Here is a 144,179-nt window from a genome sequence, read left to right on the forward strand (position 1 = left end):
CTTTGGCTGTGTGCTCTAAGGCTCTTGATTAAATTGCTTCTCAGTTAAGCAAACGAATGCACAACTTTAATCTCCCACATGACTTTCCCAGGGCCACAGAACAGAATCATTGAATCAATTAAGGTTGGAAAAAACCTTCAAAGTCATCAAGTCCAACCATAACCTAACTACCATGACCACTAAACTATATCCTGAAGCACCACATCTACAGCTTCTTGAACACCTCCAGGGGGGTTGACTCCACCACCTCCCTGGGCAGCCTGTGCCAACCCCTCACCACTCTTGCAGCAAAGATATTTTTCCTGAACTTCAGACCATTTCCTCTCATTCTATCACTGGTTGCTTGGTAGAAGAGACCAACACCACCCCAACTCCAACCTCCTTTCTGGTAGCTGCAGAGAGCCTCCTCTCTGCCTGACTGAACACCCCCAGCTCCCTCAACCCCTCCTTGTATAATGCCCTGTGATGGTTTTGAGACTGTCTTTTTAATTTTTCTTCACAAAGTTCAAACAGAATGTAAATAAGTCACTGTTTGGTATAAGAAAACAAAATAATGATTATTCTAAACACATCCATTGGGAGAGAGAGATGTTTGGGAGTCGGTACTCAAAACAAGATACGGGACAGTGGGTCAGTCAGGTACTCTTGCAGTCCATCTTCTCTCTGTCTGCCTGCTTCTTTTCTGTCTGAAAACAACACACTGACCTTGACAAGATAAGTCTAACAGCTTCTCTGCTTCTTGACTCTCTGCTTTCTGCCAAGGGAGTCTGGGGCGATTCCTTCTGGCTAGTGGGGGGAGGCTCCTTGAGGAAAGGCCCCTTGGGGAAGAAGCACAGCCCCTCGAGGGGAAGCCAGGGGGCTTGGTTGTGTTTTTCTGTTGATTGTACATATCTGTAAATGTTGTGAATAGTGTCTATTTGTGCATATTCATTGCATTTCATCATAGATTGTAGATTTGCTTGTAAATACAGCTTTCATTTGCTTCCAGACTGAGCTAGCCTGGTTATTGTGTGGGAAGGTGATTTCAGCTCTCACACTGTTACATGCCCTCCAAACCCTTCATAAGCCTCGGTGCTCTTCTCTGGACACTGTCCAGCACCTCAATATCTGTCTTGTACTGTGGACCCAGAACTGAACCTAGAATTCAAGCTCATAAGTGGCCTCATCAGTGCCAAGTACGGGGCACCATCACTGCCCTACTCCTTCTTAAACTGTCTCCTACTGATTTATGTCCCAAAGGGTGATAGTACTTGAAGAACCTCTGACAGCTAGCAAAGTTTTTTTCAGCATGTTATGGGAACAACAGGTGACTGTCAGGTAGAGTCTGTGTTGGCTTTGTTTGTGGAGAAGAGGGTTTGTTTTGACATTTCTTTGTATGTCTGTTTTACCTTTTTTCATTTAGTTTTGGGTGAAATCTAAGCCCCACTCCTTAACCACATGTTTAGCCCTGTCCCACTGGGCTAGGGGTGCAATGGCATTCCTAAGAAGTGTTGAGAGGGTGCCTGAGAAATCTTTAGATCATTGCTTTGGCAGCTCTTCTGTTGGGCAGTAGTTGAGCATATTCTGTTATAAATTGTCCTGGTTTGAGCTCAGGCAACACTGATCCTGTCCCTTCTCAGCTCAGTCCCTGCTCAGCAGCTGCACTCTCTGCCGCTCAGGCCTTGTTCACAGACAGTGGCTGCTGTCAGCAGTGACAATTCTCAATGGCTTTAGGCAGTGCCAAGAGCTGGGGTGCAGACCAAGGGCATTGCTGCATGTTGTAGGGGTGCAGAGGAAAAGGCGGCACCTGTGGGGAAAAGCAGGCAGTGCAGGTGACCCTCGACTCACCACTGAGGGATTCCATCCCACAGATGTATTCAGTATGAAGCTGAGAGGTCACAGGGGTCACTCCTCTTCAATTGTCCTGTGTTTGAGGAGAACTCTGTCAGTTCTGCCTTTCATTCTGATCCATGAGTTCCTGAATTCCAGAATCCAGTTCCTGAATCTCATTCCCAACTACTGCTCAGTCCAGTCTGGGACTTCTGCCACAGCATCAGTGGTGATGGTGACTGATTGCCATCAGGGGTCAGGTTCCATGTTGGTTTGTAGCTCTTGGTATCTATTTCAGTTTATTCTTATTATTTTCACTAAAGCAGGTTCAGTTTTTTTCCCACCCCATGAGTGTCTCTTCCTTGTTCCCTTTCTCTGCCCTTTGGGAAGGCAGAGGGGTTCATAGAGAGCTTCTGGCATTCAATTAGTGCCCAGCCCAGCTCCAACTCTTGTCATCCATAAACGGCTCCATCCATGAGCAGAGTGCCAGTAAGTCTGTGCCATCAAGAATATTAATTGGTGACTGTTAGAGCAGCAAAATACTGCACACCTGTGACAGAGGAGTTGTATTGCGAAAAAGGAAACAGCTTTTGGTGTAATTTCCCTAAGAACTATAAAATTAAGCTATAAGTTAAAAAAAGGCAAATACTATTTTAAACCATGATACCATCCCTGATATTGGGCAGGTTAATGTCACAGAAATTTAGAAACCTGCTAACCTCAAGTTTATGAAGTGTTACCCATAGGAGAGGGTTTATCCATATTAGATATGAGTATTGGAATATCAGATGTTTGGAATATAAATATTCTAATATCCTGTATACATAACATTGGATGTTTGGAATGAAGTACAGCTAATTTCACTGAAAGTGCTGAGAACTGCAGCCACCTTGATAACTTAATGTTCAAACCTCCTGTCTTACCCAGTGAACTCCTTAAGTGTTTCCTGCTTGGAATTATTTTTTCACCATTTTTGCAGAATTCAAACATCTTTTTCTCATCAGCAAATTAACTCAGTAAAACTGCCCTGTGACGAAGAACTGCAAGCTGAGCAGGCACTGGGTGCATGCTGCTGCAGCTGCAATTTAGTATGGGAAGCAATAGCATTTTAGGTTGCAGAATGTTGCTACATTTAAACCTGATTAGAGGAGCTTTCTTTTGGTGATATTTCCTGCTGTGCTGGTTTGAGGCCAGCCAGAACATCTCTTGCCCCAAAAGGGACAAAAGAATGACACATACAAACGGATTGGAGAGTGATGGAAAGTTTAAATGGAAAGGCAATTGGTGAAACTACAGAAAAAAACTACACAGCATAGTGGCAAAGAACATCCTAAAGCATACACAGTCCCTTACATAGTACCCAGAGACTTCCCAATCCTTCCCTCCTCCCACCTGAGGGTCTACCCAAACCCTCAGGGCTCTTCCTTCCCCCCTCCCACTGCTAGGCAAGTCTCAGGCTGGCCAGGTCTGAGACTGCTCCTCCCTCCATTCTCCTCCTGGCATTAGGCCTAGTCAGGCCTAAGAGGCCTTGAGGATACTCCCCCGGCATTACCCGATAAGAGAGGACATCTCCCATGGGAGCAGAGAGGGAAGAAAGACTAAGAGAATGACTCTGCAGATGTCTTTATAGGGCACAGGATTTATGGGTAGAAGTACGCCGTTTCCTGTGTCCACCCCTATTGGGCGGGCACCCAGGACACCAGAGGTGTATCTCATGCAGCAGTGGCAGGGGGCACCCAGCCTAAACTGCCACATTCCACCCCTTATTTCATACCCATAATTCCTGCACTCAAAACATATCATCAAATCAGAACAGTCCTTAGATGACATGTCTGGCAAAGTCCAGGTCCTCCTGGGCGTCCTTCCGAAAGGTCTGTCCCTCGGGCTCAGGTCACAGTTCATTCCAGCTCTTCTCCCTCATCCTGTGAAACCTCCCAGCGACGCAGAGTTCATTCTTCTGCACGGTGAACTCTTCATGGATCCGATGGAGCATCCTGGCCACCTGGAAACAACCTCACAACTTCTCAATCAAACATCAATCTCCATCCACTCAAGCGGCATGTTTCCACCCCTTGGGGCAATCGAGTCAGAACAATCAGGCTCCTCGACTAGACTCCTTCCAGCCCTTGCAGGCAACAGCACGCTGAGACTTTCCAAAGCTGCACGGACCTTTCCCAAGCCCAGTGCTGACCACTTCCAGCCACAGCCTGAGGCTAATACGGATGCACACCGCGCACAGGCACACCGCTCCCCCTGAGCGCACGCATGCCGAGGCATGGAGGCATCCGGCTACACAGCCCTCCCCCGGAGAGGGAGTGGCTGCACTGCAACTCGCCGAGAAGAGAGGCGGAGCCAGGTGCTAGGCGCCATTTTCGGAGCGCGTCCGAAAGTCAAGGGAGAGATAACAGCGAGAGCCGCCGTCACCTCTGCAGCTGCGGTACAGATCAAAACTGCCACCACCCCTCGGGCCACACGAGCAGCTTTTCCAGCCAAAGCTACCGTCGCTCCCTGGGCCCTCGGAAGCAGCCTTTGAACTGGAGCCACCACTCGCCTTCTTGATTACGGGAGCCACCGCTCACCTCCCGCTGCGGCCAGCCCCCACCGCCGCGGGACAAGCCGACCCTGGTCTGCTTCCGACTGTCCCTCCCCCTTCCTCGGCTCCGCGCCGCTCTGCTTGCCACTGGTGCCACAGGGAGCAAAAGGGAAAGGGACAGGCACCGCATTCTTAAGCTTTTCCCCCGAAGCAAGTGGCTACAAAATCACCGCTGCCGCTTGGAAGGGCAGACGGGATTCTACGCCACTGCCATGCACCAGGGCGTCCCCTCAGAACCCACAAAACGCTCACACGATCGTGCCAGCACAAAGCCTTGAGCCCAGCCACCAAAACCAACAACGCCCAGATACCATTTCAACTTTTCCACCTCTACACTTCTCCAATCCAATTCGCAGAGTTCCGCAGCAACCATCCTCTGCTACCAAAAATCTGCTGTGCTGGTTTGAGGCCAGCCAGAACATCTCTTGCCCCGAAAGGGACAAAAGAATGACACACACAAACGGATTGGAGAGTGATGGAAAGTTTAAATGGAAAGGCGATTGGTGAAACTACAGAAAAAAACCTACACAGCATAGTGGCAAAGAACATCTTAAAGCATACACAGCCCCTTACATAGTACCCAGAGACTTCCCAATCCTTCCCTCCTCCCACCTGAGGGTCTACCCAAACCCTCAGGGCTCTTCCTTCCCCCCTCCCACTGCTAGGCAAGTCTCAGGCTGGCCAGGTCTGAGACTGCTCCTCCCTCCATTCTCCTCCTGGCATTAGGCCTAGTCAGGCCTAAGAGGCCTTGAGGATACTCCCCCGGCATTACCCGATAAGAGAGGACATCTCCCATGGGAGCAGAGAGGGAAGAAAGAGCAAGAGAATGACTTTGCAGATGTCTTTATAGGGCGCAGGATTTATGGGTAGAAATACGCCGTTTCCTGTGTCCACCCCTATTGGGCGGGCACCCAGGACACCAGAGGTGTATCTCATGCAGCAGTGGCAGAGACAAGTCCGTATGATACGAGAAGGACTTTTTACCTGGCATTTGCTCTCAGCATGCCAGCATTTTCTGAATAATTTTTAATACATTTTGTAAATACATGAAGCCACTGCTAGTCCTCAGAATGCTAGGTCCCTTCCTAGTTACAGTGCCAGGGACTAAAATCAGCTACATTTTGGACTTCCTGTGTTTTCTCACTCACAAGATGTTCAGTGGGACTTAGTTGGGTTTTGAGCAAATCTAATAAGAAAGCCCACGCTTTTAAAGAAGCCACTTTAGAACACACAGAGAATGCATAGATACTGTTTTGTTTAATCTTTAATTTATTTATCTAAAATGCATGTATAGAAAACATGTTGCAACTATTCCTAAGGGTGAAATAGGCAATAAAGTCTAGACTGTATTTTGAGATCATTTGAAATAATTATGGCAAAAGAAGACTACAGCTGGTTGCTGAAGTTTCATGATGTTTTGTACAGTTAAAAGCAAGAATGTCCTTGTGTGTATATTCTTTTTTCTTTTAAATGTAGACTAATTGAAGAAAACAAACCTAACAAAGGAAAAATACATGCCCCAGTTTTATTTCTGTATAACATATCTTGGAGAAGATTTCTTAGCAATTATTGCATCTGGTAGATAACTGAAGCAATATATCCTTATGAATTGTTTTCAGAATTGTTAATTTTCTACTATTTTAATTGGGAACAAGAGAAAAGAGCTAAATGTGAAATCATTTTCCACTGAGTGCAGGGTAGAGTTAAAGCAGGTGGAAATTTTCCTTCTGAGAATGAAGCTACCGCATATCCTATTCACACTATGCACCCACTGCAGGTCCAGTCACAGAAGAGAGGAAAAAATCTGATCTTGTTTATTAACAAAGATATCTCTTTCCAGGCCACCAGGCAAATTTGGACATATTCCCTTTCGATTTTCATCTCCATTATGGCATTCTGCTTCTATTTGAGAAATGTGAAGATGAGACAATTTTCATTAGGGTTTTTTGTTTTGTTTTGTTTTGTGGGGTTTCTCAAAGAAAAAAAAACACATTTCTTGCCTGGGTCTGAGATCTGAATTAATTCTTCCCCTTCTGGCTGAGACAATGTCTGTTTTTACTGGCAGCTGGTGAGACAGTGAAGCAGTCTCCCAGCACTAACCCAATCAGCCAGCACTGATGTTGTGACCTTGGTAGTCTCCTGCACTCAGGATGGCAGGAATCTGCTTGCAAGCTGAGCAACATGCTTTGCCTTGGGACCTCTCTGCTGACTGGCAGCAGCTGACTTCAAAGTTAAAGAAGAAAAGCCAACGAGCCTGAAAAAACCTGACAGAGAAACTGTCTTCAATGCTCTTTACATGTCAACAAGGAAGAATGAGACTTCTCTTCTTGTGACGTGCGATGACGTTTGTTAAAGGAATATTTTGTTCTATACCAAGGACCTGCCTTTCCTTTGGTGCTTTGAGCGTGTATTGTTCCTGTAGAGCAGAAGTTGGCTGTCGCTAGAGCTGTTGTCGTTAGGAGCATAGTGCTCAGAAAGGTGCAAAGAAATCAGTATGATACTGAGCATGGGAACCTTTGTTTTACCCTTGTACTGCTCTTGTATGGCATGTGTTTGCACAGTGCACACCAAGTGCCAGTCTATGCAACTGCCTGCTGATGAGAAGCAGGGAACACCTTTGCTTCTCGGCTGGCTCCAGCTGCACGGGGATGCAAAGGAATTTCCTCATCCTCCATCTGCTGCTTAGCAAAGTTCACAAAAACCTGTGTGAGGAAAGAATTCTGTCACTATCTCATCAACTAGTATGGGTTAGTGGAATATCTCTGTACATTTGCACCCTCTTGGCCTCTCTGCAGGGAGGAGACAGAAGGAGGAATCTACAGACGTGATCTGAGACACTGTATTCCTTCTTTATTTTGATAAACTTCCTTGCAACTTCCTTCTTTTGAATGCACTTGTAACTGAAATCCTGTTTTTCCTTAAGAAGGAGATGGTTCAGCAAGCTTTGCATAGCTTGCACAATGTGAATTTGGTTGTGGTGGGAAAGAAGAGACAGAATATTTCAGAGGAAGCTGTAAGGCAGCCAGGAATGTCTCTCCAACATTCCCATGAAAGACAGCTTTGCATGCGTGGACCCCCAGCTACTTAGGAAAGCAGGCAGATAAGGCTAATACCCTCTAACTCATGGGCGTTGCCAACAGTCCCAGTGGACTTTCTGGGTTTTGTGTGTCTAATTGCTCCTGCACAAAAAGTGCATGACAGAGATATGTAACCATTTAACCAGATATCACATCATCCCCGAAACAACAGCATCCAGTTTACAGTTAACCTTACTCCCAACTGATCAAGCCTCATTCTGAGTGGCTGACCTCACTCAGACTGTTGCTCCTGAAGGAATGGCTTATGTGAATTGTCATCGGGGAAACACTGTCTTAGCAGCTTTCAAATGGCACAGGTAATTAGTTACAGATTTCATATCTGATCCGCCTTGATGAAAAGTTTGGGAATTCTGCCTGGGAAAATGTGCAAGGTAATTCTCTACTCTGGAGAATTTGGTCCTTCAGTTGTTTGGACATATTGCCATTGCATTGCCTGATTGTTGACAGACAGGCTTTCTCATGGGTGTTTTATTTTTACTCACCTGATCTAAAGTTGTTTGAGACACAGAATATTCTTCAATATGCAAGTTTTCCTTATTGGAGATTATTAACCGAAAAATCTTAGCAAGAGATGAGGAGCAAATCTGATACTGCAGCATGTTGTAGTGTCTCTCTCTCTGTAAACTCCCTGGGAAGTTCACACGTATGAATTCCTCAGTGGCAGTAGGATCTGGAGGCAGCCCAGACTTTGGAGCTTTGATTTTCAGAGTGACAATGTAGCCATCTCCAAATCTGGGAGGCACATGTGGAATTAGAATGAAGACATAGGTTCATTATTCAGGAAGGAAATTAATTTTCTGCAGCTATGAAAACAATAACAGTATCAGAAAGATAATGCATAAGACCTGTGCCCTGCAGAAAAATTATGTAGCATAACAGAGTTGAAATGAGATCTGTTCACATTGTCTATACCAGCGTTGCACCCAGAAATGGGTCTGTGTATTTAAACAACAACTCTTCAGAGTAGATTGCTGTATTAAGAATGGTCCCTATAGAACACACTAAGTTTTCCCATTAAAATATTCTACTTACTTGTACTTTAGCTGCTGAATTGTGCCCAGGCATTTGAAGGTACCCTTTACCATGATGGCTAAACGAGTACACAGGGCTTCACATTCTTCCATACTTTCAAAACAAAGAAGAGACATTTGAGATAAAAGCCAGGAGATTAACCTTCTCTACTCTGGGATTCTGAACTCTAACCATTGTTACCTGTGTGAGGTTAGAACCACAGCTCGTCTGTCTCTGAGCACACTGACAATAGAGTCCCACAGGAGGCGCCGGGATTGAGGGTCCATTCCAGTAGTTGGTTCATCCTGTAAGGGAAATGTTAAGACAGAGAATTCAGAGAAGCAGATATGAAAAAGAAAATTTATTCAGAACCTAGTTATTGTGTCCTTGGTTCTTAGCACAGAGCTGCTTCCCTATTGAAATCTGTGCCTTGAGAAAGCTTATGCACCTTGAGAAGCACAAGAACTTCTTGGCACAAAGCAGAAAGGAGGCAAGCACAAGAAACTGCAGGTAGGAATATAACACTGTCTGTGCAGGGGACAGCTGCAGGGAAGGGAGTGCAGAATTAGTTAGCAAAAATTTAAGTATTTCTAATATCACAGAATCATACAATAGTCTGAATTGGAAGGGACCTCCAAAAGTGATCTAGTCCAAACCCCTCTGCAGTCAGTAGGGACATCCCCAGCTAGATCAGGTTGCCCAGAGCCCTGCCAAACCTCACCTTGAATATCTCCAGGGATGGGGCCCTGTGTCAAGTTTGGCTTCTGTGTTTTGGCAGACATTAGAGATGTAGGTCAATATACTGGAGAAACACAGATTCTTCTATCTGTAATACTATCTTTAAGGTAGAAATGGACACTTCCAATCAAATCTCCAGTTCTTGGGGCAACAACTCTTATAAAAGGAGAGTGAATCTTCCCCAAGGAATCTCCTTACTCACATAAACATATAGGACACATTGATTAACCCAAGAAGCTATTGAAATTATCCAGATTTAGATCAGCTGAGGATCTAGTCCTGCACAAATTAGTTAACTCAAGTGACAATTTTTTTTTATTTTAATCTTGGGAGAAAAAAAATTCTTTCAACAGTTTGTCTTAAGTTATGAGAAAACTTTTTTTTTGGATGTTTACTACATACAGGCAGAATATATGCAAAGACATTAAATAGCACAAGGAATGACACTATCAAAAGGTTTATTTTTTAACATACAAAGTAAGGTTTTACAATATAATCTAAATAATTGTTGCAGTATTTGCATTTAGAATTTCCCTTGAGATAGGCAGGTTTCTGCTCACTTATGTTATTTGATGAGCATTTGTATAGTTTAGTCTAAATTTCAATAATTTATTCCAAAGATATTTAAGGTTGCAAAAAGGTTCCTCTGTTGTGCTGGATAAAGCAGCAAAGTATATGCTGTAAGATCATTGTCTATTTGAATAGTTATACTCTGATAAGAAAAAGCAGACTGAAACCAGATATGGATTTACATTCAAATTTGTCTGAATTAAATATTTTTATCTCAAACCATTCTTCTTTCATATTCCCTTGGAGTCCATTAGAAACCTACTTATGTCACCCAGCCTATCCCTGAAATTACTCAAAATTACACTGGAGACACGTAAGTTGAGGGCAGAAAGGAGCTTGCAAAGACTGTCATAGTAGTCTTTTAGCACAGATGTTGTATTTAGTGATCACAGAGCTACATTACCATGATACTTACTAGCAAGACAAGTGGTGGGCAGCCAATCAATGCAATAGCAGTGGAGAGTTTGCGCTTGTTGCCACCACTATAGGTACCAGCCAGGTGGTCTGCATACATAGGAAGCCCCAGCTTCTGAATGCCCCATTCAGCAACCTATGAGACAGACTGCCTTTGTCACACAGCAGTTAATGCATGACCAACAGAATCGCTGACACAACCCTCTTCTGGAAATCCCCTGGGGTTTGGCACACTCATTTTACAACTGGAGCAGGGGAGTCCAAAATATTTGTGATGATGAGGGGAATTCTAACTACTAGAGGGAAAGCCATGAACCAGTCTCAGCTGTAGACTTTCTATTTGTACAAGAATTGTAAATTATCTTCTTGATGTTTTCTATTTTACACATAAAGCATTTTGAAGACAAGAACAAAACTGTGACCAGCGCAGTACCTAGTCATAGCATAGCCTTCCATGGTTGGCACCACAGTTTTGCAAGTACCACTTATATCTAAGAACCTTCATTTGAAGTGCAGTCTTGTACTTAACATTCCAAATGATAGGAACCACTCCTAGGACTTCAAAACATAGAATGGCAAGCTCCCTTTGGTGATTCTGGCCCTTGGCATGTTATGAGCCCAGTTAACTGCCACAAATATTCATGACTAACTATGTATAAGTCAAAAGCAAGACTGCTTTACCCTCTTGATTTCCTCTGCTGGAACCCCCTTCAAGCGTGCGTATAAGTGGAGATGTTCTCTTCCTGTGAGCAGGTCATCAATGGCATCAAACTGAGGGCAGTATCCCATGTTTTGATGAACATTAGAAATGTGGGTCAATATACTGGAGAAAAAAAACAAAGGAATCTTAGTTCTATACCACTAAGGTCAAGACAGATAAACAGTTTGAGTCAAGTCTTTCTTTTCTAGGGCAACAACTCTTGCAAGGGGAGAACGAAGTCTTCCTGATATGACAATGTCTGTCTGTATAGAATAGGAAGGAAGGTATTCTCACCTAATTCAGGTCAGTCCTGGTTACAAGTGCAAGGCCACCTCCCCTTACTTATTTCCCTATCTAAGTATAGGCTAACTTAGCAAGAAATTCTTTGAACAGCCACTCAGATCTTAGTTTTTTGCAAATGGTATTTATTTCTGAAAGAAAAAAAAAAGATCAGTTTCATCTCAGAGCCTGTTGACTAGGAACAGACAAGCAAGACACAAATCTAACACTTCTTTGGTAGAAGTCTTATGGAGAAGTACAGAATCACAGAACAGTAAAGACTGAAAGAGGCTTCTGTAAGTCATCTTGTCCACTCACCCTGCTCAAGCAGGGTCACCTAGAGCAGGTTGCTCAGAACCATGTCCTGGCAACAAAATACCTATTGTTCAAATCACATTGATGGACAAAGCATCAAACCCCAACTACACATAAAAAACCAAGACACGCAAGTTGGAACAAAACTAACATAAATAAATATCAGATCACCTTGTATTAACTTAGGATATTCTGCCAGCACTGTCAACAACAAAGACTCTAGAAACAAAGACAGAAAAGTCCCAAATCTCTGACCTACTTGTTGGCCTGGTTACCTCACGTTGGCCAGGTTATCTCACATTACCCTGGTTATCTCATGCTGCCCTGGTTATATCAACCTGGCCTGGCTATCTCATGCTAGCCTGGTTATCTCACATTATTGGCCTGGTTATCTCATGTTGTTCGCCTGGTTATCTCACGTTATTGGCCTGGTTATCTCACGTTATTGGCCTGGTTATCTCACGTTGTTAGCCTGGTTATCACACATTGTTGGCCTGGTTATCTCACGTTATTGGCCTGGTTATCTCACGTTGTTAGCCTGGTTACCACACATTGTTGGCCTGGTTATCGCGCATTGTTGGCCTGGTTATCTCATGTTGTTACCCTGGTTATCTCACATTATTGGCCTGGTTATGTCACGTTGTTGGCCTGGTTATATAACATTATTGGCCTGGTTATTTCACGTTGTTGGCCTGGTTATCTCACTTTATGGGCCTGGATATCTCACGTTATTGGCCTGGTTATCTCATGTTGTTGGCCAAGTTATCTCACGTTATTGGCCTGGTTATCTCACGTTATTGGCAAGATTATCTCTCATTGTTCGCCCAGTTATCTCACATTAGTGGCCTGGTTACCTGAGGTTATTAGCCTAGTTATCTCACGTAATTGACCAGGTTATCTCAGGTTGTTGGCGTGGCTATCTCACATTTTTGGCCTGGTTATCACATGTAGTTGGCCTGCTTATCTCACGTTCTTGGCCTGGTTATCTCACGTTATTGGCCTGCTTATCCCACGTTGTTGGCCTGGTTCTCTCACGTTATCAGCATGGTTATCGCTTATTGTTGGCCCGGTTATCTGACATTAGTGGCCCGGTTACATAACGTGATTGGCCTGGTTATCTCATGTTGTTGGCCTGGTTCTCTCATATTGTGTGCCTGTTATCTCACGATGTTGGCCTGGTTATCTCACTTTCTTAGCCTGTTTGTCTCATATTCTTGGTCGGGTTAACTCACGTTATTGGACTGGTTATCTCACGTTATTGGCCTGCTTATCTCATGTTATTTGTCTGCATGTTTTTGCCCAGGTTATCTCATATTATTGGCCTGGTTATCTCAAGTTATTGGCCTGGTTATTGCATACTATTGGCCTGGTTATCTCATGTTATTGGCCTGGTTGTCGCATATTGTGGGCCTGCTTATCTCACGTTGTTGGCCTTCTTATCTCACGTTGTTGGCTTGGTTATCTGAATTTGTTGGCCTGGTTATCTCATTTTATTGGCCTGGTTATCTCATATTGTTGCTCTGGATAACTCACGTTATTGGCCTGGTTATGGCATACTATTGGCCTGGTTATCTCACGTTCTTGGCTTAGTTATCTCACATTGTTAGTGAGGTTATCTCATGTTATCTCACATTGTTGGCCTGGCTATTTCACATTATTGCCCTGGTTATCTGACATTATTGGCATTGTTACCTCACAGTATTGGCCTCGTTATCTGATGTTGTTGGCCTGATTATGTCACGTTATTGCCCTGGTTATCTCATGTTATTCGCCTGGTTATCTAATATTCTTGGCCTGGTTATGTCACGTTCTTGGCCTGGTTATCTCCTATTGTTGGCCTGGTTATTTCACGCTCTTAGCCTGTTATCTCACCTTATTGGCCTTGTTATCTAACATTGTTGGCGTGGTTATCTCACTTTATTGGCTGGGTCATCTCAAATTGTTGGCCTGGTTATCTCATATTGTTGGCCCAGTTATCTGACATTATTGGCCTGGTTACCTCACGTTATTGGCCTCGTTTTCTGACATTGTTGGCCTATTTATGTCACGTTATTGGCCTGGTTACCTCATGTTATTGGCCTGGCTATCTCACATTGTTGGTCTGATTAACAAACGTTATTGGCCTGGTTATGGCATACTATTGGCCTGGTTATCTCACGTTGTTGGCCTGGTTATCTGAATTTGTTGGACTGGTTATCTCACGTTGTTGACGTGGTTACCCACGTTATTGGCCTGATTATCTAGTATTGTTGGCCTGGTTATCTCATGTTGTTGGCCTGGTTATCTCACGTTATTGCCCTAGTTATCTGATGTTATTGGCCTGGTTATCTCATATTGTTGCTCTGGTTATCTCACATTATTGGTCTGGTTATCGCAAATTGTGGGCCTGGTTATCGCACGTTGTTGGCCTGGTTATCTCACTTTCTTAGCCTGGTTATCGCAAGTTGTTGGCCTGGTTATCACATGTTGTTGGCCAGGTTATCTCATCTTATTGGCCAGGTTATCTCACGTTATTAGCGTGGTTATCTCATATTGTTGGCCTGGTTATCACATGTTGTTGGCCAGGTTATCTCATCTTATTGGCCAGGTTATCTCACATTATTAGCGTGGTTATCTCATATTGTTGGCCTGGTTATCACATGTTGTTGGCCAGGTTATCTCATGTTATTGGCCAGGTTATCTCACGTTATTAGCGTGGTTATCTCATATTGTTGGCCTGGTTATCACATGTTGTTGGCCAGGTTATCTCATGTTATTGGCCAGGTTATCTCACGTTATTGGCCAGGTTATCTCACGTTATTAGCGTGGTTATCTCATATTGTTGGCCTGGTTATCACATGTTGTTGTCCAGGTTATCTCATGTTATTGGCCAGGTTATCTCACGTTATTAGCGTGGTTATCTCATATTGTTGGCCTGGTTATCACATGTTGTTGGCCAGGTTATCTCATGTTATTGGCCAGGTTATCTCACGTTATTAGCGTGGTTATCTCATATTGTTGGCCTGGTTATCACATGTTGTTGGCCAGGTTATCTCATGTTATTGGCCAGGTTATCTCACGTTATTAGCGTGGTTATCTCATATTGTTGGCCTGGTTATCACATGTTGTTGTCCAGGTTATCTCATGTTATTGGCCAGGTTATCTCACGTTATTAGTGTGGTTATCTCATATTGTTGGCCTGGTTATCACATGTTGTTGTCCAGGTTATCTCATGTTGTTGGCCAGGTTATCTCACGTTATTAGTGTGGTTATCTCCTGTTGTTGGCCTGGTTATCTCGCATTGTTGGCCTCTTATCTTACTTTGTTGGCGTGGTTGTCTCACATTATTGGCCTGGTTATCTCATATTGTTAGCCTGGCCATCTCACATTGCTGGCCCAGTTATCTCACATTGCTGGCCCAGTTATCTCACTTAGTTGGAGTTATTATCTCACGTTATTGGCCTGGTTATCTCACGTTGTTGGCCTGGTTATCTCAGGTTGTTGGCCTAGTTATCTCATATTCTTGGCCAGCTTATCTCACATTATTGGTCTCATTATCTCACGTTGTTGGCCTGGTTATCTCACGTTATTGGTCTGGTTATCTCATATTGTTGCCTGGTTATCTCATGTGATTGGCATGGTTATCTCGCATTATTGGACTGGTTATCTCACGTTGTTATCCTGGTTATCTCATATTATTGGTCTGGTTAACTCACGGTTTTGGCCTGGTTATATCATGTTATATTCCTGCTTATCTCACGTTCTTGGACTCGTGACTCTTGGACTATCTCACTTAATTGGCCTGGTATTCTCACATTGTTGCCTGGTTATCTCACAATATTGGCCTGGTTATCTTATATTGTTGGTCTGATTAACTCAGGTTATTGGCCTGGTTTTTGCATACTATTGGCCTGGTTCTCTCATGTTATTGGCCTGGTTATGGCATACTATTGGCCTGGTTATCTCACGTTCTTGGCCTAGTTATCTCATGTTATTGGCCTGGTTATCTGACGTTGTTGGCCTGGTTATATGAATTTGTTGGCCTGTTTATCTCATGTTATTGACCTGTTTATCTCACGTTATTGGCCTTGTTATCTCACGTTCTTGGCGTAGTTATCTCACATTGTTAGTGAGGTTATCTCATGTTATCATCCGGGTCATCTCATGTTATCATCCGGGTCATCTCACATTGTTAGTGAGGTTATCTCATGTTATCATCCGGGTCATCTCATGTTATCATCCGGGTCATCTCACATTGTTAGTGAGGTTATCTCATGTTATCATCCGGGTCATCTCATGTTATCATCCGGGTCATCTCACATTGTTGGCCTGGCTATCTCACATTATTGGCCTGGTTATCTGACATTATTGGCATTGTTACCTCACAGTATTGGTCTCGTTATCTGACGTTGTTGGCCTGATTATGTCATGTTATTGCCCTGGTTATCTCACATTCTTGGCCTGGTTATCTCCTACTGTTGGCCTGGTTATCTCACGCTCTTGGCCTGTTATCTCATCTTATTGGCCTTGTTATCTAACATTGTTGGCGTGGTTATCTCACCTTATTGGCTGGGTCATCTCAAATTGTTGGCCTGGTTATCTCATACTGTTGGCCCAGTTATCTGACATTATTGGCCTGGTTACCTCACATTACTGGCCTCGTTTTCTGACATTGTTGGCCTATTTATGTCACGTTATTGGCCTGGTTACCTCACATTGTTGGCCTCATTAACTCATGTTATTGGCCTGGTTATGGCATACTATTGGCCTGGTTATCTCACGATGTTGGCCTGGTTATGGCATACTATTGGCCTGGTTATCTCATGTTATTGGCCTGGTTATCTTACGTTATTAGCCCGGTTCTCTCACGTTATTGGCCTGGTTATCTCATGTTATTGGACTGGTTATCTCACGTTGTTATCCTGGTTATGTCATATTGTTGGTCTGGTTAACTAACATTTTTGGCCTGGTTATCTCATATTATATTCCTGCTTATCTCACTTTATTGGCCTTGTTATCTCACTTTATTGGCCTGGTATTCTCATATTGTTGCCTGGTTATCTCACAATATTGGCCTGGTTCCCTCATGTTATTGGCCTGGTTATCTTATATTGGTGGTCTGAGTAACTCACGTTATTGGCCCGTTTATTGCATACTATTGGCCTGGTTATTTCATGTTATTGGCCTGGTTATCGCATATTGTGAGCCTGCTTATCTCACGTTGCTGGCCTGGTTATCTCACTTTATTGACCTGGTTATCTGACGTTGTTGGCCTGATTATATGAAGTTGTTGGCCTGGTTATCGTATATTGTGGGCTTGTTTATCTCACGTTATTGGCCAGGTTATCTCACATTATTGGCCTGGTTATCGCATATTGTGGGCCTGGTTATCGCACGTTGTTGGCCTCATTATCTCACGTTATTGGCCTGCTTTTCTCATGTTGTTAGCTTTGTTATCTCAAGTTACTGGCCTGGTTATCTCATGTTTTAGGCCTGGTTATCACATGTTATTGGCCTGGTTATCTCACGTTGTTGGCTTGGTTATCTCACGTTATATTCCTGCTTATCTCACGTTATTGGAGTGGTTATCTCACATTTTTGCTTAGTTATCTAACGTTATTGTCCTGGTTATCTCATGTTATTGGAATGGTTATGTCATTTTACTGGCGTGTTTATCTCACATTTTTGGACTGGTTATATCACTTTGTTGGCGTAGTTACCTCACTTTGTTGGCCTGGTTATCTCACTTTGCTGGCCTGGTTAACTCACGTTCTTGGCCTAGTTATCTCATGTTGTTGGCTTGATTATCTCGTATTGTTGGCCTGGTTGTCTCTCGTTGTTGGCCTGGTTATCTCACAATATTATCCTGGTTATCTCACGTTATAGGCCTGGTTATGTCATGTTCTTGGCGTGGTTATCTGACCTTATTGGACTGGTTATCTCACGTTGTTGGCATGGTTATCTCACCGTTTTTGGCCTGGTTATCTCACATAGTTGGCCTGGTTATCTCATGTTATCGGCCTGGTTATCTCATATTGTTTCTCTAGTTATCTCACGTTATTGGCCGGGTCATCTCACATTTTTGGCCTGGTTATATCATGTTATTGGCCTGGTTATCGAATATCGTGGGCCCGGTTATCTCACGTTTTTGGCTTGGATATCTCACGTTATTGGCCTGGTTATCTCACGTTATTGTCCAGGTTATCTCACATTGTTGGCTTGGTTATCTCACGTTCTATTCCTGCTTATCTCATGTTATTGGAGTGGTTATCTCGTGTTTTTGCCTAGTTATCTAACGTTATTGTCCTGGTTATCTCACGTTATTGCCCTGTTTACCTCACATTTTTGGCCTGGTTAGCTCAGATTATTGCCCTGGTTATGTCACGTTATTGGACTGGTTATGTCACTTTGCTGGCATAGTTACCTCACTTTGTTGGCCTGGTTAACTCACGTTATTGGCCTGGTTATCTCACGTTGTTGACGTGGTTATCTCACATTATTGGCCTGATTATGTCGTATTGTTGGCCTGGTTACCTCGGGATATTGTCCTAGCTGTCTCACTTTGTTGGCATGGTTATCTCACGTTATTGCCCTGGTTATCTCACGTTGTTGGCCTGGTTATCTCACATTGTTGGCCTGATTTTGTCATGTTAATGGCCTCTTTAACTCACGTTGTTGGCCTGGTTATCTCTTGTTCTTGGCCTGGTTATCTCACGTTATTGGCCTGGTTATCTCACAATATTATTCTGGTTATCTCACATTATCAGCCTGCTTATCTTTACGTTTTTGGCCTGATTATATCATGTTGTTTGCCTGGTTATCGCACGTTATAGTCCTGGTTATCTGACTTTATTGGCCTGGTTATCTCACGTTGTTGGCTTGGTTATCTCACATTATTGGCCTGGTTATCTCACGTTTTTAGCGTGGTTATCTCACGTTGTTGGCTTGGTTATCTCACGTTTTTAGCATGGTTATCTCACGTTGTTGGCTTGGTTATCTCACATTATTGGCCTGGTTATCTCACATTATTGGCCTGGTTATCTCACGTTGTTGGCGTGGTTATCTCACGTTTTTAGCGTGGTCATCTCACGTTTTTGGCCTGGTTTTCTCACGTTATTGGCATAGTTATCACACGTTATTGGCCTTGTTATCTCACATCCTCGGCCTGGTAATCTCACTTTGTTAGCCTGGTTATCTCACGTTATTGGCCTGCTTATCTCATATTGTTGGCCTGGTTATCTCACGTTGTTGGCCTCGTTATCTCACTGTAATGGCCTCTTATCTCTTATTCTTTCCTGGTTGTCTCACATGTTTGGCCTGCTAATCTCACATTATTGTCCTGGTTATCTCACATTATTGGCCTGGTTACCTCATATTGTTGCCTGGTTATCTCACGTTGCTGGCCTGGTAATCTCACTTTGTTAGCCTGGTTATCTCACGTTATTGGCCTGCTTATCTCATATTGTTGGCCTGGTTATCTCACGTTGTTGGCCTCGTTATCTCACTGTAATGGCCTCTTATCTCTTATTCTTTCCTGGTTGTCTCACATGTTTGGCCTGCTAATCTCACATTATTGTCCTGGTTATCTCACATTATTGGCCTGGTTACCTCATATTGTTGCCTGGTTATCTCACGTTGCTGGCCTGGTTATCTCATGTTGTTGGCCTGGCTATCTCTCATTATTGAACTGCTCATCTCACACTATTGGCCTCGTTATCTCACGTTTTTGCCTGGTTATCTCACGTTATTGGCATAGTTATCTAACGTTATTATACTGGTTATCTCACATTCTTGGCCTGGTAATCTCAATTTGTTAGCCTGGTTAACTCACGTTATTGGCCTGGTTATCTCACGTTGTTGGCCTCATTATCTTACCGTAATCACCTGTTATCTCTTATTCTTTCCTGGTTGTCTCACATGTTTGGCCTGCTAATCTCACGTTATTGTCCTGGTTATCTCACCTTTTTGGCCTGGTTATAGAACGTTATTGTCCTGCTCATCTCACGTTATTGGCCTGGTTATCTCACATTGTTGGCCTGGTTATCTCACGTTATTGTCCAGGTTATATCATGTTGTTGGCTTGGTTATCTGACCTTATATTCCTGCTTATCTCATGTTATTGGAATGGTTATCTCACGGTTTTGGCCTAGTTATCTCACATTATTCTCCTGGTTATCTCACATTATTGGCCTGGTTATCACACTTTGTTGGCCTGGTCATCTCACGTTTTTGGCCTGGTTATCTCACATTATTGGCATAGTTACCACATGTTATTGGCCTGGTTATCTCACATCCTCGCCCTCATAATCTCAATTTGTTAGCCTGGTTAACTCATGTTATTGGCCTGCTTATCTCTCTTTGTTGACGTGGTTAATTCATGTTACTGGCCTGATTGTCTCATATTTTTGGCCTGGTTATCTCACATTGTTGGCCTGGTTATCTGAATTTGTTTGCCTGGCTATCTCATGTTATTGGCCTGGTTATCTCACATTGTTGGCGTGGTTATCTCACGTTTTTGGCCTGGTTATCTCACATTATTGGCCTGGTTATCTCACGTTTTTAGCGTGGTTATCTCACGTTGTTGGCTTGGTTATCTCACATTATTGGCCTGGTTATCTCACGTTGTTGGCCTGGTTATCTCACGTTGTTGGCCTGGTTATCTCACATTGTTGGCCTGGGTATCTCAGGTTGTTGGCGCGGTTATCTCACGTTGTTGGTCTGGGTATCTCACACTATTGGCCTGGTTATGTCATATTGTTGGTCTGCTTAACTCACATTATTGGCCTGGTTATCTCACTGTAATGGCCTGGTTATCCCATATTGTTGCCTGGTTGTCTCACATGTTTGGCCTGCTAATCTGACATTATTGTCCTGGTTATCTCACGTTTTTGGCCTGGTTATATAATGTTATTGTCCAGGTTATCTCATGTTATTGGCCTGGTTATCTAACGTTATTGGCCCGGTTATCCCACGTTTTTGGCCTAGTTATCTAACATTACTGTCCTGGTTATCTCACATTGTTGGCCTGGTTATCTCCCATTCTTGGCCTGGCTATCTCACGTTATTGGACTGGTTATGTCACTTCGCTGGCGTGGTTATCTCACTATTTTGGCCTGGTTATATCACTTTGTTGGCCTAGTTACCTCACTTTGTTGTCGTAGTTATCTCACATTATTTGCCTGGTTATCTCATAGTGTTGTTCTGGTTAACTCACATGATTGGCCTCGTTATCTCATGCTTTTCGCATGGTTATCGCATGTTGTTAGCATGGTTATCTCAACTTGTTCGCCTGTTTATCTCACGTTACTGGCCTAGTCATCTCACTTTGTTGACATGGTTATCTCACGTTGTTGGCGTGGTTATCTCACGTTATTGGCCTGGTTATCTAACGTTATTGTCATGCTTATCTCACGTTGTTGGCCTGGTTATATGAATTTGTTGGCCTGGCTATCTCACGTTATTGGCCTGGTTATCTCATGTTGTTGGCATGGTTATCTTGTATTGTTGGCCTGGTTATCTCACATTGTGGGCCTTGTTATCTCACGTTGTTGGCCAGGTTATCCCATGTTATTGGCCTGGTTATCTCATATTGTTGCTTTGGATAACTCTGGCTAATGGCCTGGTTATGGCATACTATTGGCCTGGTTATCTCACGTTATTGGCATGGTAATCTCAAGTTGTTGGCATGGTTATTTGACGTTCTTGGCATGCTTATCTCACGTTATTGGCCTGGTTATCCCATATTGCGGGCCTGGTTATCTCATATTGTTGCTCTGGATAACTCTGGCTATTGGCCTGGTTATGCATACTATTGGCCTGGTTATTTCACGTTATTGGCATAGTTATCTCACGTTGTTGATGTGATTATCTCATGTTATTGGCCTGATTATCTCGTATTGTTGGCCTGGCTACCTCACGTTATTGACCTAGTTATCTCACTTTGCTGGCATGGTTATCTCACGTTATTGGCCTGGTTATCTCACATTGTGGGCCAGGTTACGTCACGTTATTGGCGTGGTTATCTCACGTTGTTGGCTTGGTTATCTCACGTTGTTGCCCTGGTTATCTCATGTTAGTGGCCTGGTTATCTCATATTGTTGGGCTCATTATCTCATGTTATTGGCCTGGTTTTCTCATGTTGTTGTCCTGATTATCTCATGTTGTTGGCCCTGTAATCTCACGTTGTCAGCCTCGTTGTCTCATACTGGCCTGGTTATCTCACATTGTTGGCCTGGTTATCTCACGTTGTTGGCCTGGTTATCTCACGTTGTTACCCTGGTTATCTCACGTTGTTACCCTGGTTATCTCATGTTGTTGGCCTGGTTATTTCACGTTTGCAGCTTTTACTATTAGACCCAATGGCTTTTTCCCACTTGGTATTTGCTATAACTTACCCACAGAATTTATAACAGATTGTTGGCACCATAAAACACCAGTGTGTGTTAACTGTGGTGTCTCTCAGTGTCCTGCAACTGGAAAAGAGCTGCTAGGTCACTGGGACTATGATCTGGACATTTTTGGCCTGGTAAATTGACTGTCCCAGGCATTTTTTAATGTACTTGCCTGTTGCCAGCCACTACAGCATCTCCATATGTCACATCAGTATCTCCAGTCAGCATTTTGAATGTTGTTGTTTTGCCAGCGCCGTTCATTCCCAAAAGACCAAAGCACTAAATTACAAAATTTATCACATTCTTTAGTATTTCCAACTGGCAGATCAGCAGAGGCATGAAATATGAACTGATCCACGGAATGTAATCTAGTGTTTTTGGACAACATACCTCTCCAGGACGGATGCCAACACAGAGTCTGTCCACTGCAGGCTTGTGCCTACCTGCATAAACCTACATGGACAGGGGAAGACAAAAACATAAAATAAAAAAGAAAAATGCTATTTTTAGTTTAATATTATTGTCCTGAAGCAACTTTAGAACCAGCATAGGAATAAATAAACAAATTAGGAAGAGTAAACATTCTACAAAGTCAGATACTTATTTGCATTAAATAAACTTTTGATGACCTCTCAAATACAAGTTTTCTGCATGCAGCCTTTTACTTCTTATCTTTAGCACCCAGAGACAGAACTGAGTAGCTCTGACATATGAAACCAAAGTGGAACAACACAGCAGGATAGTCTGAAGAATGATAGGTCTCTTATTCATTAAAGATCCTAGCAGTATGTGCAGTCTTTGTGTTTCTGTCGCTCAGGTTGGCCTGAATTTAGATGCCTTCCATGTCTGGAAAGAAGATAAATTAGCAGGAGAAACAGACGCTAGTAGAAATTGCTAACAGTCGTTTCAAGCGAAGAGGCAAAAAACTTAAGCAGGGAAGGTTGCATTATCCTTGCTGGATTTCCCAGTGGTTTGATTTGTCAAAGAAAGCAGCCTTGGTTTCCAAAACATTTGTTGTTTTCTAAGGCACAAGGCAGATTTTAAGACCAATACCATCTGAACCCACAGCTGAAGTATGTTCTGGAAGAATAACTTTACACTAGACTAAAATTACTTAATTCTCAAAATATTACCTTGGTCAGCTCTTGTAATTCTAAGATATCTGTTTTGTTCCCACCACTCATAATTCTTTTTCTTTCTTCTGCAATGTCCTCATCTTCATCAATAATAGGTGACATGGCAGTCCCTTCAAACCTGGAAAAATCCAAGAGACTGGCTACAGAAACAACAACTTGTTCTGCTCCAGTTTGAGTTCCAACAGTGTGAAACAATGGCTAATCAATTGTCCAAAATTTGACTGGTGGAAGAAACGGGACTGAAAATTCACAATGTGACACTGACTGGAGCATTCCTGTTGTTGGAAGAATCCCTGACAAATAACAACAACAAAACCATTAAAAAAAAATAAAACAAGACCAAAAACACCCATCCAAGTAAATAAACCACAACCCACAATGAAGTCTTAATTCAAAAAAACCTTATTTCTTTAGTAATACATTCTTAAATCCTGTAAGATAATGCACATTTGTAAATGCTTTCTTGAACCAGGACATCAACAGATTAAGATGAAATAAGGTAAGCAAACAGAAAACAAAACAAAGCTGGCAATTCAGAGAAAAAGAAAGAAAAAAGAACGAGGAGGAACAGACACTTACCCTGTTAATAAGGAAACATTAAAACAAGCATTCGGACATACCATCTCGTGGAGAACAAACGGTGCTGCATAAGGAGATTCAGAATGAAGTATGTAACCCCTTGAATAGCCATGGCAACTAAGTTCTTTCCAACAAAGTCCCACTGAAAAGGATTGGTAACATGCTCCTCACCTTTGGAGAAAGAGCATCAGAATGTAAGTTTATTTCAGTTATTTTTTTTTACTGCTAAAAATATCACTGCTCATCAGAACAAAAGTCATAATGGTTTAGAATTAAAATTTGTACAGTATTTCACCATGATCAAATAATGCCTTTGTTTTCCAGTATTTTATTGTCTTAAGAAAATACACTCAAAGCTCAGCTGCTGCATGGGAGTAAAAATGACTATAAATTCTCTGAATATGCAACAATTTGGATATTCAGAAGATGAAAACTTTACGGATTATGTGAAAGATATTTTCTGAATAAAACCAGATTGGGTTTTGATATATGACAATTATTTTAATGAGACTCATAGAACAGTTTGTGTTGGAAGGGACCTCCAAAGGTCATCTAGTCCGGCCCCCAGCTGTCCCATATCAAAGACAACTATATCCCATGAGAATGCATTTGAAGAACAGCAGCCACATTAAGCATTAATATGAGGGCTGATGAAGCATTCAAAGGAAATTAAATAATATATCTTCCTATCGTGATCTAAGGACTTCAGAACAAGTGATAAAACACACCAGAGTCTGGTACTGAACAAATGGGTTAATTTCCAATGCAGACTACTACACTGGGGAGAATTTCAGCAACAGCCACTAGTTTTCCAAGATAATATTTCCAGCCTTGTCATTCAAGGCCAGGACACAATGATGCTGATGTAACATGATGCTCATTGGCTTTACTTACCAAACCTGGCATATACTTCAGTCACAGCTTGGTTCATGGCCAAATCAATGAGTCCACGGCCCAGGCAAAAATGTGGGAAGATAATTAACACATTTTTCAATGTCTTACTAAACTTCAGCAAAGACTATATGAAAGAGAAACGACATAATAAGTAGTTGAAACCAGACTTAAGAAAACATGACTGAAAAGTTCTCTGTTATGTCAGAGAAACTGGATGCTCCATGTTCTCAGAACAGAAAAATAGAGTATTTAACCAAGCCACACCCAGAGCATCTGCAACCTAAAACAAAGCATGACAGAATGCTAGCATACACTGAATCTAGAGAAGGGCAATGGTCACTTCAGAGACATAGTGCCTATGACAGAGATATATTCTCAAACATAACAATATTAGTCTCCTGTCCCGCAGAATGAATGTCACTAGGCCAAACCCTGTGCTAATCAAGAGGCAGGTCTGAGAATGTGGGAACACCAGGTATAGGAAGTATTGTAGAGCTGACCCCTGGAACCATGCACTTAACCAAGATCTGCTTCTTCTTCCTGGAAAACAACATCACTTATCAGCACATGGCACTTGAAAATGTACTGTCAGTAACAACAGCTCACTGGATTGCTGTCCCATTGTGATGGTTTTAAAACTGTCTTTTTAAATTTTTCTTCACAAAGTTCAAGCAGAGAAAGTGAAAGAATGTAAATAAGTCACTATTGGGTGTAAGAAAGCAAAATAATGATTATTCTAAACACTCCCCTTGGAGAGATAGAAATGTTTAAGAACTACTACTCAAAACAAAGTTGGGGCAGTCGGAGTCTGGGTTCTCAGCTTGCTTGCTGGACTGCCTGGCTTCTTCTTCTTCTTTTCTGGCTGAAGATAACACACTGACCTTGACAAGCTAAGTCTAACAGCCTCGCTGCTTCTTGACTCTCTGCCTTCTGACAGGAGGGTGTGGGGGGATTTCTTCTGGTCTTGGTGGGGAGGCCCCTTGGGGGAAGCAAAGTGAGCTTGGTTGTGCTTTTCTGTTGATTGTATATATTTGTAAATGTTGTGAATAGTGTATATCTGTACATATTCATTACCTTTTATCATAGATTGTAGATTTGCTTGTAAATACAGCTTTCATTTGTTTCCAGACTGCTCTAGCCTGGTTATTGTCAGTGTAGGGGGATTTCAGCTCTCACACTGTTACACCCCTGTAGAAAGGGTGGCAGTGGCAGTGGTCAGAGTATTAGCAGCTGTAGAGGTGGTAGTAGCTGTGCATGCCAACTAAAAGTGCTGATCTTATAGCCTTTCTAAGAATGACCAGGATTAAGCGCCTTTCCTTGTTTAGTGGTGGCTCTCTGATTTTCTGCCACCCATATCCACCAAATTGGAGGTCCCTTCCAGCCCAGGGCATTCTATGATTCTATGAAATTAAGCTGCAGATTCAAGCAGAAAGTGCCATGCCTCCTCATTTCCAGCTGTGAAAGCGTACGTAAGTTTGCTTTTAGGGCAAAAAAAAAAACCCTCCATGTCATTCCATATGTGTGTAACCCAAGGCCCTGAGTCACTTCCCTGGGTTGTTCTGCTCATCATCTGTCCCAACAAGTTCCCCACTCATTTGCTGGCATAAAAAAAAATTCAGGGTAGACAAAGACAGTTATTGATAGAGATGGTTATGCTTGGACAGACTTTGCATAGCTCCTTAAAGCTAGGTGTCAACAACAACATTCCTTACCGGATTATTTTCAAATAATTCCAGGATGAAGGTAATGGCACTGCTGTTGATCCCCACAAAGAGATTAATACAAGACAATGCAACATAAGCAGTGCTAGGGACACTGAAGAAAGAAGCAGCAGGGTACATCATGGGAATTACTGCCCATCTGCATGCAGAAGATAGAAAAACTATCACTATTCTCATGTCAGTTAGCCTAATGAAAATGCAAAGCTGATCTTTCTTTGCATTTCAAGTACAATGAAACAACCAGAAACACCACTACAGTATTCTTTTCCTGGTTACTAGACAAAAAGCTTTTTCTGCTTAGTCTTTTTTGCTGTTAAAAATCCATGGCAAGAGAAACTGCAAAACCTGAGAAAACTCAGTGTTAGTAAGGTTACTATCACCCTAGGCATCTGCTGCAGGTCTCACTGGATTACACACAAGAAAGAAATAAATAAACATTAGATAAGGCAAATATGATACACACCTCAAGCTTTAGAGGTATCTGAAGAAATCAAACACTCTGATTTTTTTTTTATTATTTTCTAACTCTATCACTGTTTTTCTTCTTCTGAATAGGAGCTTTCTGTGCCATGATCTCTGAACATAGCAAATGCGCATTCAGCAGCACAAGAGGAGTATTCCTCTGGAAAAAAAGCTTGCATTGCTTAACAACCATCAGTCTGTCTGGGAAGAATTCAGCAACAAGAACCTGAATTGCTTACCAGGACACTACACACATGGTCAGAAAAAAATACTTGTTTCCTGTTGTGACTGCAGCTGGACAGAAGGGTTAATATATGATTCTATGAATTTACCTTCCTTTCTGCTTTGTTTTATTTCAAGTAGAAAATTATGGAATTATTGTTAAACTGACAGCCATGTGATCATATTTTTTCTGGAAATTTCATCATGGTAGATGCTTTAAAATAGGCAAAGACATTTTAAATGTCCATACACACAGCCATGAATTGCTGTATTTTTAAAAAATACAGATCCACAGAGAACTTAGTAAAGATACCACTCTTAGACTTTAAAAAAAAATAGAATTAAAAAATAAAACAAATTAACATCCTGTTAGTGTTTTCTAACACTGGGCATTTTACAGTGTTTAAACCATGATAACGCTTTGCAGTTTCTTGGGATTTTCATTCTAAGAAAACAAAAACTTTGAAAACTTACAGGCTAGCCTGCCCAGAAAATAATTCTTCCCTCTCAGGCTTCATTTGAGATATACATAGGAAGACATGGAAAGCTTAATTTCTCTCTTCAGCTCTAGAAATAGATCTAGTCCAATCATTTTGCCTAGACTAGATCAGCTGCCAGGCTATCAGGGATATGATCTTATAGACAAAAATATATGATCACTCATTAAATGAGAGAAAGTGAATTCAGTCAGCCTTGTAAAATAATATTTTGTGAAAACAAATGCTCACCTAAAGGCATCAAATACTCTGTACTCTTACTTTTTGCTCTAACGTAAATGCTGAAAAATATTTTAGTACTGGCTTCAATGAGGCAAACGAAAAAACACCAAACTCCTACACAGTGTAGCAAATTGAAAGCAGCAAACTGAACAAAAATATTTGCCTATAAAAATTACATTAAATGCTTAAAAATGAAAGGCAGTGACAAAACAAACAAAACAAAACCATAAACCCAAAACTAAACAAAACATGTGGCCAGGCAAAGTATGTGAATATACTGGAGCAGAGAAAAAACTAATTTCTAACCTGTATTGTACCCATTAAGTTTTATCATTTAAAGCTGGATTTCACTAAGTACAAAGGTCAATAAGATGAAATAATTTCCACGTGAAATACAGGGTCCCATATGCAAGAATAAAATTTGAATACTCACCCATACAGAAGCAGCAAGGCAACAAGCACAGGAAGGTTTGTTGGAGAAGTGTATGCTTTCTTGTTGAAGCCAATAAATATAGCCACAACCATTCCAGCACTCAGTGCATAACTGGCCTGTCACATCACAAAGGTGAAGATCAGTGTGCAAGAGGTGAGAAGGTCAGCAAACAGACCCAGATCCTACACATTATTCCAAAAGGATTTTGTACTGAGGATCAACCTAATTTATGACCTAGACTAGTCACACAAGCTTTGGATCAATGTGTCCCTGGCAGCACCCAACAATTTTCTGTGACTGCTCCTCAAAAATGCAGCATTTGTTGTTATTTCTTAGATTATGGTTTCAGAAGCAATTATTTCACTGGAGTTATTTCACTGTCCTGCTGGCAGGCTGCCCACAGAAAGAGGCTGTGAGTATGCAAGGGAAGTGCAGTTTCTGGTGATGCAAAGGCTGTTTAGGAGCTGCATCAGCCTGGTTACCTGAGCCACATTCCTGGGAGGAGGATAAAGTGAGTATGCTTGGCCGTTGTTCTTCTCAGTTTCTCTGGTCAGTATCAGCAGTGCTTAGTCTACTGCAATGCACAGAGGTCACCATGTAGAATGGCAGGTGGCATTTCACAGAACTGCTACAGCAGTAGATGCCTTTGCGTCATGCTGTGAGGGGCCATGGCCAAGCAGAATTGCTGTCAAAGAAGCTGCTAGGAGCCTGCTTTGACCAGCAGAGGACAGGAATGCAGAGACCTGCTTCTGTTACCTCATTTACTAAATTAATGCTTTGCTTTACCTTCTCCTGAAAGAGCACCTTCCAAAGCTCAAAGAGTTTTGGCCTTTTCAATTATTTCAATTTTTATTTCCTTTTTAAGTTCTTTCAATTCCATGTTCATGCTTTTCTTATGGCCACTCTCTGTTGAGAAGGTGTGGTTGGAACACAAGTCTGTCGCTGTACCTCAACTAGGCAAAGAATTTGCTTTTTTTTGAGTGACCTGAGGAGTAATGAGGTGGTAGCTGAGCCCTGTCTAAACAAGCCTGGGCCTGTGGTCTAAATCCTTTTGGAGCAACAGAGTGAACACGAGTCAGTGTTCTAAACAAATAAATCTTTACTTTTACTCCTCCTAGAGTATTTTGTATGGCCTCTGGCTACTGGTCCAGCAGCCTGTGAATCTTCTCCACTTAGATGTTTTTTGTTTTGGTTTGGTTTGGTTTTTTTTTAATATCTGGAAACATGTTGTGGTTCTTCTAGGGGGCAGGAGTGACTAGCATCAGGCAGGTGGGCCTTACCTGCTATGGTAGATTGTACTTTATTACACATTCAGTTGTAAGAACTGGAAATCCCAAGAGTACAACAAATGCAGCTTCATTAGTCGAATAATGAGTTGTGCATTTAATTTCTCCATCTGTAATTAGTTAGGAGGTCAGGGCCTTAAGCATGCTCACTGAGAAGAAATTAGTGTTTTGCAATGCTCAGAATCACTTAATTCACTGATCAGACCCCAGTTCATAGAAACCCAATAGCAGCTGTGAAATCAGACCAGCAGTTACTCACTATGTCCCACATGAAGTTAGTTAGCCAGTAGATTGCAGGTCTCACACCACTGACAAACTGTAGATGCTTGGCTTTTGTCACACGTTCTTGAATCAGGTATAACACGAAACTGGCTGGTATAAAGGACATGGCAAAAATTACACAGATGGCAACAACAGCATCCACTGAAGTAGTCAGCCTAAAACAAAGCACAAAAAGGGACTGTGATCAAGGGAATGGATGCAGCACAACACTGTTAGCATTTGAGGAATCTGGAGGGAATGTAAAGATCTGAAAGCAGCAAATTTATTTTGTAAGTAGAAGACTCTTGCAGCTTCAAAATGTGCTAGTGTGTGTTTCCAGGTTGCATTGTGAACTGCAGCTAACAAATATGGATGACGATGGCACTGTTACTCATCTGCATTCTCTGGAAGAGTTCAGCTTCTCACTTTGCAGCCTTTCCTGTACGGGGCAGCTGAAGGCACCATAGGTGAAGTGCCCTGGAAGCTGGGAACAGAGGGTATCATGCGAGGCAAGTTGCAGACAATGAGATCTTAGCTCTGTGCTAAGGCAGATATTTTCAGTTTCACTGAATTCTAAACTTAACAGGAAACACTAGTGGGAAGCCACATTTTCTTAGGGGTGTTTTTTGAAGAAAATATGGCTTTTAAATTCTGGAATATGTCAGCTCTACCACATGTCATTGAAAGTCTGTCTGTGTGCTGTCCTTGGCATCAAGATGGAGGTCATTGGCTACTGCCTACCTTTAGTCAATTAAGGACAATTTCTGACTGCTTTTCTGAATATGAGCTCTGTGTTATTTCACAAATAGATCACAATAGGCTTTGGATGGTGAAGCAAAGCTTACGAACCTTTGTGCTTGGGAATCAACAGAAATATATAATCATGTCACAGGGCACGTTCCCATGCAATGGGAATGAACTCTTATAGGAATATAACAAAACAGAAAAGAATAGATTGTATTTCTAATTCTTGATTGAAGTAAAACTTCACTTCTGTCAATTGAACTACTTCTCCTCAGAGTGTAAGTACACTGGAGGTGGTAAACTGTCAGGACAAGGAAGGGTAAAAGCCAGATACAGAGCATGGGCAGACTTACACAGTGACTTCAGAGAGTTGCTCCTTAGTGAGGTTAAGAGGATGGTTTATAGCAGTGATCCCATATTGCTCAGGAGCTTGGCCAGTTCGCAGGTTAGCTCTAAGGATTGCATTATTTGCTACATTAAGGAAACTAACCATAGCATGCCAGCCTTTATTGTTAAACCACACCTGAAAGAGTCAGAAAGCAGAGATTCATTTAAGAAGCTTTCACTAATAATCCTGAGCTGCAGGATAAAACTTGGCTGCCTTTTATCTACTGTGGTGGGCATTGTGAAGAATCCAGCACCAGCAATTCCTGGGTACAGCAGAAGCTCGCGTACTATGCTTTTAAAAGGGTATGACGACCACTGTCAAAAGGATTTTACAGAAACACTTTTAAAATATAGCAGAATGTGTCCTACTCAGAAGTATCTAGAATATCAAGTACTAATAACATGGTTAAAGAAAATTTGTGTATCCCATATTATTTACAATAAGTATAGTATTTTAGCTCTTCTTGCATCTGATAATGACACTATCAGTGTTCTCACAATCTGAAGTCTATGTCAAGTAGGACTGTTAGATTACTTCTATCAAATACCTTAATATTATCTTCAGTTTCCATGTATTTAAGGAAATTAGACATTTCTTTAGCAGCAATCAGTGAATTTTGTCCCTAAAATAAAAAAGAAAAGGCTAAAGATCATATGTATAGGTGAAATGTGGTACTGCAGGTTTTCAGCTCTGTAATAATTCTTTAGTAAGGGGTGGGGGTGTGTCTTACTTACTCCTGTAACATTCATCATTCGACCAAGATCACTTAAAAAATTGACAACTTGATCTCCAGAAACATAAAGGACTGGGAGCCTTCCTCCTATAGAAATTCCTCCATATCTAACAAGGAGAACACTATCATTGGTCAGTCATACCCAAAACTGTGTACATTGATGAAAACACTAAAAATACACTTACTGTAAGTTTCCTTCTATATTTCATACAACCAATGCATAATGATCTCTACTCTTTTTCTAACAAGTTGTATTCAGTCTTTGTAGGGCTTAACAGTCATAGAATTTCTACCAGTTTTGGAGGGGTTAATGCCAGGAACCTGAGAAAATTATTATTTAGATAGAAGACTTGGAGAAAACAGTTAATTCTACAGCAAAAAAAAAAAAAACAAACAAACTTTAAGACAATTGGGGTGTAATTGTTTGGACAGCATGGAGGACTGAGGACAACATGGAGCTCAGTTAAAATTTCAGTTGCCCAAAAAGGAGCAGATATTCACCAATGCTGGTGGCAGCCAATACTCCACAATATTAAATACTATGGCACGAGATGAACCAAAGTCTAACTCCACAGAAAGTAATGTTTGTGCATGAACAGACAAGTATTCCATGAAAGAAGGCAGTCATCTAGCTGTTACCTCGTAAGTAAATTCCTACTGCTGATGAAACAAAAAAGGGTGCTCTTCAGGCTAATCAGTCATCCCCGTAAGATGAGTATCTACAGTGCAGACATCACACTGGGGTCAAGTGATGCCTCTGCAGAAGTGTGGAGCACTAGTGGAATCTGTTCTGTAACTACTGCACATGTTCAGAGCAGGGATGAGGAGTTGTGGCTCTTATTTCTGTATTTGAACAGGCTGCTATCTAGTTGTCATCTTACCCTGGTCCTCTTTTTAGAGGGGGGGGTCATATTTTTCTGACATGCTTTGAAGGAGCTGTATCAGAGCACTACGTCAATGCAGTGCAGTATTGTTTGTAACTTTCCATCACTCAGGTCCCATTAGTCTGACTCTTGTAGATAATAAAACTGTGATCATTCCATTGTGTGCCTCTGGCCTTGATGCTTGTGGGAGTAGTCCAAACAAATATAACCCCTAGTCTTCATAAAACTCTTGCTCTCCCCCATCCTCTTCATAAAACTCTTGCTCTCCCCCATCCTATTTCCAAATGAAGACATCTCTTTGTTCTACACTATCTGCCACAATTCCTCTTGTCCTTTCACAGAAACATTGCCAGGCTCTGAGGCTAAACAGAAATTCATTGTTCCAGCATAATCTGTGAATTGGTTTCTTACCTTTGCTCATTGACCCAGTATTTGCTCTTCAAGCTGAAAGAGACAAAGTCAATGCTATTGTCAGGCTTAAATGGAAATAGGTGAATTCCCAGGTTTTTCTTTCGCTTGCTTGGTTTTGTTTGGGTTTTGGTGGCTTTTGTTGTTGCTGTTTGTTAGTTTGTTTTGTTTATTTGTTTTTTATTGTTGGTGAGTTTTTGTCTGTTATTTGCTTTCTTTTTTGCTGCTGCTGTTAGGACTTTTGGTACTTCCTGCAGTATGTTCTGGGGTTTTCATTCTTTTATGTTTTCTGGCATGATTCATCCTCAGCTTGTAAAGATAAGCAAGATTTCTTAAGTGACACATACTGCTGTCCTATGAATTGATTTTAAAAGACATATGTAAAATTATTATGACATGTTGAAAGTAGCCAGCACATAGCTAATATAACAGGAATTTCAAGAACTCTGCTGTGAATTGAAAAGGTAGGAATCAGAAATCATGGGCCACGGACACTGCACAGCTAACTACCATGCACAACACTTAGGCAAGCTAAGGAGCTATAGATAGGATAGATGTATCTATGCAGTACTGTCCTTTGGCTCTTTAGCATTTCCGGGAAGCAAGTGATAATTAACTCAGGCAGATGGTCATGCTGGTGTGGCTACAGTTCTTCTGGAACACATACCTGTACCTCTGCAAGACAGCTCAGCATGTGAGGCACCCATTTTCTCACCTTTGACACAGTTATCATTATCACTGAAACTTAGCTCTGTCTATAAAGGAGTGCCTGATCATACAGATAGGTGTAATTAAGACAATTTAACTCCTCTAAAATCAGCATCTCTTCCTTTTATATCATGAATATGCATATGCTGCTCAAGTCCACACAACAGCGCAACAATTCAGGTGCTATGTTATTTTTAAATGAGGATTCCATGGCCAGGTACACAATATTGCATGCGAAAAACAGATTCATCCTTACCTCACTTTTATCAAGTTGGGATATGTTTTCACCAGAAAATCTGAAATGTTTCTGTGGGTCAGATCTTGAAGAATTTCTGTGCTTTGCTGCACTCTCTGTAAAGAAAAGAAAACCTCAAAAATCCCAGTAAACTTTACAGCCACAACAAACCTAGCAAAAGTGGCTTTGCTCAGTTTCATAGTATCACTGAATAACAGCCCAAATATCCTTACTTTACTAAGATTTCAGAAGGAATTGTGAAACCACAGAAGTTTGTGATGCCTGCTATAAAACAGCTGTGCCTGGTTTCCCTCTGAAACTTTCCCCAAGTTATTTGCAAAGGCCAGTGTTGCTGGTCCAGGATTTTTCTTCACTGTGAAAGAAGGAAGCTTTTCAAATAAATTGAGGTCCTGATGAAGACAAGGTAGTTTTCTGTTATTTAGCAAGTCGAAGTAAAAATTACTAAGATAAGGTCACTTTCACTAGCACATTAGATAATTTGAATGAAAAAATTGTCATGGGGGGATTGTTTTGGGTAGTGGGTTTTCGGGGGGCTTGTTTGTTTTCCTGTTTGTTTTGTAGTACAAATGATGTTGCATGACTTTTGAGAGTCTTCTGCATTACAAATTGCTGTGAAATGCAAGACCTTGGACTTGCTGAGTTTATTTCAAGGCAGATTATACTGAAAAAGGTTCCTAAGCATTTTCACAGGGCAAAGTCTGCAACTTGAAACAATCTAGTAATCACCTAGAAAGGAAATCTAATCAACTTGACAGAAATTTCTCCATCTGTCCAGAGAGAAGCAGTACTAGATGACACAGAAGATGCATTACAGATGTCTAGCTGATTCTATCAGGAGGACTGGTAGCATCCTCATAATGTTTTCATTAAACAGCCTGTCTATGCTCAGACACAATTATTTACATACTCTTGCTTGCCTGGTGACTCAAATATGAACTGTGTCTTTCTGACAAGTTACACAAAATTATCATATCCTGCAAAATTATCAGGAGAATATTATAACAAACACATTGCTCTTAAAGGACTAGAATCCCCACAGGCAAAGAAAAAAAATTACAATTCTGTTTTCTTTAACTTGTTAGAAAAAACATTTAGAAAATGTAAACACTAACAGGCGGTAATTTTCCTTTGCTCTTCAAAAGAGCATTTTATGAAGGGCACTGCTAAGATTATTCATTTATAGGAACAGGTGGGAATGTAGCTCTCATCTCTTCCCCACACAGCATCAGTAGTTATTAAATTGCTTATCTTCGTGCACATGCATACAAATGCTGATTTTGCTAGGGCACAGCTTTCTTTCTAAAAACAGAACCAAAAGACATATGAAAAAATTATTTGGGGTAGGCTCAATCAGTTTTTCCATTTTTAATAATATGATCCCATTTCCTGTTTTCAAAATCTTTTCTTTCTTCTCTTTCTCTCTTCTTCCTTTCCCCTTTCTTTAAAGAAAGGCAATCTTCTAAGTAGAACTGTTCTTTAAGGGGAAAAAAAATAACCAGAAAAATTGTTAAAAATTTCTTTCTTTATGGCACAAGGATACAACCTGTGGTGGTGGGAGGCCTCCTGCACCTGCTGGGCATTCTGGCAGCATAGTGAGTTTCTTGTGAGAGCTGCACTTGCAGAGAGGTGAAGGATTCTCCGGGCTCCACTTTTGGTTCAGCAGGAAGCTGCTTAGCTCAGGATGAACAGCAGGTGTGTACCAGGCAGTTGTCACATTATTGCATGAGTAGCCCCTGTGTAGAGGAACAGACTCTTTAAGCTGTGCAGAAACACAGCTCGTAGGAACCCACAAACCTACAAAATCACAAGTAAACATTATGCTCCCAGCTCTTAACCTGTGAGTTATGAATAATAAGAACATCTTAAAGTACTTGGCAAATGTAAATAAATACAATCTCTCCACACATCTCTGCCAAATTTACTGTCTTCAACTTGCATATGGAACACTGAAGGGACAAGGAGACAGCCTGAGGTACATCAATACACACAAAATCTGCAGTGGGCACATCTCTTTGCAAAGAAGCTATCCTCCTCCTTGCTGATACACTATCTTTTCTCTATTTTTAATGTCTCTTCTCTGTTCCTGCTGTACCAGGCAGAGGACATGATTCTTCTGGCTGTCCTCTCCTTTGCCTTGCTCTTCAAGTTGCTGGATATTATGGCCTGGGAGAAAGGCAGGAGGAAAGGAAAAGACGCAAAGCATAGCATGCCAGTGACAAATTCCTCCAAAGCAGGACTCACAGGCGAGGTGAGTAGAACAACATGTTAAATAAGAGCTCTACAAATGTTGCCCTTCCTTCAGAGTGATGATAGCTTCAAGTCATAGAGACTGTCCTATTGGTACTTCACACCTGTTGAAGCTGTTGCTTTCAAACACACCAGTGGAAACAGAAGGAATCTGAGGGCACTTACACGTGGAAAGTGCCAGGGAAGATGTGAAGCTCTGGGTCAACTGACGCCAATTTCAAGGTTGCTTAATTTTCAGTACATGGTTCTATGTGCAGCTTTCCAACCAGTCACATTGAGCACTTTAAACCATTCTTAATCCAGCAGCACTATTGTCCTCTTTCTTTGTTACTTTAGACCAGATATTAGGCATTATTGCCAAGATTATACCTGAAGCACTTGCTTTAGTGAAAAGTGAATCCAATTCATTCTTGTTTCACTGCTCAAGTGGAGCTAGTAATAATGCTGCTTGAATCTCATTCCAGACAGGCCAGCTAGCAACTTACGGCAGAGGCTGATCCTTCATGCAGCGATTTCCAAATCCTGGTTTATTCAAGAGAGCATCAGTGAGGGAGACCATCTGCTCCATGCCAGGACGCTCGTTGCTGAGTGAGTAAGAGAAGGCTTTCGTGAGAATATTTTTTTTTTTAGACTGCTATACTGGAATACACACAGCAGCTGGTGAAGGACAGCCATGTGGGAGAACCAACTGCCCCCTCCAACTACTGATAATTCAGCAACTTCATTTATGTGAAACCCCAGAACCTTCCAAGATGATTAACAGCCCAAAGGGATGGTTCTTTTCTCCTAACATTAAAGCTTGACTCCTGACATACTCCTGCAGCAACATTCTCCAAATGTGATTGAATCCACATTTCTAGCCTCTCAGCTCTGTAACACTCAATAATCAGAAGGTGAAAAACATATCCTGCAAACTCACCAACGTAAAGTGTTTGCAGGGAACAACTTAATAACATCAGACTACAGAATATTGCTAGTTTCAAGTGTTACAAAAGTATGATCAAACTCTGCTCCACACACTACCTTGTGTAAATCAAAGTTTCAAGTGAATTTTCAGTGTGAAACTCAAGGAAAACACTTCAAAATGGTTGTCTTCATTTTTGCTGCTTTCTGCTAGTTGCAATCTATTTTTGGACTTAAACATTGTTTATAGATTGCTTCTGCATTGCACATGTTTTGACTTGGTACCAGTTCAGCTTTGGAATACATGGAAGTGTTCAGAAGAGAGCAGAGGAATTGTGCAGTGACATTTAAAAGAACAGAACTGGAGCTTTTATGAAGAATGAAAGGAGACAAAGTGCTAGTGGTAAAAAAAATCAGATGCAACCAAAGGATACTGTGTAGGTCAGGGAGAAACTGCTAAACAGCAACATTAATAGATTTTGCCTGAATACTGTACTGCCTATAAACGAATTGAGCACACATCAGCAGGTAGAGATTCTCACTGGGCTCTAAGCATGGGAGCCATTTAATGACGTATCAGAAACTGATTTCTTACTGTCCTGGATCTCCTGTTAGGCAGGAGATGTAACTTTATAAGTGTTTGGGTCATGAATTCAGTTAAGAAGAGGTACAAAAGATAGGAAGATATTTGAAGAACTATTGGTTAGAGATAGCAACAGTTGTATTCTCCACTTGCACCAGTTTCATGCAGTTTTAAATCTGATGGATCTATTTTTGGTGGGGGTTTTTGGTTGGGTTTTTTGTTTTGTTTTGTTTTGTTTTTTAATCACTCCAGAGGAGTTAATCCTTTTTTTATACTACATAGAGCATGAAAAAAAAAAACAGTAAAACAGGACCCCATGATCCTGCCAGGGAGAAGAGGATGGATATGTGACAGATGTGATTCCTCTTACCTGAAGAAAGTAAATTGTTGTCCATAGATCCAGGGGTGTAAGTATAAGGCAGGATATTCTCCAAATGGAGGAATCATGACTGTAATTATTAAAGACAGCAACACAAAACTAGCAGGGAGAACAATCTGCAGGAAACATGAAAACATCACTCTTGGTTATTAAATGTATGTTGTAGAGTGACACTGTACACACCTCAAAAAAAAAAAAAAAAACAAACCCAAACACACACATATATATACACAGGTCAGATCTGGTTTAGCTCCTGAACACTAACAAGTGAATTTCCAGTGCTTAGGATTGTGTTTGTCCCAGGACTGTATTATGTTAAAAATACAAGGCTGGACTAGTAGTGATTGAAACATGAACTTGGTGCGGGTGACAGACTCTAGGCAGAAAGAAATACAATAAAAGACAGAAGAGCTGGAATCATAATTTGAGCAGACAGGGATACTGTTACTCATTTGCAGCACCTCTCTTGCTTTCCCCAGACACGACTGAGAAAAGACAGTGCTGAGAATGCAGGAAAGAGTCAAGAAAATAAAAGTCTGTTGATACCTGGGCTAGGAAGTCCTTGTGGCTACGGGAGGCATGGTGGAACCGTTTAATGAGAAGTGCTTTGATCTGCTGATGTACCAGCTCAAAACCTTTATATTGTCGAGACCCTTTGCCTCCATTTTGATCTCCTGCTATTCCTACTGGCATTTGAGACGTGTCATTATTTCTCAGTGTGTTTTGTTCAGCTGGCTGGTTCTCAGCAGAAGTTTTGCCAAGAGTAGAACCATTTTCTTGAGTGTCTCCTAGATTAAGATGGAAGGAGGCAGAGAAGACACTTTATCCTTCATACACGAAGGCAGCATAAACATTTCAATGAGCTCCAGATTTTACCAACTGTATATATCACATCGCTAGATTGCTTTAATTACACCCATTGTACTGTGGCTGTACCTGGTGGGAACATTGGTTTTACTCCTCAGGATGTTCATCTTGTCAGGAAGTTAACCTTCTATGTAGTTCATGGACTAATGGTCAGCAAAGTACTTTTTATGAAACTACTACAACCATTGACATCTGTGGGCTTGACGCTTTTATTTAGTTAGCTAACAACCTCATCTAATTTAAATAAAAATCATCCTGTCAGGCTCTAAAAACAGATGTTTGCTGACCAAATTCATTTTGTCCAGAATATGATACAAAGAGTGAAAGTTCTGAGGGTCTTCTTTACTTAATAATCAGAATACAGAAGAGTCCCAAGAAAAGTTTATCAAACACTGGTTTGTGGATCTATACCTGCTTTTTGAATTCCAAGGTCAGCTTCTGCTGTGACTTTTAGGAAAACCTGCCATAGACAAATACATGTCCCAGTTAGGAATAAAACAGGTACAATAATCTGACTTCCGGAATACTATACATCATCCTTTAATGGAACAGAAAACAAATTAGATGTCATTTTGGTACCCCTGCTTACTAAACAATTGGAGGCCTCTTATGAAATATCTCAGAAAATAAAGGAACAAACTAAGATATCCAGAAAGACAGATTTTGGGCTCCACAACGCTACCACGACATCAAGCTCCATAATCTTAACAGGAAGTAAGGCTTGGATCCTTTCTCTACACCCATCCCAAAGACCGTCTGAGTGTGGCAGGGCATATATGACTAAGTTTTGAAGGGGATATTAGGGAGTAGTAAGATTACATGTTTAAGAACAGGAACTACCTCAGAAAACATTCTGGGGACTGATTGTAGGATCAGCAGGTATTTTAGTCTATCTGTTACCTCTTCAAGCGGTGTGTCTGAAACTCCAAAGCTGCTGAGTCCCAGGTCATCCAACGTTTCCTCTAGTTCTCTGAAGAGACTCGCATAAGATCGTTGTTTAAAGTGTTTGTTGGGCAAAAGGTAAATAAGTTCCTGACCAATGCTTTCAATTAATTTTGCTTCTGGAATATGATGATGAATTACTTCTGCTAACTCATTCAGATCTCCTGTGAAAAGTCAAAACAGTGTCCAAAGAATGAAAGCTAAGCAAGCATGATTTCAAAAGCTGCTGTATGCACTATACAAAAGGGGACTGCTCTGTTACATAACTCACAGATAGCTCAGTTAATTCTGTATGAGACTGGGCTATGTCGATAATTTTGCTTTGGAACTACGAAGCAGGAAATTATTTCAGGGCTATTGATAAAGCACCACAAAATCTTCTGGAATGTCTGCTTAAGTTTTTATGTAGAAAAGCCAAAATTACTTTTTCCTTTGCTCTAGATATGCTTCAGTTTTCATTACTGAATAGTGTATTTTGGTGCAGTAGTATAGTAGAAGTAGTAGTAGAGTTCAGAACTCAGTCTACACTTCTAAAGCACAGAAACTTCCAGTACATCATCTATGCCTGACAACAAATTTACATAAAAAAGGGGCAATAGTAAGAAAACCATAAAGAAGCCTTATCAATCCATGTTAAAATACAATAGAGATGCCAGATACAGGTACTGAAGAAGTGGGCCTCAGTGGCATTGATCTTCAAGATGAGACTGTGGCATAACAGAGATAAAGCTATGTGCTGGAATGCTGAACCATCCCACTTCTTACCATCCAGTTCCTGCTCCAGGGCTGCTTCCTTGTCCCTCTGTGCACAGCTGGAGCAGGAGCAAGAGCACTGGGATCCACAGCTACAAAGTGACTAGAAGGACAAGAAAGATACAAAGATGAAAACGTTTCAGATACATGCAAAACAGAATGTAGGAGTCAGGGAAAATTATCGTATCTGGAGAATCTTGAATGTATTTCACTGAAACTAATCTAAGGACTGGATTAAGCAATGTAGAAAACGTAAATCTACCTGCACAAAGCACCTCTGTCAGTTCCAAACTGCATGCAAAAATAACCTGACAAATGCTAACACCATTGGCTAAGAGTATGAAAATCATATTGTTATCAAGACTGGAAGCACTACCAACAGCAGAAGAATCCCAAGCCTTACTTCTCAAGCAAGGCTGGTTTAGGTAAGGATAAATGTAGACTCTTCTGTCATGCAAGCTTATTACCAGACTACACAAGGTCTACAAGAAGCGTACTGCAAAACGAAGTATCAGAAAGACCTGTATATGGACAAAGGGAGCTGAATTGGTAAGAGTTTAAACATACTTAACTGAAAAGAGTGAACTGCAGACCACCAAGGGCTTCACATCCACCTATTATTTTCACCTGTCTGGCTGAATATGCGTCTGTGTCTTTTCATGAGGTGTCACCAGATTTTCTCATTGCTTTGTTCGTTTTAGAATCGGTTTTGTACACAGCCTGAAGCAGCACTTAATACCTTTCTGCTTTAATGTAGTGCATGAATACCTTTTTTCAGACTATGTGAGACAGAGAGCTACATACTTACTGCAGCCCTTCCAGTTCTAGTGTTCTTCATCTTGCGAACAAGAGTCAGATAGAAGCCAGACCCAAAGCAGTTCTTCAGGAACACAGGAGAGCCTGAGCAGAAGAGTTTGCCTTGGGATATGATGGCTACTCTGTCTCCAAGGATGTCTGCCTCATCCATGTGATGAGTTGAAAGGATGATGGTTCTGCCTAAAAGGAACACAGAGCAGTGCTAAAGGCATGGACTTTCTCTGGAACTCAAACCTACGCTTAGTTTTCTGGCAATTAATACAGTTTTTTCTCTGCACCAGAGACAGGTTCCATTAAAAAAAAACATTGTTTGTATTCACATCCAACTACTCACAACAGTTTACGCAGCAGGGAACTATGACAGGTTTAAAAAAAGAAAAAAAAAACCAATTTCGATTCTAAAACCCGTTACCTGAGCGATACTTTAGCAGAAGATCCCAGATAGATCTCCTGGAATATGGATCAACTCCAGAAGTGGGTTCATCCAAGACTACGACTTTTGCTTCACCCACAAAAGCAATGGCAACAGACAGCTTCCTTTGCATTCCACCTACCAGAGGACAGACACATCCAGGAATCATGTAAGTGGCAGGGATGTAATTAACATTGCTTTTCAGTGTAAGGACAAACTGACATAAACCAGAACCTATCTACAAATATTTCTGTAAAATTAAATCAAGCAAATATTTTTTCTTCTGAATTTCAGAACAGCTTGTTCAAAATGCTAATATTTTTATAAAATATATATTTCACCTCTGCATTGCCAGGAAGAAAACCAGGAAGAGATGAGATGGTCATGGTTTCATGTGAAACCAGCCAACATTTTTAGTTGCAAACAGGATAAAGTTGTGTAAGAATACCTGCCTCTTTATTCAAATCAGCTTTGAAATCTGAAAGCAAAATGTCTTCAAATACTCTATGTGCATTTGCACCTTCATCATGAAAGAGATTACTTCTACCAATAGACTACCAATCCCAAAAATGGAGTAGCATGATAGTATTTCATTTGCCTTGAAATAATAGAACATTATATTTTGTTTGTTTCTTCCACATTTACAGATATATATGTATACACACACACACATACACACTCGTTTAAAAATGACAGCTTTACAATTTAATTTGTTGTATATCTATAAGAAAGAGAAGCTTTAGGGACAGGTTGTGGAAGCTTTAGTATTTGTACAGTCCCATTTACTTTTTGACACTAAAGACCTCCCCACTGTATAGTGATGTGTGGCATCAAACATGAAATTCAAACAATAATTGCCCCAAATCAAAGAAAAGCCAGCAGAAAAAATGTCATAGAACAATCCTGTGGGCACCTGACAAATTCTGAGCCTCTTCATTCCTTTTATGTGTGAGGCCCATGTCTTCTAGCATTGTTTCCAGCTCTTGCTCAGCTTCATCCCTGGATCTCCCTTTCAGTTGAGAGTAAAACAAGATGTGCTCTGCTACAGTAAGCCTGTGAAATCAGACAGAAAAGCACCAGGGCAATTTAAATGAAGAAGCAGATTTTTTTCCCAAGTAGCAAAGAATTCACTCTAGCTTTATCTTGCTAAAGAAAGAGAGGCTGCTTTACCTTAAATCTAGATCATAGCTCTTCTTTTGGATCAATACACTTTCAAAGCAAAACCTGTTATTAAAGGACAGGTGTAGCAGGCATCAAGCTCTCCATTTATGGGAATGAAAGGAAGCTAATGTGAGTGGCTGGATTAAGGAAGAGAACCTGCTGTTGAGATGAACACAAACTAATAGTGAAGATGGAATTCACCTGAGTACATAGCAAATGGTTGGCTGGTAATGCAAAGTGGGTGTAAAAACATCCTGAAACTGCACTGCCAGCTCAGATTTGTTTGGTTGGTTTTTGGCTGTTTGTTGTTTTTTGTTTGTTTGTTTAGGAGGCCTACATTACAGGTCATGAATCCCCGGGCTGAACTCCTGTTAACCCACACTGTAACAGGAAACACAGACACCAAGGCCACTGCCATTTTCCTTGGAAACTTCTTTGTTCCCAGCTAAAGGATGCAGGAGATTTCTGCAGCAGCAGGACAACACTTACACCATGTGAGTGTAAGGACTGGAGAAGCATCCCCGAGATGTACCTACTGGCAGCGCAGTGAGAGAAACAAGGCTTTGGGGATGGTCAAGCATGCAGACTGGGATCCTGAAAGCTAATATAGAATGATACTTACTGATTGAATAAGATGTTGTACTGAGGGCACATCCCTAATCTGTGTCGAATAGAATCCATATGAGTCTGAATATCCAGGCCGCCGATCAGCACAGTTCCAGAAGTGGGTGGAAAGAGGCCTGTCAGTATTGACCTAGGAAAATAAAATGAGGAAATGCCCACTTTCCTGCCTTTCCATGCCAGATCAGGAAGATGCATTCCATGAGTGCACTAGATAGAACATGAGGACTTACTATGGGCCATGATGAAACAACTCCAGTAAAAAGCAGCCTCTCCCTGCTACAGTGAGAATCTCAGGGTCTGCTAATGCAATTTTTGATACATCTGCCTTCATAGTTCTGGTATGCATTAAAAACTCATTTTATCAGTGACTCTGCTTAAGAGTAGTTTGTTCAGCACAGTACATCACTCCTATGTACAAATGGGTCTAAAATGAGGATGACTAGCACCAGCATAAAGAATAATGGTTTGAAGTCTCCAGCCCTGCAACCTCTTTATTTTGTGTAAAATGGAAGGATGTCAAATGGTATATTGCAATGGGTGGCACTTCTTATTGGATTTGGATGAATAATGGATTTTTCAGGTCTGAAAATTTTAAAGCAATAAAGATTATTTGGTTTTTGCCATAAGAATAGAAAAACAAGTTTACAAAATACTTTAGAAGATTAGAATGCTTTTATTTTGGGTCAAATATATTTCTTGCCAAACAAATAAAAAATTAAAGGGCAATTTAAAATAAATTTGAAATAAAAATAAGATTTTCTGATGGAAAAAAATTCATAATAAAACACTTCATTTCCTTCAACATTTAATGAAATTGTAACACAGACTTATGAAGTGTTTCGTTTAGCAATTAATCCTATTTTGCCAAATAAAGTTATGTGTAAAGAAAATTAAACACTCTTGAAGTCCAGACTCCTAAGATGCTAGGGTTCTAGAACTAATATCAATATCTTTATTGATGATCTGGATGAGGAGATAGAGTCCACCACTAGTAAGTTAGCAGACAACACCAAGCTGGGGGTTTGGTGGTAGAAGGTAGGAGGACTCTGCAGAGGGACCTTGACAGGCTGGACAGATGGGCAGAGTCCAACAGGATGTCGTTTAACAAGTCCAAGTGTCAGGTTCCACACTTTGGCCACAACAACCCCATGCAGTGCTACAAGCTGAGGACAGAGTGGCTGGAGAACACCCAGGCAGAGAGGGACCTGGGGGTGCTGGTTGATAGTAGGCTGAACATGAGCCAGCAGTGTGCCCAGGCAGCCAGGAAGGCCAATGGCATCCTGGCCTGGATCAGCAATAGTGTGGCCAGCAGGACAAGGGAGGTTATTCTTCACCTGTACTCAGCACTGGTCAGGCCACACCTTGAGTGCTGTGTCCAGTTCTGGGCTCCTCAGATCAAGAGAGATATGGAGGTACTGGAAGGTGTCCAGAGAAGGGCAACAAAGCTGGGGAGGGGTCTGGAGCACAGCCCTGTGAGGAGAGGCTGGGGGTGTTTAGCCTGGAGGAGGCTCAGGGGTGACCTCATTGCTGTCTACAACTCCCTGAAGGGAGGTTGTAGCCAGGAGGGGTTTGGTCTCTTCTCCCAGGCAACCAGCAGCAGAAGGAGGGGACACAGTCTCAAGCTGTGCCAGGGGAGATCTAGGGTGGATGTGAGGAGGAAGTTCTTCACAGAGCGAGAGATTTGCCATTGGAATGTGCTGCCCAGGGAGGTGGTGGAGTCACTGTCCCTGGAGATGTTCAAGAGAATCCTGGATGAGGTACTTAGTGCCATGGTCTGGTTGATTGGATAGGACTGGGTGATAGGTTGGACTGGATGCTCTTGGGGCATGACTGATTTAAAAGCCAATTAGACAGAAACCAAGAACAAGTGGAGTAGGGTGGTTTTCAAATCTTCACCTTCAGGGAGTTTTTCAATGGGAAATAAATTCTGAGAGGGAATCACTTCTGTCTCTCTAGACTTTCACTTGTTTGTACCATGCATTGCTTCCTTCCCAGGGTTTTACCTAATCCAAGGTATCTTCCCTTTGCCTAGGAGCATCATTTCCCTATGTGGAAAAAAAATGTAATGTTGTGCATCAAGCTGCAGGGGCCAGTAGAGAGAAAACAGAAGAGTAAAATGACTACTCCTCAGGAAAGAGCAATAGAGCACTGCCCTGGATTTGTTTCTTCTAAAATAAACTTACATGGTAGTTGTCTTTCCTGCTCCATTCTGACCAAGGAAGGCTGTGATCTGGCCCTCATAAAAGGTAATATTCATCCCATCTACTGCTGGCTTTGGCCTGTTTACAAAAATCTTCACCAGGTTCTGAATGCATACTCCTGGAATCAATCCTGTTGGCTCAGGCTCAAAGAAGGTATTTACTTGAAAGGAAAAAAAAAGAAAAAGGAAAAAGGCGGTAGTAGGAGAAGATGGCTGAAATAACCTTTGCCCTCTGCCTGTCTTTATTCTTTTGAAGTCCTGTCCTGTTTCCATTCACATAAAAGTATGTTTTCACTGCCTGCGTGAGGAGTTCTGATGACCCCACTTTTATCTTTAGTTTTCAAGTGAGTCAGAGTGTGCTTACAGCTGTCTGTAGCAGTTACTTTTGCCACAGAATCCACATAAATTCCTCTGAGCATCACATACAGGAAACTTCTCTGGCTCCCCACAACAGACAACACTGGGACTGGAAAATCAGGCAGGACATTCAGGAATTCTTAGGTGGTGGCTAATGGCAGCATCAGAAAAGGCTGCAGCCAGAATCACTGAACACTTTAGATAAATCCATTTGAAATTAGTATTTCTCTACAGATGCAAGGTACACTAGAGATGGGAAAAAAAGAGAGGTGAGAGGGACAAGAGGGCTAGGAGAGAAGGACATTCCTCTAAGCATTTTTATTTAGATTATGGCTTCGTTTAACTCAAAGAAATCAATGTATATGCCTCTGAGACTTCCCTTTGCATGAACACTACCTCGCTATAGAAACAGTCTGCATTTGCACCATAAAAAATGAGTTACAGAGCTCTCCTGGGAGGCAGCTCTTATGCGTGGTAGATGAAATATTCTGAGGGATTGTCAATGTAGAAGAATCAGTAAAACATTAGCTGGGAGAGTTGGTGCCTCTTATGACTTTAGCTCTGGTAGTTGCATGCTGTAACCTACTGGGCTCTTTGAGTTCAAATCATTGCCGAGTCTAATTTGTTATGAAGTACAATGAGTATAGTAACTCAGAGCTACTCAGGTTGCTTTCTCTCCTTACTATTAATTTCATCTTTGTCCTGGACATCTGTTTTAGGCTTCCCCTGCTCGACGGGTTCTTTTTCTCGTTTGTGTTTACATTGTTTGTTTTTACCATCCTTCTCCCCCTGGTTGTCTCTCTTTTCTTCTGACTTTTCAGGTTCTTCAGATTTCTTTGTTCCATTTTTTCCCCCTTCCATGGCCTTCCGATCCATGTAGCCTTCTGACTCTGGTATTTTTTCTGTATAAACCAAAAGAAACCAACTATTAATAAAGACACACTTTCCCCTTATCTCTAGAGGTGCTTTGAGGAAAAGGAGGTAGTCCAAAGCCTTGAGCTCTCTATGAGCATTCGTCAGTACTTTACTCAGGTTAGGAAGACAACACCCAAAGCCAGCTAGTTTAAAATCTCCTTCACAGTGTTGGGAACAGATACCTAAGGAACATGACTGACAATCTGGCAGACTAGAAGATCCTGACTAATATTAGGTACATGCTTTATCCTTTGTCCATGCAGCTCTTAGATCAAGCTCTTCACCTCATGAAGAGAAGGACCATACAAACATTTCCCAGACTTACTTGGAGTGAGAGGAAGAAAAACAAGAGAGTAAATTTAAAAGAAACTGCTAAACTGCCACTTAGATTAAGAGAGTAGCTCCAGGGTGGAATGAATAAGCTGGTGTTTATTTTTATACAAGAATTCCTGGCTTTCCAATTTGGTCTTAGGTCTTGCTGCCACAAAAGAAAACAGTTACATAAAATCACTAAGAGGAACAGCCTTGAAACACGAAGAACAATGATGTAAGAGGGAGACTCTGCAAGGTTTATATAACAATTTCAGATTGGCAGCCTAGAGTGCAGTTAACACGACTATAATTTATCAGAAGGCCTAGGATTTATTTTTGTCATGAAATTTCACCACACCTTTCTGCTATTAAAAATGTAGCCCATAAAACTGCACAAAATTACCTAGCACACAAATAGCAACATAAACAAGTCGCCTTGTCAACCTAAAATTGCCAAGTGGGGGGGCACAGAAAAGTGCACTGACAGACATCAATTTTATAAGTACCAAGATGATTTACCAGTTTACCTTCCTTTTCAGCAGTGCATTTATATTATCTGATATTTTCGTGCCCAGTTTTCTTCCCAGCACGTTAAGCAGTTACCATAAATAAGGAAAACGTTTACTATTACCCTTGAAGGAAAGATACAAGTTGAGGAAAGTTCTAGAGCTGTTCATGTGAGCGTTAACTCTTCAAACAAGAACTGGACGCCTCCTTGGGACGCCGAGTGGTCCTGTTACCTCAGCGCTAGCAAAGGGTGGGTGTGCAGCACTCTGCACAGCTCGGGCGGGCAGGGAAACGGAGGGCTGACGGGGAAGCCCAAGCGAGAGGGGGCCGGATGAAGCCGCGCGGCTCCGCTCCCGCTCCGCATGGCCCCATACCGCTCCATTCCCGCCGCTCCCTGTGTGCCTACAGGGCTTCGCGGCAGGCAGCCTTTGACCCAGAGCAAAGCCACATGGCACGGCCCCGCTTCCTGCTGCCTGCAGCCCAGAGAAGCCCACATGGCACGGCCCAGCTGCTCATCACAGTGTTTGCACCTGCTGCCAAGAAACGTGGAACCGCTCCTGCGAAAATTCCACTAGTTGAAGCCAGAGAATGGTGCTATCCCTTCTCTTTGATATATATTTTTTCCCACTGCTTTTCACTCCCATTTTCCCTCTGCTCCAGTCCAATGTATCTAAGCCAGTTCAGCAGCCGTTCGGCATCATTTTGCCTTCGTTTATTCCAAGGGAATTATTTGAACCTTAGCACCCCACCCCACCTCCTGCTGACCAGGGTTGGTACAGGATAACTGGGTCGTGACACTCCTACAAATTAATTAGAAATTACCTTTCCAACTGTCCCTGCTTGAGAAAACCCAAGGCAATGTTTGGTAGAGAGGATTACGTAAGGATCAGCACACTCAGGCTAGCTGAGATAATCAGGGAATAATTTAGATCGGAAGGGACTTCCAAAGTTCAACCCTCGAAAAAGTAAGGCAAATGCAGGTCACAGTGACTATCTCAGAAAAAAGATTTCACAAGCTTTCTGAGCAACCTGTTCCAATGTTCTAACTGCCTTCATAATAAATACATTTTTCTTATATTGAGGCACATTTGAGAAGTTTAGCTCTATCTTAATTTTGTGTCTTCAGGCTAATCGAATACAGCTCTGGTCTGCATTTCCTTATTTGTTACATCCTCCAGCTTCTAATCAACTTGCTGGCTCTCAATTGAGCTCCATCTGTCTTTTCGATGAGGATCCCCAAACAAAATAGTACTCTAGACGCAGTCTCACAAGTGCTGACTAGAAGAGAAGAATCACTTCATCTGAACTGATGGTTATGCTTACTCTTGCTAATGAAGTTCAGGATGCATCTGGTCTTTTTGGCTACTGAGGCACAAAAGTGTTCCATATGTTGTCAGACAAAAATTTTCTGGAAAGCTACCTGCCAGCCAGGTGGTGGCCAGTCTATGTTGTCCTATGGAGTTATTCCATCTCAGACACAGTATTATGCATTCGCTTTTGTTGAACTCCATAAATTCCTATGAAGCCATTTCTCCATCCTGTTGAGGTCCCTCTGAATAGCTGTGCTGCACTCCACTATTCCTTCCTGACCTTCAGTTTGAGTGATAAGAAATCATGAGCCTGTCTTGTATTGGAACAATATTAAAGAATACAAAGAATTTATGAGGCATTAACATAACCAGAAAATGGACATCAGTTCTATTCAATTTATGTTTAAACTAAATAAATAGAAATATGTTAAAACCTTGAGATATTCAGTGGAGCTCTAGTGCAAGATATGCCCAAATTCCACAGAAAGCCAATGAAATGTAGTGGCTGACATCTTCTCTGACTCTTTGGAAATTTTCCATCCACCTGTAAACATGCTCCAAATCCTCCTTTGGCTCTTTCCTCCTCATCCCTATATGATCAGCTAGTGGGCAGCATTTGCGGTGCTGAAGCACATAAACTGCATAATATCCAGACAAGATGCTACCATTCTGAATATCCTTACAGCAAGTCTGGAAAAAACCCTGTTCATGCCCTCAGAATGCACTGGGAGGCAAAGCCTCTTCAAAAACCCTGATGTTATAACCTCCTCTTTTCTGAACACAGCATGTAGCAATGGATGTATTATCAGCATGTTAACAGAAAAAATAACTCCCTTCTGATATATAGGTATCACCTGGTGGTGAGACTGTCTTGTCAGCAGTGAGAAGGTTAAAGATGGTAATAGGACTGAAGATGTTATTTCTTCATCTGTCATTTTCATTGGTTTCATTCGCTGTTACCGTATAGATTTAAGACGGAGTTCAAAAAATCACCTTCAGCAAGTCTCTATTCCACACATGAATCACTCTCCATTAATTCTAATTTAAATACAATCACCCACATATTGTTCTTAACTGCGTCAGTATGGGTGCACAGAAAACAAATCAGGAAAGCGGGACTTTTGCACTCCTTAAAGTTGGTCCAAGGGTGGCATAGATTTTGATCTTGATTGTAAATCCAAAGTAAATGTACTTAAACTGACATCAAAGTAGACAGAAAAGAATCAGGTTTGGAAAGACAGGAGAATCTGAGTGTAAATAACATCAACAATGTATTCAGTTTTTGAGTCCTTTCACAAATGTTGCATTGAGCAGTAAGAAATCCTTGAACGTGTCAAGAGATGTAGGTTAGCGAGCACCAGTTTGATGTTGCTTGTTACCCTTGCTTTAAAGGCTCTCAGATGGAGGAGTGGTTCACTGTAATAACTCCGATAACAGCAGACCATTCCAAGTTCAAAGGCACCTGTTTAGATTCCCACTGCATGGCTGTCTCTAATCTGTGCAGCAGCTCAGGTAATGGCAACGTTACACAGTAATCTCTAAGTGAATCAGTGGTTTTGAAGTTATTTCGGAACACCAAAGTTTTAACAGAACTCACCATCAGCAATTGCTGTTTCCTCAGCTTTTGAGTGTCTAAAGCCAAGCCAGTAAGATTCCTGCACAGGGAAGTACCAAGGCTGTGGCAGCCCATAGACCCCTAAACCAAAAATAAGTAGATGAAGTGCACTCCATAAACACATTCCTCAGCAGGCACAAATTCACCTAGGCAAAGTCTGAGGAATAATTATAAACACTTTCAGTCCTGGTGTTGCTTATCAGGTCAGACTATCTACCAAGTACCTGACAGAACTGATTTTATTTAATTTTTTTTCCTCCCTCTTTTGGGCAGGAGTACAACATTCTGAACACACATGATCTGACTGGCCTCACTTTTTCTGAAGTATAATGTGGTTTAATTACAGAATGAAGCCACTCCCTACACAGAGACAATTTGAATCCTCATGAACCAGGCAGAGGAACAAAGGAACACCCTGACTAAGAAAGGATCCCGGCTTCACTCAGATTTTAAGAGTCACATAGTACTTGAGTACATTAATTACTCATTATATTTACGCTTACTAATGTAGGCCTGCGTTCAAAACTGACAATGAGAAAAGAAGCTCTGGCTGTTATTTTAGTGCAGAGCCTCCATGTGGGAGTAATACATTAATGAAAACTACTTGCTTGTGCAGCACAAGAGTCTGCATTTATTATGTTGTAACAATATCCAATATTAAGTAAGATAACTGTTTAAAGTACATGGACAAACCATTTTCTCACACAGAAAATTCACAAAATTTTTAGTTAATAACAAGGAAAAGCTTTTTGTGAACTTGCTCTAGAACAAGGATTCCCATTTAGAAATTAAATCATGATCTATGATTCTATAAAATAAATCCATATGGGAACTTTCACAGCTGCCTAGGGCAGTACATGTCTCAAAAAACAGCTGGCCTAAGGTGGCCATTGTCTATGTGTGAACTAGAACTCTAATTTCTGTATTTTCAAAATTTAAAAAATCTTCACTTGAAATAGCTGAAACCTCTTAAAGGACAAAATATGCATACAAATTGGTTTTAACAGATGACATTTTTGTAGATTTGTTTCCTATTTAAATTTCAGGACAGGACCAGAAATTGCTTGCTCTTCCTTATTCCTTTTTAATTATTTTCAGGACTAAAATAGGGGGGGGGGGGGGAAAAGAGGGAGAGAGAGAAAAGTGCTATACTGGATAAGACTCATGGTCTACAACAACAAATACCTTTTTTTTTCTGATAGAGAATTATTCAGAGACTGATCAGACTAACATAGTTTACAACATCTACCACTACTTACTATGAATAAGGAATGTACTTACCTGGAAAAACATTGTCAAGATACCAAGAAAGTATTCCATAGAGAAAAGCATCAAAAAGCATCATTTTAATGGAAAAAAGGAAGCTATATTCATCTCCTTCCAAGGGACTAGTTCTGATATTACCCCACTGTAGGCCAAGACCTTGTTCTTCATAGCGCGACAAATATTCTGTACCGAAACCAAAAGCTACTTGAGAAATCAAACTCTGGAATAAAGGAAAAATGACATTCAGCTTAGCCATGGGGACATTTTGTACAGCTTGCCCAAAAGAGACAGCCTTTAGGAACTGGACCACAAAACTTAGTAATGCCTAAGAAACGTTCTGGGAAAAGTGTTTTCATTTTTATGTTATACTGGGATGTTTAATCCTCTGAATGGCAGCAAGTCTAAGCAGTATTGAGCTATAATAGACTGAACCAATCTTGACTGTACATTCTTTAGCTACTAAGCAACTTTTATAACTCCTTGGTTTTCCATTAATGTCTCTGCTCAGAAGATACTATACAATCATCTAGAAGTTTACAGTGTACACCTTTACCTGTTTTTGAGAAACAAAATATTCCCTGAGTCTGGGGCAGGGCCCTTATGGGTAACAAGACAGAGATCTCAGGATAAGGAAAACCACAACCATCTCCTCCCCGGGTGTGTCTGCTACCCAATTCTCGTACAACTAACTAATAAACCAATATAGTGTACAAACATCCTCCTCAATGCTGCATTGCAAAACCAGAGCAGAAAGTGCCACAGGAGTGCTTCACAGTATAAGCGATTCAGCCTGGAATGTCAGACTTGAGGAAAAGAAGGGCACAACAGAGATCCCAACAGCAGTTCAGTGATGCATTATCATACTGTACACAAGCATAAAATACTTGGGTTTCAGCAAAACATTTCTTCTTCAATTACTTTGTCTGCCCTTTAAAATGCACACTCTGCCCCTTGTTGTCCCTTGTAATTAGCTCCTCTTCAGAGACTGAGCTTTGAATAACAAAAGTAAGACCAAATGTATTAGGATCAGAGAAAAATATCCATGGCTTCTGGACAATAAACATCCTCTCTCAAGTGGATGCCTCCTCCTTCACTTCTGGGTGACAGTTGTCTTTACGCTTAGACTGTGTGCTGTTCTCAAGGTCTCTTCCCCACTGAGAGCCTGTCAGAGGCCAACCCTACTTATTTCCTGACTTATTGACAAGATCAAGTTTTGCACTTCATTGCCTTAATGGGTAGAACTGGAGATTGTTTATATAACAACTGTTCAGAAAGCAAATTCAGAGACAAATATACACTTAGTTACAGCTTTTGAAGTGTTTTATTCTCTTTTTCCTTTTTTATTGGATTCCTAGTGGAGAAGACTACTTTTTTTCTTTTTTTCTTTTTTTTTTTTACCTACAGTGTTAGAATGCTCAGTAAAGATGGAATACTGGATTCAAACACTTGCTCCCCTTCCTGATTCACTGGGCAACAGAAAATCACTCTGAATTATTTTGTGAGTTCAAAGCTCCATTGCAAAAAACAGCAAGAAGCTTCTGTCTTCACTGAATTTATAAATACCTTACCTATAATGGAAGGGAACAAACAAGCACTGCATGGAGGATGTCTAAAGCTTCATAGCTGGAAGAGATTTCTCAGAGCTTTGGTGTTTGAGGTCAGATCATAAAATCATAGAATGGGTTAGGCTGGAAGAGATCTTAGACATCATCCAACCCAACCTCCCTGCCATGGGTAGGGACACCTCTCAACCAGCCCAGGTTACTCAAGGCCCCATCCAACCTGGCCTTGGGCATCTCCGGGAAGGGGGCTTTCACAACCTCTCTGGACAATCCACTCCAGACTTTAGCCTCCCTTGTGGAGAAGCATTTCTTCCTCAGATCCAATCTAAACCTATTCTCCTTCAATTTCAATCCATTTCCTCTTGTCCTGAGGGTGGACACTCTTGTCCCTCTGCAGCCTTCCTGTAGGATCCTTTCAGCTATTGGAAAGCAGCTCTAAGGTCCCCCCCAGAGTCTTCTCACCATGCTGAACACCCCCAGCTCCCTCATCCTATCCTCACAGCAGAGGTGTTCAAGCCTGTAGATCATCTTTGTGGCCCTCCCCTGGACTTGTTCCAACAGATCTACGTCACTCTTATAGTGGGGACACCAGAACTGGATGCAGTATTCGAGGACACACAAGAGCAGAGTAAAGGAGGAAAATCCCCTCTCTTGATCTGCTGGCCACAGTCTTCCTGATGCACCCCAGGATATTATTGGCCTTCTGGGCTGTATGAGGGCACCGTGGGCTCCTAACATTATGTTTAGGTAAAGAAGGAATGTGAACCTGAGGTCTTCTCATCCTTAGATACCACCTTCTTAACAAGGTTACAGTACACGAAAAAGATTTTGTGCATTGCCTTTGTATTTATTAAATGTAAGTTAAATTTGCTTTGACTTATAAGGAAGCATTCAAAACATTTTCAATATTATGCTAATTTCCTAGCATTCCAAAAGTAAAATAAATTCTGTCAAGTTTTCTAAAAGACATGAAAATCTCTCTTGGTCACTAGGCCTATTAAAGGCTTAATCACTTGCAGAGAGATTCAGAGATGTCCTCTGAATGAAGAAAGCGGGGAGGAAGAGGTATTCACATACAAACAGTGGGAAAGGATGCTGAAATTCAAACCCAAATATCCTCTATCCTCAGTGAAAGACTCACCAGCAGGATCTTCAGGTTAACATTCATGCGGTCTTGCCAGACAAAGCAGACAATGTGGGGCAAGTACAACGTGAAGTAGATGACTCCACTGCAGGCAGCTGCCAGATTTGCTTTGGAAAAGAAGGTGCTGAACAAGAAACACTGCATTATGCTGGCTGTGGTGAATGTCAGTAGGAACAGAAAGAAGAGCAGTGGACTGCTGTAATGTAGCACTTCTCCACACTGTAAAGCAAAAGGAATATGGGAAAATTTAGAAGCGTTGCAGCTTTCTGAACTAGCAGCAAAAGTTGGAATTACCATTGCCATCTGTTGTGCAATGAGCAATAAATAAGTCTTTCTTACCTAATATGCCATCTGGCTCTCCCAGACAGTAATATTTCAACACTTGTCCTCATTACAATAACAAATCCTTCACCTAACTTTATTCCTGCTCCGGGATTCTGACTTCAGGGTAATAAATCAGACTGTGGAGTTCATATTCATATTTGATGACTGAATTAAGATCATAACCAACTGAAAACAGTCATTCTACAGTGCCTTAATAAGTAAATGATTGTCTGCTTGGAACTGCATTAATTTGAAATAAAACTACTTGAACTATCATAATATGGTTACACTGATCTTATCTCCTCAGTCCACTTGCTCAATGTGCAGGAAAACTGATGTAAGGAAGACTGACAAAATGCATCTTTAAAAAAAGTAATTTAGAGGAAAATCATAATGCTTCTGCACATCAAGTATGTTCAAACTCCAGAAGAATATCACAGCTGAGGAGTCCAAGTGCAGTTCTGAGAGATCTTTGTGTACTAACTAAGCTGCTAAGTGAACTTTTATTGACCTTTCTTGCTTAGAGGGGTTTTTTGTAACCACTTCATCAGCATGTACTGCTGCTGATTTTCTATTTATTCCTAAAAAAACAGTGTTGAGACCTATTTATCAGATTCAACTTTGTGTTGGGCCATACATAAGGCTTAAATAAGACAACAAGGCTATAAATGGGTCACAACATTATTGCAACATGCCACTGGGCCTCTGAGACCAATTTGTTTATCAAGTGATATACTCTCTCATAAGACTGTATTTACAAAGGTGCCTCACACTGGTGCAGTGAAATCCAGAGAAGGAAGCCAATTATAGGTATAAGCACATTCCTCTCTGGTATTAATGCCTCCTGATTTTTAATTAAATCAGTGCAGCAAAAATAGCAAGCTTTCTCTATCCATCCAAGCTGTAATACAACCACAAGGAACTAGAACAACTCATCAGCATAGGCTAATGGGATGGAGTGGATTAACTCCTTGTACTGGGTTTGGCTGAGCTGGAGTTAATTCTCCCCAGAGCATCTTTGCAGCGCTGTAGCTGGGTGTTGATTACACAGCAGTGGTTTTGCTACCGCTGAGTGAGTGTCCAGGCTGTGCTTTTCCAACATTCCCCTGCTCCAAGAGTACGCTGAGGAGTGGGCAAGATCTTGGGAGGAGAGCTGACGCAAACTGACCAAAGGGGTACTCCATGCTATGTGAGGTCAGCTCAGATATGTAAGCTAAGTGAGAGAAGGAAGTGTAGGATCTTTGTCCATGACATTTATCCCCTGCAGCAACCATGACAAGTAGAGCCCCGCTTCCTGGGAGTGACCAAAACACTGCTGATGGGAACTAGAGAATAACAGCTCTGTTTGCTTTGGGTTTGCATTATTAAATTGCTTCTAGCTTATTACAGGCCTATTGTTATATTTTCCCCTCTCCCCTGTCCATCTAACAAGGGGAGTGAGAGCGGCTTTGATGGGTATTTGGCCCACAGCCAGGGCAAAACCACCACACTCCTACTGTGCATTTATACCAACAGCAGTCCCCCCCATCAGAAAAGATGTAAGGGCATTCCTCCTTATCAAAATGCTTAAGGTTTATATAACTAAGTATTGAAGCTAGCAGGTATGACTTTGAGGCTAGCAATCCTTACCATAACCAGTGCAGTGAGGAGGAACGTGCTCACAGCCATTATGATGAAGCTGTCTAGGAACCAAGAGCACCAAAGCACCCCATTAGTTATACCCCTGTTCTTCATGGCCTCTTTCAGACGCATTTCCTTCTCCAGCACTATGCTCTTCACAATCATGGAGACTGAATATACCCAGGCAAGCACCATGAAGATGGGAAAGGAGCGATTTAAAGTGATCATGAAGCTACGAAAGCAAGAAGGGAGAAATTATTACATTTAGGTAAAGAAATATTGAGATGAAAAACAAGGATGAAAAGGGTGGGGAAGAACACATTTATTAAACATGGAACTGAACATTCTTCATCTAAACATCAATAACATATTGCTAGTGAACTTCACAAGCAACATAAATATTAATGAACCAACAGTTGCTGTACTCTCCTCAGACAAATGTTATTTCTATTTTAAAGAGAGATTCTAAGGGTCACCTAAGATGTGGTGGCTCGTGAAAATGTATCTCTCTTCACCAGGAACTGCCATAATGCAATAATGAAGAAAGAGCATTTTAAGACATATGCTAATTTTAACAGTCTCAGAGTGTCACTATCCTTTTATGCTCCCAAGATTCACTAGCAAAAGAATTAAGTAAACGAAGTACTAAAAGCTTCATAGAATCATAGAATCAAGCAGGTTGGAAGAGACCTCCAAGATCATCCAGTCCAACCTATCACCCAGCCCTATCCAATCAACTAGACCATGGCACTAAGTGCCTCATCCAGGCTTCTCTTGAACATCTCCAGGGATGGTGACTCCACCACCTCCCTGGGCAGCACATTCCAATGGCAAATCTCTCTCTCTGTGAAGAACTTCCTCCTCACATCCAGCCTAGACCTCCCCTGGCACAGCTTGAGACTGTGTCCCCTCCTTCTGTGCTGTTGCCTGGGAGAAGAGACCAACCCCCACCTGGCTACAACCTCCCTTCAGGGAGTTGTAGACAGCAATGAGGTCTCCCCTGAGCCTCCTCTTCTCCAGGCTAAACACCCCCAGCTCCCTCAGCCTCTCCTCACAGAGTTTGTGCTCCAGACCCCTCCCCAGCTTTGTTGCCCTTCTCTGGACACCTTCCAGTCCCTCAACATCTCTCTTGAATTGAGGAGCCCAGAACTGGACACAGGTCTCAAGGTGTGGCCTGACCAGTGCTGAGCACAGGGGAAGAATAACCTCCCTTGTCCTGCTGGCCACACTATTGCTGATCCAGGCCAGGATGCCATTGGCCTTCCTGGCTGCCTGGGCACACTGCTGGCTCATGTTCAGCCTACTATTATCCAGCACCCCCAGGTCCCTCTCTGCCTGGGTGTTCTCCAGCCACTCTGTCCTCAGCCTGTAGCACTGCATGGGGTTGTTGTGGCCAAAGTGCGGAACCTGACACTTGGACTTGTTAAATGCCATCATGTTGGACTCTGCCCACCCATCCAGCCTTCAATATCCCTCTGCAGGGCCCTCCTACCCTCCAACAGATTGACTTCTGCTCCTAACTTGGTGTCATCTGCAAACTTACTGATGATAGACTCAATTTCCTCATCCAGATCATCAATAAAGATATTGAACAGGATGGGGCCCAGCACTGATCCCCAGTGACTGGTTGCCAACTGGATGTGGCACCATTCACCACCACTCTCTGGGCCTGGCCTTCCAGCCAGTTCTTGGCCCATTTCAGAGTGAATCTGTCCAAGCCATGACCTGCCAGCTTTGCCAGGAGCTTCTTGTGGCAGAGAGTGTCAAAGGCTTTGCTGAAGTCCAGGCAGACTACATCCACAGCCTGCCCTGCATTCACCAGGTGGTAACCTGATCATAAAAGGAGATCAGGTTGGTCAGGCAGGACCTGCCCCTCCTGAATCCCTGCTGGCTGGGCCTGATCCCTTGACCATCCTGTAGGTGCTGTGTGATTGCACTCAAGATAACCAGCTCCATAACCTTGCCTGGCACTGAGGTCAGGTTGCCAGGTCTGGAATTTCCTGGTTCCTCCTTCCAACCCTTCTTGTGGATGGGCATCACATTGCCAGCTTCCAATTTCTATTAAGATGGCACTTGTAGCACAGACTGCAATGTTGGAACAGACACACTGTGAACTGGAGCACAGGTGCTGGTTCAGGCAGCGATAATGGGGATCACAGCACCCATAAACCCTCTACAACCGTGTAGACATGAAATCTCCACACCCAGGACCACAGCCTCTTTTTTCATGACAAAGCAACAAACCATCTCTTTCTCCTTGAGCTTCTTTATTCTGCCTTTCAACAGGGAAGGCAACTCCTGGTGTCTGCAATAACAAACTGCAGCCAGAGTCCTGGAATGCTTTGCTAAATTCATGTGACATTTAAAACAAAAATCGGCTAATCTGCATAAAAACACAGAATTGTGGAAAAGGTGGTTAAAGAACACCAGGTTATTGCTGAAAACTGTAGCAGCCACAGGGGAAGGAAAACAGCTGATGGTAACAGAGAAAAATGTCATCTATCCAGCTTGATTGCAGATAGTAGTCATGCCTGGAATCCTGTTTAGGGATGTCATCAGGACTTCAGAAAGAAAGTTTCAAGAGACTAAATTGTCTTGGGACTCAGTAAGGCCTGTAGGTGTCTTCAAGAAGGAAAAACTTCATCTTTGGCTATTGGTAGATGTCTAGGGTTAGGATTTGGTAACAGACTGGAAGAGACTGAGTTGTTTCATTCTTCAGGACTTAGATAGGGATAGCAGCCCATTCCATTTGAACAAGCACGTTACTTAGGAAACGACTCTTTTGGTATAAAGAAAGCTGGATTTGAGAGATGTAATTAGGGAAAAGAAGGGCACTACACTTCAAGAGCTTCTGCACAGTTAACCAAATGATGTGGTGTGTGTTTTAACATGGGGCTGTACTTTGTTCTCAGATTTGCTACAAGCACCGGAGCAGTCCTCACTATCAATACAGGCTGGGGGAGGAGGTGATAGAAAGCAGCCCTAAGGAAAAAGATTTAGGGGTGCTGGTGGATGAGAAGCTGGACAGGAGCAGGCAGTGTGAGCTTGCAGCACAGAAAGCCAACAGCAGCCTGGACTTCATCAAAAGCAGCATGGTCATAGATGGAGAGAGGGGATCCTGCCCCTCTGCTCTGATAAGACCTCACCTGGAGTGCTGTGTCCAGCTCTGGAGCCCTCAACACAGGAAGGACATGGATCTGATGGAGCAGGTCCAGAGGAAGGCCACGAAAATGCTCAGGGGGTTGGAGCTGCTCTGATATAAGGACAGGCTGAAGGAGCTGGGGGTGTTCAGTCTGGAGAAGAGAAGGCTCTAGGGAGACCTAATAGCAACCTTCCAGTACCTGAAGGGAGTTACAAGAAGGATGGAGAGAGACTGTTTGCAAAGGCCTGCAGGGACAGGATGAGGGACAATGGCTTCAAACCAGAGAAGAGCAGATTTAGATTGGATGTTAGGAAGAAGTTCTTTACCATGAGGCTGGTGGAACAGTCGAACAGGTTGCCTAGGGAGGTGGTTGAGATCCCATCCCTGGAGATATTCAAGGTGAGTCTGGACAAGGCTCTGAGCAACCTGATCTAATGGAGGATGTCCCTGCTGACTGCAGAGGGGGTTGGACTGGATGACCTTTGGAGGTCCCTTCCAACCCAGACCATTCTATACGCTATAGCACAAGGCTTAGTTTTAGTTAGAGGTTTTCTGGATCTTGAGTAATCACCAGAGTAGTTTTAGGGCTGACATTGTTAGGGATCAAAGCATTACAGCTGGGGTGCCCTGCTGACAATGAATTCTTGTCTGTAATCAGTGTGAAGGTTTAGGTCAAGTTAATATTATTGCCTGGGAAAGTAAGGTCAAAAAAGACTATTTTTTTAATTTATTTTAAATTGTGATATGCAAAATTGGAAGAAATTGGAAGAAGGGCTGGTTTTAATAAGGCAGTGTTTTCTGTTCATTTTAGGCTGGACACTGCTTGCCTGAGTGTAACCAAGGCCAGGATCAGGGGTAAAATCGTGACAAAGACGACTTCTGATAGGATAAGACTAAGAACACACTCACACAGTTATGTTTCAGTTCCTGATCTTGCATACATACCTTAAGCTAGACTAAGTTTAGACTAAGTGGAGGTGCTTGATCGTCAAAGCAGTCAGTAACCCAAGTACTCATCAGAATTAAGACAACTTCTTTTACTCACACATCATCCACAAAACATGGATATGGCATTTGCTGCAGATAGATTCCCATTGGAACTTCAGTGTTGGTCTGAGTCTTTATAATCCCATGCTCAATCATGTCTTGAAGATATGCAAAGCCTCCCCAGATATAACGTAAATCATCCACAGGATCAGCTCTTGGACCAGGATCCCAGTACCTCAGAAGAAAAATCCACATGAACATCATTTGGTTATGGAGTGGGTTTAGGGGAGGGTTAGGAGAGAAATTTCTGCTATCCCTTTAAGTGAAGGGGACTTGAGGAAGAACAGCAGAGAGGTTCTACTGTTCAGGTGGAAGAAAGCGGGGTCACAATCCATGTAGGACTTCTTTTGTCTGCCTCTCCTAATGATGAAGCCAACTAAGAACTTCAGCAGATTACCAAATGGATTCTGAGCACAGCCATTCCCTTTGCCAATGTATCCACGCACCTACCCACTGTTTGGCCTGTCAGCAGGAATGATACTACTTGCATCAGTATCTGATAACTGGAGATGGATTCTGAACTACATTCCATATTAACTACTGGTGAATGAAGCTGAGTATCATGCATGTATGCAATACAGGTTCTAATACCCTTATGTCTCTCATATTCATATTATGACAGGCCAGAACTGAGGAGGAACCATCACTTACCTGTCTTTGATTTTGTTTGTTTTCTCCACTGCATCTATGTCCATCCGGATCTTGTATTTCACATGTGATGGAAGACTGCTGGTTGTAGGCTCTATGTCTGGAAAAACCACACCAGCCCAAAATTTGTTTTCCTCCAGCAGATGAAGGGCTTGATGAGTCAGTTGAGCTTCATCAAGATACCCTTCAAATTTATTCAAGTTCAAGCACTACAAATAATCATAAAGAGAAAAATTCCATGGGGATAAATTAGTAAGAGGTACACATAAGGGCAAACATCACTGGTTGAAAACACAAAAAGGAAGTAGCTTCATCTGAAACAGTTGCTATTTTCAGCTTGAAGAGCTTATGCTGAAATTAGCAAAAAATTTATTCTCTTATCCTTCCTGAAAGCTTCCTCATCTTAGACTAATTGTTATGACAAATTGAAAACACACAGCAGTATCAAGACAAGCTCAGAAATATAATTTTCTCTGAAAAGAACTGTAAACAGATTTAGCATTGCTGTGGTCAGTGTGAGTGAATGGAATAATTCTGACAGCACCTTATTCCTGATATTTAAGGATGGTCTCCTCCAAGCTCAAGAAATGTCCATCCGGACAAGGGAGAAATCAAGCAAGTGCAGCCACTAAATTAAGTGCTGTTGTTTCTGTTTCAGTATGACAGGGCAAACTCAGCACTACAGCCTGTGGTGTCATGTTTACTGACTAGAACAGCAAACATTTTTTTAAATACGTTTAAGCCACTGTAATCATCCAGCCATGGAAACATGAACTTTGCCACTTCAGTTACACTTGGCAGGTTCCCTCAAAAAGGCAAGGATCTTCATAGGATAGGTTAAAGGTGCAGTAAAGATGAGGTCCCAGGATCAGAAACTGTCTCCGTAGCGTACATCCAGGAGATGAAATCAACTCGGCAATAAAATAAATCTGGCCATGAAAGCTTACCCTTTGCAACAAGCTTAGTCTCTTGTCCTTATTGTGAAATACGTAATTATCACTCTATATAAAGACCAGTTCACCAAAACCTACCTCCTTTATGTCCCCCCCATTTAACTCCTTCCTAATGGGCATTGTAAGACAAAACATTGTGAACACTACAAACTCTATAATTACACATTCAGAAAATTACACATTCACGGTTGTATATTTAGCTTCCATTCTTTAGAACTGGCAGAAGCATTTAACATTCTGATGCACTGGGAAGATACTGACTGAATTACCTTGCGTCATAAATTTCCTGGAGGCTAACTTGTTTTGATCTTACCTTCTTAATCATCTCTTGCAGGTCAATAACCAAAATTCACTCCACTTCAAAGTGCTCAAACAGGCAATTTGTTATTTAATCGGCAGACATCTTACAGACTCCTTTATTTGAGGTTTCTCTGTGCTAAATCACACTATTTCCTTTAAAATTCGAAGTATTATTTTATAGCTTCATTCTTCCTGACATTTTGCTAATGGTCATTCTCCTAGTTTGCTTGACAATGGTAAACTCCATGGATTTTTATGCCAGAAAGCATAATAAGACAGAAAAAAGAATTTTGGTTTGTATGCCAGAAAAGAAATAAAATTAGACTGATGGCTCAGGTTGTAGTAACTTTTTTTCGGGATATTTTATCCTACACAGCTAGCTGATTTCTTGCCAAAGTGTCAGAGTTTCCACAACAAAGTCCTGCTATGGAACTGTATTTCTGCAGGGTCTGAAGGTCTATTTCTCTTTTGTTGCTATGTGGAATTATTTTCAGGGTATTTGTGGCACCTGCAGAAGACCTCTTGTAGCTCTCCAGGGGAATCTGTGGGAATGGCATTGGCAAAGTATTGACAGATAACTGATCTTATCTAGATTTTCACTGCAGAGTAGACTGTGTGTGGACCAAGCTGAGAAGCAGTGTAGGCTCTTATCTGGGGGGTCTAATCAATGGAACAGGAAACACACATAGATCTTATGTGTCAATAGGATGAAACAACAGCTTGTGCAAGAACATAGGCTAGGACACCAGCATGGGAATAATTCACACAATCAGAAAGCAGAAAGAGACTTTCTATTGTAATCTACTAGCCAAAAGCTAGAATTTTTCTATTAACATCATAAACTGCACTTGAAACAAAGGCTGCATGCTCTACCTTGGCTTTATTCAGTGAAATGCAGCACAGCTTGTGCCTTCCTGAACTCCACAACAGAGAAAATAATTCATAAACTTGGGAAAAATTATTTCAGATCTTCTTCAAGATAGAACAATTTTAAATGGTCCAGTGAAGATGGGAAAATAAAAACTAAAATACTGAAGGCAGGTTTGGAAGACAAAACTAGAAAACAGTAATCAGAAAGATGTCAGTAGGCAGCTTTCACAAAAGAGTTGAACTGTTCTGTGGCCTAAGGTGACAAAGAGAAGGCCAGGAAATTCTTGAGGTAGTGAGGATAAGCATCCACTGCTTAATTTGTAGAATTTTTACCTGCAGCAGCCTCCAAAGATCGTTCCTGGCAGCACACCTCTCCTTATTGCATAAGGTAAGGATTAGGGTGTCCCTGAAAGGTAGCTCTTTGTACCCATTGTGCTTGAGGCTGTGTGAAAACATTCTAAAATGCTAACAAAATGTAAACAGCAGACTTAAAATGAGATCGTTACAAAGAACACTTCAGGACAAAAAGAACTATTACCAGGTACAGTAATTGCCCTGACACAGTGATTGTTCCAGCACTGGCCTGCTGCAGTTTGAGTGAGAAATCACTCTGCTAAATGCACGATGCAAAAATATCATCAGAAGAATCAGTAGAGCTTTGTGCAAACACTTTATTGTTTCCTCTCAGATAAACTCACAGTTTCTGCCTTCTTGCAGAGGATGATTAGTCACTTAGACTGAACTGAATTGAAATGAGGAGAAATAAATGTTCTGTTGCCTACAACAAAGCTATTTGCTTTTCGTTCGGATATGTTTGTGAGACACAACTGATCTCTATAAAGACCTTGACTCTCACATGACAGGTGCTGTGTTAATATTAGTGCCAACAACAACAGGTTTTTAACCTCTCAGAGTTAATCTGCAACACTGCAGGGTCCTGGGCACATAAGTTTACAAAGAAGACTTGGCATTTCTTTGATCTAATTTAGCAATCCCCTCCACCTCAGACCCAGTTACAAACAACCCTTTACCTGCAGTCAGAAATACACAGGATTAAAAACCTGAAACCTCCTGGTGTGTGAAGAAATGGATGCAGCAACTGGCCTAGCCCTCAAAAACAAACAAAACAAAAAAACCCAAACCAAACAAACCTTTTTTGCACTGGATTCAGACTGAGCCTGATTAATTCATCAGTAAATTTGATTGCCCATATGAAAGTAAGCCCTTTTTCAAAGTATCTTCCAAACTATTTTCACAATGATGTCTTGATATTTTAATCTATATTTTAAGTATTTATCTACACAGTAAAACTTCACCTTATTTTCTACATCGTGTCTCTCAAAAAGCCTCAGAGAGCCCCACTTAAAACACAACACCCTAGAGAAGAGGGGTACACATTCCAGGAAGGAAACGCAGGCATCTTGTCAGAAGGGGCTACAGAACAAGCAAAAACTCCCCACATTGGGTTCAATGACATTTTGATCAGGTGTTTAAAAACCTGAAGGAGGACTTACCAATGAATTATTAGCTTCTCTGGCCCTGGTCTTGCTGAAATTAGTGGCCTGCCAGTAATTAGTACTTAATAAAAAAATCTCAATGTGCTTTTTTTGTCACTTTCTACCTCTTGGCATCAAAGTGTGTTCAGACATTCAACCAACATTTTGAATATAGTATTTGGAGATCATAAAATTGAAGGGTCTATTTTTTTTTTTCCTACAATAATGAGCACCCATGTTCTCACAATACTGCATTATTTTAAAACGTGCTTTTAAGGTTGAGATTAAAATTGAAACAAATGAAGAAGTCTTCTGATTTTAACCTTACTGTCTGTTGCCACAGACCCAGGTACTTCCTAACCCGCTTCAAGATTTTCTCTACAAGTATTCCCAGCAGTAGGAGGGCTGACCTTACCTCTAGGTACTGACTGAGCAAACGCAGAGATTGGTCTGCAGCTCTGAAGATATTCCGCCAGTCGAAGTCTGCCATTCCCTTCTCACGGCTTCCCGGAGACCCATTGTGGAGAAAGTTGATTATGTGTTCAGCAGTTAAGCCTTCAGCACCCAGCTGGCTGTTCAAGAAGTTCCTCACTGTAGGGTGCTTCAGAGAGTCCTAAGGAAACACATCAGGACAGCTTCAATGCAAGGATGCTGTTCACATGCCCTAGGGTATGCTAAGGAATTGATTGTATCAATGGGTAATTACACAGCTGAACCAGAGGTGGGACCTGAAGAGCAGGCTGAAAGAAATTCATCCTTGACTATTTATTGCATTGCTTCCATATAAGCAAGAGAATAAATGTAATAAATGTCTAATCTGTTACAGGATAGTGCAGAAAAACAAACATCTTCTCTAGCATGAACTGCTTTATAAACTTTAACTACAGATACTACTTGCAGCTGGTCAAAGTCAGTTCTAAGGGACATGGAAATAAACAAGTATCTGGGCCCATCAAAACCATAATCCTGCTGCCTTCTTTGCCTATACAGAGCCCAATAATATAAAATTGTCTGTTCTTGAAAGACGTTTTGTAGAGACAGGAAAGCTGTGATTGCTGCCTTTATTAAGAACTCATTAGTCAGATACTAAACAGTGTCCAGATCTGAGGTTTTGTCACAGGGATGATGTAATGCATCTAAGACTGGTGTTCAAACTAAGCCCAGTAACCAGTCCAACAGTCTTAAAGACTGCAAATTCCTTGCTGCAAAGGCCGTGCTTCCAGCCAAACATTTCAAATTAACTCTCTTATTCCTTAGTAAAATAAAGGATGGTGAAAGGCTTCTCTTGCTGAGGATCCCTGCTAAGTTCCATACACGGATCATATTCATTTGCAGGCTGCTTTGGAAGAAGTACCACAGCTGAGGTCCTAATTCTTCCCAAGCTTTGGTCAGCACTCTGAGGCGTTCAAGTTCCTCGAAAGTGGAGTTTGCCTGAGGAATAGAACAGCAGAAAGGAGTGTTAGATAGCTAAGAACTTATGATCCAGCCACTCGGTGACATTATAGCTTACAAATGTAATCATTTTTACCTTCATACTTAATAAACTCTTTAAAATAGTATAAATGTTAATAAACATCAGGAAAAAAAGAATTTATAAAATTGAACCAAAGTCACACAGGATAAATTTCGGTTGTATATGTAATGGAAAAAAAAGGTGCACATCAGCCCCAGTTAATTACAATTCCTTTAAATACTGAGGTTTTAGGTAGAATGATTTTTCCCCCCTGACTATTTCTCTCCCTTAGGAACTCAAAGGAAAGATCATGATGTGGATAAATGAATAAATGTGAGGCAGTTGAAGAAGACATACTCTCACAGTTAAGATATTAGTTAAGATTGGAAACATTGGGCTGCTGTAGATCTTATGTTTTCCTGTGTGAACTACAAGCAGCAGTTCTTCTGTGCTGTACTCAGGCATTGAGAGTAAATGAATTACTGCTTATGAGGTCACCTAGGTCATGTGTGACCTTGATTTAACTGCTCAGATGTGTTTCATCCAAATTCAGGCACTTAGCCTACGACTCCAGGCTCAAACCTATTTCCATAAAATTAAAATTATTTATCCTTTCAACTTGATGCTGACAGTGGTTTGTAATCTTGCAGTGTTAGGTCTCAGTGAGTCTAACTGAACCCCATAGCTGCATCATATAAATATTTACTGGCATTGCGCTGCTGATGTTATTGTATCTGTAACACAGATAAACATCTCTATTGTGTCTAGTGCAAATGTGGAATCCTGCCAACAAGGGACTGCTTGGCCTGGAAAAAAACACAGTGTTGACCAAAATGGGAGAAATCAGTGAAGATCTGTCTCCTTTGCGTTTTTTTAAACAAAAAGTACTTGTTCCTTCTGTGATGACCATCAGAACAAATGGAGTTCTGAAAATAAAATCTGTTTAGGCTGAGGCAGCTGGGTCGTTGCTTTTCCAGAGATGTTTCTAAGGATGCAGGCTTTTAGAGATACACATTTTTGTATTTCAGGACTTCTTACATTTTTAAGGATTTGCTGTACAGCAGGTGAATCAGGAGCAAAGAGAATTTTTCCCATCAGCAGGGGCTTCACAGCACTCCAGGCTATTTTGGTTAAAGGGTTTGATTCCAAGTTCTGGATCAATGCATTACAAAAGGGTGCTAAAGACAGAAAGACAGACAGTCTTTATGTAACTTTACTCAAATCCTGGCACACATAATGTCCTGCAGGGCTTATTACTGGCAATATGGACAGTTTAAAGCATGTTTTAATCTGAGTGGGTTAAGCACATTCAGCAATTCAGGAGTACAACATCTAAATAGATGGAAAAGACTGTAAAGCAGATATCAGAGCTGTAAAGTAAACACCTTGGAAATTGGAAGACTAAATATAAATAAATGTAACCATGTGGAAAGTTGCTGTTATTTATAAAGTATTTCAAATGGAAGGGAACTAGACGGCTCAGATCTCACTGAACAATTTTGAGCTGATTGCTTTTCTCCTAATGACTGACTTCCGTTGTATTGTAGTTTGAGTTATGAAGCTATTTTTCCACCTACAGTGGTTAATTCTCACACAGTATAAAGTAGCCGACTGGAAATCCAAGCAGGTTTCAACATGGAACTCCAGAACATTTCACAACTGGATCCTACAATAATTTAGAACTAAACATTTAAATGTAAATACTTCTATCATGCTCTTGCACAATGAAGTAATTAAGTTTACTTGGATAACTTCCAACTATTTTGTTCCTTGGCTGAAAAAATGAAGCACTGGGCCTTTTACAGGTCTTCTAAGAGTTTGGAGAGAAGTAGAGCCAAGCATCAACACCCACAGTGAAAGGTATGCATCTCTCTACAAGTGTGGTGCTCATCTGTACTTTTTAATCATGCAACTATATCTATCATAGCAGGAGAGACACAGAAATGTACTACTGGCTGTAATACAGCTGTTAGTACAAAAAAATACTTGCTAGTGGTCTCAATGTAGAGAAAAATTAGCATATGAATAGAAGGGGACTTAATCAAGAGAGAAAATAATGAAGGGTAGAAAAGATAACATGGGTTCTGATTTGCATTCTCTCTCCTATGACTAGAGCAGGAAGGTAAGTGAAGAAATTAAAGCAATAAAAGCTGGTACACTGAAATACTTTCTATGTGGGACTGAATTATACTCCAGAACATTACTGTACTGTACTTTTGTGCAGGACGAGGACAGTCGCCATGTATCAATTTGAGTATTATTTCAAAAGAGATATTTTGAAATCCCTGTACTCCAGGCCATCAATCAAGTCAGAAGACTTTAAAATAAAGTATCTTGGAGAAAATCAATTCCAGAATGCAGCACTGTGCTTCCCTGAACCTTCTTCAGGAGCATCTATTTCCTCCTGATATCAGGAGCATATAATAGAAGACAGAGGAAGTGTCTCAGTGATGAGGCCAACAAAACTTATGCCTTCATATTGAAAGTAAATGTGCATTTCTGTCAGTTCTCGATCCCTGGTCTTCTCTGCTTCCATCTATGAGCCAAGTATGAAGAAAACTTATTTTACCTATCTAAAACTTTCTGAATCAATTTCTTAAAAATGTTATTTTATAAAAGTAGCAGTGGTACTCTAACATAAGTTTCATCTGTCTAGAGTTGCTCTAAGAGTTGGTAGAAGAACTTACTGGTTGTGTTGTCATAAAGATAACTGGATTGCTTTCTTGTTGAGTCAATTCCCAGGAAAGCTTTGTAGTTATTATCTTCATACCAGTTGAAGGAAAGCACTCTGGATCCACCTCCTTCTGGGTAGCCACAGAAAAGATCAGACAGGGAGCTCACCAAATGGCCCAAGGATTCTGGCCTTGCACCTTGTATAAATGGCTGCAGAACCATCAACAGGTCCTGAACACTTGGCTTCCTGGCAAGCTGCAGCAAGACAAGACTGTTAATTGCAACCCTCAAAGGAGGCAAGTGTCTGGTGAGGTGTCAGTTGTAGCTAGACTGGTAAAGCATGGAGGCAGTCAGAACCTCATCTTTTATCTCTGTCTGGGTCATAGGCACCATTTGCAGTTCTTGTTCTCTCATGTCTTTCCTGGAGAAAAGAATATGCTTCACAACTGCTGAGGCTTACATTTACATTTACTTTGTAATGAGAGAATAATGAATAGATAAGGAATAAACTCTTCCCAGACAAGTCTGCTTTCTTTCTCATACAGCAGGTAACTGAACTACAAAAAGAACTAAGCAAAAAGAGGACTCTGTGCCACCCAGAAAAGTGATGTTATCTGTTATTAGACCACTTACTTTTTGCACTGCTTGGGTGACATTAGACAGCACCCTGCCCCAGGCTCTCAGGTCAGCACCTGGTGAGTTCCTGTCCAACACAGTGGGAAGCTGTGCATAGATCAGAAATACAGATGAGTGTTTTATAGCTTCTATGTGAAAACAGCTGTTACAGTGAGGGAAGAAAATCCAGATGGCTTGTCTTGTGGGGCCACAAATCCAGTACCCATGTACAGGCTCACATAGCAGCTTGTGTAAGTGTTCTTCCTAATATGAGGCACCAGTCACAGGCCACTGAAAATACAGTTTGTGATTCATTCTGCTGATCTAAGCCCACCATGCCTAAAGATGAAAAAAAATGAAGGAAGAATGCAGGGATGGGATTTCTGAGAACCAGCTTCTCACAGAGGCTGTTCTTCCAGCGAGATGTAACAGACTCTTAGTAACTTCTGAATTGAGCAAAAGTTGTGGTACAGAAGCGCCCCTTTTGCCATGAAAGCAAGTAACGGGTAGTATATTACACTGGAACGATTCTCTGATGTTGGAGACAGCTTGATTTTAGCTGCCTGTCAGATCTGACAAAGCATTACTTCTCCAGGCTCCTGTGGACTGGGCAAGTGGCCCTTCCAGCAGAAGTTAACACTTCCGCTGCCACTGACCTCTCATACAGGTGACACCATGGTGTGCTCTCACATACCATTTTGCTTACATCACTGCAGTCTTCTTTTTCAGCTATCTAAAAATCACACTCATGCTCAGAGTTAGTGCTCTTGACGCTTTCTCAGGCATCTATTTCTTCTTATTACAACAAAATATAAAGCTGGACTTGTAGTTAGCTAGACTGTAATATTTATGAGATAAGCCTCTAAAAAACACTTCCTCATGTGGCATCATGAAAAAAACAAATCCTCTTCTCCACAACTGGCTGCACACTGCAACCCATTGGGAATCAGGCTATGGATACCTTTCCAATAGTCAGGGGAAGTCTTGGTAGACAGCTCTTGTAGTAACAGACCACAACATAAGCTTGCATCTGAACACTCAGTCTTTTGTAACTCCATAACTCCAGATTTTTGTTTCAGGTTTTTGTTTCTACTTCCCATGTAAGTTTATTTTTGTTTAAACATAGAAAGCTGCTTCATCAGACCTCATCTTTCTCTTTGGTATGACAGCAATACCATGATATGTTAGCAGCTTACTTTTGAAGTGTGGCACTACAGCTGTGCATATTCACACAAAGTCCTTAAATTCTGAAAACTTATCTTAGAAGTACTGTGGCATTAATTCCTTTCTACTTCTAGCAAGCACTAAATATATGAAAATATCTGAGTTTATTTTCAGAAATGGAAAAGAGCAGCTTTTAAAAGCTGACCTCAGATTCTTATCAGGCAAAAATCACACAGGCACAATGAATGACTGCTAAAATCATCAAACAGTAATTTGGCCAGGGGGTCAATTAAAGCATCTGGCATCCTCTGTTCCTAGTTTTGAGCAACTCAAAGCTGAATAAAATCCATGTTAAATTAATCACAACAGTACACTGCTGTGGCAGAAAAGTCAGATTGATAACTTCTATGGCATTACAGCAGCTGCTGATGTATCTTGTCTGCTGTGCATGGCAAACTGACAACACAATGGTTTCATGATATTTACTCAAAAAGGTGGAAACAGGCAAATGAAATTTATTGTTGAAAAATGCAGAGTTGTGATCACAGGGGAAACAAACACAAAAGAGATACATGCTCTAAGGTTGCTGTCAGGAGGAAAGAGATCTTTGAGCCTTTATGAATAGTTCTCTGAAAGCACCAGCTAAGTGTATGGAATACAAATGGAGTTTAGAAAAACATTAGGAAAAGAATAGAGAATGAAAGAAAAAACCCCACACCACTATGCCATTATATTTATATATATATATATATATATATATAATTGGTATTATTACTTTTACATGTATAATGAAATAAAAAAATATCTAACATGCCATAATCTTTTCATACTGAATACAGCTGTGGTTAATTTATGGCAAGAAGGCCACAGCAAAAACAGGAACAGCACAAAGAAGGACAATGAAAATTAACAGAAGTAAGGAAAAGCTTCCATAGAAAGAGTATTGAAAGCCAGTACAATGTGGTTGGTTGGCTTAAGAGGCTCATAGGGATATCCTGCCTCAAGCTGCACTGTGGCTTTGACTTCAGCACAAGTCAATCATGCTGAACGTAGCAAAGACAGGATAGGTTGTATGGAGTATTTTCAGAATTCTTAGCAAGGCCCCTGTAGATCTTGCCACACAATGTTTTGCTACACAGCCTGGAATGACCAGATAATAGCTCCACCCACAAGTCTGATTTCAAGACTGCATTTGAATCTTTTAGTTCCATTGTACTGTTCATTTCATCTGTTTCATCCCAAAGCATACTCAGAACTGTCTGGTGTCCTGCTGATAGCAGGTTAACCATCACGCATCCATAACCTCACATTTGCAGGTTTAAATAAACAGATACCACCTGGAACATCAGTGATGTATTACAAAGAAAACTCCTGAAGGGCAGTGAAATATCAGACAAAGAAACTGACAACAATAAGGCAGAAAGATTGTGTTAATACCTACCAGCTGAAATAGCTTAAAGAAATCAACATTTGCATACAAGGCATCTTCTACTCTCTGTAGGCTTTCCTGGGACAAGGCACACATGGCCTTGTTCACAGAAGGGAGACTTCGTCTGCTGCTGAAGATAATGAAACGGTCCAGGAGCATCTGACTGCAAGCAATATCCTTCAGAGTCAAGTTAGGGACACCATAGGCAAACTGTAACCAGAACAAATATTTCAGTTACTGTTATGGTACCTTCATACTGCTCAGGGAAAATCAAAGATTTATCACAAGTAGACACTTCAACTTTGAACCACTTTCAGTTAAGGTTATCCTAGATCAGCTTGCCTCCTGTCACAGAATCACAGAAACATTCAGGTTGGAAAAGACTCTCAGGATCACCAAGCCCAACCCAGAACCTTACTCTACACAAGGGTCACCCCTAAACTATATCCCCAAGCACCACATCCAAACAACCTTTAAACAGACACAGGATTGGTGACCCCATGACCTCCCTGGGCAGGACATTCCGGTGCCTGACCACTCTTGCTAGGAAAAAATTCTTCCTACTCTCCAGTCTAAACCTGCCCTGCTGCAGCTTAAGGCTGTTCCTTCTTGTTCTGTCACTAATTACCTGGGAGAAGAGACCAGCACCAACCTCTCCTCAACCTCCTTTCAGGTAGCTGTAAGAGAGCCAGGAGGTCTCCCCTCAGCCTTCTCTCCTTCAAACTAACCATCCCCAGCTCCTTCAGTTGCTCTTCACAAGATTCATTCTCCTGACCCTTTACAGCTTCCTTGCCCTCCTCTGCACTGGCTCCAGCACCTCCACATCTCTCTTGTATTGAGGTGCTCAAAACTGGACACAACACTCAAGATGTGGCTTCACCAATGCCAAGTGCAAGTCACAGTTTTTCCTCTTTCCATTAGTGATTCTTCCTTTCATTACAAAAGTTCTTTGTCATCTAAGCATACCTAATGCCATGCCACCCATCTCTGTGTTTAAGGAGGGATAGCTACAGCTTGCTGGAAGGTATTTCCTCAGGACCAACCAATTGTGCCACATCACTCTACCTTTCATATTTATTTTTACTGTCAGTTACTCCAAAAAAAAAAAGTCCAGTCTTGCTGATAACCAAGCTTGATTTCCCTCAGTGTTCAGGTGCACATTTATTTCCTAAGCAAATCAACAAGGCCATCTAAAAGATTCTGAACCTTATAAAAATTTTGTATCTGCAAATCTCTATTGTTGGCATCTGAAACCAATTTGGTAGTAAAGAGAAATATTTAAGAAACACAAAGAAAGAGAAAAAAACTTAATTCAGTCGCTTTGGAGAATGGATTCAAGCCTGAGGAGTTACTCATTAGGTGCTTCAGGTGTCAGAAGCTGCAAGTGTGGCTGTGGAAAGTCAGCAACCAGAACAGGAAAGGCAGAGGAAGAAAGGCCTAGGACAACACTGTATTTTATCTACCGTGAGTACCCTGATTTTCAGTTGGCAAAAAGAGTACATGAATTACACACAGATTGTGTATTGGAATTGCAGATAAATTTCTAGAAGAAGTATCTGAGAGAACTGTCATCAAGTAGAGCTGTACCCATATAAAGGCTTTTTAACACACATTGGGCACTCTGTAGAAAGGCAGAATGTAAAAGAAATGCAACTGACACATACAGCCTAGCTTGCAAAAAACCTGCAAAACCAAACACCCCACCCTCCCTCTGACTGGAGCATCTGAACTGGATTTAACACCCCTTATGTCAATGAAAGAACCTGCTTATTCATATAGACACTTTTAACTATATATGCCTGACTTGATATGTTCTTCATTATACAGTGTGAACTGTATTGAAACTGAGCTGCCCGAGGCAGCTGAGAATCTTGTTTTGACTTGCAAAATGAGGAAACTGTGACATTAACATCATTAAGAAGGATTAAACGCATGGAAAACAAACAAACCAACACCACAACAACCCAAAATTCAAAAGCAGAAGCAGCAGAAGTTATTTACAAACTGTAATTGCATTTCAAGTATGTTCGTGACCAGATGGGATTTGAAAAACATCAAACCTCCACCCTTCCAATTTTTCCAGCAGGGTGGGCTGTTGCCAGTCTTTCTTGAACTTACTGGTTTTAAACATCAGCCTCTTATCCTTATCTTAGAAGGACTCAAAAAACAAAACAAAACAAAGCAAAACAAAACTAAAACAAACCAGGCCCTCAGAGGAAAACTTGAATCCTTTTTTTTTTATAATCAGTGTGCCACTATTTGGCCAAAGCGGCAAATTATTTTTTCAGCTAGTTGGCTGTTTGATCAGGTTGAGCTTTCAGCACTCTGTGTCATTTCCTGCTCTCCCAGGCAGCTCAGACCTAGGTCTGCATCCAGCTATTGGCAACAGGTCAGGCTCTTGTAAACAAGCAGCTTTCAGGTTGATCAGCTCGCTGCCATCAGAGCCAGGAGGAGAGGATGTAGTGTACAGTGATATGCCAGCAAACACAGGGTAAGAGCAACATGAAGTGCTAAAGACAAACTGTCATGGTTGAGGCAGATCTAGGTTCTAGTCATGGCTCTGCAACTTCTACCTCAACCACCACAAGTTCAGCCCAAGTAACTTGCTTATCAAGAAAGTCTATAGGAATTAAGTGCTTTGTCTCCCATAGGAGATCAGATGTTCACTTCCTATTGAAAAGAACTATCTTGTGGTATTTTGAAAATTATCAGAGTGGTTTTTCTGCATCAGTTGCTCTTGGAGCAGCTTCACTTTCTTTCCTTGTAGGTGTAAATCAGCCTTTGTGATATGATCTTGTATACCTGTGATTATTCCTAACAAGAAAACTCAACACCAGGTCTCCTCCAGCTTCATATCTGATGTTCATATTTCTTTAATACGCAGTATAAAGCAAACTACATCTCCTAGATCAGCACAGAAAATACAGCAGAAAGATATCATATTCCAGCAAGCTTAAATCATACTTTTGGTGAGAGTGTTGAAAATTTCAGTCCTGCTTACACTGGCAGGTAGAGTTTTTAACAACAGATGAATAAATGTTACTGAGAAGCTAACAGAGACTAACACAGCAGCACACAGTTCTGGCACAGCAGACCCCTGGTGAAGAAGAGGTTAGGGATGAAAAGGGAGAGAAAAGGCCAGTGGGACATCTGCGCATGTTATTCTTAAGAGCAGCAAGGAAGGAAATTTTCACCATCTCAGCTGATAGGGAGATGTGAAAATAAGTAGGATGTATCAGCTTTTACCGGCTTCAGTATGATCTTGTGATATTGCTTCAAGACAAAATGAGGAGAAAGGGAGGTTTCCCTGGGCACAGACAAGAGTACAGCAGGTAAGAAATCTGGCCACTACATCAGCTGGAGCCTGAGGTGGATGGAAGGAACCGCAGGCAAGTTCATTAATGCCTTCCCTGTTTCTGGCCACACACAGCTCCAGCATTTGTGTTTTATGTGGCAGTGAAAAAGAGCAATTCTGTATTTCAGCCTCAGTTACCCACTTGCTTTCACCCACAAACTAATGCAGTGCAGAAATTGTTCCAGAGTTCTGATTCAGCAACATCCATTCATTAATACAGCATTCCTCACAGAGCTCCCAGGCACTAGTAGTTGCAAAGAGGCTGGACTTGGTCAAATGCTGTCCCCTACCTAGCTGCTTCAGGAAGGATTTGACCTGCAGTTTCAGATCTGTTATTCAATCAGAATCTAAGAAAGTTTGTCTTCTTCTCCACTCCCACCTGTTCATGTGAGGCAATGCCATAAAGTCAGCATATTATTCTGCCAACACTGGAGAATTTAAACATCAATTTAAGAACCTCAAATAGTTCTTTGCTGCTGTTCCTCAGGACTGCTGTCTCCAAAGGATGCACAGCTACCTTATACTCATGATCCAAACATTTATAATCATGAGGATGAATGCATTGCTTGGCAGCAACAGGTTTTTATGCTTGTTATTTGGTGGCAACAATAGCATCTGAACAAATATCTGCATTTCATGCATATTCAAAATGATGTTTAAAAACACAACAAATATTTTTTTGATACTCACAAAAAGAAGTTGTACAAACAACCTTCCAAGCAGCAGGTATTCTGGGCACAAGGTCCTCACTGAGGCTGCTTCACATATGCAACTCAAAGATAGCACTGGTCTTCACCCACCTGTTCAGGACGCACTTGAGCATTAATAAGCTGGAAAACAACAACATCTGGGAGGCCAACATCTTCCAGCAAGAAGGAAGTAAGGGTCTCCCCATCTTTCAAAATGTCTAGAATTCGTATTCCTCTTCCTGGATGAAGAAAGGAGTGCAGAGATCAGTGAGACATCAAACAAAGGAAGTTAAAAGCTAACTCATATCCTGGCTTAAACCCACTAAATGTCTGTGCTTTGGCTCATACAGTCACTAATGAGGTCCAATAATTTTAATGCTTTGTTGGTGAACGATCATCAGAAAATGTTGAGTTTTCTGACTCTGCCTATCTGATCTCTCTAAGGTGTGCCAGACAGAACACCAGCAATAGAAGTACTGAAAACATCACTGACAGCCTTTGTTCTGAGAGTATGCTTGATTTTAAATGTCCAGATTCAAGTGTGCTACTGTTAGCATCTTTTCTTCTGGGCCTTGTGTAAATAATTTTAACCAATCCTTTATATTTACACTCATTTATCACTTGCTGCTGATTAATCTTAGCCAAATCACCTTATTCTGTAATGTTACAAAAATGTCTTCTTGAAAATCTTTCATTAAAAAAAAAAATCCTTGGAGAAACATAAATTGTTTGTAGTTTAATAGTTGTACGAAACAAGATTACCAACTACTAAACTAAAAACTGGCAAATCTTCAGGCAAACCAATGAGAGTACCCACTGTTAAATAAACATGAGAGGCCATCAAATTTCCCTAATCCCATCTATAACAAAAATTCAAAATACTGCTGCTCTTTAAGTCAAACAGTGCCAATCTTTTTAACTTGTCTCTGTCACAGATCAGTATCACTGTGAATTCAGCTCAGAAAGTGAATGTTGCTCATGTCCACTGAATACTACAGCCTTTATTAAGGCAGGCTTACATAGCATCAACAGACTTTGCTACAGAATGTTTGAAAAGCACTAGTTCTTCAGTCAGGCAACTGAAACTGATAGGAGCACCATGCATCACACTGACATGGAGAATGTAACTTAAGGCATCTCCAAATAAACATGTACAAATTTGCTGCTGAGTGCCTCCATTCTGTGAGTTAAGTAGAGTCTTATCAGGGTTTGACAACTAACTTCCACAATTCCATCTGCAGTAAGCCTATTCAGTTGCTTCTACATATATTTATTCAAGCAGTAAACACTGAAAACAATAGTAGGGGGCCTGTCTCTCGTATTCTCACTGATGCCTTTCCTGGCACTCAGGCACTGCAGAGGAAAAAGCACACTGCAGGAACATGCCTTGTCAAACGTGTCAGTGCAAGGGGGAAATGGGACAAGGAAGAAAGACTCCGGAGTCTTGAGAACTCAGGAGAAAGAACAATTTCTGTTTCTAAGATTTGTTAATTTTTCATTATTCAGCTTTGCAGCTATAACAATATTACGTCAAATCCATTACTTCCAGGCAGTATTAGGAAGATCCGCACAGAATAGCCAACTCTGCAGTACGCTTTTTGTCTATGGAAAAAAGGTAGCAATACACATTTTGTTAGTTGAGCTCCAAAAATGACTTTGTTGCTTTGCTTTCTGAAACATAAGCTTCCAAACCTCTATTTTTTCCAAGTAAAACACATTAACAATCCCCACGGGTTCTGCAAAAGCCTTAGCACTGTATTTCACAGGAGTGGGGAGGAATGTATTCTACTTTACAGCTTCTGAGTAAAGTTGATAGTGGGATGCATAGGCAACTTCCCAAACCAAGGGTATGGCCCCTTAGCAATGCACTGCAAATCTGTGGCATGTTTTGCTTTTCCTCACCTCTAAACAGATGGGGTTTGTTTCTACAGCTGTGTACGAACTGCAGCTCAGATTACATCCAAGTTCTTGTTTGGCTTCTGGGACAATTTGATTCTCTCACTGTTAATTACCAGGAAATAATTCCCTTCTTTCTTCCAGTTAGAAACTTCTGACAAGATTTTGGAGCAGATATATCAGATGGTGTATTCAGATTAAAAATATATGGAGAGTGATTATTTGATTTTTAATAAAAATATTCTTTCTGTCACAAAGGACTTGACAATGGGACAGATCAAGTCTTGAAGCCAGTCCATCTTTGTGCCTTTAGCTGCAGGAGTATCTTTTCAAATTCTGTATGTAAACCCAAATAGTTTTCCCCAGGGTTGTCAGTCAGGTTGTTTTAAGTCAGAACAATGTAATCCTGTTTATAAGCGTACAATGCCTCCTCTCTCTGAACATATCATTGAAACAAGAAAGTGTTTCCTTTGTCACTGTTCCAAACCTACTTTAGCTAATGCTTGAAATGGAGGATCTCGAAGCACTTCTCTGAGGTATGGTCCTTGTGTACATTGAGGTATATTTCTAGCTTGCCATTCCTCCAAAACGTTATCTTCAGTGATGCTTTCTTACTGCTTGTGCCTCTGCTGTAATCATGATTAGTTAAATGTCTTCACCCACATGTTCTGCTTTGGGTGCTGAGGTATCTGTGGTTTGGCCTTTCCAGTTTTGTTTACTGTTCTTTAAGGAACATAGTTGTGGATTGGAGTGGATTGCCTTTCTCCTTTCTCTCAAAAGAAAGATTATTGTTATAACACTGGATGAGGTTTAACTTACTCTAACAGTAAGCAGAGTAACAAACACCTCTAATACCTTAGAATGCTTTCAGTCTGCAGAGTAACTACTAGTCAGCTCTCAAAGGAAAATTCAGCAGTCTAAAGGATATAGACAAAACAATTACCTGCAATTCTTTCAGGGTTAGTTCTCATTGTTTCCATAAACTGAGTCATAATGATCAGTTCTTCCCAGATTCTGCCAAGGTCATGGATTTCAGGAGCTTCCAGTAAGAGCTCCTGGGCATCTTTATATACCCTTGCAAGGCTGAAAGAAGAAACAGTGACCAACAATAATTAAGACTGGTGACTTTTGAGAAACTTTCACATTTAAGAACAAAACAAAACAAAACAAAACAAAACAAAAACCCAAACAAAAACAAAACCAGGTTGACTTTCTCTGCTAGGGATGAGGTAAAAAACAATTCTTTTGTCTTCAGTCTTGAAACTCAAAGTTCAGTTTTGTGGTAACAACAGAGTGTTTCAGGTGGTGTCAAATTAATTTGGTTTTGGAAGTCTACAGAAGGTTTAAGGAGGCTGCTTGCTGGCGTTGCAGAAGATTGGCCTCTTGGTGGGGAGATGGAATCTTCCTCAGACAGTGTTCACCTCAAGGCTGCAGTGCAAATCTGCTCTGATTTTGGCCCAGGCACAGATGCAGCAGCTGGAGGGGACACTCTGGGCACACACTCAGACAGGAAAGTGATATGGAATCGCTCAGGCAGAATTCTCCTCCCTCTCCCTGCTCAGTTCCCTCCAACGCAATGGTGACATTTAGATCCCTTCAAAACATTTCTTCTAGGAGAGGCAGGAAAACAGGAGCAAGGCAACTGCTCACCTGCTGGTCATGGGTTAGTACATGCAGTACAAGCAGCGATTCAAGCAGGCCCTATGTTCATAAAGTATAAAACATTCTTATCCCCAGCAGGGAAGGCTGTTACATTTCTTGAAGGGTGTGATGCTTTTCCATACATGGAATGGTATCTTTCAGTCCTCACAACTTATTTTAGATTACAGGAAAGAACAAACAGGAAGGGCCAATTTTTTTCAGAAAACACAATGTATTTGCTTCCTCTGCAATGCACTGAAATTACTCTGACTCACAAAGGGGCAGTTTGCTTTGTAATAAGCAACCTCAATAGGGCAGAATGTATAGAATACAGAACACCCTGGCTTCATGGTGTGGTTAACTCTACCCCACAAAGAAGGGGCAGATTGACTATGTTAATCCTCTTCGCTAGGAAGAAAATGTCAGATTCTAATGCCAAGCTAGGGACACTCATGTTACTGGAGCTCGTGACTTGTCATCATTGGATGCTCCAAGGTGGACTGCTTGCCAAGGCAAAATTGAAACACTTTTTATTTTTATAGCTCTTCTGACACTTTTTACTCTAAGGGTCTGTGTCTCCTATTCTGTCACTCACAACTCAGCTGTAAGCAATAAAACACTAAAGCACTCCCACAGCTTTTTTTCACTAGCACTCCATCAATCTTCTGTCCTCCTATTTTGTTACTAAGCTAATGTCTCTAGGGTACTGTGCTGATGGAAGTTTCACAAGTATATAGACAAAATAGGTGCTACATAAGGGGCAGTGCTGCTTCTTCATCAGGACTTCCATTCACCAGGGACAACTCAAGTGATGAGAAAAGAAAGCTTAGGGGTTTCATATTCTTACATCAAAAGGGTTTGTCCTGTGCCATTCACTAAGCAGCAGGCAATGCAAAGGATGGATTTTATTTTGTGAACGTGTGTTGCCTATAGACCTGCACAAGTGAACTCTTTCTTGAAAAGGCCCAAACCTACCATCATGAGCTCTGTTTCAATTTTGCTGACTGTTGTTGGGGTGAAACTGATGTGGTACCACAGGAAATGCTTGTCTTCCGTTATTTGCACCTGGTGTCTTCTTAAATGCTCACCTTTCCCTTTTCTTTTACAACACAGAACAATTCTTTCAAATATCTGAGTGCTCTGAGGATCTTTCTAAGCAGGCTGAGGATACTCCATCCTTTCTCCTTGCATCATTCATGCCCATGAATGCTCAAGAGATGCCAAGAGCAGCCTATTGGCAGTTTTCTAGCAGGGCTATATTATTGAAAGCTAGACTCACTTATATAGCTGTGCTTACATGGAATTGTTGTAGTTGGACACAACACCTGGACCTTCTCCATGGGTTGGGTTGCGGAAACAGGGGTTGTTCATGTTACAGAAGATACCATGTAACCATGGCAGCGTTCCTGCAGATGGCATTGCTTTGTTTGGGAAGTGACCTAGAGTACAGAAATACAAAATATAAATCAAGAAAACATCCATTTGGAAGAGACCTCCAAGCTCATCCAGTCCAACCCTTGAACCAGCACTGCAGGGTCAGCACTAAACCATGTCCCTAAGCACCAGCTCCACAGACTGCTTAAACACCTTCAGCGATGGGGACTCCAGCACTGCCCTGGGCAGACCATTCCCATGGCTGAGAACCCTCTCTGGGAAGAAATATTTCCTAGCATCCAGCCTGAACCTCCCCTGCTGCAGCTTGGAACCACTTCCTCTGCTCCTGTTTCTTGCTACCAAGGAGCAGAGGCTGCCCCCTCCTCATTTCAACCTCCCTTCAGGGAGCTGTAGAGAGCAATGAGGTCTCCCCTCAGCCTCCTCTTCTCCAGCCTAAACACCCCCAGCTTCCTTAGCCCCTCCTCTAGCCCAGGTGCTCCAGGCCCTTCTCCAGCCTCCTTGTCCTTCTCTGGACAGGCTCCAGTCCCTCAATGTCCTTCCTGTATTGAAGGTCCCAAAACTGAACACAGCACTCAAGGTGTGGCCTCCCCAGTGCTGAGCAGAGGGGGATGGTCACCTCCTGTCCCTGCTGCCCACCCAGTTCCTGATCTGTGTCAGGATGCCGTTGGCTTTCTTGGCCACCTGGGCACTGCTGGCTCTGTTGAACTTCATCCAGTCGGCCTTGGCCCATAGTCTAACCTGTCCAGGTCCTGCTGCAAAGCCTCCCTACCCTCTAGCAGATGGACACAGCCACCCAGCTTGGTGTCATCTGCAGACTTACTGAGGCTGCCTCAATCCCCTCACCCAGATCACTGATAAAGATATTCAAGAGGACAGGCCCCAGTACTGAACCCTGGGGGTACCACTAGTGACTGGGCACCAGTCAGACTTAACTTCATTCCCCACCACTCTTTGAGCCCAGCCATCCAGACAGGTTTTCATCTAGTGCAGAGTGCACTTATCCAAGCCTTGTGCCAGGAGTTTCTGAAGGAGAATGATTAAGTGCCATTTATATTGCAACCTGTGTGAATTTAAACAGCTTGATGAGCTGGCTCACTGCAACAGGAATGTAATGGGAGTCATGCGTTTTTCTTTTGTAAGAAAAATGTAACAAATCTAAGCATTATGATTTTTTTTCAATTGAGATAAATACTGACCTAACTTAAAAGAACAAGTAGCAAGGCAGTACTTTCTCAACATCAGAATGACAAAAATGTGCAACTTGATGGAATCCTGAGACTTCATGTAAGTTTGACCACAAAATATCTCACAGGAGAACTAGAGCTTTTTTATTCCCTTCTCACTGCTCATGCTTATAATATACACTGTAATTAACCACACCGCTTGAAGTAAAGGCTGTTCTTTTGCCAGTGCAGAGTAATACTTGGCAAACAGGTCCCAGTATCTCTGTCTGAGATCTTCCAGCCATTACCTACAAGTCAGAGAGTCAAAACATCCGAAATGCTCTTACATTCATGTTGGCGATACAGTGGATTAACTTTCCTCAGCCAGACAAGGGCAAGAAATAATGACAGAGGCCATACAAGCTCCACCAGGAAACGAAGCTGGGGGGGGGGGGAGAAAGATAAGGAAAAAAAAATCCATTAAAACCAAGTTTTACAAATGAACCATCAACAGAGTCAGTGATTGACTGGAGGGCTGAGGCCCTTTTTCACAGCACTACAAAGTGAAGCATGTGCCCATGCTTCCCCCTTGCCTGTTTCACCATTTGGGAAAGACACCCAGAAATACAAAGGATTGCATCAGGGCTCCGTGAATCATCACCGTTAACTCAGTGTCTTCTCTGCCTCTTCCAAATAAATGTTTAAGCATCCTGACTGAAGTAAAAAGAGGCAGAAGATAGTACTAAAATGACAGACAGAACAAATATAATTCTAAATGGTTTTTATACAAAGTGAATGACTCTACCATAAAACAGAAATAAAGGTTTGGTTGCAAGAGAGAAAAAATGTGGGGATGTTTTTATCCACACTTTGGCAATTCTAGGCTCAGCAGCAGGCCAGCAGTGCACTAGGCTTACCTAAAGTTAAAAGACTTAAGTATAAGCTTACACTCTGACCTTTACTTTTGCTTCTGTCAGAATTAATTTTAATGTTATTAATTTTCTAATATAGGTAGAAATACATAAATTAAGATCAAACACCTTATTCAATAACATAGAAATCCCATCTGCCCAAATCTTTCAGTACACTTGGAACAGTCACCAGCTTCCAAGCATGATAGAAAACCAAGGGCACCACTATACCACAGAGCAACATCCTGCCTGCTTTGCAGTCTGTTTCCTCCACTTGTGCTTCAGTTTGTTTTACTGCCTCTGTTTTTTGTTTGTTTTTTTTTTTTTGCAGAGGTTTGAAACTACAACCCTTTGATCCCGTGACACGAGTTTTGGGCTCCAGGGCCAGCTGTGGGATTTTTGTGTCCAGCCATATGGCAGTTCTTTCTTCCTCACTGCAAAACCCAGGACAAGATCTCTGTAGAACTGAGGTCGTAGCACATGCACAGGAAAGCTCTCCTTGCCTCCTTTCCTTTGCGCTCATCTGTCCTAACAGGCACCAACCCTACCACAGCAGAGACAGAGACAAAATGAGTCACCTGTCAATGGTCTAGTTGTTTTGGTGGTGGGTTTTTTGTTTAATTGTAGTTCCTTCTTTGTTTTTCAAACTGAACCACATAAGGAAAAGACACTTCAGAGCATAATTAAGAACAAGCTTTTGAGCTACCCTGGTTTTTTGCACTAAACTAACAGGTTTAGGTGAGTGCAGCTTTTGCTTACAACAAAAAGGCAGAAAGATTTATCCGAGGCAGCCATTTCTTATTTCACACTTTTTCTCCTACAGCTTTTCTTTCTATAACAGAACAACTCCTTCCTGCTGCCTCAGAAGTTACCTGTGCTTGCTATTTTTAAAGCAGCAAAGAGCAAATGGCAGAATGACTGGAGAAGGAAACTTGCACATTGTAGAGCTCTTCTCCTTAGCAGCTGTTACACCCAGCTCAGAATACAGCATTACAGACCCTTCCCAGCATGGGTCCACAGGGTCTCATTAGCACATGTTGCCATCCCTTGCTTGCCCCTTGTTTGGGACAAGCACTACACACCCATAAACTCAAAGGAGTGAGAGTCACAGAATCATGGAAGGTTAGGGGTTGGGAGGGACCTGAAAGATCCTCTAGTCCATCCCTGCTGCCAAGAACAGGATCACCTGGAGTATATCACACAGGAACACATCCAAGTGGGTCTTGAACGTCTCCAGAGAAGGAGACTTCACAACACCCCTGTGCAGCCTGCTCCAGGCTTCCAGCACCCTCATAGTGACAAAGTTTTCCCTTCTGTTCCCATGGCACCTCCTCTGCTCCAGCTTGCCTCCATTGACCCTTGTCCTGTCCCTGGACACCCCTGAGCAGAGCCTGGCTCCGTCCTCCCGACACAGCCCTACACATCTTTACCACCAGGAGGGAAGGCACCCCTCAGGCTCCTCCAAGCTAAAGGGACCCAGCTCCCTCAGTCTGTCCTCAGCAGGAAGATGTTTCACTGGCTTCAGCAGCTTTGTGGATCTGTGCTGGACTCTTTCAAGCAGTTCCCTGTCCTTGAAGTAGGGGGCCCAGAACTGGACACAGTAGTTCAGATGTGGCCTCACCAGGGCAGAGTAGAGGAAAAGCAGAACCTCTCTCCACCTGCTGACCACACCCCTTCTACTACATTCCAGGATGCCATTGGCCTTCTTGGCCACAAGAGCACATTGCTGGCTCATGGTCATCCTGCTGTTCACCAGGACCCCCAGGTCCCTTGTCCATGCACTGCTCTCCAACCTATCCTGCTCCATGGGGTTGTTCTTTCCCAGGTGCCAGACTCTGCACTTACCCTTGTTGAACTTCATACAATTTCTTCATGCCCAGCTCTCCAGCCTGTCCAGGTCTGGCTGAAGGGCAGTACAACCCTCTTGTGTCAGCCACTCCACCCAGTTTGGTGTCCTCAGCAAACTTGCTGACAGTGCCCTCTGTACCCTCATCCAGATTGTTGATGAATATATTGAACAGCTCTGGTCCCAGTACTGACCCCTGAGGGACTCCACTAGACACAGGCCTCCACCTAGACTCCATCCCATTGACCACAACTCTCTGACTTCTTCCCTTCAACCAGTTCCCATCCACCTCACTCCCCAATCATCCAGCCCACACTGCCTCAGTTCAGCTGCAGGGATGCTGTGGCAGACAGTGTCAAATGTTTTACTGAAATCAAGACAAACCATATCCACTGCTCTACCATCATCTATCCACCTGGTTGTGTCCTCCTCAAAGGCTATCAGGTTGGTCACACATGATTTGCCCAGAGTAAAGCCATGCTGACTGCTCCCAATAATCTTCTTATTCTTGATATGCCTAGAGGCAGCACCGAGAATTGAGAAGATTCCTTGGTTGTCATTTTTGCTGCAGAGCTCATCTGGGTTATTGCTCAGATGTTGATTCTTACTTCATTCCCAGAAAATACAAGATCCTTAGACTTGAACTTCACAATTCCTTTCTGAGCTAACTGCTTTGGAAGGGATTGAAGACTGAAGCACAAGGAAAGCCTTCTTTCAAGCTGCTACACAAGGTTTACAATAAGAGTGGACCAAGTGTTGTTAGCTCTCTGATTTTTCCTGTGCTCCCTTTCCTAAAGACATGCAGGAATCTCAGAATTCACTAGAAAGATCGGAAAGCAGCCCTTAAACCTGCAGAACCTGCAGACAAACAGCCAGAAATCCCAGCAACATGCACAGAGAAATGTAATATCCAGACAGAAGACCATACACATGTGGCAAGCTTAACTGGTCACAGATCAACTGTTAACTCTGTAATGGAGGCTTTCCTCTTGTGAATTAGATTAGACCAAGTGATGAACTTGAGTAGAAGATTGGATATGCCTCCATTTATTATACTGCATGATGGTTAACAAAAACAGGCTGATTTCCCAAAACATCCTGCCGAGCGGCTTTGCACATCATGGATTTTTAGTTTGACTACTTTGCTTCTCTGTGTGGACAAAGAAGCAGATAGGTTTATATATTGAGGGGGAAAAATATTTTTACTGTCTTCATTCTAAAATGCTTTATTCAGATCGGAGAAAATATTTCCCCATTGTAGATTAAACCACTGTGCTTGCAAGCTAGGAGTGATCATCACAACACCAGGATACACCAAGTCAGCATGTAGGAAAATTCTATAGAAAAAATAATCAAGAAAAAATTCCTGAAACCCATATGTCTGAGCAGATTTGCCCAAATAACACAGTATTTCATGCACTGAAAAATACGGAACAGCTACACAGAGATCCATTTGCTAAAATTAGAACCACAGTGGCTTCCAATTCTCCCAGCATACACATTTAGAGATCAGAAAGATGTGGATTTTCTGTTTGTTGGTTTGCTTTTTTTCCTGAACTTGAGAAGCAAACCACTTGTAATGGTTCAGCATAGGGGCTCATCCTGCTCCCCCAGCACAAAAGTGAGGGGAAAAGTGACACACACAACTCAGGATTGAGATAAAGACATAAGAGTTTAATATAACATGAGATATCATAATCACAATGCATAATTACCTTAGTTAATAATCTAATTAATTTAATAATACAGTGTATGATTACCTTAGCTTAGCCTATTTGCAGAAGCAGCACAGTGAAATACAGGAAAAAACAGCATAAACCAGAAACCCAAAGCCAGCAGCCACCCTGCTCCCACCTGTCTCATTGCCATCCCTGTGGGAAAAAAGCCAACACCCAAGACCCAGAACCCAGAAGCAGCAACCAGAACAGGAATCCTCCCATATTGCCATCTGAACTTCAAGTCCCATGACACTTTGCTCTGCTTATCACTTTCGGTTTTGCAGCATGGTACAGGTAACAGCAGCAGGTTCAACTCAGCCTCTGACACTACTACAGCTCCTTGACAATCAGTAACTGAAGTGCAGCTTCAGAAAGGAGGCTTTATATTTGTTGTAACTTAGCTTGACTATGGATTGGTGACCTTCACACAGTATTAAATCAAGAGGTGGCAATGTTACGCGCATCAGCTCTTGATGGCAAAGTGGACTGTGGGAGAAATTCTGCTGGGAAGCTATGAAAGAAAGGATATTCAGTTTGTCTATGAAGAAAATCAGATAAGGAATAATGATAACGATCCTGAAAATTTCATCATGTAAGTCATTCCTGCAGTCTTTAATCAGGTTAGCACAGGTAGGCATTGTCACTCATGCCAAGGACGGGGGGGAGGACGAAAGAAAAATAAAGTAATGGTGAATTAAATTGGAAAGTAATAGATACATTTGTTCTAAGACAAAGTATTGCAAGGTGTAGGAGGATTTGAAAGGATTTTAAATACTTCTCTAATGTTCACTCTGCCTGTGTCATTCAGCCATACTAAACAATATCAAATGTGTGTGGACTTTAGGATCCTAACTGCATTCATGCCTAAGAGCAGCTGGATATGAGGAGCAAACCTACATTCTGAGTTTAGAAAATCAAACCTCCCTGAGCTGAAAAGTGCTCATGATATTTTCTAACAGCAGAGCTTTTTACAGGAAAATGCAAAAATTACTTTCTGCAACTCTTGGTACACAAGGCTGTTTGTCAAAGAAAGCCCCAATGCAAGCACTCTGTGTTCAGTCTGTGAAGAGTGGCTTTGCAAAGCACACCAGACAAGGTCCCAGACAGCAGGCCTGCACAAAGGCCACATTTGATTTTTTTCAAGGAATTCAGGACTTTTACTTGCTGATACCTGCAACAGTCACTTCATCCAGGGAAGCACATGAGGCGAAACCCAAAGACCAGGGCTTTACCTTTTGTCTTTTCCGGAGGATCCAGTTCTTCCAAAGCAGAAGTCTGACTTGCCTGAAGAAGCTCATTCTTCTGCATCACACTTCTGGTTAACCTGTGGTAAAGAAATCATTGCTATTTCTCAGCTGACAGCTGAAACAGACTTCAGAGCAAAGTAACAGCTTTCTGTTCTTATTCTAAGGTTATCATAGAGATTGGTTCCTCTCATTGTCTGCACCATTTTATTTGGCACAATCATACATGAAAAATCATGGGTTTCCTTTTTTTGGAGGCTGTTTCCTGTGACACATTTAGCAGTTCCAGAAAGAGAAAAAAAAAATAAAAAGAAGCATCTCTTTCAAATGAAAATGTGATTGACACTGGACTAGCAAGTAACAAAAGCAGTTAACTGTTGCATCACTGATCCGATTAAATCTGTTCTTTCAAACTAATTTGTTTAGTTCATCCAAAGCTATTTAGTTATTACTATTAAGATCAAATGAGGTTTTCCATCCTAACACTATAAATGTATATTTATTAACACAGTTTTGAAGTAATTTTGTTTCCATTTTAGTAAAAATAAAAAACCAAACAAACGTAGGATATCATGTTTTTATGATCTTAAATTCAGCAACTCCCACTATGTTTTAGTAGGGATACAACAGAATTTGAACCATTGTATGCTGTGCTTTTTAGGTTCCTGACTCATTTTGATAATCATGAACTTTTACCTTCAAAAGGAAAAAAAAAAAAAGAAACTGACATATAAATCTAAACACTAAATCCAGGAGCCCATTAAAGAGATAATGAAGCTACCCATAAAGAAAGAAAAAAGCTACCCATAGCAACTTCCTATTCATAGCTGCTTTATGGGATCTAAATGATTGAAAAGTGGTTTCTTCATGAATGGCTAGTAACTAGAAGAGTATGGAAACGGAAATGGAAGTTGGATACTGGAAAGCACTTCCTAGTGATAAGAATGGTCAAGTAGTAGAAATGATAGCATGGCAGGGCTCTGAGGTCTCCATTGCTGGAGTTCACTCTATCAAGACTTAAACAGGTAAAACTGCTTATGAATCAGAAGCATTGTCGAGCCTTTCTTGGCACTGTTCCCCTAGAATTTTGTTTCTGGAAAATGTATTAGGTGGTGGAGATTTAGTCCAATTTTAACAGGCTAGGTCTGGAAAACAGGTCAGAATATTTTGGCCCAATATGCCAACAAAGTGTTGCTTGAAAGGATTAGATAAAAATCTAATTGTTTGACCATTTCAGAAAATCATCTCAGGTCCACATTTCATGAACCCAAAATTAATTTAGACCTCAACAAGAGAGGAGGTGGCCAGCATTGAGGAAGGGATCCTAAAGAATGTGCAGGTCTCTTGTGGCATACCAGGCAAGGAAGAGATTGAAGCAGAATATTTAAGGCCAAGCTTAGCTAACATTGACTCTGCTGCATATCGGGGATCAAACAACAAACCAACAATGCAGCAGAAAGCACATCCACACAAATCTGACTCTGGCAAAACCTGGAGCATTTCACATATTTTGTAAGGCAACAGTTTCATGCAGTTTTCAGTCTTACTGTTGCAAGTTGAATTGCTCAAGCTACAGATCATCACAAGAAGTGAGACCAGCTATGAAAAGCTGCTGCTGTTGTAAAGGGTAAATGGATTAACACTTGATGGTTTCTTAAGCCATTAGCATACTCATAGAATCACAGAATGGTTTGGGTTGGAAGGGACCTTAAAGACCATCTTGTACCAACTGCCATGACAATGGGAAGGGACATCTTCCACTAGATCACACTGCTCAAAGCCCCATCCAACCTCGCCATACTTCCCACAGACAGGGCATCCACAACCTCTCCAGGAAATCTGTTCCGGTGCCTCACCACTTTCACAGTGAAAAACTTCTTCACATCTAATCTAAATCTCCCCTCTTACAGTTTAAAGCCATTACTCAGACTCATAGAAAAGTTTGGGTTGGAAGGTCATCTAGTCCAACCCCCCTGCAGTCAGCAGGGGTATACCTCTTACCCTATCACTACCTGTCCTTTTGAAAAGTCCCTCTCTGGCTTTTTTGCAGGTTCCTTTCATATACTGGGAAGCTCCTATTAAGTCTCCCTAAAGCCTCCTTTTCTCCAGGCTCAACAACCTGAAGAATTCCTTCTGACAAATGAATACTGCAGCTGAGCAAATGAGGAAGAGCTGGTATTGTTAAACCTCCTCTCACCTTCCTCCAAATCCCGGATGAGTGCTATTATCTTTTTGCAACAGAAAGACTGTAAGGACATAAAATCTGCAGTCTGCCAATGGCCTGGCCCCTCCTCTTCCTCCTGGCTCCTTACTGAGTCATCCACCATTAGGAGTTTCTTTCTCAACAAGAGATTCTTTAGCAGTACTGAGTCTTAGCTTACGTTCCTGAATTTCTGACTGACTCTGACATAGCTGCAGTCACCCTGTAACTTGCATTCTTATTAGCAAGAAGATTTGTAGTGCAAGGCTCTAAATGGGATTAGGAGTGACAGATAAAATGGCTGTTAGTGTTTGCTCTGGAAAAATCTACCTATTTTTCTGAAACAAAAAATGTAAGTGGTAATGATGCCAAAACAAATGAATCTGAGCAGGAGAAAAAAAAGGGCAGCAAGTAAGATTATCCAAATTCTGCTTGGTATTTAACTTCTAAGGTTTTTTGTTTGTTTGTTTTTTTACAGTAAACCTTGTCAGTTGCATTTGTTGCTAGTGATAAGGAGAGATACTCCTTGTAAGTGGAGTAACTCAATGACACACAACCTATTTCATAAAGCATCAAAGAAACCACTCTGAGGAAGTGACTACTGGATTGATTACCAAGGTTAGGATTCTGCTAAATGAGTCAGAATTTACAGTACTTGTGTTGGTTGTTTTTTTTTTTCCTGCCCTAAGTCAAACTCTTTAAGCTGTGGCATTAATACACAAAGTGTAATCAATGTATAAAGCTTCACTAAAGATACCCTTTAGCTCACAGAACATTTCAGAGTCACCCCTAGTTTTCGGATGAACAAGAACACATTTGTATTGCACCAGGCTGCTTTGGATATAGAACCTTACAGGGAAGAAGGAAAAGAACTTTACTTTCCTAAAGGGAACAGCTTCAAAGATGTGTTACAGTATATTAACCTTACACTGCTTAGAAATCTGAATTAGACAGGTGAACAGGAGATGAAGTGTGGGGGAAAAAAAACTTAAATAATATAATCAGAAGACATTGGACAGATGAGCCTCAGATTCTGTAGTGGTGGAAAATAAATCAGGAGTAATACATTTTCGGTCCTCAGATATCCTTTCCTACCTGGGCATTACTTGGCTCTACAAATTTAAGTAGAGCAAAATGCTATAATAAAATGATGGAATAGGACCACGATAAAAAGAGTGTCTAAAAATGATGTGCTAAGAACTCCACATGGGCTCAGGAGGCACACAAATTTCTGGAGTGCTTAGTCATGGTGGACATCTATCTTGCAGTCTGCTCACCAAACCAGCAGTGACTTGAGACAGCTGCAATTAGAGGCAGGACAGGCACGGGAAGAAATGCAGTTTCCAAAAAAGCAAAGCTTGTTAACACAGACATTAACCCCCTCCTAAAACCAGACACAGCCCCACACTCTTAGGAACTGTTTGTTCAGGTTGTCACTAAGACACTAATGCAGGTTCTGTCACCAGTCAGAATGGCAATGATTTCTGCCTGCAGACAGCACACTCAAGGGATGTGACCTGCTCCTAACATATCAAAACCTGTGCTTTGTTCGCTTTACTTTTGCAGGAACCGAGTTCTCTTTCCAGTGGGCTGATTGGAAGGGCAAACAAAAACAACTTGGTCCTATCACCAGCATACTGCTGAAGTACCCTGTGGACCTGGTGCTTATGGACATGGTTTAGTGGTAGGACCCTTCAGTGCTGGGTCAAGGGTTGGACTGAATGAGCTTGGAGGTGTCTTCCAACGGGGTGTTTTCTGTGAAGTGTGGGATGACTTTTTCAAAGCCCCAACTCAAGAAAACAAAAAGAATTAGTATTTTTAGTTTTTTACTTTTTTCTTTTTTTTTTTCCCTAGTAGTTCATCCTATAATGTGCAGGAAGGAATTGCTACATACATTCAAAAAGAAAACTCAGGTGTATTGTGGGCAGAAGGCAAGAGAGTGAAATAAGCAGTTGACACAGTGTAATAAATCTAAATACTGATTGTAAGTGGGTAGAAATAAATCAATTTAATTTGTACATTAAAAAAAAAAACAAAGCCTAATTTCTCACAGTTCAGTCCGATAATCTTAAAACATTCAGGACAACACCAGAAAGAAAAACAAAACTGAAGAGTTAAAAAAAAGAAAAAAAGCTTTTGACAGTGAAGCAGTTTTAAAGAGCCTTTCCTACCTCTGGCTTTTGCACTTCAGTAGGGAAATACAGTGACAGCTTTTATCACCTAGACCTTCTTACCAGACAGCACATATTCTAGTGTTACACCTGGAAGCACAAAAAGGTATCTGGATCAGGAATGAAGTTAACGATTTCATTCTCAGTTGGTGGTACTGGAGGCTGAAGACAATCATGCAATGAATATTTCTATATTTACTTTGTGAGGTGAGTAACAGTGAGGCCTAGAAATGAGATAAGCAAATAAACACAATGTGGAATAAGGTCTCATATTTTGAGTGGCTGCCAAATAAAAAAATAGCTCTTCCCTGACTGTATCTTGATGGTTCAGTAGAACATTTCTGGCCTCAAGACTGTCAACAGAAGTTAGAAAAGGGTCCTCCTACCCCACTTATATCAATTACACCATATTATCAACAGCTAGCAAGAATTTCTCTCAACTATTTCTGTAAGTCTTCTACATTTAATCATTACCTACAGTTTGTTCCTGTTTTTCTGATGAGTCAGAGCTCCAGGGCTACATATCACAGCCTTCTCATCACCATCAGGTTAAGAATAGTGCCAAATGTTCCTTGTATCTCCAATTTTTCAATACTGTCACAATAAACAAGCAGCACCTTTGGTAACTTCATTAGCAGATTGCTTCAACTGTGTGCCTGCCAATATGGCCTTAAGAGGAGACAGAACTCTTTTCCACTGCTTCAAATCTTAGTTCATGGGGTTTTCAATACTTTCTCTAAGCTTCACCTGCCTCATGAAGGTTGCACGAGTGTGTTTTTTCTATTGGAGCAAATGTTTTCGAGACAGGGCTTCTAGGCTTTCTAGACAAATCAGAAATGCCATAACTGGAAATGACAATTTGTTTTCACCCCACTCATTTTCATAGATGAATGGACTTGCTGTGCTGGACTTCCTTCATGAAAGGCCTGGGAAGTTTGTTCTTCTAAGCTTTGTGAGTGAAGAGCAATATAGGTAGTTCAGTACGTTTCTTCATAGACCATCACTCTCTAAAAACACAGAGACAGCAAGACACAAGAGTACATACACCACCACAGAATAGATCTTTGATGTTATATTTTCTAGAACTTCTAAATTGTCAGCAAGCTGCAAGGTCACTAAATACAACATGGCCTTGTGTGTCTGACTCAGACCTGCAGAGATGCAATCATAGAACTTCAGCAAGCTCTGTCCAACTAATATTTACCAAATAGGTGTTTGAGAATCCTCCATAAATGTTCATTTCGCTGAACTTGACAACCAACAGGTTCACAGCAGGCCACCCTGCAGCACGGCCGCCGCCCGGCCCCACCACCCTCACACTGCTGCTTTCTGAGCGCCACCTCAGCACCTTCCAAGCCTACACAGATTTGCCACCCAGCTGCTGCCCGACTCTAACCTGGCTTCACAAAGGATGACATAGCGACCTCCTCTCTCACAAGTGGCTTGGATCTGGTTTCTGTTGGACATATGTTCACAGCACAGCTGAGATTCAGGCTGCTGCAATCTTGATAGAGAAACAAAGGGTTTTATAAAGCAACAGAGACAGGGCACTCTGGTCCGTGGCAGTGCAAAGCTGAGAAATCAGTGCTGCTGCTGCTTGGCTGGAGGCTGTGTTTAAGCACTACAACTGCATTTGAGGCAATTTAATAGCTTTATTCAGCAAACAGAGATTTGAACCCTGAAATTCTGAACAAAGTTATTTTAAGAAAATGAATATTTTTTTTCTTGCTGCCTGCATGTACACAGGAATGACTCTTAACAGATTAAACTAATCTCTCCTAATTGGATTTTTTACATCACAACGGGATGATGGCAGGGTCTATTTGTTTTCTATGTTCAACCACGTTAGCTGTGCCTGTGACTCATTTCTGCTTTGTAAAGCATTCGATCTTCGCAAGTAAACAGAGAAAGTGTATGTGTGGCCATTCATTATGCAGGGGCAGGGAAAACACAGTTCAGCTTACGGAGCACACTGCACAGTTCCTCTGGTAGCTCTACCCACCATCACTTGGGTATTTCCTAATGATCTGCAGTTTGTTGCCAGCAGCCAAAGGGAGGCATTTCATTTATAGGTCAGAACACAATAAAGGCAATGAGTGGAAAGAGAGAGAGATTTGGTGCTAGATTGCTCTTGCATTATGCCTACAATAGATACCTGACAACAGAAGTGCCCTGTGATGCAGTTCCCAGACACCTACATGCAATACCCGGGGTCCTGTGGTGTGTGTGTCATCCCCTCAGCTACACCATTTTAACAGTTTTTAAATGCCAGCATTTTATTAGTTTTATTTGCAGGCTCATTCTTGACTTTCGACTGCTGATCTGGTTCAATGCTGCTTGTCCAGCAAATTATAAAAAATTCTCTAGTAAACTCTCCAGAAAAAAAAAAAATCATAAGAATTCAAAAATTCCTTGAAAAGAGAGCTTTGAAACTATGGACACTCGTGTGTACTGGGTGTGCTCACGGGCCAACACTTCGGATTTTCGGGAATAATGCTATAATCCAGACTATTTAACTGGTGAGATATTTTTAATTACACAGGTAAAGAGCATGTCCCTAGACACAGCCTTACTAGAAAGAGGACACAATTTTGCCCAGGCAAAAGGCAGAGGCATGTATAAATTCACCTCACATGAACAGTCACCTATCAGTATGCATAGAAAAAGCTACACATACACAGGCTTAGGTTTGCTGACTTAAGTTTTCATCCATTTATCCTGAACTGCTGGAGAAAAACTGAAAGCTTTAGAAGTTTTCCTAATGTATTTTAGAGCTCTCCCTAAAATAGATAAGCAGTAACCTGAAGGACAAGAATGGGAAGTTCTGACAAGCTGGAGTCAAATGATATTTCTTGGACACAGCTGCTAGTGAAAATAAAAATGAAAGAGAAGTGAGGAAATGAATTGCACTACTCAGATGACAAAGAACAAGCTGCAAAGAAACAGGTGCCCAGAAACTAGTGGAACAAGGTTGCAAAAGAATGCTTTAAGTGGAGTGCTGAAAAGAATAAGAAAAGGCCCAGTGAAACTGGGGGGGCTGGAAGGGACCTCGAGAGATCATCCAGTCCAATCCCCCTGCCAGAGAAGAATCACCTATACCAGATCACATCAAAACCAATCAGAATCAGACTCCTCCACATATCAAACACAGGGAACTATGGCATTTAAACAGGTCCTGTCCATCTGCAAACACAGTGGTGAGCCTATCACCCCAACCTGTGCTTAAACAAGCACAAAGCACACTAAGTGCAAACTCAAAAGGCATGGTTTCTGCTCCTAGCCTAATCCACTTCATGCTGTCATCCAGCAGCAGGAGGGCTGAGGAGTGAGGACTTTCATCTTCCTCTGACATTTTACATTTTAGAGGACTTAGGATGACTTTTTTTTCCACCTGTGAGTGAAAACACTTTTCAAGGATCTCATGTATCTCTGAATTAGAAACAGAACTCCCCTCTCTCTACAAAGATAAATGGGCAGGCAGATAGCACATTTTCACTAGAAGCATCCTGCAAAGCATTCCCCCGAAACTTATTTCCATGTCAACGCAGTTCTATAAAATGGCATTGTTTGTAAACATAAGATATCTCCCTCCTCCCCCTGGAAAAAACCCAGAAAACCTATAAACCTTTGTCAGCAGAAAGCTGAAAGGGTTTGTCTCCTTCCCCCAGACTATTAGGTGGGCTGGATCACAACGATCAGATTGACAGGGAAACAGTGAGTGTGGAGGACACCACACACCGCACAGCTAAGGTAGCGTCAGAGGAGCTCCAGTCTGCACTGTGTCCATTAGCAGCTGCAGCACATCGGGTACTTTGATGAAGCAAACGTTTCAATTTAGTCTCAGCTACAAAAAACAAAGTTCACCTGCCCTGAGCTCACTCTGTGCCATGAAGCACAGCAGTAGACAGAAGAACCACTTTAAAAAGTAGAGAGGTGCTCTGAACTAAACTAAGTCATCAATATCAGCAGAGCCTTTTGGGCAGTCAGGCCTCTGCTGTAATACAGAAGCTAAAGAATTCACAGATTTGCAAGCAAAACATGGACTTCTTAAATACAATTAAAACCTGGAAAACTTACCAGAGAAGCTTACCTCATGTGAGCACTGCTGTGCTATGGGAAAGAGAGAGGTTTCTGAAGGAACCTTCAGCTTGGCCGCAAAGAAACACATATCTTAGGTGCAGTTAGTGCCTGCAGAATAACACTGCTCAGTTGTAAGGAGATTGTTTTAATCCGCCGCTCGATACAGAACAGCTCAATCTGTGAGTTTAAGGACTCCTGAATAAAAACCCTCCCAAACAGCCAACCTGACCAGTGCATGCACAGCAAAGCCTGTACTAAGAAGCTGGGGTTTATGATGGCATTTCTTCAGAACTGAACACACCCTGGATTTGAAAAGATGGCCTCAGAAGAGTAGTTGTGGTGGCATTAGGGGCCCTGCTAAACAAACACCTGTCATGACTAATTAGGTCAGCAACTTATGGAAGTAGGTATTCAGCCAAAGCTTTAAGAGGGATGAGGCAGTGCATTGCAACTTCAGAAAAGAGAATTATCCAGAGAATCTGACACAGAAAGGTCACCTCCCCAGAGCACAAGCCGCAGGTGGTGGCGCTTTGCATGACCCAGAACCTTGTCACCTGAGGCAGGCGGGAGAGATTACTGCAACTGCCTTGAGGTGACACAGTTTCAAACAAGCCCTCGGGAGATCTGCATCAGAAACGACAGAAACAATAGGGACCATCAGTAACATTACCCAGTCAAAAAGAAAGCCTAAAGACTCTGCTGTGTCACAGGGCAGTCCAGCCTCTGCCACGGAGCTCCTCGGGGCTGTCCTGCTGGGGCACACCAAGTTGCAAAGGTTTACAAATATTTACAAATGAAGAAGTCACACACAGGCCCTTCAGCCTTTGTTTCGTGGCCCCAAGCAGGCTGCCTCCTCCACAGGTCAGCCTGGAAAGTTCTGGAGGAAGCCTCTGCCCACCCCCCACATCCCTCTCCACCACTCTTGCTTCTGTCACCAAGGTGGGTAGCAGGGTTATTTCAAAAAGCAGTGCATTTGCTTCTTCACTTGTACTGGACAGCGGAAGCCAAAGGCATTCTAAAGCAGGGATGTGCATTAATTCACCAGCTGGTGATCAGTTGATCTTTTTTTCATAAAATAATGTGGGTTTATGAGACATCTCCTCACCCCCTACACAACTAGCCTGCAGCAGGCTGCTGTTCTCTCCCCACTCATCACAGAGCCTGCCTGTAATTGCCTGACTGTGAGAAACTTTGAACAAAACCTGAACCACATTTGAAGCAGTAGAAGCCTTTCATGAAAGCAGATGCTACATAAACAATAGGGTAACAACCAGCAGTAACCAGTATTAGACTTGGTTAAGAAGCATTCACCCATTTCTCACTCCTTGGGATATGCTGTTGTCACTCTCCATCTCAGCAGCCTGCTCTGAAGAGTATTTGGAGCCCCTCCAGCTATCTACACAAACAGAGTTCAGTACAATTCCTTAAACCATTAGCATATTCACAGAACCAAGTTCGTGTTGGAAAAGACCTTAATGATCATCTTGTACCAACTGCCTTGACCATGGACAGGGACACTTTTCACTATACCAGGCTGCTCAAAGCCCCATCCTACCTGGTCGTATTTCCCACAGACAGGGCATCCACAACCTCTCTAGGCAATTTGTTCTTTCACTGTTTTCACAGTGGAGAACTTCTTCCTAACAGCTAATTTAATTCTACCCTCTTTCCACCTGAAGCCGTTTTCTCTTGCCCTGCCACTGCAGGCCCTTTTAAAAAGTCTCTCTCCAGCTTTCTTGTAGGTCCCTTTTAAGTACTGGGGGGCTGCTATTGGGTCTCCCCAAAGCCTTTTTTTGTCCCACTTGAACAACTCTAATTCCTCTCAGCCTGACTTCATAGGAGAGGTGCTCCAACCCTCTGATCATCTTTGTGACCCTCCTCTGTACTCAGCAAGGTCCCTGCCTTCCTTATGTTGGGAGCCAAGGAGCTGAGAGGTCAGTTCAGTGCTAGGTGTATGCCAAAACACTGAGATATAGCAAGACAATAGATTTCATAGTAGCTCACAAATTCTTTTGCTATCTTGTGGCCCTAATTTATATAAGCATCATCCTTTCACAGCTGTGTTATGAGGTTCTCATGTAATGCCCATAAGGTGTCATCAATGCTATATCTGCTCATGAACCAGGGTGTAGGATCCTCCCCCCCTCCTTTTTATCATACAACTCACAATACCAGTCTGGGCAGACAGCAGCACCTGGCATCTTCAGCTTTTCTATAGGAGCAGCTCCGTAAAGAAACGGCTGCTAGCATTGCCTCTGCAAAGGCTGCGTGTCAGGCTTCCATGGAAATGTGTCATGGAAGTGGAAGCTCAGCACTGTGACTTTAGTATCTTCTGCTCTGGAAACTAAAACATCCACTGAATGCAATGTGGGATTTTATTTGGGATATTTTGGGAACAAGGGCAAAGGGAATGGGAGTAGGCAAGTCAAGTATATTTATGTTATAACAAAAAAGTGATTCTTTGCTTCTCCTGTCCTCTGAGAAGCCTTTTGGTTCTCTTAGCAGCTATACGAACTGTGCTCTACAGTATGCAAGGAAGGGTCAAGCAAATTGTAGTCTCCAAGAAAAGTTTGCCATCCTCCCTGGTCCTGAGAGAAGGATGCAGCAGAATACTGTGCTACATCTGTTTTTTAATAAGTTAGAGGAAATCCAGATAGAGAAGCCATGGAGTCACTCAAGTGTTAACAAGTTAATATATTTTAAAGCAAATACAAATGTAGTGTACATATAGCAAGCATTTAATACAAAGCAAAAACCATTCGATGCACCTACTAATGCACATTTTTGGTTATTTTCAGCTCTCACTGAAACCTGGACACAATGCTCTTCATTTCAGTCACACATGGTGAAACTGATCTACAGCAAGCCAGCCACTGCCTGTTCATTCACCCAGGAAAGACAGCACCACCTTCACTGACAGTCTCTCCAGAGGGGGATCCAAACAAAACAGGCTGTGCACATTTGCCCCACTCACTAAGATACACAAGACACTAGATGTGGGTTGATTGCTTCTTCTAAAGTTTAGTAAGTGCATCCTTGCTGTACAGCAAAACAAATTAAAGTGACAATACATGAAAGTGGCAATAGATAAGCATGTCTGCCTACAATATACACATATGGTACAGAATTACAGGCCACACTGGCCAGGACGTTGAGTCTGTTTGGGAACAAAGCTTTAATTACACAAATTAGAAAAGAGAACAAATGCTTTTACAGAGCAAAGCACAAGCTTTGGTTTATGCTGAGACAGTGAACATAATAAAACTGGAAGGTTTCATAATACCTGCTATGAAAGATGGCTCCTTTCACTGCCAAGTGCAGTGGCTGTTTCTGTGGATGAGGACTCCGTTCCACACAATGAAATGCAGTATCTCATTCAATGACCCCATTAGCTGCATCTAGACTGGGAATGCAGGAAGTCTTCATGGAAAGCTACTGAATTACAAAACATTTGACTATTTCCTTCACAACTCCCCAGACCTCCCCCTCCCCCATTTTTAAAATGCTGCAAATATAAAAATAACTCAAGTATGGCACAAAGGTAGGATTCCTTAGTGGAAGGCAAAGAATAAAAGGGGCAAAGGGAAACCTCCTCTGGCAACACAACAAATGGCACAGAGTCCAAGAGTAACTTGCACCCTATACAAAATGAGCTTCCCTGTGTTCCAGTTCTTGGATTCTTTTTGGTCTCAGTCTCTGGTAAGTAGGCTTCAGATCTGTGGGGTGACTCTCCTCTGAGCTAGGTTTTTGTTCATTTGTGTTTTGCTCAGGATCACCCGATGGAAGTACAGAGCTCCTAGCCAATTTCACAGTATTATCCTGGGGAAGCACAGAGCTAGTGCTGCTTGGTGCACAAGTTTTAGCAAAAGAACCCTCTTCATTTTGTTTTGTTTTGCTAGAGGGTGGTTTATAAAATGTCCCTGGGGGTGGCTGCAATGTTCTTGGTGCCCTGAAGGCAGCAGGAGGATTGGCATCAGTACCATTCCCTTCTCCTGCTGCTCCTCCTGACCTGACAGACAGGGAATATGGCTTACTAGGAAGAATGGCCTTGGTTATGCTGTTAGCAGTGCTGCAGGCTGAAGACAAGGCAGCTGCAGTCGCAGTGTCCAGCACCCGGTTCTCCTGGGGCACGTTAGTCATGCTCATGGCTGTTCTTGCTGTGATGTCACCCTGCTTGTATTGCTTGTCCCAGGCTTTCCGCAGCATCTGGGTGTCGTAGCAAGGAAGCCTGTAGCAGGCATTAACAGCAGGGAGTGCCCTCACCTCTGAAAATTCTTCAATAGTGGGGCTCCTGCCAAGCTTCTCTGGACTTACTGCCGCTGCATTTCGTGAATTTCTTTCATTCAACACAGAGGGAGGAACTATTGGTTCTGCAGGCAGGCTCACAGGGCGAGGGGCGGGCTTCGTCCTTGGAACCCGCAAGGGAACCTTGGTAAGCTGGCGGTTAGGCTTTGCAGGAAGCAAATTAACTTTGCAGCTCTCTTCACCTAAACAAACAGATGACTCCTCGTCTCTCTCTGAAGCTGGCCTCACAGCATCACCTAGAAACACACAAGTAGACATGAGTAGATCTTTGAATCAAATACAAAAATAAGCGAGACTTCTGTCAACAGAATATGGCCTCCATTACTGATGCCTGGATGGGATTTGAATGGGATAACATTGCCTTGCGTGCACACTAGGAGTACCCTACTCTACGCAAATGTTAGCATTTCAATAGCAGTAAAACACCTACTGTACAGGTATCACCAAGAAGGAGACTAAGGAGAAAAACCTGCAGAGAGACATTGTACTACATTTTAGCTGGTGCTCTCTCATCCCTGAATGTTTTCAGTTTTCATATGTTTCAGAATGTTGCACTGCTAATGTACAGGGCATGACTGAACTGGTGACACCACCTGAAAATCAATATAATAGAAGGGATCACGTAAATGTCTCAACTCCTAAATAAAGTAGCTGAAATCACACCTTCATTAAAGCAAAGCACTGTAGGAGCACAGGTAGATGAGCAGAACAAATAAAACTGTGGAGCATATTTTTAAAGTAAGGTTAGCAAACCTGGCTTTTTTGAAGAAGAAATATTAATATCCAGAATGCTGACAGCCAATGATTCTGTCAGGGAATTACTTTTCCCAGGGCCTTCTGGTTTAGTTCCAGTGAGTAGCAATGATACACATTCTGGGGAAAGCAATGGTCAGAACATGTTAAATTACTGGATATTGGTTTGCAGCACCACGGCAGATTTCAGAGTCTAAAGTCACAGCACAGGGTCATAGAATAATTATCTTCTTTTGTAAAAAGGAAGAAACCAAAACACTATTGTATTTTCTTATCAAATACTTTGAGTTCTAATTCTGTAAGCACGTTTCTTGAAAGCCTTCACAAGGATTTAATACTGTTCCTCTTACAGCTAATCAGTATTACCAAGCACTGATAAGTAGGTTTTACCACTTCCTTCTGTCTAAACCAAAGAGCTGCATGCCCTATAATCTAATGCATGCACAGCTACTTATTCACCTATCCCCAGACGTAATAAAAGTGCACTAACCAGTCACAGATGTATCTGCTTGTTCTTTTGTATTCCTGCTAGTGTTTGAATCCAAAAACAAGGCAGCTGTTTCTGAGGCTCTGCTTTCACTTTGAGACATAAGAACATCCTGCTGACAAAAGTCAGTGCAAAAAGTCAATGAGAACAAGAGGGAAGGCACTCAACTACCCCCCTTTCCTCCCCCCCAAAAAACCCCAACTCCAAAACCCCAACCACAACAACAAACCACAGAGGCTTAATAAGCATGTGTTCACAGGGGTTTAGATGGCACGCTGCAGCGGCACAAGGAAAAGCCACTCACTTCTTTTACAGCAACTAAGGACTTCCTCTGCTGACGTGGCTCCCTCTCTTCTGCTGTTACAGCAGCTCTGACTGTTTCCTCAGCCTGAATTGTGCTCAGAAGCAGTTTCATTGAAACATCAAATATCTTTTCATAGTGTGTGATGAGCAGCTCCACTACTCGGGCCTGATAGGGGTAGTCCACAAGTGATGACAAAGAAACTGTAGCATCTGTTTGACGTGGCCTGATGAGAGTTGGGCCAAATATTATGCCAAGGTTGCTGGCTGACATTTTATTTTCATCACACTGTTCTGTAACCCTGCAAATACGGGAACAAGAACGAAACCAAAATCCCAAGGGTTAGAAGGGTTTACTACTTCAGAAACATTTTTGATAATAAAATATTATCTTGTATCTAAAGATTAAAATATTATCTTGTGTCTAAAGACAATTGAAACAATGAAGGTGGTAGGCAGGCAGAATCTCCAGTGCAGACTGCATTTAACAGCAGCTTAGACTAGGTGCTTTCCACACAAGGATCTTTATGTCTTGCTTGGTTAATGTTATTTGTGGCTGTTTGGGGTTTCTGGAGTTGCAGAGAAGAAGGCCTCCCTCATTCCCAGTAGTGATATAGCAGTGGTACATTACCCGTTTTTCCTGGTAGTCATCAGCTTGGCACACAAGCATCATACAAGCCAGCGCTTAGAGGACAAGCAAGTGAAATTTAACCAGCAAACTGTTTTAATAGACATGATACAAGTTTCGATTTTCTGTTAACTGCACCAAATCACTGCCCTCTCTGGGTCATATCCTGATTTTCAACATACTTAGGGCCCTAAAGCTGCTACTAGTTACTACTTGCTGACTCAAATGCTAGCAAAGAATCAAGAATAATGGAGGTCAGCTCTTTCCCTCCTTTCTTCCCATGTCATATTCTTAACACTAGAAAAACAAGTGGCAACAGAAGGAATGGATTCTAAGGCACATGCAACTTCTTCCTCTGGTCATCAGATGAGTACAGGAGTTTCCCAGCACACAGCAGGTAGCTGGTTCTTTCCACATCAGTTTGAATTTAAAGTCTTCTCTCACCTGTGAAGGTGTCCAATAAGGTACTGAAGAGTGTTGTAGTTTGGTACAGGCAGCTGTTTCAGAAGATCTTTAATTTTAATGATGACCCTGTTCAGCTCAATACAGATTGACTGTCTTGTCTTTAATTTGGGGCTAGCTTCTTTAGCATCCAATTCCTCATTAACGTTCTGGCTTTCTTTTGCAAGTCCAATGAACTCATGGTAAAGCCGAAACAAAATCAAAGGTTCTGGAAGCTGAAGAAATAAGAACATTTCAGAAGCATACTCAAGCCTCAATTTCCACTTCGTTTTCCTCCTTTTCCTTCAACTTTGTCCAGGCTAGCATTTTTTCTTAGATGATGACGTCTTTAGTACAAAGCACCATTTGTCAAATCCAATCCCAGGTTACAAAAACAGCTTCCCACACCCATCTCCTGAGAGCTGTTGCTAGCCCTCTCCTGCTTCAAGACTGAGCATTTATCAATGCAGGTACAGATTTCAAGAAAGTGATTGATCTGCATATGCACAAATACCATGAAAATGGAGCAGTTGTTTACTTTTCCAGTCTTTGGCAGTATATCACATGGGGCATCCATTTTTTTAGTCCTATTCCTTTCTTAAAAAATGGATTTTAAGCCACGTAACATTTATTGTTAATTGTGACTGGAATAATCTCTTTGTATGAAAATGAATGTTAATGATAATAAACAAGCTACTAAAGAAGACAAAACCCTGAAACACAACCTGGCTATTTGCTTTATCCCCAGCTAGACAAAAACAAAAAACAGGGAGACTAAAACTTAAAATAATTTATTTTAATAATTATTCTCAAATACATTGTAACTCTGGATTCTCAAACTGTCTTAACTGCGTGTTTCTAGCACTGTTCCTACAGTTAAAGTGAGCAGTTTTGCCTGAAAAGCCACCAGACCAGCCACAAAGGAAGCAAGGCCAGAAGCAAACACATTATTTGATGTTGATCCTTTTAAATTGTGAACCCTATTCAAAATGCAGCCCAGTGTCTCCAACAGCTCCCCCAGCATGATGGATATCATTCACTACCTTTTAACCAGAGTCAGTAGGCAGAGTACATCTTTGCAATTTTTCCAAAGCTCTTAATGGTGGTGATCCCAGGATTGGAATGTTCATCTCTGACAGCCAGCATAAGGAACAGGACAGGACCATGCAGTGCAGGTGCATGAATTCTGAATTCCTCTCACGGTTAACAGGTTTGCAGAGTGACTCAGTAACTTCACTGCAGAACATCCCAGCCTAATATTTTCAGATATATACTGAAATTCTTTTAGAAAACTCAGCCATGGAACTTTAAAGCTCCATTCTGAAAGAAAAAGATGGACCATTCTTGCATAATCCCTTCAGAAAAGCTTCTATAGATATATAAATGATAAAAAAAAAGACAAGACTAAGGAAGAGGCAGGCCCTTTCCAGAAGGAAATAGGGAACCTGGTCAACCAGGAGAATTAGAAGGCTGAGGTACTCAATTACTTTTTTGCCTCATTCTTCACCAGCAAGGGCTCTAACTGCACTGCCCAAGCTGCAGAACCTAAAACGCCAAAATAGGAAAAAAGGAAAAGCTGCTCACTGTAAGCGAAGAACAGGTTCAAGCCCATCTAAAGAATTGGTGGGTGCACAAGCCTGTTGGACCTGATGAGATCCATCCACAGATCCTGAGAGAGCAGGTAGATGAAGTTGCTAAGCTGCTATTTCAAAAGTCTTGGCAGTCTGGTGAAGTTCACAGTGACTAGAAAACAGGCAACATAACCCCCACTTCCCAATAGTGAAAAAAAAGGAAGACCCAGGGAACTACAGACCAGTCAGAGTTCTGTCTGGCAAAATCATGGAGCAGATCACCCTGAGAACTCTCAGGCACGTGAAGCACAAGGACACAATGGGGGGCAGACAACATGGCTTCACCAAGGGAAAGCCATTTCTGACAGATTTGATGGCAGCGACAGGGTAACAGCACTGATGGCCAAGGGAAGAGCAATAGATATAATTTGCCTGGACTTGTGTCCCCACAACATCCTGGCTCTAAATTGGAAAGGATAAGGAATTATCTTGATGATTGCACTCAAATGGTCAATGGCTTGATGTCCAAGTGGATACTAGTGACTAGGAGTATTCCTTCAGGGCCAGTACTGGGACTGGTGCTGTTTAATATCTTTGCCAGTGACATGGACAGTTGGATTAAGTGCATGCTCAGCAAGTTTGTTGACAACACCAAGCTGCATGGTGCTGTTGACATGCTGGGCAGAAGGGATACCATCCAGTGGGACTGTGACAGATGGGGCAATGTCAACCTCACGAAGTTCAACAAAGCCAAGTGCAAGGTCCTGTACTTGGGTCAGGGCAATCCCAAGCACAAATACAGCCTGGGGGGGAAACGGATAGAGAGCAGACCTGAGGAAGAGGACCTAGAAGTGTGGGTTGATAAGAAGATTAGTTTGAGCCAGCAATGCAGGCTTTTAGCCCAGAAAACCAACTGGGCTGCATCAAAAGAAACATGGTCAGCAGGTTGAGGGGGGTGATTCTCCCCCTCTACTTCACACTCATGAGACCACACCTGGAATAGTGTGTTCGGCAGTGTGCAGGACATGGAACATTCTGAGTGGGTCCAGAGGAAGGTCACAAAGATGATCAGATGGATGGAGCACATCTCATTGAAGACAGGCTGAGAGAGATGGGGTTGTCCAGCCCAGAGAATAGAAGGCTCTGAGAAGACCATATAGCAGCCTTACAGTATTTGAAAGGGGCCTACAGGACAGTTGGAGAGGGACTTTTTATAAAGGCATGTATTGAGAAGATGAGAGGTAATGGCTTCAAACATGAAGAAGCTACATTTTGATCGGACATTAAGAAATTCTTCCCCATGAGGTTGGGTGAGGCACTGGAGCAAGTTGCCCAGACACGCTGTGGATACTCCATCCACAGGAATTGCTCAAGACCAGGTTTGGATGGGGCCGTGAGCAACTTCACCTAGTAGGTGGTGTCTCTGTCCATGGCAGAGGGGTTGAAACTAGATGATCCTTAAGGTCCCTTCAAACCTAAACCATTCTGTGACGATAAACATAACACTGTGACCATTGCAAATGCCTCATGAAATACTTGTCAGTAGGTATTAACAGCAATATATTGGCAGCCGTGTGAGATGGCAGGAATACGAAAATATTTTCAACAAGCAGTAAGCAGCCAAACACGTTTTACAAATGAAATCTCCACTGTAACATAAGCTTGTTGTAGTTTCTAGTACTAACATTTAAAGAGGCATTGTGCCCACGTGAAATACAGCTTATAACGCAACGTGAAAAGAAGCCTATTGCTAAGATACAAGGCATTCATTTTATCTGCTGCTGTTGAAAAGGATATTTTTTCCCCTTACGCACTGAGGAAACATACTACGTGACTTTGGTTTTCCATTTGACCTGTTGAGCACATACCTGACGGAGATACAGCTTGAGAACATTGCTGATATCATGTGCATTGAGTTCAGAGAGCTCAACCAAATCCTTCCCATTTTCAAAAGCTTGGCACAGCTTTTCAACTCTTGATTTGGCTCCATTTACACGATAGATGCCCTGAAATTAAGAGAAAAGTGAAAAACAAGTGTAAAACAGAAGCTATCAACTGTACAGCACTGACATCTGAAGAAATTTTGTTTTGATAGAGACTGTTCATACTTGGGATTTACAAACAAACTTGACTATACCTTGACATTCAGTGCTCTGCTTTCGATCTCTGACGTACACTTTTTGATGATGAAAGGAATGCCATCAGGAATATTTTTAGCAGCTTGGGCAAATTCCACTCCAAACAAGTGAAGCCTTCCATGAAGTTTTTTGTGCCCACATTGAATAGCTAAAGTCTCTAAACATTTTTTATGGCATGCAAGTGAGCACTACAGGGGAGGAAAAAAAAAACAAAAACAAAAACACACCACCAGCATGGTTTGATACAATCTCACAGCTCAAGAAGTACTTCTGCTTTTTGTGACCCCCTGAGTGAGCACAAAGAAAGGTTTATTTGTCCATTGTGCTTTTGCTCTGAGTTTATGATTCTACAAGCCACAAAGTCTGTACTTTTCATACAGAAAAATTGCACAATTTTCCAAACTCCTGGCTTTACAGAATCCCAAGCAGTAATTTAGACTGTTTTTCCGCTTACCTCCTCACACTCAGCTCCGTGAAATACCACTAAGCTGTCACATTCTCTGCATTTAGATGGAGCTCTCAGCTTCCGTAGTTTGTGTGTTTGTGCTGCTTTGGACATATTAGCATTTCTAAAAGGTCCTGGAGAATTTGCAGTTTCAGATGTCAGATCATTTAAACCTGAAGAGAATTTCTGTTACAGTCATTCTAATATCTGCTATTAGGATAGGGTAATCATTCTGATTTGTTTAGAGGCATGCTGCAGAACCCAGAATTCTGTAAGCAATAGCAACTATCAAAGCAATCAAAAGTATTTCCAACACACTGAGGCAAAACAATGTAACAGTTTACAATAACAGACACAACTATCAAAAAATGTGACATACAAGTGGAACAAAACCACCAGTTTGGCATTTTTCAGCATTTCTGTTTTGTCCTGCGTTAATAAGCACATGAAAACATGAATACATTTAATTCCAACTGCCCTGCGGGCAAGCAACTATGCACAAAAGCTTCTTTCTATGCCTTTCAAAATCCTGTACTGGAGGACGGAAGATGACATTATGGTTCAGCCTGTAGTGTTTCTGAAACACTTGGCAGCAGGGAAGAATTCACATGCACTCACAGCAGAACCCATGGAAAATAAAGAATCACTGATTCTGTCTCCTATGAAAACACCAAAATATTTTCCAGAGTATTCCAAAACAGAATAGCAACTGCTGCTTTTTGTGGCCATTTTTTTTCCATCCAAACAACTTACTTAAAATGCTATCCTTTGTTTTACAGGTAAACCTAAAGTAAACACATGCAGTCAATTGCTCAGAAAGCTTCTTAAAAGCTCGAGTATTAATTAAACAACACACTCCAAGTGAAAGTTTGCATTAACACATTGCCATGACTTAAATACGGGTCTACAAGTAGTGCTAAGTACAGGCTGATTCCTAGAAGGCAAAGCATATATTTTGGAAGTAAGGACTACCTGAAGAATTTCCTAGATGCTTTAATGAGCAAGTGCTACAGGTATTTCAGAACTAGTTTGTAAGCTCTGCAGACACTCCATGGAGCTATTCCTGACAAGCCAGTTACTCAGGTTTCAGTACCTGTGGCAACACTGGCTTTGCACAGCCCAGATTTGAGAATGAAAAACAGTCTGCCCACGTCTGAGAGAGACATTACCAAACTTGCTTATCCAAAGTTGAGAACAGTAAAAATCTCAGTTATGACCCTAAATATTGGGATCCACTGTTTTTTTTCCCAATTTGCCAGTTACCAAGTCTCTGTAACTCTGCATTTCACTGCAAAGTTTAGAAGTGATCTCTGCATACCTCAGTGCCATGTGGCTAATTTTAAACGTAAATATCTGAAAGGAATGGGTAATGGGATCCTTTGTTTAACTCAGGAGGGTGAAGATGCTAGAAAACGTTCAAAGGCTGTGCAAGAACAATACTGCACAGCTTCATCAAAATGACCTGAACATTACTTTTCATCTCTCAGCCTCAAGTGGATACACACTGCAATGACAAACAATACTGCTGGTAAGCACAGGCTCCTTGGCATACTTTTCTATAGCACATTGAAAAGAAAAGCCTCACTTTACAGCAAAGAGTCTTTTGGGCACTTCAGGTATGGAAACATTACCACAGTCTGAAGGAGATGGTGGCTCTCTTTCATCAAGCTCATCTGCAGATGACATTGTACCAGTGGAAGGTGTTCGGGGAAGTCGTCTTTTAAAATCCCCTAGCAGATGAGAAAGATTTTCAGGAAGCTATAAGTATCAGTTCCACCCAACTGGGTGCTCTCATTATAGGCTCTGTCCAACATTTGCTAAACTAACAATGATGTCTTATTAGCACCACAGTTGAAAGAAGACTTCAAATTAGTGTAGCAGTAAGAGTAGCTGTACCTGGGCTAGCAGATGGAGAATCCATGGATCTTGACTCACTGCTTCCTCCTGCACTTTCAGAATCGCTGCACATTCCTCCACTCTGGTTGCCAACTGACCACGATCTGAAGGGTGGTGGCCCTCGCATTACTTTTGAAAGGAAAACCCACAAATTCCAAAGGTCAAGGACAAAATTACATTCTACTTAAAGACTAAGATTATATTCAAAACAGGAGAATACTGCAAAAGTTACACACACATACAGCATAGTAACAAAAAAATTTTAAAAATCATCACAACACATATGTAAAAGCTTCAAGATGTAAGAAAATGGATTTCAGAAGCTAGACAGCTATGCCTCTGTGAAAAACCTAAAACCAAAGCAGTATTTAAAGAAATAGATTTTCAGCTGCTAAAGTGAAATGGTTTAGTACACTGAACTTGACAGGACTTGCTGTTGGAACTGCATCTGATCTTCCTTGTCAAACAATCTGGGAATGTACACAGGCAGCTTTCCATTCATCCTTACCATCGAGCACTTAACTGCTTTTATAGGCTTTGACTGTAAAATATGTTTTAATACCTCCAGTGCTACATTTCTGAGAGACATCACACATCTTTCTTTTCCCCTGCTAGTTTTACTTAGCAACTGAACTCCAGGTGAAATACAGAAGTATTACCTTGGACATCTGTGCTGCTAGAGGAACTCTTCTCTCCAATGTTTTGTGAACGATGATAAATTGGGCATCCCACATCATCTAACGTCTGAGCAGGAAAATCTCCTGAATACTGAGATAAGTTCCCATGTGATGTATGGACACTGTTGGCTGATTGCTTATTAAAAACCCTTCAGAAAGAATAAAGTAAATTGAGAATGAACAAGATAGAATCAAACGAAGAGCTATGCCCTTTTTTTTTTTCCCCTTTTTAATCCCTGGGCACTAAAGATACTTCATGTAATTGCTGTTCATGAACATATGCATTTGACATAAAACTTGAGCTTTAATAATTACAAAACAATACTAATAATGAAAACAAAGATGGCCATTTATTTGTAATCATATATGTGCAATTTCCCAGTGTTTCCCTGCCCCCCTGTAAATCAGCTTTTTGACATCTCTGCAAGGTATTACAGAATCTCAGAAAACATCCATTTGGAAGAGACCTCTAAGCTCATCCAATGCAATCCACGACCCACGACCCAGCACTGCAGGGTCAACACTAAACCATGTCCCTGAGCACCAGCTCCACACACTGCTTAAACACCTGCAGGGATGGGGACTCCAGCACTGCCCTGGGCAGACCATTCCAATGTCTGAGAACCCTCTCTGGGAAAAAGTATTTCCTAGCATCCTGAACCTCCTCTGGTGCAGCTTGGAACCACTTCCTCTGGTCCTCTCGCTTGCCACCAAGGACTTCTCCAACAAAGCTGCCCCCTCCTCGCTCCAACCTCCCTAAATCTGTTGTTATCTAAAGATCAGGATAATTCAGGTGATACTGCATTCTACTTCTATGCTTTCCCTAAAACAATTCTCTGCCCAGCTATCAAGACCATTCACATGAAGGCAATAAAGTGCTGTGCTTTTTTAAAAGCACAGAAGACGTTAAAGCTGCCAAAGAGCTTACAGTCTGTCCATCCTGAAAACCTGTTCTCCAAGACAGAAAACTCTTCATAGTAAATGATGTAGAATGCTGAAGCACCGGACGGACAAACTAGCCTGCTAGCCAAGTTCAGTGGTCAGAAGGCTTTTCCTCAAGCTACTCTTTCCAGCTAAGTACATAAGGACTTCAAAACGTTCAAATTAACATTTGTCCAGGCTACTGTGCCTTAAATAAATGCAGACAGAAACAATAGAAGTGATCACTTCAAGCACCTGAAAAACCAGAGGGCCACATCAAAGAAAACAAAAGGTGCAAAGGGGGGAGGAGAAAACAGCAGACTCCAGTAAATCTCAAGCAGTATATCTGGGAGAACACACAAAGTTTGAAATTTCACTCCTCAGTTTCTCAGGGAGCTACACAGTTAAATTCCTCTAAATAAGAATTTGTGAGTAAGGCCTAAAAGTCAGTCTTAAAAGGCGGGAGATTTACAGACAAGAACTCAGAATCTCAGCTTTAACTTTGGATTTCCTGGCTTTTGTTGGTTGGAGTCTGACTCAAGCCACAGGTTTTTGTATGGAGTTTCCTTTTAAAAGATGACAAGGAATGACGACAACACTTTTCTGTAGAACTGTGAAACACATGGAGTGGAATGGATACTCTGGGGCTCTAGGGCCAAGATGAACATTTCGCAACAAGTGAAACAAGTGCAAAAGCATTTGGCATACTGACTCGAGGAGCTGTCTTTGACTTTACTTCCACATAGGCTGGATTTTCAGAGGGAAACAGTAAAGCCTGTCATTTCAACACAGGTTGGGAAAAACAAAACAAGAAACTATTATAACATAGGGCCCTCCCGTAAGTCATGTATCACAAGGCAGAAATCGAGAAATGCTTTCTGCCACTGCCAAAAGGTTGTGAGAAGTAAACACTATAAAGAAAAGTACTGTAGCAGCAAGGTCTGCAGGAGAGGAAAATGACCTCCTGGAACTTCCTAAAGTGATGATCAAATACTGCTGCCATACCACACCACAGAATGCAAAATGCATATTTTGCACATTAAACAGTATCTGCATGGAAACAGCAACCAGCCAGTCCTTACACAACGCTTCAGCAAGTCTTACACACAAAATGACATTCTACATCAGAATTTAGAGTCAGGTTCTCATGGCAAGACACATATATAATCAACCAAAAGATGAGTCAAAAGAAAGAGAGAATGGTAAAAGACTGAGATGTAATTCCTTCAAAAGCATTGGTTTACTGGTAGAGATGTTTGCCTAGGATGAAATTCTAAAACAAGCAAACAAAAATCTGTAGTTTGAGACTCACCCATCAACACGGGAACTGTGGGTTTCAAAAGAACCTGATTCAATAGGAACACCTTCCTTGGGCAAACTTTTCACAAATTCTGAATACTGCTGGCCAGGGTCATAGAGTTTGGCACTCTCACAGAGGGACTGGCAGTTAACAGGAAGAGATACAACCTGAGCATGCTGCAGCTGAAACAGGTTAACTGTTGCCTGGTGGAAGGAAAACCAACACATTATTTGTAGATAATTTACTAGATATTTCACTTGTACTTTGCTCAACCCAAATCAATATTCCAAAGACAAAACTATTTAAAATAAAAAAACCTAGAACAGTTCTAGAAAACAGGAGCAACATTTGTAGGGATAGACTTTGGGCAAGATTACTGAAAGTCAACTGCCAAAACTGCATCTGTAATGATGAAGATAGTGATAGTCTTCTCTCTGTATTATTGAATTCTCCAGATAGCAAAGGCAGTTCCAAAGACTTCCCACTCTGGGCTGACCAAGCTAATCAGCAATCATGCTACCACAAAGGCATTTATCACGCTTTGGAGAAAATTTTAGTCATCACTACAGCAACGAAGTAATTGGAATTAAAACTCACATGAGCTCCACATGATCTTGAGACAAAACTCCTTGTCCCAATGGAATGCTTTCTTTGTTAAATTACCTAAAAACGTCTGGGATATTTTATCACAAGACAGAGACCAGGGAAGGGGACACTGCCTGGCTGCTGCTTCAGCGTTGGGGCTGCAAAGTAGTTTACAATTCAGAAGATAATTGAACTCACAAGTTTGTCTAAGCTTTCTACCAATCTTGATCTTATGGGTTGCTTTTTGGGTTGCATGAGAGGAAGCTATGTGTTTGGGGGTTTGTTCAATTTTCCTTCCCTACCTCCCACCCCAGCATGAATTGTTTGTTTCATCAAAGAGAAGTACACATCCATGGGCACAATGCACTCAAAGCTGTTTTCAAAAGCTGTGTGTAAATAGAGTTCCGACAACCGTCATCTTATTTAGGTGCATTAATGCAGCAGTTACAATGGATCCTGCAGAAACAGAGACTGCCATCCAGATCAGCAGGCTCCATGCTGCAGCATGTTATTGTCCATTCCATGATGGAGCCAAACCTTGTTGCTAATGTACCAAAGAAAATAGCAAGAACGAGAGATGTGCTCCTCAGTAATAGTACTTGCATCAATATTCTTAGAGAAACTTTACGAGATTGAGTAGTCAGGATTTTTGCAAGGAAACAGCTCATTAAAAATACCAAACCCACTCAATGTGTACAACATCCTCCCCCCACTTTGTAAACCCCTCCAAACAGAAAAAGAACACCACAAACATTACAAGTTTTCCTTCTTTTTCTATTGGCTGTACTTCTGTCCTTTGAAAACTTTCTATTTTAAGCAGTTAACACTACAGATGGGACTTCAAATGGGACTTGCTCTTAGTCTTAACAATATTTACAGATCTGTGCCAAGTGTCTTTTCAAAAGCATGCTTACAGCTTTAAGAGTATCATCACACTGGTAAATAAGCTTCCGAAGCTGTGTCAAAACATCACTTTTAAAGCTTTCCAAATAACTTCTTTTTTCTTCAACCTCTGCCATGCTTGCTTTATAGTGTTCATTGGCCTCTTCAGCCTAGAGAAAACACAAGTGTTGACAGACTACAAACCTTAGTACAGGAAAGAAACCACACAAGGTGCTTGTAATTAGAGAGTCCAGTTTAGAATAAACTGAGAGAGAACAGCATGATTAAAATTAAGAATTATGAGCAGAATACTTGCTCAAATGCCCCGTTGGGAAAGTGTGAGTAAAACCAGTGCAGGTTTAATTTTAAAAGCAAAGACCAAAAACTCTTACTTTTTGAAGAGCTTCCTCCTCTAGCCTTCGTTTTTTTTCCAATTGCTTGCCTAAATCTTTCACAAAGCTTCCACTTGAGCTAAGGTGTTCCTCCTCAGCACGAGCAGTGCAGGACTTTGCCTTTTCATACTCATCTTGACGCTGTGCATATAGCAACTTCGCTTTCCTCAGAGCAGCTTCCAGCTCTTGCTGCAGAATGCCACAAAAGAAAAAAAGCAAAAGAATTAACTATTTTAAGCTTCCATGTATTTAATGTGATGTTTAAAGACCTGTTATACACAGGTCTGTAGACTGCAGTCCAAAGTACACAATCATAGAAAACCTCTTACAACTACAATTACATTGTGAAATACAGTTACATACTACATCTAATAGCTCTATAGATTCTACACATGAATTTAAGGGCCTAACAGCCTAGTTTGAAAGTTTCATCCTCTTGAAGGATTTTAGATTCAGCACCTGTAGATGTGAAAGAAATACCAACCATTTTTTTCTGTTCTCGCTGCCAGAGCTCCTTGATATCTTTCCTCTGTCTATCCAATTCATTTTTCCTTCCAAGAAGAGGCTAGATGGGAAACAATAATGGAGTACATAAAAGGATTAGAGGCTGCAAGTTCTCCTCAATAATCTGTGGTGTTACAAAACTCTAAAAAACCCTAAATTACCTTGCTCTTTTCCTTCAAGCTTACCTGCATAAACTTGTTAGACTGGAGAGCAGAGGCTGTTTGTTGCCAAAGATGATTGTTCTCAATATCATTTTGAAAAGCAGTAACGAATATGGATTGGAATGGCATATAATCCTGAAATCACACAGAACAAAACATTCAGATTCTAGGCAAGGGAGAGGGATACTGACACTCTACATGTCTGCAGAACTGAAAGAGATTAAATTTAATGAGGTATTTAAATGTCTGTGGAAGTCAGATTTCAGTACAAAGGTAGAGAATTCCTGATTTCTCAGGTCCTTTTCACTTTACTAGGGAAACACTCTGAAAAAGAAGCCTGCAAGTTCAAATCATAAGCACTAGAGAAAAGCGTATTGTGTAAACTAGAAAGCTATTCAACAAACAAACAAAAATTATTTATCTACATTTCCTAGGAGATGGGTAGACAAAGTACAGCAGATCTTTTAAGCAGGGATTTACAGTACAAATCAATTCTGTGTCAACTTATAAATCCATTCTCAGCATGGCCATGGTGTCATGCATTGGAAGCCGTGCCCAAAAGTATTTAAGATTTTACACTGAAGTCCCTAAGGTGTACTCACCTGGTGTCCAACAACAGCTTTAGCAGTTTCAGCCATTTTTGCTAAGTTTTTAGCACACTCCACTTCTGTAAAAATAAAATTCAGTTACTGTTCACACTGATAACATGCTTTTTACATTCTTCCTCTGACAGACAGACTCCAGAGAACCACCTCCACCTTGACACAGACCTTTAACGATACTTCTGCTCACTGCAACTAACAGCTACTAATTTAGAAAACACATTACTGACAGTCTGCAGCACAGAGGCCTGATAACAGATTTAATTTCTTTATGACAAAGATGATTAAATGCCAGAAAGAGCCACTCACCCAAGCTAAGTTTTTTATCTACCCATGCAACTATATCCTTGGTATATTTGGACCATGCTTTAGCATAGGACAGAGCCAATTCGATTCCACTGTCATTTCTTAGGAGCATGCTATCGACCTCCTCTGCTCGAAGATGTCCTGCAAATAAAGCATGGAATACAACAAAGTGAATTGTAGATGTGACCACACACTGAGAGCAGAGCCAGTATTAGCCAACTGCAAATGCTTAAGCAGCTCTGATCTTGAGCTGGTCTTTAATGCCAGTTGAATCTAAACAGGACCGACAGAGGGTTTAGAACAAATTAAAGGGTCACTGTATTTTATCTGGAATAGTCATATGGTCAGCATAACTTTCTGAAAAAAAGTGACCCAACAAAACACCAATCATATGATGACACACAGAAGTGCTTCGGGCCTTGGGTTTTCCACCTACCCTCCAACCTGGTAATACCAATCTTATTTTTTTATTTTCCCCACAGTGACGTTTTAAATGGCAGCATAGGTGTCAAAGAACTTACTTATAACCATTTTAGAAGATGAAAACAAAGATACAGAACGGTATTCATTAACAGTAAATTAATTGCCTACCTTGAATATAATCCCTTTCATGCAGTGAACCCCCAGACTCCACAGAGAGATTTTCAAAAGACTGGCATAAGAAAAACAAAGCATTAAGTCAGCAAAGAAAAGCTCTCACTGGAACTGACAGGCTAACAAAACAAATGGCATCATCTGCCCCTTTCTTCTTTTGCAGTTAAAGCAACAAACTGTATTGTAGCTCCTTCTCATTTGAGGCTCCCACAGCTGTCAATCAAGACATAATCAATAGCAAGGGAATGCTATATTTATTTAAGTCAATGATCTTGGAACACTGTGATAAAAGAGTTAAACAAGGACCCAATTTGCTGAACAATTTTTCTTCTACCTATCTTTTAGAAAGCATTCACACAGACCTTGTGTCACATAAAACACCATTCTACAAGCCATTAGAACACTGTATTGCTTCCTCAAGGGAATAAAGTTATGATTTCTCCTAAATTACTCACAGGTGAGCACTATAGGCACAAAAGCTGCCTAGTAACACTTGCTAAAGAAGCCATGATAATCAGTATAACCTGAATACATTTAATCCAATGATAAAAAATTTACCACAAGATTTGATCCCTACTTCTGTCCCATGCTGCATTTTGCTACCCTTCTAATTGTGCAAACCAAACTATTTGTAGGACTGTGCTGTAAGCCAGGCTGCTGAATGAATTTAAATGAATAAGAAATTTTATCTTGTAACCACCATTCCCTCTTAAAACAAAAAAACAACACAATCCCACATAATTTCACATCAACAAACTACTCTTGAAAACTCTGAAGCAGGAAGGAGGGAAAAGACAAAGACTGAGAAATACCTGCAAAGCAGCCTGCAGCTTTACAGGAATAGCTTGTTTCCATTTCAGACTCTAGTGCTGTTTTATTTTCAGACTTAACACTAAAATGAAGCACAGTGACAATGATGCAAATAGCTCTCTTTTTGTCTGCTTGTTGGGACTTTCTTGGGGGGGGAGGGGTTGTTGTTGTGTTTGGGTTTTTTGTTGTTGTTTGCTTGTGAAGTTGTTTATTTTGCTTGGGTTTTGCCTCTTTCTTAAAAATGTAAATGGGCACTGACTATCCATCACACAAATCCCTCAATCACTGTTTGCTTCACAGCAAAACCATCTTGTCCATATACAGAAATATACAAGGTATTAATGATCAATTAAATTGAACAGACTCAAACTACAGTCTAAAGAACATCTTAGTTCCAAAGCTATCCACCAACCAAATAGTAAAAATAATAATCCGATTTAGAGATAGATCAATATTCAGTTGCATTCAGTTAACATTCCTACATTTAGTTCTGATTTGGGTATAACTATCACTGACTTCAAGATGATTTTCAAGTGGCATACACAGTTTTTTAGGAAGAACAAATATGAGGAGAAAAAAAAACCCCATACTTTGTATTAACTCAGGAAGCACTTATAGTTTCTGGTTCTAAAAATTATTTCCCATTGTGTAAGAACCAAATAATTTGAGTCCTGAGAACTGATTGCTCCTTCCTAGTATTTTAGGAACAGTGTCTAGTTAGGGCAGCTGATCTATGCTCATTCATCCATCCCTCTGCCACTGCAAACATGCAATACGATATTTTGCAAGCAAACACATAGACAACTACTTTCACTTATGTCCTACAACTTATTATCAGAACTTCACCTCTAGAGCTTGCCCCCTCCAGCATTCAGTTAATCACCATAGTGAGCCTAGCAACCTTAATGAGTCCAAATTCAAGATAGGTTTCATTTCTCAGCATCAACCAGTCTCTTCTGCCTTTTTACCCCCATTACCCAAGAACTCTCATCCTGATAGGGGCAAATCCCTGAGCACATTTTGAATATTTCATCTCTCATTTATTATGCTCTCATGTCCATAGCATTGAATATTATCCAAATGGTTTCAGTAATGAAAGGCAAGCCATGTCTGTCTCATCTTTTCCAATGTATTCTGAAGCAATTCTGGTTTTAATTAAGAAATAGCTTTGCTTCCACCTTGTACTTCTGGTTTTGCTGCAAAGACTAAAATAAGAACCATTACATTTGCTAAGAGGGAGTATACACATCATTTAACTTAAGCTTCTAAGTGGAATGTCTGAACTAAAGAATGTAGACTCCCCTGCAGTCAAGAGAAGCATGATCAGCTCTCCACCCTATCACCTTAAAGCAATCCTTAACACCTTAGTTTAGGAAGGTCCCTAATTTAACAAACAATTAAAATATATTTCCTTGATTAACCCTCAAAGCATCTACATGTTAAATTCTACCAAAATGTTATGCTCTAATCATTTTAAGATACAGCCAGCTGCTATGTTCAACTGCTGAAACTACACATCTAGTAGAAATGAAAAGTTAATACAGCTACTTAAATGTTTTGCATTTAACTCCTCCTAGCACTTGCTCCTGGTTGGCCTCCAAATTGCTCTCTGCAAATTAAAGTGAAATGCTTCATCTGTTAAATGTGCATTTATTTGCCTGAATGAAAATGCACTGATATTTAAGACAGAAGTTCAATCAGATTATCCTTCATACTCCAAAATTTCCTGTTTTTTTTTTTTTACCCCTGCCCATTAGGAGGGAAGCTCAGAAAACAGGCTTTTGAACATAAGCTGAAGCATCTGGAACAGAATGCTGCCTTCATGTTGCTGAATTTTACTTTCCCCTTGGTCTTCCCCTACCCCCATGCTCAGAGAAAGGATCTTTTTAACAGAGTATTCACTCACTTCGTGACACAATATACGGGAACACCTTGTTCCACATGAACTCATTTCTGCATTGCAAAGCCATTACAAAATCCAAAGGCTGGTAAATTCAGCACATTACTTCTGCTGCTGAACTAACTCACCAAACTAGTGCTTGTTCAAATTATCTCCTTTTAGTTACACGAGGTGCTGCCTTCTGTTTAATTTCATACTTTTTATCAGCCACCTAATTCTAAGCCTGCTGGAGCCAGTTTTCCCAGCAGCCTCCCTCCCCTCCACATTGTTTGCAAAGATCTATGTTGTAGCACCTACCTAAGTGGAACCTGTGTAACCGTCTGTCTATCAAACAATGGAAGTTTAAAAAGGCTACTTCTCAGCTGTAGCTGCACAGCACTGCTATGATCAAGCCTGTGTGAAGGAATGCTAAGCTTTAAGCACATGTCAACAAAGCCTTTTAAAACCCCACAATCAAAAAGTTTTAACCTTGTTACAGCTCAGCGTATCATGCACACCAATTACCAGCTGCACTTTCCTTCCAAGTAGCTTCTAATTTAATTTTACTGGGAATTCGGTAGTGAGCATTCTTCATCTCACTTTGAAAGTGTTTTAAGAGGAGTTTACAACACTAATATTTTTGTTTGACTGCCTATATGTTGACAATACTGTTTCAGTTCTCTTAGTGAAATGCTGTTGAAATAGCTACAGCACAACCTGGGCTCTGGAAGAAGAAAAAGTTATTTTGTGATGAACATTAGTCTTTAAAAGCCAAAAAGAAGTCATTAAACCTTTAGCTTCTAGGTCTAACAGGTCTCTTCTAACTGCTCCAGCATGCAAACCGCTCAAGTATTTTACTTTTTTTAGTCCTTTCCATTTAACCAATTAAAAAAACTCTCAAGTACAACTACAGCAGGTTATGAGGTACATATGTGAGTGCTAGTCCTGTTGAATCATCACTGCCATATAGAATTGAGGATACTTTCAAGTATCTGAAACTTAGCAAGCGTTTTTTGTCATGGGGTTCATCTTTTTAGCACTCAAAAGACTCCAAGTGGCCCAGCTCTGTGATGCACAGTTTCAGTGGAAATGAAAACCTTTAAAAGATAACATTCCACACTGCAAGTGAACGTTCAGCCTACCCGACTCCTCCGAGATACAGGAAGCCCCAGTGATGAGCCATTGTCTACATCTCCCATAAGGAAGTCTGAAACACTGCCAGAAAAACAAATAATTGAGTTACTTCATTACTTCACCTCACCAAGCTACTTCAGAACTTTGAGAACAAAAATTCAGACAGTGCTTCTAATAGGCTTTAGAAATTCTGCAAACTGTTTTTAGAGGTAGTCTTAGATTCCCTGCAGTTTCTATACTACCAGCATTTTCTTTGTCAAGGCAAACAAACAAACCAACCACCCCAACAAAGCAGTGCAACTGTCCTGGATGTGGTTCATTTAGATTAGTTTATCAGCTAATACTAGTCCAAAAGAAAACTGAAGTTCTTGTTGTTATTGATTAGCCTTAATGTTAGTTCCAACAAGCTCTCTAAACATTCCTCCTGGATTCCAACTTACATGTTTCCAAAGGTGAATGCCAAAGTTTCAATAGAAGAAAATACTTCACTGAAGAGTTCTCTCTTGTTCTCTTCGTTAACTTCTTTGAAGTTCACCGCTCAAGGAAAAAAGAAAAAAAAAAGGGTGAAAGGTGAGGTCAAGCAAGCAAGTTTACTAAGCCTAAAGACAAATTTGAATACACAACATTTCCTACAGAAACATTATACTTCTCCAAACCATTGGAAAAAAAAAAAAAGTTTTAAAGAACATTACTAAGGTGGCAGACACTAAAACAAAGAAATGCTAAAGCAAAGAAATGAACACAATGAATGCTTCCCACAAAGAAGCTTTTTCACCTCCTTTATCTTCCTACTTAAGAAGCAGCTTGTGGGAACATGATGGTATGGTGAGGAAGAGAAAAATAGTCATTTAATCAGTGAGAATCAAATTACACAGCAGCAGCAACACCACAAAGCAACTCACAACTGTTTCTCTTCTGGGCAGAAACTTTCGAAATCAGAACAAATCACAGGATGTTAGGGGTTGGAAGGGACCTCTGGATATCTTTGAGTCCAACACCCCTGCCAGAGCAGGAGCAGTAGTTTACGGAAGCACTCCCTGCTGCCATCAAACTGCACAACTGTATGCAATTCCGTATCTCCATCCAGAACACAGGATCTCTGGCTTAAGGTTAGACAAACAAAGCTATCAAAGGTAGCAGCCATTGCAAAACCCTTTAATTATTACCTCCATAGTCTAGCAAAAGCCCCTTGGCTTTGCCTGTTAAACATGGGGCATAAACTCAGCATAACTGTCGCTGTTTCAAAATAGGAAGAGGACCATTTATTGACAAGCTAGATGGTTAAAACTGGTGGTCAAGACGAGTATTTAATGTATCAAGACCGAGCCGTTAACACATTTCCTTGGCTAACTGAAATAATGAGACAACAAGGAGGATCCATCCAGAGCTTCTAGTAACAACTACTGGACAAGAGACAGCAGGGAGAAAGAAGATAAAAAGCACAACCGTTTTTATTTCCAACTGAACTCTTAAAGCACATGTGACTGGGAAACCTTTTGTAAAAGAAGTCACAAACACTCCTTGGAGCTACAGCTGAGCTCTCTGGATAGAAGCTTTCCGATTCTGCTTCTTGAGAGTGATTTTCACATCAGTATTTATTTTCTAAAAGTTTAGGGGTTTTTAAACCATACAATATTCTTAATTCCCTAGACACCTAGGTTATACTGACAGGCATCTGTTTCCAATGCTACAGTGACACACATACAACTAATCACCCCCTGCTTCACTTGGGCAAGACCTGTGGCGACATTACATTAGGGATCCTCCTTACAGTTCAAGTACAAATATAGAAATAATGGACTGTTTCAAAAAGTAGCAAAAGCAAAATCATACTCAAATGTTGCCCATTCTACATCTCTTTGCTTAGTAACTTAAAGAAATAGACTTTAAAACTATTCAAAAACTTCCTGCCAGGTGCCTAAACATTAATAGGTAACAAAGAAAGTACAGTCAGTCATCTACTCCCTCAGACTTCCTTTGTGAAAGGAAAAGTTTTTAATCAGTAAATTAACACAAATTAATCCATGCCTTTTTATGAAGTATGCCAACAGGCCTGATCAACACTTCTCTCACATCTATTTCTGTACACCACAGGACTACTTCCACAACAACCTGCAGATCTAGAAAAACATGTTGTTGTAAACCCACAGAGGAAAAAAAGTTACATATGACAAAAATGTCAACAGTTTATGTTGCCACAGTTCACTGCTAAACTAAGGCTTCTCATACCTCTTCATTCTTCTACATTCCATAATTACAGCAAGAACTGCCTCTGCTACCTTTGAAATGAGACTTGGTAAAGTTCCGCAGATGGCATGAATTCGTTAACAGTTTTGTAAATAGCAGTCGATTTTTTTTATTAGTTTAAGCTGGTATTAGATGAAAACCTCAGCTTTCCAGACATTATGCTGCTTGTAAGTCTAAACACTGCATTCCAAATCATTAGGCACCAACAGGTATTTCGGGATCTATTGATCACCAGCCCCTAGTGATGGAAAAAAAATTTGAATGCTGGAATGAACCACAACCTGTTTCACAAAGGAACCAATAATAACTGTCTGCACATTCAAAGCACTTACCACTAAAACTTTCACAGATTCATTAGCTACAGTGTCTTCAGAGAAAGAGCTCTTCTTTCACTTTGCTAACAAGACATTAATACAGATAAACTCTCCCTACAGAAATGCCGTCTGTTTCACTTTGCCTACCTGTTCTGGGAAGAGTTTCGTTAGGCTTTACACTTCACGTAACAGAGAAATCCTTTATTCTCAGGATCCATCACCAAGGAAATATCCAGTCTCAATTTTTGCAGAATGACCACTTCTCCCAAAAAAGGGCTGTCCACAGTCTTATCAATCCAGTGGAATACAAACAGCTTTCTTCTAGCTTACTACACTGGAATGCTGATGTACTTAACATCAACTTTAAAGCATGCATGCTCTTTCCCCAGGACATCCTGACTGCACACAATAGCTACTGACAACAATGAACTACAGTAATCTTTCCATGTCTGGAAATGACAGCTATCTATCTATAGTTCCACAGATTTCAAAGCAAGTATACAACTTAAAAACACTTTTAAGGAGGACTTCAAATAACACATGAACTTTAAAACCCCAGAACCTCAAGCCCGGAACGCATAGCTAGATTTCCCAAGCGAGCAAACTTGCGTTCGAACCGAGGTGGGTTTGGCAACCTCAAAATGCTGCTAAACACTGCAAAGTTTCAACTCTTGCATCATGCCATCTAAAGCTTTTCGAGTCTGGTATAGAACAGGCTGGAGAACCAACAAGAGCCATGGAGGGTTTGGGAGCCAGAAGACCATAAGCTGAAGCAGCACCTGAGGACAATTCAGCAATCCTTCTGAAACTAGGAAGACACAGCTGCCACCTGTCAAGGCCAAAGTGCAGCCTGGGCCTTTAAGAGATGATGCTTAGCTCAACCACAGCACACAAGCTTCTGCAGTGCTCTTGTCCCCTTCCAAGCAAATCAAGACAGCACAGGAAACCCAGAGGAAACAGCCATGCAGGAGTCTGCAAGAGTTTGCTTGCTTCCCCCCTCCTCCACAGACACAAGCGGGACTGGACAAAGCTACTTTGCCAGTTGCCTGCAGAGCCTGGACAAGGCTAACTTATACCAGCTTGCAGAATGTACTCTGTGCAGGTCAATTTTCTTATACCTAGCAGACAGATACAGTAATGCTACCATCTTTTTCTTTAGACACGTCTTCAGTTCATACTTTTAAGCAGTAAGCAGCTGGCTGACTTACTGATACTGAATACCTTTGCACCCAATTTTCAGTCCTTAAACTCCCAACATTGCTTTCAAGAACCTTTGAGAAAAATTTCAAAACCAAAATCACCATCCAAGTGAACAAAAAACCCAACCAAGACCAAAAACCCAACTCCCTTTCCCAAAATGAAGATATCCAATACTTAGTTATTACCTTTCATTTTTCAAATCACATTAAAAAAAAAAAAGGGAGGAGGAACCTGAGTAAAGAGCAGTAGCACGCAGATTGGAAAGAGGCAGAAGAGGACTTCCAGGATTCCGTAGATAAACAGGATCAGCAGGCAAGCCAGGCCCCACTGTTCTACTTTTAGTTCTCTCTGCTATATAATTTCACCAGCTTGAATTTACTGTCAAGTTTGGCAGCCTCTCCAACTTTAGCTGTATGCAAATAAGACAAGTTTGAAGAACTGTTTCCTACTCCCTCCCTCAGTTTTACACTGAATTTTTATCACAGATACAAGCAACAAGGCTGAAGGTATTTTACCTTGGTTGAGGAATTTAACTTTGATGCAGAACTATTAGGGAAAAACCACAACCATTATCTACAAGACAAGTGCAATTTTCAGCTTTACCAGGGAACTGAATTAGTAGAATGAACACAGGTACATCAAAAGGTGCAATTTACAGCAAAAGAACAGTACAGCATGGGATCAGGAGAACCATATACTCTGGATTCATCAACAATTCAAAAGACACTTAGTGGGAAAATAACAACTATGAGTATGATGGTATGCCAGACTGGGAAAGGACTTCCAAAAACAGAAGTCTAAACAGGTTTGAGGCAAGATGCTTCAGCAAGTCTCAGCTCTTCCAGATCAACTGAGGTGTCATTTAAGACACTCTTCATGAGACACTTAAATAAGCATTTATAAGTAGTGGAGTCCAAGCACATAGACCCAGTGAACCATGTCATGTCCAAGATATAATGAAAGAAATTAAGGGGTTTCCTCCACCAAAAGCTTTCCTGCAACCTCAGTCTAAAATAGTGTGTATGACGTTATGTGTTCTGCCAAATATCATTCCCTGTAGCAAGATTAAGAGAACGTGCTATACAGGTAGCTTTTCCTTCAATCTGTCCAAAACAAAAGCAGAACTACAAGCAGATTCAAATTATTCCCACTGAAGGTCCTAAGAAGTAGCTAAAGGTCTTGAAGAAAGGGCACAAACAAGCACTCATTTTTGCTAATATTCAAAATATTCTCAATTGTCTGCACTGGATAGTACATGGAAATCACAGCACAACTTAGGAGAAGCCATAAGCCAGAGTCACAGTCACTAGTTACAATAACCTTGGAGCAAAGGTAGTTATTTCTCAAAATAACTATTTTCCCCATATGAAGTTCCAGATACAAACTACATTTGAAATCCTAGCATTATGCAAAGATTCATAAAGGTCTTTCTAAAACTTAACTCAATTATGCTTCTATTTCTGAAGGAGAAAAATTATTTTAAAAAGGAAATAAAAAATCCTGTGTAAATCCCAGCTTCTTTCTATTTAATCCTCTTCTAAATAAACACCAGAAATTTCCCCTGCCATGTTAATCTTCTTCCTAGCCATAAATCTGGCCAGAGATACAGAGTGCTTCCACATCTTTTTATAGCTCTGTCCTCCAATGACAAGAAACAGTTGAGTCAGATGAACTTTTTTCACAATGCCACATTAACACTGTCTGGGAAGTCGGAGGAAAAAGGACACTGGTTCTGTATGACCAGCTCCTCACATTCTTGCAGCTTCCTGTTTATTCAAAAGATTCATTCCTTGTCGTGAAATAACCACAGCTGAGAGCCTGGAGTACGTGCATCACTGACAGGCCACCCTGAGCAGAACCTGAGGTCTGACATACCTCACGGGGCTGTAATTCATCACAACAGGCTGTGGTTTTACTTCAGCTACCTCTGTTCCAGCAGTGACACCCTTCATTTTGAATGCAAACCTGAGGCAGTACGACAAAAAACAGCTGTAAAACCAAATGGGTGCTAAAGACAAACCGCCTTCACCTTTATCACAGATTATGCTGGGGGAGGCAGGCTGTCTGTAGTGAAACAACAGTGAAACACCTTTGAGAAAGGGGATTCAGGTAATGGTTGTAAAGAGCTGAAACTCTGTAGCTCCTCACTTGCATCTCCAGGCACGTGAGGAACACAACATGGCTGAGCAAACACTGATAGGCATTACTTAAGTCTTCGTAGGAAAGCACTTGTTCAGAACAAATTAGGCAGGCATGACTAAGACCACCTCCTTTAGTGTGATCCAGAGCTCCCTCTCCTTGCAATTAACTTGGGAACTCTACAAGGTCAGTTCACCACAGAGGGAGCTTGTCTTTGCTTTAGCCAAGGAAGAATCAGTCAGCCTCTCCATTCTAGGACCAGAATGTATTTTGCTTATGAGATGGATTAGTGACTCAATGAGAAATTAGTGAGAATGCTATCAGCAGCAATGGTATGCCAAAATCTTTCATTCCATCAGAAATCCCATTTATTCAAGCTGGAAGAACACATCTGTATCAGATCAGCACTGTGCACCTTATCATCACTGTACCCTTGGTCCTATGGCAGGAGTTCTAAAGTTAGAGTTTTCAGTACTGTCAAACTACAGCCAATGAGAAAATTATTCACTGAGTAATATGACCAAGAGGGAGGAAAAAAGTCAAACTTGGGATTAGTTCCAGCTCAAGAACAAAGACTGTCTCTACAACAAAATCACCCCTTTACCCTGTGTGCGCTGAGAAAACACTGTGTATGGCATCAAATTCTGAAGGCTGCAAGTACTCTGAAGAAGGACTGGATTGTGTAATTCAACGGTGCCCAATTCTCAGCTTTAGGAGTAGAAGAGTAGGAGGTAGAATACATAAATCTAGATCTGGAGATGGCTCATCACTAGAACTTCAGAAAGTGACCTGGGATTTATTATAGACTTTAAATTAAACAAAAATTTACAAAAAGGACAAGAATTATGAAATCTAACAATGATACTATGGGAGACAAAGAAAGTAATTCTACTGCTTTACTCTGTAACGGTAAACTTGGACAGTGATCAGTTTGGGGTACTGCCTGTCACAAAAGAACTTGATAAAGTGTGAAATCCAGAAAGGACAGATACTATTGCAAGAGTAGACACATGGAAGGTTTATTATTCTGTGATGCACACAAACAAAAGCTCAAGATCAAAGGCTTGTATTTGGTTGGTTTGGTTTTTTTATTTGGTGTGGGTTTGTAGCTAACTTTACACAAGCAGAATTTTATTCCAGGAGAACAAGCTATTTAATACTACTTTCCACTTAGAAAAGGTATTTTCAAACAAGTGTTAAGGTATTACTCTTAAAAATCCTTTTTGTCTGTATACAGAGACTGCTACCTATAACTCCAAGCCCAAATCAGCCAAGTCAGTAATTCCCATTTCCCAAGATTATGAAAAGCAGTAATTCCTTACCTTTTACTTTTGCAATAACTGTTCCTGCAGCACTGAGAATATCAACCGAGTTTAGAGTCGGATGTTTATTTATCACTGCTTTTAAAACACGGAGCAACTCTCCAAGACGTTCATGTACTACCTGATGCAGGCCATCTTGGTTTTCTGGGGGTGGGGGGGAATGGAGAAAAAAAAAAGAAAAAAAAAAGAAGAAGAAGAAGAAGAAGAAGAAAGAAGAAGTAAAGATGAAAAAGTAATAATAAAAAAACAAACACAAGGAAAAAAAAGGGGTAAAGAAAGAGAAAAAAACCTACATTAAAACAGTGAATTAATGCCTAACCACATTACAAACCACTTAGATATCACTCAGCTCCACTGAGGTCTAGGCCACATAGAAGCTAAGACTGCTTAGAACAAAGACATTCTCACCCCCCCAAACATTCCACTGGCATTTGCCAACAGTTCACTCACAGTGCTGTATGCCATTCACACAAACTCATTTCTCCTGAAAATGAAGCAAGCACATCTAAAAACCCCAAACAACAAACGACCGATTCTACACCAATGCCCCAAGGTTTCTGTCTGAAACCACCTTTTTCTCATGTAAATTCATCAGCTGCCATTTTGACAGTTACACATCACCAAAACTCCACAAAAGCGTATTTGGGCTGTTCATTAAATATTTCTTGAACCAGTACAAATTCAGCCCCATCTCTGTATATTCATAGAGTTAAACAAAGATTTTGACAAACATTGGCTAGCTTTCAATTCAAGTGTCAGTCTGGTCTTGAGCATCTTTAGCACGCAAGCCTACACCTGCAAAGGTCTGTCAGCACGTCAGTCCTGATAAAGAAGTTGAACACCTCCTTTTTGTGGAATTAGGTCTAATTAGAAAAATTCTCAGATACACACATGTAGAGTGATGATATTTATGGCATATGTCTCCTCCTAGGTACCTCTAAATTCCATCCCATCATCTTTTTCTTCGAGTGGGGGGGAAGGGCAAAAATCTCTTGTTGCATAGAAGGCCCAGGTTAAAGCACAAGCCCTTCCCTCCTGTCACAGTAGATGTGCTGCTGCACAGAGTTCAAGTTCCACATGTACTAGAGTACTGTGTTGCAAGTTGCGGTTAAAAACAACTTTCAGATTTGGTAAAGTTGAGCTTACAAAAAAGTAAAAGAGGATCTGACAGGAACTGGCTCATTTCCCCATCGAGCCAAAAGGCATGGCAGCTCTGTGCTCTCTGTGGCCACCACAACAAACAGGTCAATACAAACAATCACAGCACAGTGCAAATTGATCCAGCGTCACTGAGGGAACATTTAAAATCTGAACCTTTCCGTTCTGGCTACAGGACAGTATCTTTAGGCTAGAGGCAACTCAATTTTTCTGAGGCATCAAAGCACATGACATCAATCCAGTATATCCCTACTTTTAAGTGGGCAGGCAGGAAAGCTACATACAAATGACATGCTTGTGCCAAGGGCTAAACCAATCCTTTAAAGGACTGCTGTGCTCTAGGCTTCACCTCCCTGCATGTCAACTATCAGGACACTTTCAACTCAGACTAGCTTACACACGGTCAAAGGGAAAAGCCTGACTCAGGAAGTGGGCCAAGGCAAAACACTTTGTCTACCCTTCACCCACACTTTACATGTTTTTTCCTGCTGGACAGAGTAGGAAGCTCTGTCTGTAACAAGGCACCTAGAAGTCTAGGAAAACCTACGTTACACAGCTGTAAATAAAAACCTCTATGTGATTTATTAAAGAAACACAGCTATGGCTTTCTCTTAAGTTAGATTTATACATAACAGTTTTGAACCTAAGATTCAAAGTCAGCAAGAGCAAAAAAAATGTGTCAAGAGGCTGGCACTGCCTGTGGCTCTGATTCAGCACAAACACATTAGCAGATGTAGGCTGTGACAAACACGCTGCCATCTAAGGGCACATACAAGCTCACAGTTTGCAACTTAGTGGGGAAAGCAATCCATGCTTGAAGCACCTTCCATGCAAGCAACAACAGCAGAAGCCAGGACCCTGGATAAGAGATTATTTATAGGGGATATGAAAGAGTGTCAGAAAATCATGAAAGATGTGGAAATAGTTGGAAGAACCAATCATTTATCAACAGATTTCAGGTAAAAATACCACACCTCAGGTCAATAAACAGAGCAATCATGAGCCAGATTCAGAACAGCAGAGGGTGATTCTTAGAATCATAGAATTGTCAGGGTTGGAAGAGACCTCCAGTTACAACCCCCCTGCTATGGGCAGGGACACCTCACAGCAGAGCAGGTTGCCCAGAACCACATCCAGCCTGGCCTTAAAAACCTCCAGGGATGACGCTTCCACCACCTCCCTGGGCAACCTGTTCCAGTGTCTCACCAGCCTCATGGGGAAGAACTTCTTCCTAATGTCTAATCTGAATCTACCCATTTCTATTTTTTTTTCCATTCCCCCTAGCCCTGTCACTACCTCACATATCCTAAAAAGCCCTTCCCCAGCTTTCTTGTAGCCATTTTCAGATACTGGAAGGCCACAAGAAGGTCTCCTCAGAGCCTTCTCTCCTCCAGACTGAACAGCCCCAACTCTTTCAGTCTGTCCTCATATGAGAGGTGCTCCAGCTACCTCATCATCCTGGTGGCCCTTCTCTGGACACCTTCCAGCACCTCCAGATCTTTCCTGTAATAAGGGCTCCAGAACTGGACACCAGTACTCCAGGTGGGGTCTCACCAGAGTGGAACAGAGGGGGAGAATCACTTCCCTTGACCTGCTGGCCACACTTCTCTTGATACAGCCCAAGTTCTGGTTGCCTCTCTGAGCTGCAAGTGCTCACTGCTGGTGCCTGTTGAGCTTCTCATCCACCAGCACCCCCAAGCCCTTTTCTTCAGGGCTACTCTCAAGCCAGTCCCTGACCAGCCTATATCGGTGCCTGGGACTGCCCCAACCCAGATGCAGAACCTTGCACTTGGTCTTGTTGAGCTTCATGAGATTGTCTTGGGCCTACCTCTCCAGCCTGTCAAGGTCCCTCTGGATGGATCCCTTCCCTCCAGCCTGTCTGCTGCACCACACAGCTTGGTGCTGAGGGTGCACTCAATGCCTCTGTCCATGTCATCAACAAAGATGTTGAACAAGCCTGGTCCCAGGACTGATCCCTGAGGGACTCCACTTGTCCCTGGCCTCCACTGGGACATGGAGCCATTGACAGCCACTCTTTGGGTGTGGCCATCAAGCCAGTTCTTTATCCACTGTGTGGTCCATCCATCACACCCAGACTGCACCACCTTGGAGACCAGGATGTGGTGCAGGACAGTGTCAAAGCCTTTGCTCAGGTCGAGGTAAATGACGTCAGTTGCTCGGCCTTCTTCTACTAATGCTGTGACCTTGTCATAGAAGGCCACCAGGTTTGTCAGGCAGGATTTGCCCTCAACCCGTGCTGATTGTACCCAATCACCTCTTTGTTGTTCTTGAAAAAGAAAAGCCAAAGAAACTTAAGGGACACAAGCCTCTTCAAGTCTGAAAAAGAAGCTGTAAGCCTCAGAGGGAGATGCAAGTTGAAAACAACTGAGTTGAGTTAGATGTTTATCACAGCATCCAGCAGAAGCCATCACTAAAATAACACAATCCAGCATTACATTAGTTATTTTTACGCTTAAAAGCAAACATCTGGCTACACCCAACTGTATTATTTGTTTACAAAATATCCGAAACATTGTTTCTCTGCCTCCAGAAGACAAAAGGTCTGTGACACAAGCAGCACTTAGGGAGTGATGAGGGCAGAAACCATCAGAAAACAGAACTACAATGCACTTAGCCACTGATGCTCACCAGACACTAAACCAGAAATTTCCTGTTCAGGATGGATTTATAAACCTCAGGTAGTAAACCAGTGTAAATATGCCAGATTAAGAGAAACAGTTTTAATACTAAGCAGTCCAAAAAACAGCTAAGATACCAAAACAACAGTAGACCAAATACTCTTTACGGTGAAAAAGAATCCATGATGAAATTGTTTCCAACAAGTTCTGCAGCAATTCAATCTGACTGAAGCAGTCATACAAATGAATATGTACTTTCATTTTTGTTTCTGTCCCTTATCTCACTGCACACATTCATCAACATGAAGTCAAGCAGGAAATTCCTCCACCAATGGGTCCTGTAACTTTTCTAGAAACTAAAATCTTTTTCAAGCTTATCATGAATTGTAATACCATAGAATACTAGTTAGTACTTGGGACCAGAGGACTGCAACTCTGAGCACCTGAGGTCAGCTGTTTGCTTAGGTGACTGGTTTCCTAGAATCTCCTGAAACAATCAGCCAGCCATCTACCCTCCAAAAGAAAAATAAGAGCTCTTAAAACTGGGGAGAAAAAGGAGGAAAAAAAACTCAAAAACTTTAAAAAGCTTGGACAGAGCTTAGTAGCCCATCTGTGAATCTTCTCTGATTGGGGTTTACACTGTCATTTACATTAGCTGTAAAAAAGCTCTTCCTACACATAAAGGCAACCACACAAAGCATACTCTGTAGGAGAAATGGAGAAAGAAGAACAGAGTGAAAAAGCTCACAAACCTAATGCACAAAAATGATCTAACAAGGCAGCTGGGAAGCCTATCAATGTTAGCCAAGCCATCTCATTAGCACACTGTTATCATCAGCATCCCACTCCTCAACGGTTTTTGTTGCCACGTTTTACAGCCACTCATCTATCTTTAATGTGAAAACAAGCAGAAGCTACCTATTTTCAAAATGGAGGTATTTCCAACAGGAAGCCTTTGTTTAGTAAATATTAGCAAGCAATAACTGCCTTACAGCTATGGATTCTCTTCATTCAAAACAAAATAAAATTTGCTCATGAGGTTGGTCAGTGCCAGTCACTGTCCCTGCCAAGTCAGGGCTGGTCACAATAGAGGCAGTCGGAAAAGGCACTGCTGTGTCAGTTGGCTGGTATTCTTTTGTCTGACCTGATTTATTGTTGGCCCAAACATCTCTGACGCTGTTTATTTCAACAAATCTTTGCCAGGACAAGTTTAAACCCTGAACAACAGAACAGTTTTTCCCCTCTGTGGCCATGGCATATCCTGCTGCGCAGGCCCATGAAGAAGATGTACACGTGGTTCTGGTTACCGCTTCTCCACCCAGGACATCCCTGTTTCCTAACAGCAGCAGACTCTGCTACCCACTTTCCACCAGCCTAAGAGAAGGAGAACCACTAACGCAGCTATTGCGTTGTTGTGAATAAAAGCTTGTTCAGAAGTGAAATTGGTCATGCTGACAAAAAGGAAAGACAAGGCATCAATCTAGAAAAAACAGCTGGAAAGTAATACATTCCTGAAAAACTACTGAAGTCAGCTTACAGGAGAATTTCAAAGCAAATAGTCTAGTTCACACCACCTAATTAAGATCTTTTCTGAAGATGTTTATCATTAGAAAATTGTGATTTACTTTATGCATCCAATAGCTTGCAAGAATATTACACACATTGAAAGGTACTATCAGAGTGGAACAACCTGCCATGCATACACTCTAGAACCACAACTTCATATACGCAAACCAGTCTTTTGACTATGGCAGAAGGGTACCTACAAACCTTGTCATTTGAAAAAACTGACTACAGACAAAGCAACTCGTGTTTTTGCACAAACAATTTCTCCATTTACCCTCACAAACACAATTAAATACTTGGTCTTTGCTAAGTGTCTACCATGAACTAACTCACTCTGTGGATGTCACTACCACTGGTTTAATAAATGCAGCTGGATGAGAACACTTAAATTCCAGTTGTGAACAACACCACTGCCAGAAACTAACCATCACCCTCACCAGCTCTGGCCTCCCTTTCCAAAGCTCCTTTTGGAAATTGCTGCTTTCCTGGTATCAGCTGAGGAGCATGTACTTTGACTCCCCTTTTACTTCCACTGAAATGGAGGAGCCTCAGTTCTGATTTTACATTCCACTGCACATCTGCATAAATTCCAATCTCCTTAAGGAGGAAGGGGAAAAAAAAGAGACAGAATGGTTGTGCGGGGTGGTAGTGCGAACAAGCACACAAACTGGGAAGCAATTTCTCCAGTATCTGAATATCTGAGTCCAGAACTTCTTAAAGGTTCTCCTTATGAAATGCAAACAGTCAGCTCCTTATCAGTTTTCACCTTGGAAAGATTAAGAAGAAGTAAGTTTGAGTAACAGATGTTTTAATCAGCAAGGCCAACATCTTGGCTAAAAGACTGTCAGCTCTTACTTACAGTAACCTCATTTATAGCACTAAGGTCAATTACATCCTGCTTCCATTATGTTCCACAGAAGAATTACACAGTATCAATAGGTATGCCACCTAGGTCATAATAAGAAGTCAGTACTGGAATAAAGCTGGTCAAAAGTAAAATGACCTGAAATTAAAACTGGGTTACTATCAACTTCACCACTGTCCATGCTGTGCACTAGGAAATGGTGCTTAGCTCTGCACCTGATCCAGGCTTCCCACTGAGCATCTTAGCTATCACTTTTCTTCCTTTATTTGGCTGTATAAACATGCTGCAGATGCAAGGAATGAAACACTTCAATTCACTGAAAAACAAGGATTCGAAGAATTTCTGCAATAACTTATCCTTGCAAAAATCTCTACCAAGGCTGGAAGCTGCCAAAGGCATTTGTGAAGTAAACACATTTCAACCTTACACTACAATGCAGAATTAGAAACCACCTACTCTTGATCTACACACAGATCAAGAAACATCAGACTTGAAGCTTTCAAAACAGCAAGACAGCCATTCCGAGCAATTTTGTTAATCGGTATCACGGCAACCCTTGTTGTCTTGGCATCATTAAAAGACTACACCAAATCACGGAATCACAGAAAACATCCATTTGGAAGAGACCTCCAAGCTCATCCAGCCCAACCCTCCACCCAGCACTGCAGTGTCAACACTAAATCATGTCCCTAAGCACCAGATCCACACGCTAGTAAAACACCTCCAGGGATGGGGACTCCAGCACTGCCCTGGGCAGACCATTCCAGTGTCTGAGAACCCTCTCTGGGAAGAAATATTTCCTAGCATCCAGCCTGAACCTCCCCTGCTGCAGCTTGGAACCATTTCCTCTGCTCCTGTTTCTTGCCACCAAGGAGCAGAGGTGGCCCCTTTCATTGCTCCAACCTCCCCCTTCAGGGAGCTGTAGAGAGCAATGAGGTCTCCTCTCAGCCTCCTCTCTCCAGCCTGAACACCCCCAGCTCCCTCAGCCCCTCCTCTAGCCCAGGTGCTCCAGGCCCTTCTCCAGCCTCCTTGCCCTTCTCTGGACAGGCTCCAGCCCCTCAATGTCCTTCCTGCAGTGAGGGGCCCAGAACTCAACACAGCACTCAAGGTGTGGCCTCCCCAGTGCTGAGCACAGGGGGATGGTCACCTCCTGTCCCTGCTGCCCACCCTGTTTCTAACTCAAGCCAGGATGCCTTTGGCTTTCTTGGCCACCTGGGCACTGCTGGCTCATATTTAGTCGACTGTCAACCAGAACCCCCAGGTCCCTGTCAGAGTCACAGCTTGCCAAGCCTGTAGCTTGCCATGGGGTTGTTGTGGCCCAGGTGCACTTGGCCTTGTTGAACTTCATACCATTAGTCTTCATACAATTAGACACAGCTTTTGTCAACATGTACTCCAGCATCCACTGCAACCCATGTCTTATTCCATTATATTGCAATAAAAGTGGTAATTTATGGAAGACAAACAGTTAAGCAATTATTTCACTGAAGAATATCTAAGGGCATGTGAAGTTTGAATAGGAATGAGGAAAAGAAAGGGCTAAGAAGAGTAACCCAAATCCTTATGTTTGACATAAAAGCATTGTTGTTTGGGAGTTACTTGGAGAGGAGTAATATACAGATCCAATTCAGTCAGAATGCATGGCTATTTCCTTCAAATGGCTTATTAAACACAGTGTACTGAAAGTAACAAGGCTTTATTTAAGCTTTTATTTGCAAATGTCTTTATAATACAAGAAAGGATTTACTTTTGGCAAGTCGGTTTGATATCTACTGATAAACTACTGAATTCCATCTTAAAAATAGGTTGTATAAATGTAGGTCAAAACTAAAAGGCACCTAGTATTTAGAGATTTTTTGCTATGCAGAGTGGAAGTTCTCTCTTCTTGAAACAAATAGGGTAAAATGTAGGCTTGCTATTTTTGCAGGAAAATTGTTTTTGTATAAACCACAAAAACTTATTCCCATTAGCCAGTCTTGGGGCTAAAACTTCCCGCATGATGAGCTTTTGTTTAGTACCACAAGTGCAGATTTGACGTTTGCTGTCACAGATTGGCCAAAATACATCAGTCTATCCATTTAGCCTCAGCCATTCACTGTGCTGACTAGCATCTGAAGAGATCTTAAACTGTGGTGAGTCCCGTTTAAAAACAAACAGGACTATCATTCCTGCTCAGCTGTAATTACAGACCAGTTCTGTACTCCTGAAAAGTCAAAGCTGACATCAGAAGTCCTTGCCTATGTAACAGGGCCAACCAAGATTAGATTCATATTCGGAAATTAAAGTTATACAAATCCAGATGCCCTTGTTTTCACTAAGTCAAGAAAATAGATGGTGCACACTCAAACTGCATCGGAATAACCAAGATCATCTTCTGCCTACACTGAAAGCAGTGAAATATTTGCATATTGGTTTGCCAACTGACATCAGAACAGTTGTTGCTTCACATTCATTTCACGTTTAAATTCATTGATGGACTCCCTGTTTGTGTATGTGGGGAAGCCTTCTGGAAAGAAACCTGCACAATGCAGCTTTGCATTCATCTATTTCAATATGCTGTACACTACCTTCCTTCAACTTTTGTATTCCACTAGCATTGAGATTCCAGTCAACTAACCTAGATGTGTTCAGCCATGCAGTTTAATCTTTAGAATGCATTAATCTTTTATTAACCCAAAATTTAAAGACCAGCAACCAGTAATGAAAATTGCTGGAGGTTCCTTGTTTATGGTTTATGGTTTCTGACAAATGAGAGTGAACACTCTAGGTGGACATTTTAGCCATCGTTCACATTTCTTTAGGCTTCCAGGAGTTCAGAATAAAACTAGGTGAAGACAATGCCTCAGCACTTCCAGAACACATTTGAATTCATACTTGAAGTCTAAAATACTATTTGTTCTACATGGATGCTCCTTCCGCTTTGAACCTAAGGAATCTATTGAGTGAAGAAGCTGTTTTACTCCTGCCAGCCCACCTAGTTTTCAAGGCCCATACAATGGCAGGATTAGGGTGTTAAACAAGAGGTCCATTACTCGTACACTTCTTTCAAAGCACCTTTTAAACACAATTAGGGCCTGCTCTAGGATGTGACAATATTCCATTTCCAGCTTGTTGATTAAAAGTTATGCACAGTCAATTTAGATTTTAAGTGATATTCAAATCACTAAAGCAGCAGCATCTGTTGTCAGTTGTCCAGAAAACTAGTGAATATAAATGATTATTTGAAGGTCCAGCACTGAAGTCCTGCTGAAACCACCACCCATGAATAAAGCCTGACTGTCTAACTTACACAGGTGACAGTGATGAGCCATTGGAATGCTCAAGAGGCAACATTTCAAAAACTTCCTTCTTCCTAGATGCAGGAACAGTTAATCTGCTCAGAATACAATGTTCCAGTGTCAGATATTTCACACCAAGATATTTCTGACTATTGTATTAAGAGTAAGCACTACAAAACTGCCATGATCACAGTAACTGATGTCACATTGGTAATTACATGTCCCAAAAGAGAACAGTAACCCACTTGAGAGCTCACTGCATTTTCAATTGACTAGTATTTTTTCCACAAATACTTTGCAGTAGAAAGATGAAAAGAACAAACCACAGAAACTGTTTGCTTTATGGTTCTTGATTTACACAGCAGTTCCCCCCAGTACAGCAGAAGCTGTCATTTTAGCTAGTCAGTGCTGAAAACATAGCCAAAGGATGTACAGGTGAGTAAAAGCTATAGAATGTGTGTAACAGTTTAAAGAAAGGCCAAGGGATTAACCTGCCCCCAACACACAAGTGAGGGAGAAAGAACACACCAAAACTGGGGGTTGAGATCAAGAGATAAGAGTTGAATGTAACATTACATACTCATAATTATCTTGACTTAGCCTGCTTTTAGCAAAGGATAACATTACATGGAACATAACACCACAACTACCTTAGCTTAGCCTACTTGCAGAGATGCAAAGTGAAATGCAAGGGGAAAAAAAAAAAAAAACAAAGAAACTAACAACAGCATGAGATAGAAAACCAAAAACCCAAAACCAGCAGCTACCTGATGCCCAACAACCTCACCGCCACACCTGTGGAAAGGGGCCAGCACCCACAGCACCTGGAACCCAGAGGCAGCAACCGCAACAATCTTAACTTCAAGCCCCATCATACTCTGCTCCAGCCAGCACTTTCATTTTGAAGCTGGCATGAGGCAGGATGTGAATAGCAGCAGACTAGAACTCAACCCATGACAATATGAAAATGATACTAGAAATAGGCATAACTTGGTCAACTCCTATCTGAATAGCAACACCATTCGTTTCATTTTTCATCCAGTGGTGTGCAGCATTTGATGTTGCATAATGAGCTTCCCTCATTAGCAAGAATTCAATTTACTTATACACTCCACACCTGTTGCTTGCTTTTCAAAGGAAGTTCTCAGCAACCTTCTCTAAAATCTCATGTCTAGTCATCAGCCAAAGTCAGCTACAGCTAGAAAGAATTCTCTCTTCCTTGCTCAGTCTGTTTGCCTGTTCTTAACACAAGGATTTAAATGTGAATACCAGAGATTATTTAATTTGACCACTGCAATCTTAATCCTACTGTTAGTTTCCCCTCCTTCAGCCCTGGCATAAGACATTCACCTTCTCAAGGCCCTTCACAAACTGTCTTCACTCAACAATTCAGGTATGCTACTAAACTTTCATCTAAACAATTTGCACCTTACAAAAGGAAGCAGAAAACACACAGAATTAGCCCTCCAAAAAGCTGCCTCCCTTAAAATGCTCTTCTGTTGGCACTGAACCACCTTGCGTGCTGAGTCCCCTGCCCATTTGGTCGACCAGTACTGCATATTTGCTTTAGTGAATTCAGGAAGATTTTTTTTTTCCTCCCCACTTGTATGCATTGAAGAACTTCTGGGCAGACTTTTTAGTTCTGTAGATGTAGTAGCATGTAGAACAAAGTATCCTACACACCCCATATATAATCAATGAAACAAAACTACAAAGTAACTTGAGCACCCTGCTTAAGAATCAGTTTATATCACTATCAACACTAAAACTGCAACAGGAGTTTGTGAACATTGCATAGTCTTCAAGCTAACGGAGCTAAGAATACACTGTAGTACAAAAGCAGAGCATCAGCTTGAAGCCCAGAATCCATATGGTCGGAAGAGAACTCCACGCTCATCCAATCCAATCTTCAACTAAGCACTGAAGGGTCAATACTAAACCATGTCCCTACGAGCCACCCCTCCAGAGACAGTGACTCCGGCACTGCCCAGGGCAGACCATTCCAAAGGCAACATAGCAAGAGTTAGAAGAAACACTTTACTCTTTCCAAATTTGTCCCTTTAGCATTCCTAGGACATATAGCAACATCTGTAATCCCAGAGTCATTCTAAGTCTCACAGATAAGTAGCACTAACAGAACATTAAAAACTGCAATGAGCTGTTGCAACCCCTGCCCGTGGGCCCTGAACCCAAGATGAACAAGGCACAGTCAACATGTGAAAAAGGGAATGATGTACTAGATTACAAAAGCTTTGTGGAACTGCTTAAGTCATCAGAATCTGAAGATTAAGCTTTCTTATTTGTCCAATGCATTCTCCAATATTCATTCACATTAAAAAACAAAAAAAGTTTGTATGTAATTACATATAAAGGCATGCATATGAACTTGAAAGACCAAGGCCCCAGCATTCATCCTCCAATCATCATTCCAGAACTGAAGCCATTTTAAGTGCTGCTTCATAAAGTACAAAGACTACATAACCAAGTGCTCTAAATTCAGTCTTGTCATTCCCTTTAGAAGCTTTACACTGCTCCTTGCTTTAGGTATTTTTTCATTGCCATTTGAAGTTTAAATAAGGGGGGATTTCAGCTGCAGTAATTACAGTTGCTCAAATATCTGAAACGGTTTAGTCAAGACAGAACACAAACTCTGAAGAGGTTAAACTCTGTCTTAAGTTGACAGTCTCCAAAATAAAGATAACCAAACCTGGCAGGTAGGAATTCCTATGTATTTTTTACCATTCACTCACGCAAGCATGTTCAACCAGCAAACAACTTTAAAATGGTACAAAAGGAAAAACACCCTCTGTTCAGCTACATCACAGCCTCAACAAAACAATTCCTCCAGTCTTGTTTTTCAGTTACAGTGCTCTGCAAGGAATGTTAAGATGCAAGTCTAACCTAAATGTAACTATTTTCTACAGCCTTACAGTTACCACAATTTCCTATAAAGAGGGACATTTTAGGGAGACAAAGGAAATGAGTCCCTATGAAATCCTTACTTCCCTTAAACAAAAGGGAACCATTACCTCCAAAAATCAAGGTGCAGGCTCTGTATCAGAACTATCCTGCCATGCAGTTCTAGCTCCAATCCATTACCACGACATTAGATCACCACGACATTAGATCTAACACAAGCACAGCACTGCAAGAGCCAAACCAGATGAACAGTTGTTTGGAATTAGCAAACAAGTCAGCTTCAGTCCTGTGACCCAGCTACACAAATAGGAAGAACAAAACTGCCAGTGAAACTGGTGGAAAAGGAATGATTCTGTCTGTGAAGCCTTCATGAGGTCAAGATCAGTAGAATGACACAACTCTATGCTGTTAGGTACACAAAAATGATTTGTTCTTGTTTAATGGTGCAGGTTTGATAAACTGATGACAGTGGATGCACAACAACACAGATCTTGCCTAGGGCAAAATTAGGAAACTAATTTAGGGCAAAGGGGATTTGCTTTGGGTTTTGGTGAGTTTCCTGAAACACAAAAGCTCCTACATGTACACAGGAATTTCTTTCAAGAACACATGACTTCATATAGGATATGGATCAAATCTGATCTTGCAGGTGTTGGGGCCAACTTCTTTGAGAGAGACAAGTTCTGGTGTCCAAGTGTTCCCTTGTTTCTTCAACTGCAAACTATATATATTAGAAGGATTCTTTCTGTTGAAAGGCCTAATTTTGTGTTTACCTAGAAAAAGGAGAAATGGCTATTTATCCTCTCTCTCACTACTTACTTTTTATCCAACCAGTGCTGTATTTTCAGTTTCATTGGTTTGGTTGCTGTGATGGAAAGAGAAGGTAATTAACAGGCTAGCTAGGCTCTTGAAGTGTTTTGAGATTCTTCTTTTTATGTCACAAATGTAAAAAAGAAGGTAAAAATGCATTTTTTGGCTTGTATTACAATTTTTGCACTTCAAGAGCCTTTTTAAGTCTCAAAAAATCCATGTGTTCCCTTATAAATAGTTCAGAGTTTTCCTAAAGAGACATGTGCTAATGAAGTCAGCCCAAGTATCTTTCCTGCACATATGGTTGATTTTACATTTAAACACCCGCAGATCTTCAAGACACCCCTCTGCTCCTGACTGCTGATCTTAGACACTATAGCAACAAGTGAACATTTGTTCTGAAGGAATGCTGAGCATGCAGCTGGGGGAGGGGTGGTACTATCAGCCACAAACTTATCTGCTGGTCCACTGAGTTATTATTTAACTTCAGTCTTCCCCGAAACTGAAGAAACAGCATTAACTACCCAATGTTAGAGACATGAATTTAACAGGCAGCTTAAAATTTGACTATGAAGAACAAAGCTTTGCTTCATCTGAACTCTAAGACAACACTGGGCTTTTTCTTCTGCTTGTTCAGAGTACTGCAAACTGCAGAATCGTTTCACAGCTGCAGATTAATAAAGCAGTTCTCTAATACTGCAAACCTAGAAAAGCCCACCTCCTATGACTTTGGTCACAGCATCTGAAAGCCCAAAACTCCCTAATGAAAGCCTGCAAGATGGCAGACTTGTAGAAAACAAGAAGCTTGGGCAAAACAGATTGTGACGGCAAAAGACATTATGAAATGATTTGAAGTGAAACAAAAAGTGGAAAGTTCTCTCTCTGAGTTTAAGCACAACATTCTTCGGGGAAAACCTGATCTGAAGCTGTGGCTGTCTCCCACAAACTTTGACTGTAAACTACTTTTTTTTCCAATGGTTGTGGGTTTGCCCTCATTTGGGCTTCACTAGTTCATTTATGGATAGAGTTTTCTGAAGTACGTCAGACTTCTACTCTCTCTGCAGAACTTCTCAGGTTTGAGGAACCTGGCACTGGACAAGAACAGGACTCACAGCCAGGAATCTCAAAGATTTCTGCTCATAAGAGACCAAAAAGGGTGAAAGATGGTGTGAAAGTAAGGGAAGCATGGGAAAATGACCAGGTTGTCTTTGGCCTGCTGTGGTCCTAGAGCTCAGCTAAGAGAAGCAGTTTACATGCCTGTTTGCTTCTTGTTGTTCTTTTGTTTGGTTGTTTTTGTTTGTAGTCTTTGGTTGGGTGGGGTTTTAGTTTGGGTTTTTGTTTGGTTCTTTTTGGTAGGGTTGGTTTGTTTGTTTGTCTTTCTCTGAGTTTTCCCATAAAAAGCATCAGAAGCTGTTAAAAAAAAAAAAAAGAAAAAAGAAACACTACTATTGACTTTGAGTTCTTGCTTGTTAAAATTAAGGAGTATTTACTTTGTTCTTATCCTTGTTTACATCCTTTACATTTCTTAGCTTGAAAGGCTATTTCACATTTGTCAGTTTCAACTTCAGATTGACAGAACTAATATTTAGCAATTACTACTACTTGAAAGTATGTGACAGGGCATACTATGGAATTTCCAGGTCAGGAAGACTGAAGTGGATATGCCTTTGCATATAAAAGCAGCAGGTTTTATGAAGGCAGGTTTAAGAGATGACTGCCAAATTCAAATATGCCAGAAGCCCAGAGCCGAGCCTGATCATTTTGCCATCTGCATGCTGTTCTCTCCATACAACTCCCCACCTTTCATACACCTCTGTCAAGCTGAGCATTCAATAAAGAAGACAGAGTTGGCACAGGATTCAGCAGTGCATGCTGTAATGCCAGGGCAGAGTGCCACACCAACTTTGCTTAGATCCTCAGAGTCTTCCTCTATTTAAACCTGTGGCCCTTTGCCAGTTGCCTTCCTCTTTTGTTGGTACTCTGTACGACCTTACAGGTAGCTCATGGAAAACTAGTTCCTTCCTTCCTAGGACTGTTTTTCAAGGCAAATCTGCCCCCCACAACTAGCTTACTATGCCCTACCAGTGCCAGGAAGAAGTGGTGAGACCACAGAAGCTGACACTTAGTTTCTTCTCTAAGCTGCTCTAGAAATACACTATTAGGATGTTTAGAACAGAGCCCTGGACATAACATGCTTTTATGAGAGGAAAATGACATTTTTAGACACATCATGCAGATTTTTGATAGTTATAGAACTGTACCATCAATTCAGCTGTTAGTATGGTAGAAAATCCTGTCGGTTTTATAGGACCACTTTCAGAAGTTACTCCTTCCAGCTGCCTTACACCTGCCCCAGTCTGCTTCAGTCCCGATTTCCACACTACTACAGCTCACAAGGTAACCTCCAAAAAAACTGTGCTACGGGAACAGTAACATCCTAAGCTGCAAATAAAAACCACTTAAAATTTAACTCCTAATGTCTTATTTGTTTCATCAAGAGGATGAACCAAGCTATTACAGGTTAATATATTTAAAGCATGCAGTTAGTGCCTCCTGGACCGAGACCACATAGAGCTACAAAGTAGCATAAAGGGCCATGTTTTAATAATAAGTTACAGAATTACTTTTCACATATTACAAGTACACAACACTTCAGTATATCCTGGAAGTGATCCACATTAAAATTCCCCTTCGGACTACTTGTCAACATCCTCAAATGTCATTCGTGTAATAGGATTTGCTATGTACTAGACAGTTTGCTTTCCCCTTTTTTGTGCTACATGGAATAAGAGAAACAGTTCACAAACTGCTCTGCATTTTCATGAAGGTTCTTGAAGGTCATATAATCAATTCACAAGCAGATAGTTTATACGTTTGATAATCACTGTGTGCTTATGATCCCTCAAAGTTAGCTATACTGACAGCCTTTTACTTTCCCTTCTTTATAGACCTGGGGTTTTTAATTTAGGATACAAAGTGCTATGAAACAGAAAACCAGCACCCTCTTCACAAACATTTTAAAAACTAATCCAACAAGCTCTATGTATTGCTTCCAGAGACTATGGCAAAGAAATGTAAATGCTATCAGATCCTTGCTTAGAGTAGTTTGCCCACCTCCCAAGCATTCATATCATGAGGTGTCACATTAGCCAGGTAAATGCAGTTTAAGGTGTATCAAAGACTGCACCTTTCATTGAGAAACATAAAAAAAGGAATAAAGAACAAACAGAAGAATTACACCCAGGATTAACAATTACCATGATTTTAATCTGTAATCTTCACTGCAATAGCTAATGAACTTCAGATTTCCCTAGCAAAACAGGGCAAACTGACTTTCAAAAACACTGCCTAAGAGAAAAGGT

At 41.4% G+C, this 144,179-nt stretch overlaps 2 protein-coding genes across 3 annotated transcripts in view; both read right to left on the minus strand.

Moving 5' to 3' along the window:
• Nucleotides 1-6,981: 6,981 nt before the first annotated feature.
• ABCA4 (ATP binding cassette subfamily A member 4) lies at nucleotides 6,982-88,252 on the minus strand. Its single transcript, XM_054384345.1, has 49 exons — nucleotides 88,187-88,252; nucleotides 82,827-82,920; nucleotides 81,219-81,360; nucleotides 79,224-79,363; nucleotides 76,496-76,623; nucleotides 72,353-72,550; nucleotides 69,766-69,855; nucleotides 69,147-69,387; nucleotides 67,498-67,637; nucleotides 66,321-66,437; nucleotides 65,422-65,619; nucleotides 61,391-61,596; nucleotides 60,738-60,914; nucleotides 56,560-56,782; nucleotides 54,604-54,825; nucleotides 51,916-52,120; nucleotides 50,617-50,715; nucleotides 46,659-46,877; nucleotides 45,602-45,779; nucleotides 43,417-43,548; nucleotides 42,547-42,686; nucleotides 41,634-41,771; nucleotides 41,214-41,401; nucleotides 40,418-40,508; nucleotides 39,611-39,816; nucleotides 39,122-39,170; nucleotides 38,390-38,631; nucleotides 37,835-37,959; nucleotides 36,464-36,562; nucleotides 35,275-35,464; nucleotides 33,732-33,826; nucleotides 32,771-32,803; nucleotides 31,477-31,582; nucleotides 31,290-31,364; nucleotides 30,708-30,877; nucleotides 29,609-29,786; nucleotides 28,064-28,179; nucleotides 26,219-26,366; nucleotides 24,507-24,630; nucleotides 23,654-23,783; nucleotides 23,031-23,151; nucleotides 22,288-22,350; nucleotides 22,070-22,176; nucleotides 10,915-11,056; nucleotides 10,235-10,369; nucleotides 8,713-8,816; nucleotides 8,533-8,625; nucleotides 7,983-8,232; nucleotides 6,982-7,104 (listed from the first exon to the last, which is right to left on the minus strand). Exons 1-49 carry the CDS (start codon nucleotides 88,250-88,252, stop codon nucleotides 6,982-6,984), a joined length of 6,996 nt encoding a protein of 2,331 aa, XP_054240320.1.
• An 11,134-nt stretch (nucleotides 88,253-99,386) lies between these two features.
• Nucleotides 99,387-144,179, minus strand: part of ARHGAP29 (Rho GTPase activating protein 29) — a 50,034-nt gene continuing 5,241 nt past the window's right edge. Inside the window, exons 2-23 of one of the 2 annotated variants that reach the window (XM_054384501.1) lie at nucleotides 127,583-127,726; nucleotides 120,801-120,897; nucleotides 120,369-120,441; nucleotides 116,535-116,595; nucleotides 115,947-116,084; nucleotides 115,638-115,702; nucleotides 115,060-115,170; nucleotides 114,855-114,935; nucleotides 114,371-114,559; nucleotides 114,011-114,148; nucleotides 112,524-112,714; nucleotides 110,273-110,439; nucleotides 109,614-109,742; nucleotides 109,349-109,447; nucleotides 107,727-107,890; nucleotides 107,272-107,460; nucleotides 107,003-107,140; nucleotides 103,567-103,799; nucleotides 102,499-102,796; nucleotides 102,198-102,309; nucleotides 101,708-101,827; nucleotides 99,387-101,190 (exon numbers count right to left, since the gene is read on the minus strand). In XM_054384501.1, coding sequence (XP_054240476.1) covers nucleotides 100,289-101,190; nucleotides 101,708-101,827; nucleotides 102,198-102,309; nucleotides 102,499-102,796; nucleotides 103,567-103,799; nucleotides 107,003-107,140; nucleotides 107,272-107,460; nucleotides 107,727-107,890; nucleotides 109,349-109,447; nucleotides 109,614-109,742; nucleotides 110,273-110,439; nucleotides 112,524-112,714; nucleotides 114,011-114,148; nucleotides 114,371-114,559; nucleotides 114,855-114,935; nucleotides 115,060-115,170; nucleotides 115,638-115,702; nucleotides 115,947-116,084; nucleotides 116,535-116,595; nucleotides 120,369-120,441; nucleotides 120,801-120,897; nucleotides 127,583-127,726 — 3,839 coding nt within the window. In that variant the 3' untranslated portion in view covers nucleotides 99,387-100,288. Of the gene's footprint in view, nucleotides 101,191-101,707; nucleotides 101,828-102,197; nucleotides 102,310-102,498; nucleotides 102,797-103,566; nucleotides 103,800-107,002; nucleotides 107,141-107,271; nucleotides 107,461-107,726; nucleotides 107,891-109,348; nucleotides 109,448-109,613; nucleotides 109,743-110,272; nucleotides 110,440-112,523; nucleotides 112,715-114,010; nucleotides 114,149-114,370; nucleotides 114,560-114,854; nucleotides 114,936-115,059; nucleotides 115,171-115,637; nucleotides 115,703-115,946; nucleotides 116,085-116,534; nucleotides 116,596-120,368; nucleotides 120,442-120,800; nucleotides 120,898-127,582; nucleotides 127,727-144,179 lie in introns of those variants that run through there. The other variant, XM_054384502.1, reaches the window with a different exon arrangement.

Source organism: Indicator indicator, chromosome 10, assembly GCF_027791375.1.
Source record: "Indicator indicator isolate 239-I01 chromosome 10, UM_Iind_1.1, whole genome shotgun sequence".
Classification (NCBI taxonomy): Eukaryota; Metazoa; Chordata; class Aves; order Piciformes; family Indicatoridae; genus Indicator; species Indicator indicator.

Bases quoted from the DNA above. Each gene is read 5' to 3' on its own strand.
- ABCA4 (XM_054384345.1), bottom strand. From the start codon at position 88,252: ATGAGCTTCTTCAGGCAAGTCAGACTTCTGCTTTGGAAGAACTGGATC. The intron at 66,438-67,497 runs GTAAGAAGTCCT...TCTATTCCTCAG, and splicing joins TACAGCAAATCCTTAAAAAT to GCAAACTCCACTTTCGAGGA. The intron at 8,233-8,532 runs GTAAGTAGAATA...TGTGCCTCCCAG, and splicing joins ATTCAGCAGCTAAAGTACAA to ATTTGGAGATGGCTACATTG.